The sequence below is a fragment of the Pan paniscus genome, chromosome 16, assembly GCF_029289425.2.
Source record: "Pan paniscus chromosome 16, NHGRI_mPanPan1-v2.0_pri, whole genome shotgun sequence".
In the NCBI taxonomy this organism is placed as follows: domain Eukaryota; kingdom Metazoa; phylum Chordata; class Mammalia; order Primates; family Hominidae; genus Pan; species Pan paniscus.
Window position 1 is genome coordinate 5,460,099 of NC_073265.2, and position 142,949 is coordinate 5,603,047.

At 47.3% G+C, this 142,949-nt stretch overlaps 3 protein-coding genes across 31 annotated transcripts in view; 2 read left to right on the top strand and 1 right to left on the bottom strand.

Moving 5' to 3' along the window:
• Positions 1-1,354: 1,354 nt before the first annotated feature.
• LOC129394002 (programmed cell death 6-interacting protein-like) lies at positions 1,355-62,299 on the top strand. Of its 15 annotated transcripts, XR_010110027.1 has the most exons (12): positions 1,355-1,527; positions 3,563-3,674; positions 4,872-5,041; positions 11,981-12,229; positions 13,383-13,517; positions 15,532-15,626; positions 29,757-29,859; positions 33,128-33,245; positions 35,156-35,290; positions 43,663-43,733; positions 51,041-53,212; positions 57,840-62,126. XR_010110027.1 is itself a non-coding variant. In XM_063596973.1 (11 exons), exons 3-11 carry the CDS (start codon positions 5,027-5,029, stop codon positions 51,155-51,157), a joined length of 1,038 nt encoding a protein of 345 aa, XP_063453043.1. In that variant the 5' UTR covers positions 1,355-1,527; positions 3,563-3,674; positions 4,872-5,026; the 3' UTR covers positions 51,158-57,833. The 15 variants fall into 15 exon arrangements, 8 of the variants coding, with proteins under 8 accessions (XP_063453043.1, XP_063453048.1, XP_063453045.1 ...); XM_063596973.1 differs by lacking the exon at positions 57,840-62,126 and having other exon boundaries at positions 51,041-57,833; XM_063596978.1 differs by lacking the exons at positions 43,663-43,733; positions 51,041-53,212; positions 57,840-62,126 and adding exons at positions 43,533-43,630; positions 46,530-47,984.
• On the bottom strand, positions 35,298-45,341 carry GOLGA6L7 (golgin A6 family like 7). The gene is given in 12 exon segments (XM_063596981.1): positions 35,298-39,355; positions 39,358-39,635; positions 39,822-39,905; positions 40,009-40,252; positions 40,548-40,689; positions 41,017-41,075; positions 42,331-42,428; positions 42,511-42,604; positions 42,693-42,743; positions 43,013-43,042; positions 43,857-43,985; positions 45,291-45,341. Coding segments are annotated over 12 exon segments (1,920 nt in total). The 3' UTR covers positions 35,298-38,695.
• Positions 62,300-80,029: 17,730 nt separating the features above from the next.
• APBA2 (amyloid beta precursor protein binding family A member 2) overlaps positions 80,030-142,949 on the top strand; it is a 232,934-nt gene continuing 170,014 nt past the window's right edge. For 2 of the 15 annotated variants that reach the window (XM_003811062.5, XM_008963426.6), the window contains exons 1-2: positions 80,493-80,798; positions 116,627-116,736. The gene's annotated coding sequence lies outside the window, so the exon portion shown is untranslated. Of the gene's footprint in view, positions 80,165-80,492; positions 80,799-116,626; positions 116,883-128,961; positions 129,214-142,949 lie in introns of those variants that run through there. The other 13 variants (XM_057299832.2, XM_057299833.2, XM_055098170.2 and 10 more) reach the window with 12 other exon arrangements.

Genomic DNA, 142,949 nt, shown 5'->3' on the forward strand with positions numbered 1-142,949 from the left:
AAAAATGCTATTAAGAAAATCATAAGGAAGAGAAAATATATTTACTGTGATTAAATGGAAGTGGATCGTCATAAAGGTCTTCGTCCTTGTCTATTTCATGTTTGAGTAGGCTGAGGAAGAGGAGGAAGGAGGGTTGTTCTTGCTGTCTTAGAGGTGGCAAAGGTGAAAGAGGTGAAAGTCCACGTATACATGGACTCACGTAGCTCAAATCTGTGTTGTTCAGGGGCCAGCTGTATTTCTCTCGTGGTTGGCTTGCCTTTTCATGTTTTTAGTTTTGATTAATGCGTGGATTTTACCATCATTTTTCTTGAACAAGAAAGGAATGTAAGTTTACTCTAGCATATGATAAACAGGCAGTCTGAGATTTTACAGAGCTTCTTGTCTGAGGAGTTCATTGTATTCCATCATTTCATTTGCCTTTTTTCTTTACATAGTAGGTAGGGATATGTACCTCCCTTCCCCATCATGTAAATGAAATAACTGAGGAATCGTTATTGTGCTACAAAACCGAGAACAGATGAAGATTCTGTCATGAAGACTTAGATCATCTATCTTCTGTTGACATTTTGCCTAGATGATGTGAAATTATAATTATTGATTCTGTTGAAAGAGAGCAAAAAAGAAAAAAATAACTATTTTGTGTATTGTTTCTGACTCGTTAGAGATGCTGTAACAATCAAAAGTATAAAAGACTGCTTTTTTAGGATAGAATTTTTGACTTTTAATTACTTAGACTGAAAGAAGTTTGAACTGTAAGCCAACGATACCTAATATATTTTAATGCGGTCATAATTTTTCGGCTTTTTTTTTTTTTTTCCAGACGGAGTCTTACTCTGTCGCCCAGGCTGGAGTGCAGTGGTGAGATCTCAGCTCACTGCAACCTTCGTCTCCTGGCTTCAGGTGATTCTTGTGCCTCAGCCTCCCAAGTAGCTGGGATTATAGGTGCTCACCACTACGCCTGACTAATTTTTGTATTTTTAGTAGAGATGGGGTTTCACCGTGTTGGCCAGGCTGGTCTCGAATTCCTGACCTCAGGTGATCCGCCCGCCTTGGCCTCCCAAGTGCTGGGATTACAGGTGTGAGCCACTGCACCAGCCTATTTTTTGGCTTTTAATTCTGAATTGTGAACTTAATTTTTTAATGATTTTGGTTTAATTGTATCAATCACTGATTTTTTTGTTTTTCTGTTAATCTTTGCTTTGTTTTTCATTGATAGGGCTTATCCAGTTTTTCTGGGTGCTAACTCCATTGCTGTTGATTTGGTTATAGAAGATTAAATTAAATAAAGTAAATATTGATGAGTTAAATTGTTTTAGACTTCAATATAACATAGTATCTCATTTTTTCAGGGTGCTAGCTTCCCTTAATCTTCCAGCAGCAATTGAAGATGTGTCTGGAGACACTGTACCTCAGTCTATATTGACTAAATCCAGATCTGTGATTGAACAGGGAGGCATCCAGACTGTTGACCAGTTGATTAAAGAACTGCCTGAATTACTGCAATGAAATAGAGAAATCCTAGATGAGGTATGTTTTATAAGATTTGCTTTTCAAGTATAAACACTGTGATCCCTTGATGTCCAGCAGGGACTGGGACTGGAGACTTCCTCATGCTAGTGCTCACAGTGTAGTTAGTATTCATCACTTTGGTGAATTTACTGTGGCCCAGAGCCTCCTCTTTAGCATAAGAGTAATTCTGGTTGAGTGAGAATGGGTTTCATTCTTATCTTAAGGGTAAGTAAGTACACATTAATGAAACTCAAATGACCACTGTGTAAAACTAGTATACTATGAGAAATCAACTATCATATGAACCGTTCAGTCTTTGTAATTATTGATTTATTTTATACATAGCATGTAGCAAGATTTTTCTTTTTAATTTAATTTGTCTTAACCTGGAAGGTTAAACCCTTTAATTTATCCCTAATTTCTTGAAATATATTAAATATATTTATTTTATATTATTTATCTTATAATTCCAATGTCTGTGGTTTCTGTGGGTTTGATTCTATGATTTGTAATTTTTGCTGATTCTTGCTTATGGTGGCTTGTTTTCTCTTGTGTTCAGTTTTTTTGTTACTGTTTTTTAAAACTTTAAAAAATAGTTTCAGATTTACAGAGACTTTGCAAATTTAGTGTAGAAAGTTCCTGTATATTTTTCACCTGGCTTCCCTGAAAGTTAAAATCTTACGCGGTCATGGCACATTTGTTAAAACTAGGAAATTGACATTGGTACAGTATTATTACTCAGATTTTACCAGTTATTCCACCAATGTTCCTCCTTCTGTTCCAAGATCCAGTACAGAATACTGAATTGCATTTAGTGTTCAGTGAGTTTTGATTGTGCATTCATATTTCCTGTAATTTATTTGTGGGAATTCATTGAGATCTGGGTTTAAGGTGAATTCTAGAAAGAATTTGTGTTTGCTTCTGCCATAAAAAGGCATTATATACCTGGCACCTCCTCAAACTTGAGGTTTTTTCCTTTCTTTTATAATCTTTTAATTATAGTAGTAATTTATCTTAGGACTTTGTGTCACACAAATAGTGTGGTTTCTAGTCCCAAGTTCAGGCTTTTGATCAGGAATCTCAGATAATACTTCTTTTTTTTTTTCTTTTTTCTTTAGAGCCAAGGTCCAGACAGGCATGTTTTCTTCTGTAGGGCCTTTTTCTGTTTTAAAAATTCATCCACTGAGAATCATCTATTTGGAAGTATACCAGTTTGAGTGTGGAGAGTGCTTTTGATCTGACCTCTCACCTTTTATTGTCCCTACCTATGTTTCCTGTTGACTTTTCATGTTCTGAATTCACAATGCAAGTCAATGGTGAACTACACAGCTGGTGAACTATGGATGGTGGGCCAGTGCTGGCTTGTGGCCTACTTTTGTGTGGTTCACTAGTTAAGGATAATTTTTATCTTTTTTAGAGCATTGTCAAAAAGAAGAATTCTATGTGCCATAGACTGTGGCCCACAAAGCCTAAAATATTTACTCTGTGGTGTTTGACAGAAGTTTGCTATTCTTTGTCCTAAACTATCAGGGATTGTCATATATTGTTGGTGCTAGCACTGTGTCTACTGGTAGATTAGTATTTTCTTGTGTTTCTGGCCCCCTACTATCCTGTCATCTTATCTGCACATTAAAAGGCATTTAAAAATATATTAAACATAATTTTCTGTTCGTTGTATTGGAATGAAAGTCTAAATCTTTTATTTTTTAATGTAATTGATCAGTTTTTCCCCTTTGTTTATGGCTTCTATTTATCTATTTTAATCTTAAAACTTTCTTTAAATTGATATATGGATGTAAATAGTCTCTTATGCATTCTTCCTTTTTTTTTTTTACTGAGAAAGGTGATAGCTAATTCAGCCTTAAATTTATAAGACTTTTTGTTAAATGCATTATAACTTAGATGTCTGCAAGAAAAAAGTCGATTTATATTCTAACCTAGTATTCCCATCTCACCAAATTCTCCCTTATATTGTGTATGAACATTTATTAAATGCATTAAATTTTTTAATCCAGAAATGACATTTCAGGGTTCTTTTTGCTTCCTTTTAAAGTCATTAAGGTTGTTGGATGAAGAAGAAGCAACCGATAATGATTTATGAGCAAAATTTAAGGAACGCTGGCAAAGGACATCATCCAATGAACTGTATAAGCCTTTAAGAGCAGGTAAAAATGTGTATAAATGACCTTCATTTGAATAAATTCCCAATTTGGACCCACATTTTTACTTGATTAAATTAGGCTCAGTTGTAAATTCGTTTTTACTGAAACTGTTTTTCCTCAGTTTTAGTATAAAGATTAAAAAAGTTCACAAAAGTAATCTGCCGATTGTCAGAAGTACAGATTCTTAAGAACAGTATAAAGGGAAAAGTTAAAATGGTCCTCCAACTTTCATTTTCTGTTCCAAGCTCTGTGCATATTTTATTTTATTTATTTTTTTTTTGAGACAAGGTCTTGCTCTGTCACTTAGGCTGGAGTGCAGTGGCAGGATCACAGCTCGCTGCAGCCCCAACCTCCAGGGCTCAGGCAATCCTTCTACCTCAGCCTCCTGAGTAACTGACACCGTAGACATGTGCCTACCACGCCTGGCTAATTTTTGTATTTTTTGCAGAGATGGGGTTTTACCATGTTGCCCTGGCTTGTCTTGAACTCCTGGGCTCAAGTGATCCACCTGCCTCCACTTCCCAAAGTGATGAGATTACAGGCTTGAATCACCATGCCTGGCCCCTGCGCATATTTTAAAAACATGAGTGAGAGCATATTACATTTATGGCTTTGTAATTTTTTTTTTCATTTAGTAGTGAATCCTGGGTGGTAAAAAAAAATGAGCTTTAAGTTATTTTGAAGCCAAATTTATGCTTCTTAAGACTTTGATTATGAAGATTTTGTGCTTGCTGAGATAAATGCTGTCTTCATGGTGGCTGGAGATTAGTTTTATTTATCTTTGTAAAAAGTTTGTATATTATTGAGATTTTTCTAAAAATCTTTTTTTTTAAGTCACATTGCTCTTTTGAGAGAGGAATACTTTTAAAATAAATGGACCAATTTTTGGAGAGAATGATTTCTTCCTACATTCATGAGTTGTAGGAAAAGATTAATATTAATTAGCTTTTATTTGGCAGATAGTAACCACCAAATGTATTTTAAGGTATAGCTATGCTTTTGATTTTATAAGTGATTTTGTCATCTTTCCAAAAACGAGAACGCAAAGACTGTTAGGAGCTGTTTTTATGATTAAGTGAATTGGGGTCTAGAGAAGGGGAAGATAAGTAAAGTTGGAGACTAGAACTCAACATATAACCAGCCCATACACGTTGCTGTTAGAATCACTTCTGTGCTCTGCAAACTTTTATTTTCTCCCAGAGGGAACCAGCTTCAGAACAGTTTTAGATAAAGCTGTGCAAGCAGATGGACAAGTGAAAGAATGTTACCCATCTCATCGTGACCCCATCGTGTTTTTGTGTAAGCCAGAGCCTGAGCTGAATGCTGCCATCGCTTCTGCTAATCCAGCAAAGACCATGCAGGGCAGTGAGGTGAGAAGGGCACTTTGGTGTGGGTTGTCATCTGCTTAAGAAAACCACATTCAAGCCATTTTATATAATGCACTGCCAATTCCTTATTGTCATCTTTAAAAAAATGCAGAAATAAATTGGGGTTGTTATATTTAAAGTAGTATATAGACTGTGTAATAGGAAATTATACTAATATTAACTATCCTGTAATAGTCACTTCCATTTATTGAATGCCCTTTTTTGAACTAAATTTTAGATACTTCATAGGTCAACAGTATTTAATTTGGGTTTTATAAAAGAGAGAAGCTTGGAAGCATAGAAATTTCCTGAAATGAAAGGACTGGGTATGGCCAGATACACAAATTCTTTATTTCTTCCATTGTTCTCTACTCCCTTCCACCTTGTTTCCCTGGGACGACCTTTGAAAGGAAGATTGGCAAGGTGTGCGTGTTAATAAATGGATAGCTCCGTCATGGTGTTTCTACTGATGACAGGAAAGAGAAAATTGAATAGTAGGGCATCTGATTTGGAAAGTCCTAAAAGAAGAGAAAGTGCAAGTCTAATTTAATGGCCTATCACGGGGAGGTAGGGTAAGTGAGTAGGAAAAGATAGAGGTCCCAAATCTCTGCACAGGAAAACAAGCCAAAGGGCAAGAAATACTGCTGAAAACTTCTTGAAAAAAGTGAATTTCCTGGGATAGTAAGTTCTGAAAAGTATGAGTTTTGTTTCTTATTTGTCTTTCCACAGAAGCATTTTATATATTTCATATATGTATTCCAAGACCTACTGGATATCTGCTCTGTGTAAGGCACTAGGGTAGGTACATTGGAAAATTAACATACAAATTATACACAGGCTTTACCCTCAATTTATGATCCATTGTGGAATATTAGTCATGTATAAGGATGACTGTAATATAGGGAAGAAGTTTAAAAATGTCACAGGGAAAGTATAGAAGTATGTTATGAGGATTTAGATGAAGTACTTAAATTTCAGTAATTTGGAGTAGTTCTCTTCAGAGGCTTCTTAAGAGATTGGCACATTATGAGAACAGAGTGGATAGGCAGAAAAAGTAAACGTGTAGGATCGGAGAAGGGCTGAGTAGTGGCTGTGTCTAGAGAGTTATCCGAGGTACAGAGGATCTGCAAACACAGCTTTTACTCCTGATTTCTCGTGACAGAAGGTTTATAGACATGTTGAGAATGGCTGGAATCTGCTTGTTTATTTATTTATTCACCAGGTGTTTGAAGGCCTACTATTCCAGAACAGTACTGAGCACCTTGGTCCCTAACATAAAGAGACAAAAAACTGCTCTGGGTTACCTTTAGTGTAGGGTAAATGCACAGGTACCGGGCACCTCTCAAAGGGAAGAGAAGGCTACGTAGTTGAATGTGCATTGAACCCGAATCTAACGGGGGAACCCAGTGGAACAGGCAATGTGAGTTGTTGCTTTGAGGACATAGCAGAGAAAAGGGAGGTGGTCAGAAGATTAACCTGCGAGCAACAAAGAACCCGAAGAAGAAACTGTAGACCCTTGGAAGAGCAATACATTCTGGTACCTTTTTTATTTTAGAAAACGATCTCTGTTTAGTACTCTCTTTGTATTCTTTTTGGTGTCTTGTAGATGACTCAGAATTATGTGGCTTTTGTCCTTTGATTCTTTTGCTTTCAGTAGAAAAGTAAAAATGGTTTGTGCTAAGCAAAATCTGCATTGGTATGCACTGATTTGTTGATATTTTATTCAGTTGTATCAGTTTTATTAATCCTTACTTGTGTTACACAGGAGAAAGAAACTTTTATAGTCAATATGAAGTAATTTTTTGGAAGCTAGATTTCTTGATGGGGTAACCACAAAATTTCAGTACTCTCTATATATTCGTTTGTCGTGTGCCTTAATCAAATAAGGCAAGCATCAGGTTTATCAGAGCTATTTCAGATGGTTGTCATAATAGTTGATGACGCATTTTAGCGAGAATTTTTATGATAAAAACTCAGTTTTTTGATTGCTGATTAGAGTGATGCAATGTACATGTTTTATTAAAAAGTCCAAGTTTGATGGTAGGGCTGTTTTTTCTTTTATTGTGAAGTAGCCTACTTTCTAGTTACTTATTTTCAGTCTCTTTGGGCATCTGGTTTTAGATATTGAGATACTCTGAAAAATTTTGCAGACTAGTGGTCATTTGTATTTCAAGATTTTTGTATTAAATACCTAGGATCACTGCTTGTGATTGGTTGCCTATGATCTACTGTGGCCTGAAGTCTGGTCTGTGGTTGGCTGGCCCAGCCTTGGCCTTAATGTATATGGGGCTGAGTCTAGCCAGAGGAAGGAACATCTATTTTTTTGCACAAGGATGATGTTCAATTATACTCAAAGTGTTACATCTGCTGGAAGTAACGGAGGGGGTACCTTTAAAAAAAAAAAACCCTTTATCTCCTTAGAGGTAGAGCGTAAAGAGAACTGTTTAAAACTGTGTGCCCTCCCAGAGGAGTGCCTTTTTTGGATTCACAGACTAGTGGAGGATCTGCAAACACAGCTTTTACTCCTGATTTTTCGTGACAGAAGGTTTATAGACATGTTGAGAATGGCTGGAATCTGTTTATTTATTTACTCACCAAGTGTTTTTTGAAGGCCTACTATTCCAGAACTGTGCTGAGTACCTTGGTCCCTAACATAAAGAGACAAAAAACTCCTCTAGGTTACCTTTAGTGTAGGGTAAATGTATCAAGTTTCTGCTTTCGTTGCTGTAGACATAGTTGCTTATTTGCCTTTTCTGAAAATAAAATGACAAGGTTATAAAAGTAAAATAGAAGATTTCATTGAGGGCATTTCTTTCTTTCTTTTTTTTTTTGGCGGGAGGGGGGGGACGGAGTCTTGCTCTGTCACCCAGGCTGGAGTGCAGTGGTGCAATCTTGGCTCACTGCAACCTCTGCCTCCTGGGTTCAAGCAATTCTCCTGCCTCAGCCTCCCGAGTAGCTGGGACTGTAGGCATGCGCTACTATGCCCAGCTAATTTTTGTATATTTAGTAGAGACAGGGTTTCACCATGTTGGCCAGGATGGTCTCGATCTCTTGACCTCGTGATCCACTTGCCTTGGCCTCCCAAAGTGCTGGGATTACAGGCATGAGCCACCGCGCCTGGCCCATTGAGGGCATTTCTTATGGCTTATATTGTACTTGGTGCTGTTAAATGCCACAGAGGGTTTTAAATCTAAAACTCGGGTCAGGAACCTGTGGCTTGTGGGCCGAATCCTCTGCCTCTTCTCTTTGTATGGCCTGGGAGCTAAAAATGAGTTTTACATTTTTTAAATATAAAACTCTACTTTCTACTTCATTTTTTAAATGGCTAAAAAAAAGTCAAACGAATGTTTTAATATGTGGGCATTATATAAAATTCAGATTTCAGTGTTAATACATTTTTGTTGAAACATAGCTGCGCTCATTCATTTACACATTGTCTTTCATACTACAAAGCAGAGTTAAAGAGTTGGAACAGAGACTGTGGCCTACTGAGGCAAAAATATTTTCTGTTTGGTCCTTTACCAAAAAAGTTTGTAAGTTCCTGATCTGAAAGACAAAAGTATTGACAACCTAGGTGATGCCATTCCTGCCATTCTGTTTGACCTCATCTCCTGTTCTGCCTTTTGTTTACTATGCTTCAGCCAGAGTGGCCTTTTTTTCTTTCCTTTGATCCTGCCAAGCTTGTGCCTGCCACAGGACTGTTACATTTGCGTTTCCTTCTGTGCAAGGCTTTCTTCTCATTTCCGTGGCTATTACCTCTTTTTCATTAGTCTCAGATGTCACCTCTTCTCCATCTTTGTCATTGTCTACCCACATTATTCTATTTTTGTGTATTTGTTTAATCCTCCCCTTTGCATATTTATTTAATCCTCTCTGGTCCCCAAATGAAGGAAAAGACTGTTTTTGTTAGTAGTTGTGTCCATGGCATCTAGAATGGTCCCAAAACAAAAAGCATTTGTTTGAATGGTCATCGCTGGCAGCCTTAACTTAATAAAGGGATACATTTAATTGCAGTTGAAAGGTAGCTGGAGCTGTGTATAAGAAATAAATATGCTAAGATTCTAATTATTTATATACTTTGATAACATGTTAAACCTCAAATTTGAATTTAGAAGAAAATTTAGGCAGTGGTTTTCTTATTATCGTGGTCATTCATTTGTGGAAGCAGTTTAATTCATTTTGTACTTCATTTACTCTGTTAAAATGAGGCGAGTGTCATATAATCTGAAATATGTTAAACTAGTGCACTGCATATGAATTTTTTAAAAAGATGTTCGTAATATAAGGGATCTCTATCTTTGTATGGTAGTCCACAAGTTTGTTCATAAATTCGTTGTTTGAAATGGCATTTTTTTTCCCCAGAAAGTTAGAATTATTGCATTTTTGAATATCACAGGATTTGTTAACTATTTGGCCCTCTATATCAGTCTGGTTAGAAAGCTTCTGTATCAGTCTGGTTGGATACCATGGAAGTTGCGGTTAGCTTTTCTTCCTAATCTAGGTAATATGATTGAATACTTACCCTTTGTTAGAAGTTATGTTGAGCACTTTATATAGATTATCTCAGTCTTCACAACAGTCCTGAAATAGGTACTATTATGCCCATTTTGCAGCTGCGAAAATTGAGTTTTCTAAGTAGTAACCTGTCCTTGATTGCACAGTCACTAAGCCCATTATAGTCTCTAAGGGAGTATAGTCAGAGTTGAAGTGTTTTTAATTTTCTATGTAATTCCGTTTTTTCTGTGTAATTACGTTTCACTTTGATAGACCATTAGTTCATTTGTTTCCATATTCAAGTTTTGACTTAATCTTGTTTTCTGAGTGTGTAAAAAGTGTTCATGATTCAAAAGGTACATGCAGAGTAAGCCTCATTCCTTTTCCTTCTACTTCTTTCCTGTATACTTCCTGTAAGTAATCATATCCGTTAGTTTCTGGTTTGTCCTTACTGATTTTCTTTTTGCAAGAACAACAACAAACAAAAAACCCAACCCCCCCCAAAAATTATGCATACATATGTATACATATGTACATATTATGTATGTGTATATTTATTTTCTGATTTTCCTTCTGTCTTACTCAAATTGCAGCACACTATATATGCTTTTGTACCCTTTTTTTCTCATTGAATAATATGTCCTGGAAGTCACTTGGAAGGAAACTTTTATTCACATCGTCTGATATCAAGTTCTACTAGGTCTTTAAACAGACTTTGTCATATCCACCCACGTATGATTCTTTCTCCTCCTCCTTCCTTTTAGAGTTTCTGTGGTTTGATGCTTTCTAGACTCTAGGAATCATATTTCTTTCTCTTTCCACAGCCTTCTCCCCTGTACCCTCTTCTTTCTCTCCCTCCCTTTCTCCTTCCCTTCCCCCTTCCTTCCTCTCTTGTCCCCCTCCCCCTTCTCTTCCTTTCCTTTCCTTCCATTTTAAAATTAGGATGTTTAGGAGATATGGATGTAAACGAGGCCAAAAAGGAAATTTGCCTACATTTAGCAGAAACCTCGAGTCTCTGGTCTTCACAAAGGGATGTTACTTTGGACGTTCCTATCAAGGAGTTAACTAAGACTGTGGAAGAAAGAGTAGGGTAGGAATTTTTAGAAACAGGCAGTTGGTAGGGGGATCATGGGAATTGGACTTGCTGCTGGTAATGAGAAAGACAGGGGTGGAGACAGGGCTCATGATGTCCTCTTCTTCCCTTTGTCTTTCCCCTGGTTTTCTTTCTATGAGCATCATTGGGGCAAGCAGAATAGGGAGATTGGGTTGATGTTCTTGGTGGTCCTAGCAAAGTATGAAGAGATGAGTGAAAGGGGCAGCTTGAAAGTGCTCATTAGAAGGCACTTGAACACTATGAATATAAAGGGGTATTTATGAATCAGGTGGGTATAAGTCAGAGAGTGTCTTGACTGAATACAAGAGATAAATCTCTGTTTTGTTTTTGTATTTTGTTTTGAGACAGGGTTTCTCTCTGTCACCCAGGCTGGAGTGCAGTGGCATGATCATGGCTCACTGCAGCCTTGACCCCCTGGGCTGAAGCAATCCTCCTGCCTCAGCCTCTGGAGTAGCTGTGACTGCAGGTACACACCATTGCACCCAACTAATTTTTTTTAATGTAGAAATGGGGGTCTCACTTTGTTGCCTAGGCTGGTCTCGAACTCCTAGGCTCAGGTGATCCTCCTAAAATGCTGGGACTGCAGGTATGAACCTCTACATCTGGCCTAAAACTCTTAATGCTATGAAGAGAGGCACAAGAACCCTCTTTCCTTTTCCTCTCCCGGTGTATAAAATAAATGTGGTATATACCTTTATATCTGTGTCTTTCTCTATTTCTTTCTCCATCTACCATGCTTGCTTCATAACTATCTCTATTTCTATCTTCACCTCTATTTCTCTATATCTCTGTCTGTCAGTCTCTCTAGGCAAAATAGGATATCTACTTACCTAGCAAAATCATACCTTCCCCTGCTTCACAGCCATGATTGGGAGGGAGTAGAGTGTAGAGTGGCTAAGAGATTGGTTTTGGAACTAGTCAGACTTAGGTCTCAAATTTCACCTCTGCCCCTTAGTAACTGTATAACCATGTCACTTAATTTTTTTGAGACTCGTTATCCCTATCTTTGGAATAGAGGTCATAAATATATATACCCCATGGGGTACTGTAAGGAATACATAAAATTATATTTCTGAAGTGTTTAGCATGGTGCCTAACACATAAGAGTTCAGTAAATTGTAGCTGTTGGCTATTGTTATTAATGCTGCTTTTGTTTTAGTATGAGTCAACTGAAGGTACAGTGTCTATCTACATAAACCTGATGTTCAATTTATATTTGGCTCTCTGAGAACTCATCTCTCTCTCAGCCCAAATGAACCTTTATATATTATTTCCTTCTTGAAATTGGCTTTTTTTTTTTTCAGTTAAACTAAAGTGTCTTTTTTATTGTTTAGGTTGTAAATGTCTTAAAATCCTTATTGTCAAATCTTGATGAAGTAAAGAAGGAAAGAGAGGGTCTGGAGAATGACTTGAAATCTGTGAATTTTGACATGACAAGCAAGTTTTTGACAGCCCTGGCTCAAGATGGTGTGATAAGTGAAGAAGCTCTTTCTGTTACTGAACTAGATCGAGTCTATGGAGGTCTTACAACTAAAGTCCAAGAATCTCTAAAGAAACAGGAGGGACTTCTTAAAAATATTCAGGTGAAATTTATGTATTTAATAACATCTGTGTTTTAAAAATTACAGAAAAGATATGTCTGGACTAAACCTATATTCAATTAGAAAAATGACATTGGAGAATATCTGTAGTTGAGAGTAGAACTTAATACATGTATATTTTGTGAAATTAAACTTGGCACATCAGTTTTATTTGTATCTATGAAACAAAGTCACTGCTCTTTTTTTTTTTTTTTTTTTTTTTGAGACGGAGTCTCGCTTTGTCGCCCAGGCTGGAGTGCAGTGGCGCGATCTCGGCTCACTGCAAGCTCCACCTCCCGGGTTCACACCATTCTCCCGCCTCAGCCTCCCGAGTAGCTGGGACTACAGGCGCCCGCCACCACGCCCTGCTAATTTTTTGTATTTTTAGTAGAGACGGGATTTCACCGTGTTAGCCAGGATGGTCTTAATCTCCTGACCTCCTGATCCTCCCTCCTTGGCCTCCCAAAGTGCTGGGATTACAGACGTGAGCCACCACGCCCGGCAGAAACAAAGTCATTTCTATGGCTAAAATGTTGCATATTACTTAGGAGTGCTTGATACTTCTGATATTTTTCATGGTTTCAAGTTTTTAATAGCTTTGTTTTTTTTTCCATACGGGAGGAAAATCGAAATTAGTTGGAATTACTGATACCTTTAATTATACGGCTAACATACATACAGACTTCAGTCATTTTTTAAAAAAATAATGCAAACTAAATATGTTGAGAAGTTTGAAGTTAGTTTTCGTGTTTACAGATAAGTAGTTTGGACTAACAAAGACTTGAAAGTTTGCCCTTTTCATAGTTAATGTGCAAAATTAAACATATATTTCTACTCCTAAACATTGTATCTATATATGATATAAAATATTCCAAAAGGTAAAATAATTTTCATGTTATATTTTTTGCAAGTGTTATATACTAATAGAAATCTGTGATCATTATTGGTTGTTTTGACTCCTATTGGATTTTTGAAATTTTTACTTAAGAAAGATTTAAAGCATAATGAGGCTTCAAAAGAGTATACTAGGTATTTCTAGTAATTTTGCATATGTATTTAATTACATATGATTTTCATAATTGGAAAAGATCAATAAAAATGTTATGAGCCATATTTTATAAGTAAATGTAAATACATAAATCTTTCTTTTAACAAGGTCTCACATCAGGAATTTTCAAAAATGAAGCAATCTAATAATGAAGCTAACTTAAGAGAAGAAGTTTTGAAGAATTTAGCTACTGCATGTGACAACTTTGTTGAACTTGTAGCTAATTCGAAGGAAGGCACAAAGGTATGAAGTACATGGAAAAGGAACCATAGCTAGCAAGTACAGATGTGAACGTATAGGTTGGAAGTTAAATGGTATTTCCAGCTGAACCAAATTACTCTTTGCCTGGAATGTTAGCTTTAATGCCATTGCCTCTGTGAAGTTTGTTACAGGAGGGAGAAAGCTTAATGAAGGTGGCAACATTTCATGGGAACCTTGAAGAATGAATTGCATATTTCAACTGGCAGAAAAGGGGTACAAATATTCCAGGTAGCAGGAATTAGCAGAGATGTCAATGACACCTTTTTAAGGGATAGGAAGTTGATTAATTTGATGAATTTTGAGGGGACAGGAGTAGTCAAAGCTGATTTGTGATGGAAAAGCTGGGCGGGCATGACTTTTATATTCTGTGTGGTGGTTTGCTGAGGACAGACTTGTGGCCTGCCCAAGTGTCAGAAGGCTTACTGAATATGTAAGTACTTTCTTGCCTTGTCCTTTAAAAAGTTTAGGGAATTCACTTATATTTGTTTTTACCAATTTGTTTTTGAGGGAACAGTGATTTTTAAGTTTTTTCAGATGCGTAATTCCTTTTGGTACTTAACTTCATAATAATCACTGAATAAAGTTACCTTGATATAAATACAGTAGCTAAAATGTAAAACCCTCTAAAGAGAGGGTGAAAATACTGCAAAGCCTTCCAAATAGAGAGGATGGTAAAATGCCATTTTAACTTGGTTTAAAATGCTTTGTTTAAATAGGTAAGCTGAGAAAACCCTCCAGAGAGCCTTTAGAAATTCTTTTAAGGGTTTCTGAAGTATGCTTGCATTTTTTTTTTTTTTTTTTTTTATACTTTAAGTTCTAGGGTACATGTGCACAACGTGCAGGTTTGTTACATATGTATACATGTGCCATGTTGGTGTGCTGCACCCATTAACTCGTCATTTAGCATTAGGTGTATCTCCTAATGCTATCCCTCCCCCCTCCCCCACCCCACACAGTCCCCGATGTGTGATGTTCCCCTTCCTGTGTCCATGTGTTCTCATTGTTCAATTCCCACCTATGAGTGAGAACGTGCAGTGTTTGGTTTTTTGTCCTTGCAATAGTTTGCTGAGAATGATGGTTTCCAGCTTCATCCATGTCCCTACAAAGGACATGAACTCATCATTTTTTATGGCTGCATAGTATTCCATGGTGTATATGTGCCACATTTTCTTAATCCAGTCTATCATTGTTGGACATTTGGGTTGGTTCCAAGTCTTTGCTATTGTGAATAGTGCCGCAGTAAACATATGAGTGCATGTGTCTTTATAGCAGCATGATTTATAATCCTTTGGGTATGTACCCAGTAATGGGATGGCTGGGTCAAATGGTATTTCTAGTTCTAGATCCCTGAGGAATCACCACACCGACTTCCCCAATGGTTGAACTAGTTTACAGTCCCACCAACAGTGTAAAAGTGTTCCTATTTCTCCACATCCTCTCCAGCACTTGTTGTTTCCTGACTTTTTAATGATCGCCATTCTAACTGGTGTGAGATGGTATCTCACTGTGGTTTTGATTTGCATTTCTTTGATGGCCAGTGATGATGAGCATTTTTTCATGTGTTTTTGGCTGCATAAATGTCTTCTTTTGAGAAGTGTCTGTTCATATCCTTTGCCCACTTTTTGATGGGGAGTATGCTTGGATTTCTGTAGTGAATTTGAAAACCTAATCCTTCCACTTAAATAGGTTTCATGTTATTAAACAATTGACTTTTCTCTAGGAATTAGGAAGATTTTCATGATCATGAAACTTTTAACTTGTTACATTTTTGATGATAATGTTCTGTAAAAATGATTTTATTATTTTTATTTTCTTTAGGAGTCTTAGATCATATTTAATATTAAGTTGTTGGGCCTAGTAAATTGTATGGATGTATCTCACGCAGATCTCAGTTCTTCGGCTTTAACTGTCACTGACAAATTAGCTTTAGATAACATTACTCTCTGGATTAAAAAATTGTTCTTGTTCATTACTTGTATTTGTTCTTTGCTTACAGTTTTACAATGAGTTGACTGAAATACTGGTCAGGTTCCAGAACAAATGCAGCGATATAGTTTTGGCATGGAAGACAGAAAGAGATGAACTCTTAAAGTAAGTCTGTTTTGTGTATCAAATTGTACTTATAGAATTTTCTTTTAAAAAATCATGTGGAGACTTTTGGTGTGAACTTGGTAGTATGAGAGCAGTTTCCCTCCTTTTCTCATGGAAGAAGGAACTAGATAGAGTATTTTACAAAGCAACAAGTAAACAGCTGCACAGTCTGGGAATGAAAGGATGAAAAGAAGCAGAAACTCTAGATGCAGGAAGTACAGTGAGGTCACAGAAATGATAAAACAGTTCAGGTGGCAGATCTCAGGAAGTGCCAGTAAATACAAGCAATTTATTTTGAAGTGGCAAATAGGTTCCTTACATAAAACTATAGCTACAGAACATGGAGGAGACGGCGTGAATAGCTCAGAGAATACCAGCAAAATCACTTTCAGAGGAGGCTGCTGAGAAAGCAGGGCCAGTTAACATACGACTCATTTCCTGCTGAGTAATCAATACGGAGTAGCACAGCGCTGATAAAAGGTGAAAAACATTAACAAAATTTAATAGAACTTCATAGATGAAGAACATTTACCAAAATAATATTGTCACAGAATAGGTGAAAATTATGAGCAAACGTCTGACCATGAACTAAACAAAAAGAACAACAACAACAAATGTAAGAAGGCAGTCATTCTAAAGCCGGGGTCCCCAGTCCTGGGGCCATGGACTGGTACTGGTTCGTGGCCTGTTAGGAACTGGGCTGCACAGCAGGAGGTGGGTGGCAGACAGGCTGGCAGCTGGGCGAGTATTACTGCCTGAGCCCCACCTCCTGTCAGGTCAGCCACAGCATTAGATTCTCATAGGAGCGCAAACTCTATTGTGAACTGCCCGTGTAAGGGATCTAGGTTGTGCGTTGCTTATGAGACTCTGACTAATGCCTGATGATCTGAGGTGGAACAGTTTCATCCTGAAATCATCTTCCGCTCCCCTGTGGAAAAATTGTCTTCCATGAGACCGGACCCTGGTGCCAAAAAGGTTGGGGACTGCTCCTCTAAGGAACACTTGGAGCAGAAATTCCAGAACTGCAGGAATATGGTAAGAAAACAGGAAGTGGTAAGATGTGAGGTGTCAGAATTCAGGAAAGAAGTAGAAGGGAAGAATAAAACCACGACATGGGAAAGAGCACAAAGGGCGAGTAAACACTGAAGAACACACAGGAACACAGAGTAGAAATGAGGAAATTAAAATGAAACCAAAGTCAAGAAAGAATTAGAAAGGATTAGAGAGAAGATGGGCACAGAAGATCTAATATAGGCAAAACTGAATTTCTCTCAAAGAAGAAAAACCAGACAACAGTTATTTAACGTTCTGTAAACAGAACACTTATTTCATGATACGCAAGAACATTTTCTTAAAACAAGCGAAGGTTGTTGAAAGAGGATATCACATGGTAGGGGAAATTGATCAAGAACTGTCAGCATCAAGGCATATAAATTATTGGCCTTAAAAGGTAATGGCAGAATCCTTTAGGCAGTCAGGCAAAACAATCAAACAAGTATATAAAAAGGTGAAAAAAATTAGGCTGGCAGCTCTGTGTGCCAGAAGAGAGTGGAGTGATTGCTGTAATCTCAAGGATAGTAAATATGAGCTAAAGATTTTATATCATATAGTAAATACATGCTAAAGATTTTATATCCAAACTGTCCTTCGGGTACATAAAAAGCCATATGTTCATTAGTAATAAATATAAAGAGCTGAAAGAGTCTTATACCGATGACCCTTTCAGCCAACTAGATCTTTATTCATCTCTCTGTTCATGTTCATGTTCATTCACCTCTCTGCTCATGTTCATGAGAGAAGTTATTTTCTTCTACCTCTAAGAAAGAGCAGGTGAGTTGTTTTTAGAATATTTCCACTAAACCTCTAAAAAGCAAATAATTAGAATGTTTTAAAAATGGTTCTAAATGTTTTAAAAAAGGTGATTTTTTTTTAGATAGAGTTTTGCTCTGTCGCCCAGGCTGGAGTGCAATGGTGCAATCTTCGCTCACTGCAACCTCCGCCTCCCGGGTTCAAGCAATTCTTCTGCCTCAGCTTCCCAAGTAGCTGGCATTACAGGTGTGCACCACCACGCCTGGCTAATTTTTGTATTTTTAGTAGAGACAGGGTTTCGCCATGTTGGCCAGGCTGGTCTCGAACTCCTGACCTCAGGTGATTGGAATTACAGGTGTGAGCCATCCCCCCAGCCTAAAAAAAGATGAGTATTCTCCATATTAGTCTTAAAGATAAAAAAAACCTAACAAAGATTAATACAAAACAGTCTACAGACCAGTTTCAGTTATGAATATGGATGCAAAAGTCCTAAATAAAGTATTTGCCAGTAATAGTCACCAGGACGTTAAAAAATAATTATTGACCAAGGGGAGGGGGGCATTTATTCCAGTATTCAGTATTCAGTGTTTTCACGTCAAAGGAAAGATTACAGGCTTGTCTTAATAGATGAGGCAGAAGCATTTAAGAAAATGAGTGTTCTGATACTCAGTAAAATAAGAATAGATAGAAGATAGATGCTTCCGTAACATGAAAAAATATATATGTATGTGTGTGTATATATTTCTGCCCAAAACTCAGTACAGTGATTAATGGAGAAGCACTATAAGCAGTTCCCTCTGAAGTCAAGAACAGACAACAAATGTCACTGTCAGCACTATTTTTAAATACTCTACTGCAGTACCAGCCAAGACAATCACATGAGAGAGAAATTAAAAAATTGGAAAGGAAGAAGTAAAACTAGCACTATTTACAGACATTATGATTGTACAACTACTTGAAAACCCAAGAGAACCCCAAAACTCTGCAAATAATAAAATAATTATTACTGAAGTTGTTGATCATAAAAATAATTTGTAGAAATCAGTGGCTTTCATGTAAATAAACCTATAGAGGATAAGATGAAGAGACCCACTTATGGTAGCAACAAAAAGGATAAAATATAAAATATAAGTTTGTCATATATGAGACCTATGTGAAGAAACCACTATTTCAAGGACACGAAGGCTTGAGCAAGTTAAAAAGCATGTTCTTGGGTAGGATGACTCAACTTCATCAAGATGTCAACTCTCAGTTAACTTATGTATCAACTGGGCGTGATGGCATGCACTTCTAGTCCCAGCTACTTGGGAGATTGAAGTGGGAGGATGGTTTGAGCCCTGGAATTCTAGGTTGTAGTGCGCTATGATTGTACCTATAAATAGCCACGGTACTCCAGTCTGGGCAACAGTGAGACCCTATCTCTAATAACAAACATAAATAAAGAAATAAACATATACGGCCGGGCGCAGTGGCTCATGCCTGTAATCCCAGCACTTTGGGAGGCCGAGGCAGGCGGATCACGAGGTCAGGAGATCGAGACCATCCTGGCTAACACGGTGAAACCCCGTCTCTACTAAAAATAAAAAAAATTAGCCGGGCGTGGTGGTGGGCGCCTGTAGTTCCAGCTACTCGGGAGGCTGAGACAGGGGAATGGTGTGAACCCGGGAGGCAGAGCTTGCAGTGAGCCGAGATCGTGCCACTGTACTCCGGCCTGGGCGACAGAGTGAGACTCTGTCTCAAAATAAATAAATAAATAAAAAGAAATAAACATATGCATTCAACATGCTTTTGATTAAAAAAAATCAGCTTTTCATTTGGAATTAGACAAGTTGATCCTAAAGTTCAAGTAGAAAAAGAAACAAGGTCAGCCAGGAAAACAATAAAAAGAGCAGTGAAGGGATACTAGTTCTACCAGATATTAAGGTATATAATACCATCTTTAATTAAAACACAGTGGTACTGGTACATGATTAGACAAAGACAGAATAGAAAATAGAAATAGATTCAAATACATGTGTGAATTTAGTGTAAAAGATCTTCAACCAACCAGAAGAGGTTGTGGACAACTGCCCAGCCATTTAGAAAATAAAAGTTATCTTTATACCAGAGTAAGTTCTGAGTGGACCAAACTTGAAATTTGTAAATGAAATATAAAGTATAAAATAGAATGGAGGAGAATTCCTTAATAAAGCTGGGATGGGCAGGATCTAATAACTCCTACTTAAAATCCAGAAGCCATTAAAAAAAAGAAAAGAATAAGTTTCTCATAGAAATATGATAAACAGAGTCAGGATGTGACAAATTGGGGATCCAATATTTGAAACTTATTCACAGGCAAAAGGCTAATTTCCTTTATTTAGAAAAGAACTCCTAGAAATGAACAAGAAGAAAACCCAATAGACAACTGAGGAAAAGACGCAAACAGAATTTTGCAGACATGGAAATACAAATAGCTCTTAAATAAATGAAAAGAAATGAATACCCTCATTCATTATAAAATACAAATCAAAATTAGTCTGAAGTAATATTTTTCAGATTGGCAAGAATCTGAAAGTTTGTTTAAAGTCTGTTCTGGGTCTTCCACATTCATTATTCTCTACGGTCAATCGCATGCCAAGGATTGTTGCCTCCAATGCATGCCTTTTTCTCAATTTTATTTTCTCCCATCAGAGTCATGCACAGATTGGCTCCCAAGTGAGCTATTATAATGGCCTCCTAGCATCTAAACTCTCCTTTTTTCCAGTTGATAGTTCTGCCAGAGTTGTCTTCTTAAAGCGGAGGTTAGACCGCATTTCTCTAAGTAAATTCCAATGACACCAAAACAGTGATTCTTAATAAGAATTACAAGTAGGGAAATACAGATGGGAGAGTTTGCTTAGTAAATAAGTTCATAAAATCTAGGTTAAACAAAGTTAAATGGGGTTTGCTTTTTGCTGTTGCTTTGTTAATGTGCATTTGAAATTTCTAAAGTGGCATTACATATCCATAATTTCCCTTATCTATTTGACAAAGGAATCTGGTTTGTTGAGAAGCATTTTTTCAGAACTGTGATAGGTCAACCTTTCAGAAATTCCTCATTATCAACAGTCAAATCCAGATGTATTTTCTTTGGCTCTCACAACAGGCTTAGAGGAATTTCTAGTCTGTTCTCCTGATGTTTCATTATGTGCATCTTTTGCTTAGGCCTGTTAAACCTACTCAATGTGTGTATCTTCTACTCCATGTCTTTATTCCTACTGTTGTCTTAACAGGAAATCCTTGCAACCCAATTCATAGTTTTTGTTCTTTGGAAAAATCCAAATCATGTATCATGAATACATATTTTTTCTCTATTGAGATTTGCCTGTTTTTATGTATCACAGCCAGAAGTAATCACTGCATAGTGTATTTCTGTAGAAAGATAGAAGAGTTCTATTTTAACACAATATTTCCTATATACCCAGCAAAGGTCTAGGTATTTATACATACTATTGTAGTTATTCATCTCATCAACGCAATGAAGAAATATTAATAAATCCATTATATATGCTAAAAGGTAGCGACACATATATGCTACATGTGCAGGTTTTCTCAGGTATTATTAGCTAGGGAAGCTGTGTTGTAACAATCTTCAAAAACTTCTTTCTATTGTTTACATGCTATTCCACATCATTTTGTTTTCATTTCTTTTGTAGTATCTAATGTATTCTACTAAAAAAAAAAGTAGAGTAGTTGGAAAACTTGTGAAAAAAACATATGTATTACATATATACCATTCTTCATGATTCTCAAAATTTTCATCATTATTAATGTTTTGTGTATATATATATATTGTGTGTGTATGTATGCATGTTAGATATATAATTTAAAAGAAAACAATAAGTTGGTGGCTTATGGCAAATTGTTCCTTAAGTCCTGCATTTGAAACATAGACACTGAGTGAATCAGCACATTTGATCATCTTTTAACTACAATAGATGATTATATATTAAAAATACATTAACCATCCAAATACATCTTTTTTCTTATGTATGTATGTATGTATGTATTTATTTATTTTTATTTTTTTGAGATGGAGTCTCTTTCTGTCGCCCAGGCTGGAGTGCAGTGGCGCGATCTCAGCTCACTGCAAGCTCCACCTCCCAGGTTCCCGCCATTCTCCTGCCTCAGCCTCCCGAATAGCTGGGACTACAAGCGCCCGCCACCACGCCTAGCTAATTTTTTTGTACTTTTAGTAGAGACAGGTTTTCACCACGTTAGCCAGGATGGTCTCGATCTCCTGACCTCGTGATCCGCCTGCCTTGGCCTTCCAAAGTGCTGGGATTACAGGCCTGAGCCTCGGCGCCCGGCCCAAATGCATCTTTAGGAAAATTATATTTAAGCTCTTCATGGAGGCATTAAAAAACCAAGCTGCATTAATAATAAATAATTATATCATTCATTAGTAAGGAGTAAATAGCTGTTTTCTATTTGAGAAGTATTAATTGGATTGTCCATCTGTATGCAGGAACATCTGTTTTCTGACATGCTTTAATCACCATTTGTTTTGTACTTGTACCATAATTACACTTGTTTGTAATATTGAACCGAGACAATGATTAAAATCAACTTATGAATACGATTCTTTTATGCTTTTGTATTTCATTAGAAAATGTGTAATTCTGGTATGACATTTATAAGTATATATAAAAGAAAGTATTTGATTAACAAAATGCCTCAACAGATTATGTCAGTAAAATGAGTGTTATATCATGCAGTCTATGTTACTATTTTGGCATTTTTAAGGAAAGTTTATTGCTTCACGGAAGCTTTTCTTTTAACTGACCATCTATGAATTTTCTGTACTCTTTATTTCATGGTGATCACATGGTCATAGAAGAGACATTTTTAGATCATCAGAAGTTGACAGTTTTCAGTGTAGTGTATGTGCTTAGTATAAGATGGAATTAAGTTTGTTGTATGGGTGATTGATGAATTTTTACTGAATCATGGATAACTGCTGTTCTATTAATGACATTTCATCAATCAACTCTTTTGGATATGGTTTATCACAAAATGTTGCTGATTTAGTGTTTGTGGATTAACTGAGGTGAAAGTGATACCTGGTAGAAGTTTCATTAATACAAATTTTCCTCTCTTAGGAGTAGGATGGATTATATTATTTGTCGAAATGCCTTTGCATGTAAGTTCTTAACTGTCAGCTTTCTTGTCCTGTGAATCATATCTTTTCTGTATTTGCTGAAATAGAGACTTAACATTGTTCAATGATTTGTCCATGTCATGGAAAATGTATGCCTCTAAATCTGCGTTCCTTCCTACAAATTACAAGTTCAAAATGACTTTTTTTAAGAAACAAAAAAAAAGATGGATTTCGGGTATTTTGTGGCAGGATAAGCTCCCTGTAGCCTATCTTACATGTTGATTACAACTAAAACTATGAAAAGTACAATAAGCAACTAACTGAGGAATCTGAAAAGTAAATAAAAGTAGAATTATGAGTGATAGGCAAAATCTGGAGAAGCACCCTGCAGTAGTGTGAGCTTCCATTGTTGTATTTCTTTCAATCAAAACCAAAACAAACAAACAAAACAAATACAAACCAGAAAAGAACACCACCAACAAGAAAGCACTCAAGGAAAATAGATATTGTGATAGAAACAGCAGAAATGTCGAGAAACAAAACCAGAAGGTTAGAATTATTAGAGAAAATAATATAAAAAGTAATTTTAAAGTATCTAAACAAAACTTTAAAAAGGAATTTAAAAAAATAAGCAAGGAGAAGACAATAAAAATAGGTTGATAATTCATTTGTTAGCATTTATCTATTTGGTATTTGTTGACCATTTTATTTTAAAAAAATTTGGCTCTATTTGATTTTGGTGTATTTCTTGTATATGTATTGTAAAATTTAGTATTTATTATTAAATATTTTATATTGTTAAATGATAATTTATTTTTATTGATAAGAAAGATGTGGTTTTCTGGTTGTTATTTTTGTAATTTTACCTGCATTTATATTTTTCTCCATTTATTTAGATAATACCTAATGGTTCCCCACAATGAGTGGCAATTAAATTAGACTCTATGCTATTTTCACTTTCTCAGCTTCTCCTGAACTATTTGATTTTTGTGGCAGGATATTTCTTAATATTTGCCTTTGTGCCACTTAATGTTTTCATACTATTATGGGCAAATTTTGAGATTTAAAATGAACCCATTACTCTCAGCTATTATAGACGAGGCAATCAGGGAGCTAATTCCTGCTTTCCCCTTTCTTTTACTCTCTCCTCCTAGTTGTTACAGTTGAATCATTTGTACATTATCAGAATCATCAGTAAAATATCTTTTTACATTTTCTACACCATGTATCCCTTAAATCTATATATGACGCATTGAATGCTTACCTCTTGCCTTACTGGTAGTATTTTACCTACTCAGAACTAGGTTGATTGAACTTTGTCCTGTGGTAAATCTCTTAATAAGAACTTTCTGTAAACAGTGTTCCCTGCAATTATGGGTGCTTATAACTGTACACTTTATAGCTGATAGATATCTTGCAAGGATAAGGATAACCATTTGCTTCTCCCTTCTCTTCTTTCTCAATATTTCCCCCCATTTTCTGGTGTTAACTTTTGCTGTGGAAAACTCTGATGCCAAAATGATTTTCTTTTTCTCTAAGTTGACTATTTTTGCTTAAGCCCCCACATAATGCTTTCTTAATCTTTAAAGTCCTAGTCCCATACACAGATATATCTTGGTGTTGAACATTCTAATAACATATATCAGCATATACTACACAGTAATGTAAATATATGTGCTTATGATGATCTATCTTGGCTTAATATAGGCAATAACTTTTTTCTAATTCTATCCTATGTTTTACAGTTTTTGGATTTTTGGACGGGGAGAGGACTTATTACATATTCTTCTCTCACTTACACCCTTTACGACCCTTACATTATTTGGGGTTCAGTCTCCCTTGTTCTCTTTACAATTTAGTTTTTTTTTTTTTTCCTACAATGATTTTGTTTTAAAATCCTATTTCTTTCATGGATTCTGCCAGTTGCTATTGCACTTTCTGGCTATCTCTTCCCCATGCTCTTGCATTTCACTTCATGGTCTCTTTATGTTTTATTACACCCTTAAAATTTATGTTGGAATGTATAAATGCTCATTCCTTTTTTCATCTGTTTTGTAGCAACATGTTTCTAGTTATTACAAGAGTTGATATATTCCTTTTTTATCTTTATTTTAGAATGTGCCCCAGTCTGCTAGCTCAAGGGCCCTCTCATCATTTGCTACAGTGACAGACTGTTGCCTCATTTTGGGGACATTATGGAGTCACCGCTCGTTCTCCATAAGAGCATAAATGATTACCAGGTAGTTGTTACTGTCTTCTCTCCTTGATACTCATACATAACTCATAGCACATATGGAAGCAACCTTCTAAATACCCATGTTTTATCTTTAAAATGTTCTTTGTGTGTAGCTGCCCATTTGTTTTGTGCTAACTGACTGCCCCTATTACCTTCAGTTGTAACAACCCATTTAAGGTAGAAACGAAGGACACTCATCTCCGTGTGTTTTCAGAATTTAAATGAAAAAATAAAAAGAGGCTGATGTCACTTCCCAGTTTAACGTAGGGGTTTTATTTATTTATGTACACTCAATCAAACTATGACTATTACAAATGGTTTTACTGCTACAATATAGTTAATTCATAGCTCAAAAATGAAGAGTGAAAGATTAAAAAAGGAAAGCAACAATTCTATAAAATCTACTTCAGAAAGCTACATACAGCAAAGCTCAATAAATAAATTATGAAAAAAAGAATAATATGGGATAAGTTTTATGGTTTAGGAGATACCTTCCTATAAGCCAAAAACCTAAAAAAAAAATGCTAAAGGTATAGCTTGCTATAGTACGTGGTAGGAGAAATTAACATGTATAAAATCAGTAACACTCACATTATGTGATAGTCTACAGCCAAAGAATAATAGAAAGCAAGTGAAATGCTTAGCATAGCTATTTAGTCTACTAAGTTAGGTTTGTGAAAATGGGAATGCCAAGTGCCTTAAGGCTTACGGCAGGTGCAAAAGCAAAACATCAGAGGTCAACCTAAGGATATTTTTAATATAAAATTAATGTACCTGCATTGTAAGCATTATTTTTTTTGTATGGTAGAAAGGAAAAAATTCTTGTGTTATTCTACTATAAATGTGTATTCTTTGCTCTACTGAATTTGCATGTCATTGTCAGCCTTTCACTTTGTCTTCAGCTAACAAGAACCTCTTGGGTTCATCCTTTGGAGAACCTGATATCATGGAAAATGGACTGAACTAGGAGAAGAGCCTTTGTTTAGGCCACATGCTGAGGTCTAGTGGCTTCAATTAAAAATATATAAATGTGGCCAGGCACAGTGGCTCACGCCTGTAACTCCAGCACTTTGGGATTCTGAGGCGGGCAGATCACGAGGTCAGGAGTTCAAGACCAGCCTAACCAATGTGATGAAATCCTGTCTCTACTAAAAATACAAAAATTAGCTAGGCATGGTGGCACGTGCCTGTAATCCCAGCTACTCAGGAGGCTGACGCAGGAGAATCACTTGAATCCTGGAGGCGGAAGCTGTAGTGAGCCAAGATCATGCCATTGCACTCTAGCCTGGGACGACAGAGCGAGACTCCGTCTCAAAAAAAAAAGTATATATATATGCTTAATCTCTAAGCTTTGGAAGGAACAGCCTATCTACAGAAAAATTTAAAACTTGGTCATGACAGGTACAGAGTTGGGCCCCATTAATTTTGTTGACGTTGGGGTCAGCAGATACTGTAAATTTTCACTATACCTCTCATATGATCTGCCGCCACACCATTCATACTCTTAACTTTATTTCTCCTCACACCAGTAAATTACTAAAACTGCCAAGTTTTTTTTTTCACAAATTAATATCTTTAGCATTCTCTTCCTTCAGCCTGCAATGAAATTCTCTACTCCCCTCCCTCCTCCTTCCTCCTTGACTCCCGCTAATGCACATTTGTGTTTTGGTTTCCACACCAAATGAGCTACCTTCAATAAGCATCCCACAACTCCACAGGGAACTTTTGTTTCTCTACCTTCTGTGCTGTCGAAGCGCTTGGCTCAGAATGAGAGATCTGTCTGCATTTCAGATCTACAAATTACTCATTGTGTGACCTTGGACATATCCCTAATATTTTTGAGCCTCAGTTTCTCAAAAATTAGAATAAAGATACCAAACTCCTGGGGTTTTGTGAGAGTAAAATGAGACGATGTGTGTAAGAGACTCAGTGCAGTGTCAGTATCTACCATGTGCTATGCACTCTGCGTTTTCTTTTTCTTTTTTTTTTTTTGAGACGGAGTCTCGCTCTGTCACCCAGGCTGGAGTGCAGTGGCGTGATCTAGGCTCATTGCAACCTCTGCCTCCTGGGTTCAAGAGATTCTCCTGTCTCAGCCTGCGAGTAGCTGGGACTACAGGCCCATGCCACCACACCTGGCTAATTTTTGTATTTTTAGTAAAGACAGCGTTTCACCATATTGGTCAGGCTGGTCTTGAACTCCTGACCTCAGGTGATCCACCCACCTCGGCATCCGAAAGTGCTGGGATTACAGGTGTGAGCCACCATGCCCGGGCCAACCCATAGCCTTTTGGTCTTCTCTCAGCCAAGGCATCCAGTGAAAATGCAATTTATTTTTCAGATTCCTCTGGAGAATTAAAAAGTCTCTTTTGCGGCTGGACACAGCAACTCACACCTGTAATCCCAGCACTTTGGGAGGCTGAGGCAGGCAGATCACAAGGTCAAGAGATCGAGACCATCCTGGCCATGGCCAACATGGTGAAACCCTGTCTACTAAAAATACAAAAATTAGCTGGGTGTGGTGGCACAGGCCTATTGTCCCAGCTACATGTGAGGCTGAGGCAGGAGAATTGCTTGAACCCAGGAGACGGAGGTTGCAGTGGGCCAAGATTGAGCCACTGCACTTACTCTGGTGAAAGACCAAGACTCCGTCTCAAAAAAAAAAAAAAGTCTCTTTTGCATCAAATTGCCATACTCTCTGCTCTTGGTCCTCTTTTCCATGTACTCATTCTTCAAGCATTTATTTTCTCATTGCCTGATCCAGATCATTGCAATGACCAAAAAATTTTTCGAATGCTATGATTTTTGTGATATTCTTTTAGCAAGTTAATCACGATCTTGCATTCTTGAGTGTGCAAGTGTGGAGGTAAGTCAGGATGCATCTTTAAGACAAAAAGATGGGTCACGGCAGTGCCACACCACTCACGGCCACACCAGGAGAGCTGAAGGGGCAGTCACCAACGAAGATGCCTGACCCAGAAGCTGGCTGCCAGGGAGCCAAGAGCCAGGTCACTCCACAGGTGGCCAATGCCCGGGGGTGGCCCTCCACCGCCCAAGCTGCCGCTGCCGCTGCTGCTGCTGCTTATTTTGAGACGGAGTCTGGCTCTGCCTCCCAGGCTGGAGTGCGGTAGCACGATCTCGGCTCACTGCAACCTCCGCCTCTGGGGTTCAAGCGATTCTCCTGCCTCAGCCTCCCGAGTAGCTGGGACCACAGGCACGTGCCACCTCACCTGGCTATTTTTATTTTTTGAATAGACAGGGTCTTGTTATGTTGCCCAGGCTGGTCTTGAACTCCCGGGCTCAAGCGATCCTCCCACTTCAGCCTCCCAAAGTGCCAAGACTACAGGTGTGAGCCACCACACCTGGCCAAGTTCTACTTTTCTAATATTTAAAATATGAAATAGGCCGGGCACGGTGGCTCACACCTGTAATCCCAGAACTTTGGGAGGCTGAGGCGGGCAGATCACCAGAGGTCAGGAGTTCGTGACCAGCCTGGCCAACATGATGAAACCCCGTCACTACTGAAAATACAAAAATTAGCCAGGTGTGGTAGCAGATGCCTGTAATCCCAGCTACTCGGAAGGCTGAGGCACCTAAACCCGGGAGGTGGAGGTTGTAGTGAGCCGCTACCATGCCACTGCACTCCAGTCTCGGCGACGCAATGAGACTCTGTCTCAAAAAACAAAAATAGATGATCTCAGTGATTTCTATTACATGAGGTCTGGAAGCACTCTGTACCTGATTGCTCCACGTTTAGTGGTGCTAAGTTCAAATAATTCAGGTGGTGAGAAACTGACTTCCGTAGGAGTGCGGGTGTGCCTGCGTGCCGCGGAAATCCCGCCTTCTGGCGCCTGCGGTTGCCCCCTGGCCTCAGCCGGTGGGCTCCCAAGTAGGAAGATAAACCGCATTGCAGGAAGCGGGAGAGTCCGGAGGAGCGGCGAAGCGCTCCTCTTCCCCATTGGCTGCGCCCACGGAGCCGCCTTGCGATTGGCCCTAAGCGCGGGTGGCGGGGGTCGGGAGAGGCGTCAGGATCCCTGGCGCCGCCTGAGCCAGCGGCTGCTAGGAGGCTGTGTCCGCAAGCCAGCGGGGCAAGGCGGCTGGGCCCTGCGCGCCAGGTCCCGGCCTGGGGCACCGGGGCTGCCAGCGTCGGAGGAGGTGCGGGCGCGGGGTTGGCGGGCGGCCGAACGGGGGCCTGCGCGGACCGCCCGCGGCGCAGCCTCGGGTCTGTCTCCATGTCTAAGTGGTGGTGGCTGTGGGTTTTTCTGCAGGCGATCCTTTTGAGTAATTTGTTTCACGCAGGCGCCCTGCTGTAGGGTAAAGCGGCAGATTCATGCTGCTGTCATTTGTCGTTCAAACTGTGGGCTTCTTGGCCGGGCGCGGTGGCTCAAGCCTGTAATCCCAGCACTTTGGGAGGCCGAGGCGGGCGGATCACGAGGTCAGGAGATCGAGATCATCCTGGCTAACACGGCGAAACCCTGTCTCTACTAAAAATACAAAAAATTAGCTGGGCGTGGTGGCGGGCGCCTGTAGTCCCAGCTACTCGGGAGGCTGAGGCAGGACAATGGTGTGAACCCGGGAGGTGGAGCTTGCAGTGAGCTGAGATTCCGCCACTGCACTCCAGCCTGGGTGACAGAGGGAGACTCCATCTCAAAACAAAAAACGATGGGCTTTCTGTCATGTGTGTGTGTACCTTTTGGATTTGAGGGCAGGGGGATGACATTGTGATCTGGCCTCCTGAGAAACCAGGCACACCCTGCCTACCTTGGAAGGAGGCTTTCCCTTCCCCACCTCCCTCTCCCTCCATCTGTTCCCTCTTTCCCTCTCTCCACTTCACTCCCGTCCCCCAGCTTTTCTCTCCCATCTTTTTGTTCTCTCTCTTTTTTTTTTTTTTCCTGCATTAAACCTTTCGGGAGTGTCTTTGTAAAATATTAAGAAGCGTTAGGTCTTCAACGTATGTGTTTACTTGCAGGCCTGAGACCTGGGAGGAAGCTGGAGAAAAGATGCCCTCTGAATCTTTCTGTTTGGCTGCCCAGGCTCGCCTCGACTCCAAATGGTTGAAAACAGATATACAGGTGGGGTTTGACATGTCTCTTTCTTGGTGTATTTCTGCTTCCATGTTTAAATTTCTCGTGTAAGGCTTTTTTTTAGGGTATGTAAGGGGAAGTCAGTTGTATCTTGCTATATTAGAGGAGCAGGTTTGTTTCCTGTAACTTAAAATGTAACAGTCTTTATGGCTGTTTTTGTAGATCGTGCAGGGCTGCCTTTTAATTAGTTTCTTGCAAGTGCACGAAACTTGAGATCTATTAATAGGGAAAATTTTTTTCTTAATTATTATTACTGGTTGAGAAATCTGCTACACTCCTAACCATATCATGGTGACTGTTGTTTGTTACTGATAGTTTTTGAGCTGTTGAGTTAACTGTGGAGGGGAAAATTGGAGAAGTAAGTTGCAGTAATTATGGCTGCTAGAAACTCACTCCTTTTATGAGGTCTTGTGTTTGTGTTTCTGGAGAGAAAAGAGTTCAGTTGAGCTGTTTGTTTTGTATTTGTAACCAATACAAGGACTAAGGACAATTGTGTTGACACTGAGGTCATAATGTTGGGATCTTAAGGGCCGAAGGTTCCAAACAAATGGTATGTATAGAGTTCTCTCTGACTTGAAATTTTCCCTTTCTGGACCTCCGGATGCTGAGGCTGGGAGTGTCCATATGACAGTGCCTTCCATGACAGGAGTCAGCAACCTTTTTTTTTTTTTTTTTTTTTTTTTAACACGTATCAGTAATTCATTCTGTGTATTTTGAAAAGTTTTAACCTCTTCTTCCTAGCCCTCCAGTATTTGTTAATAAATTAAAACGTTTCCCAAAGTGTTTTTTGTGAAACAATAATTCTAAAAGATGCTCTAAGAAAAGCTAAGTACATGGAAAAATCCAAAGTGTATATTTTATTTATTACATTTCATGAATTTTTGTTTCTGTTTTTTCCTCTTGAGAGGGAGTCTTGCTCTGTCTCTCAGGCTGGAGTGCAGTGGCATGATCTTGGCTCACTGCAACCTCCGCCTCCTGGGTTCAAGCAGTTCTCTGCCTTAGCCTCCAGAGTAGTTAGGATTACAGGTGCCCTCCACCACGGCCAGCTAATTTTTGTATTTTTAGTAGAGACAGAGTTTCACCATAGTGGCCAGGCTGGTCTTGAACTCCTGACCTCATGATCCACCCTCGGCCTCCCAAAGTGCTGGGATTACAGGTGTGAGCCACTGTGCCTGGACCACATTTGATGACCTTTTTTGTCCTTTGTTCTTTTAAAAATCATGGTTAGAAAGCAGAGCATAATTGTTCTTTATGTAGAACCCAACTGATTGGGGTTTTTAGGGAGACGTTTTGACATTCAGTAAATGTTTTTGTTTTCCATTATTAAGACTATGAATTTTTTATTTTACTTTCTGAGACAGGGTCTTGCTCTGTTGCCCAGGCTGGAGTGCAGTGGCGTGATCTTGGCTCACTGCAACCTCTGCCTCCTCGGTTCAAGCAGTTCTCCTGCCTCAGCCTCCCGAGTAGCTAGCATTACAGGTGCCCGCCACCACTACCCTCCACCTTTCAGGTTCAAGCGATCCTCTGCCTCAGCCTCCTGAGTAGCTGGGATTACAGGTGCACGCCAGCATGCCCGGCTAATTTTTGAATTTTTAGTAGAGATGAGGTTTCACCATGTTGGTCAGGCTGGTCTCGAATTCCTGACCTTGTGATCCACCCACCTCGGTCTCCCAAAGTGCTGGGATTACAGGTGTGAGCCACATTTTTAGTAGAGATGGGGTATCACTATGTTGGCCAGGCTGCTGTGGAACTCCTGACCTCAAGTGATCCCCTCACCTCGGCTTCCCAAAGTGCTAGGATTACAGATGTGAGCTACCACGCCTAGCCGTATTTTGTATTTTTAGTAGAGATGGGGTTTTGCTGTGTTGGCCAGGCTGGTCTTGATCTCCTGGGTGCAAGTGATCCTCCCACATTGGCCTCTCAAAGTGCTGGGATTACAGGCATGAGCCACCACACCTGGCCAATGGGAGGTCTCGCTTCCCTTCTCTGCAGCATTCCATAAGCAATGTGTTTGGGTAGTATGTGTTCGATTTTCTCTATGTATACTTTGAACCCTACAGTAGTGAAAGGAAGAGTAGACAACTTTGAAGTTGATGTGGTGTGGTCTTTGAGCTGGTGGTGCTAATTACTCTTGGTTGTTTTCGTGGCCTCCAGTGACTTCATCCTGCTTTTGCTGTTGTAAAGTGTTGTAATTTATGCTCCTGAGAATAACTCTTGAGGTGTACTTAGGGTTCTTGTCTGCTTCCTGGTGACTGTCGAAGCTTTTCTTCTTGAAGAAGGGAGATGAGCAGTGTTCCAGTGTACTGAGTTTAAAATTAAGAATGTTGCATTTTTTTAATGTGTAATATTTATAGCCAGCTGTAGGGTAGGGGTGGCCTACTTTCTCTAAAGGGCCAGATAGTAAATATTTTAAGGTCTCAATGGACCCTATGGTCTCTGTCATAGCCATGAGACCTTGCAGATTTAGTGCCAAAGTAGCCACAGACAATACCACGTCAGCGGGCAGGGGACGTTCATTCTGTAAAGTGTATTTATGGACACCAAAAGATGAAGTCCACAGAATGTTTGCAAGTCACAAAATACTGTTTTTCTTTTGATTGTTTTTCAGTTATTAAAAAATATAAAATACAGTGGCCAGGCGTGGTGGCTCACATCTGTAATCCCAGCACTTTTAGAGGCTGAGGCAGGCGGATCACCTGAGGTCAGGAGTTCGAGACCAGCCTGGCCAACATGGTGAAACCCCATCTCTACTAAAAACAAAAAATTAGCCGGGCATGGTGATGCACGCCTGTAATCCCAGCTCCTTGGAGGCTGAGGCAGGAGAATCACTTGAACCTGGGAGAATCGCTTGAGCCTGGGAGGCAGAGGTTGTGATGAGCCAAGACTGTCTCAAAAGAACAACAAAAATAAAATACTTTCTCTGCGTTCAGACCATATACAAAGAGGCTGTGGGCTGGGTTTGGCCCCTGGGCTGTGGTTAGTGACCCCAAACACACACACACATACACACACGTAGGGCAGAGTCTGGCATTTAGAGCCAGCACCTGTGTTCTCACCTGAGCTGTGTTCCTGGCTGGGTTCTGCTGTGTATTCTGTGACCCAAGATGTCTATCTACCTTGGTAAACTGGAGACAACAAAGCCTGCCTCCTTCAAGGTTGTTTGTAAAGATTTAAAAGGGTAATGTATTGTTGTTAGGCCAGATGCTTTGCATAGTACATGTTAGGTTATTTTCACTTTTTTTTTTTTTTGAGACAGAGTCCTACTCTGTTGTACAGGCTGGAGTCCAGTGGCGAGATTCCAGCTCACTGCAACCTCTGCCTCCCAGGTTCAAGCAATTCTCCTGCCTCAGCCTCTCGAGCTGCTGGGATTACAGGTAGCTGCCACCATGCCGGGCCAATTTTGATATTTTTAGTAGAGATCGGGTTTCACCATGTTGGCCAGGCCGGTCTCAAACTCCTGACCTCAAGTGATCCGCCCACCTCGGCCTCCCAGCGTGGTGGGATTACAGGCGTGAGCCACCACATCTGGCCCATTTTCACTTTCCATTAGCTGCTTTTTTCCCCCATTCATTTCCTACCTTTCTGTATATGATTTCTGAATTCAATGTATTTCATGTCTTAACCTTCTGAATTGTCTGTTCTCTCTTTTTCCATGTTGTTAAGGAAAATAAGAGGCTAAGTGAGACGTATTAAATTTGCATGTAGTTTCTCAGATCAGGATAAATGCTCACCTGTTGCAGAACGGGACTCGGCTCTTGCTTCACCCAGGATGCCTTTCCTAGTTCCTTCCTAGAGTGGGGCCGCACCCTGCTCCAGCCCTCCAGACCCAGCTCCCTGCTCTGACATGATTCCACCAGACTGTATTCCAGCTGTCCTCCCTGGACCTAGATATTTTCCTTCTTTTTTTTTTTTTCCTGAGATGAAGTCTCACTCGGTGGTCCAGGCTGGAGTGCAATGGTGTGATCTCGGCTCACTGCAACCTCCGCCTTCCAGGTTCAAGCCATTCTCCTGCCTCAGCCTCCCAAGTAGCTGGGATTACAGGCACGTGCCACCAAGCCTGGGTAATTTTTGTATTTTTAGTAGAGACAGGGTTTCACCATGTTGGCCAGGCTGGTGTCGAACTCCTGACCTTGTGATCCACCCGCCTCGGCCTCCCAAAGTGCTGGGATTGCAGGTGTGAGCCACCACACCCACCCAGCCAACATATTTTTATTAAAAAACTTATATGAAATTTATTTTATTGTGGTATGTAGTTCAGTAAATTTTGACCTCTATAGATTCATGTAACCCCCATCATCATCAGGATGGAGAATTTTCTTCACCCCAAAAGCTCCCTTGTGCTGCTCCTTTTTATCACGTGTTCCCTGGTCTCATACCCTGGCAACCACGGATCTGTTCTCCATCAGTATGGGGTATTCTTTTTGAGAATGTCATGTGAGTGGAACCATATTTTAAGTAACGTTTTGAAACCATCTTCATTTACTCCCAGTTATATGTTTGAGATTTATGTGCTGTTCTGTGTATTAATAGTTCTTTTTATTGCTGAATGGTATTTCATCATTTGGATGTACCACATGGTGTTTATCCATTCTGCCATTGTAGGACCTTGTGGTTGTTTCCATTTTTCTTTCGCAATTGTAATCCTGCTGTGAGCATTTCTCTACAGATTTTGTGTGAATATAGTTTCCATTTCCCTAGGATAAAGACCTAGTAGTGTGAAAGTTGGGTCATGTGCTGAACTGTTTTCCGAAGTGGCTGTTTTAGTTTGCATTCCCACTGGCAATCTGTCACGTTTCTGTTGCTCTGTGTCTTTGTTAGCACTTGGTGTTATCAGTGATTTTTAGTTGAGCCATTCTAACAAGTCTAGTGGGATCTCATTGTGGTTTTAATTTGCACTTCCGTAATGGCTAAGAATGCTGAATATCGTGTTCTTCTTTGCCACTCTTGTATCCTCTGTGAAGTTTCTGTTCAGATCTTTTGCACAGAAAAAGCTGTATCATGGAACCAGTAAAATAACCAAGGAGAGGTTGATTAAAGTTCTGTTTATAACCCTAGAAGATTCCTGCCCTAGGGATATGGGATGGCTGAACATAGGACACCGACACTGGACAGATGAAATAGCAGTTTATTAGTCACACATGCTCACAGCCCTGGGGTGGGGGACACTGCATGCCATTCAGTTAATGATGTGTGTTGTAACTTTTCGGGGAGGGACATTTGCAGAGACTAATGGTATGACATTCTGAAAAGCGGTGACAGATTAAAAAATTTTTTAATTCTGCAGATGATAGTGTCGAACCAAGTGGAACAAAGAAAGAAGATCTGAATGACAAAGAGAAAAAAGATGAAGACGAAACTCCTGCACCTGTATATAGGGCCAAGTCAATTCTGGAGACCTGGGTGTGGGTCAAGCAACCAGGTAATCTTCTGAGTTTTGGCACTTTGGAAAGCTTGATCTGATGCTCCTTTTCTAAATAACTTGGATGGATTATTCGTATTTTTTGGTAACAATTTTAAAAAATGTAATTAAAAAAATTTAAATATCGTGGTAAAATATACATACCGTAAAACTTGCCATTTTAATCATTTTTATGTGTACAGTTCATTGGCATTAAGTATATTCACATTATTGCCCAGCCATCACCACCATCCATCTCTACAACTTTTGCCCTTTCTCTAACTGAAACTCCGTATCCATGAAACACTAACTCCTTCTGTCCCCAGGCAACCACCATTCTACTTTTGTCTCAGAATTTGACTACTCAAGGTGTCTCCTATAAGGGGAATCATACAGTATTTGTCCTTTTGTGACTGGGTTATTGAACTTCTTAGGTGTTTGGGGTTCATCCGCATGTGTCAGAATTTTCTTTTAAAGGCTCAATGCTATTCCATTATATATGTAAGCCACATGTTATCCCTTCATCAGTGGGCAATCAGGTTGCTTTCATCTCTTGACTGTTGTGAGTAATGCTGCTATGAACATTGGTTTACGAGTGTCTTGAGTGTCTGCTTTTAATTCTTTGTGTCTATACCTAGGAGTGGAATTGGTCAATAATGTGGAATGCTTACATATTTTTTTTTTTTGAGATGGCATCTCGCTCTGTCGCCCAGGCTGGAGTGCAGTGGCGCCGTCTCAGCTCACAGCAAGCTCCGCCTCTCGGGTTCACGCAATTCTTCTTTCTCAGCTTCCTGAGTAGCTGGGACTACAGGCGCCTGCCACCATGCCTGGCTAATTTTTTTGTATTTTTAGTAGAGACTGGGTTTCACCGTGTTAGCCATGATGGTCTCCATTTCCTGACCTCGTGATCCACCCGCCTCAGCCTCCCAAATTGCTGGGATTACAGGTGTGAGCCACCGCACCTGGCCAATAATGTGGTAGTTAGATTTATGTTTAACTTATTATTGTTGTTTTTGAGATTGGGTCTCACTCTGTCGCTCAGGCTGGAATGCGTTGATGTAATCATAGCTCACTGCAGCCTTGAACTCCTGGGCTCAAGTGACCTTCTTGCCTCAGCCTCTCAAGTAGCTAGGACTAGAGGCGCAGGGAATTTCTCATCTTCTCTCTACTGCCTCTGAGTTGGAGATGTCAGAGGGAGCCATGGCCCACTGTAAAGTAACACAATGTCCCCACCCACAGGGTTAGAACCCCTCTTCTGGTGGCAGCTCTGAGGGGAGCAGTCACATGTGGAGAGTGCAGGGCTCTGTGTCCAGCTGGGGGAAGGAGGTTACCAAGGGGATTGACCCCCGTCTGGCCAGGTGGCTGCCTTCTGACACACCAGTCTCTCTCTCTAGCACGGTGGCCCCTACACACCCAGCCTGTCAAACCTACAGCCCTCGGGAAGGCTTTGGCCAAATTAATGAGCGGCTCCCTCTGTTAAGAAGGAAGCACAGCTGAAGCATGAGGAGGGCAGTAGAGTGTGTATGCTCCGCCGCGTCTCCCCACAGTCTGACCAGAAGGAAGGGGCCTTTCAGCCAGGCTCGCCCAGGCTGGGGTTGGAGTGTCAGTATCAAGCCAATGTCTTCTTGCTTAATGAGTGAGCCCAGGTGCTCCCGTGCAGCTGCCACCGTAGTGAGGGTGAACCGGCAGGAGGCTCCACGGCACTTTCAGGCTCAGGCTGCCTGGTGAGATCTACTCTGTGGGCTCTGTAGGCTGGTAGAGGCTTCCAGGAGGAGGAGGGGATGCAGCCACCAGTCCCCACTCCTGGGAGTCGTATTTCTGAAAGCTTGGGTATACAGTAAATATTAGGCTGTGGGCTGGTTTATCTATGGATTTGATGTGGGAGGGTTATAGGTACAAGCAGTTTAAAGATGGAAATTTTGAGAGAACCCTTAGTGCTGGGTAAGGCAAGCAGGCTTGTCAAAGCAGCTCTTTTGGGGAGGCCAGAATCCTGTACCAATGTCCTCAGCACGTTCATCAGCTGCTGGGGAAGTGCCGGACAGGATGAAAGCACAGGAGAACTTTCTGGATGATAAAATGTTCCATATCTTCAAAGGAGGTGGGTTACATGGGTAATGCATTTGTTAAAAGTCATCAAAATGTAAACCAGATCTGTGCATTTCACGGAATATAGCTTATACCTCAAATTAGAAACATTTTTAAAAAGACAGATGGGCTGGATGCAGTGGCACACGCCTGTAATCCCAGCACTTGGGGAGGCCGAGGTGGGTAGATCACCTGAGTCAGGAGCTCGAGACCAGCCTGGACAACATGGTGAAATCCCGTCTCTACTAAAAATATAAAAATTAGCCAGGGGTGGTGGCATATGTGTGTAATCCCAGCTACTTGGGAGGCTGAGGCAGGAGAATTGCTTGAACCCAGGAGGTGGACGTTACAGTGAGCAGAGATTGCACCACTGCACTAGAGCCTGGGCAACAGAGTGAGACTCCATCTAAAAAAAAAAGGGTTTTCAATATTCATTAAAGGCAGAGTAGCTTGTTATAGATTAGCCTCCCCACAGGAACAGTTAGAAAAACTGGACAAAAATGTGTCCCCCCTTCCCCCCACCATCAAAAACAATTGTTGGAAGGTAATTGGAGACCTCAGCCAGGACTTGAGTGACCAGGCCTAGGAGGTGATCCTGACAGTCCTTAGTGCTTTTCCCACATTTGGTGATCGGTCAACAGTAGAGAGCTAAGAGGCTAAGAAACTGAGTATGAAGTGGTAGTTAAGAGGCTGGAGAGCCTAGCTGAATGTTTGGCACTCTCACAGGGCTGAAATGACCTAATGAGAATTTGGGTCCCAGGAAGGAGATGAGACCTTGGTGGGGATCCTGGAAGGGCCACCCCTAAGAGTCCAAAAGAATAAAAAATAGACCAGCTGTCACAAAAACTAAAACCTGCTTTGAGCCAGCTTAGTCCCAAACTAGATGAAGGCGATCTGCTTGAACGCCAATTGTGTGCCATAAAGTCAAAGTCAGTACTCTCTGGAGGCAGATAAAACTTTACTAGGCATGCCATAAGACAAGACAACACAAGACAAAAGGAGAAAACAAACAAAAAAAAATAGAAACATACATAGATATTAGAGTCCTCAGGTAGAATTTTTTTTTTTTTTTTGAAATGGGAGTTTCACTCTGTCACCCAGCCTGGAGTGCAGTGGTGTGATCTCAGCTCACTGCAACCTCAACCTCCCACGTAGCTGGGATTGGTGATCCACCCGCCTAGGCCTCCCAAAGTGGTGTGATTACAGGTGCAGGCCACCGTGCCCGGCCAGTATTTTGCCACAATTTAAAATAAATTTTCTTTTTTTCAAGTTTGTTCTCAGACGATATTCACAAGGTCACATGGCGGCTTACACTTCTGTAGGCCTTGTTGACCGTTCTTTTTAGATATTGATGATCTTGATCTTTTTCTTGTCTCCTCCATAGAAGAATGGGATGCAGGAGGTGCTGCCTAAGCCTGGGCGCTCCTGGGCGTTCTTCATTCCAGGGGGCAGCTGCATGATCTGCTGTGCAGTGCGGTTGTCATGGGAATAACCCTTCCCGGCCTCTCGTGCAGGCTCCAGGCTGCCAGGGTGGCTCATATCAGAAGGATATTTGGAGGGAGGGAGGCAGGGCTCTGAGCACCGCTCCTCCTGCATCTTCTCCTCCTGCTCTCCCATCCTCTCCTTCTTCTCCCGCCTCTTCTCCACCTGCCCCCGGATCTTCTCCTCCTCCTCCTGCATCTTCTCATACTCATCCCACAGCCTCTCCTCCTTGAATTGCAGCCTCTCCACCTGCTTCCGCATCTGCTCCTCCTGCTCCCCCATCTGCTCCTCCTGCTTCCTCATCTGCTCCTCCTGCTCCCCCATCTGCTCCTCCTGCTCCCCCATCTGCTCCTCCTGCTTCCGCATCTGCTCCTCCTGCTCCCCCATCTGCTCCTCCTGCTTCCTCATCTGCTCCTCCTGCTCCCCCATCTGCTCCTCCTGCTCCCCCATCTGCTCCTCCTGCTTCCGCATCTGCTCCTCCTGCTCCCCCATCTGCTCCTCCTGCTTCCGCATCTGCTCCTCCTGCTCCCCATCTGCTCCTCCTGCTTCCGCATCTGCTCCTCCTGCTCCCCCATCTGCTCCTCCTGCTTCCTCATCTGCTCCTCCTGCTCCCCCATCTGCTCCTCCTGCTCCCCCATCTGCTCCTCCTGCTTCCTCATCTGCTCCTCCTGCTCCCCCATCTGCTCCTCCTGCTCCCCCATCTGCTCCTCCTGCTTCCGCATCTGCTCCTCCTGCTCCCCCATCTGCTCCTCCTGCTTCCTCATCTGCTCCTCCTGCTCCCCCATCTGCTCCTCCTGCTCCCCATCTGCTCCTCCTGCTTCCGCATCTGCTCCTCCTGCTCCCGCATCTGCTCCTCCTGCTTCCGCATCTGCTGCTCCCGCTCCCCATCTGCTCCTCCTGCTTCCGCATCTGCTCCTCCTGCTCCCCCATCTGCTCCTCCTGCTTCCTCATCTGCTCCTCCTGCTCCCCCATCTGCTCCTCCTGCTCCCCATCTGCTCCTCCTGCTTCCGCATCTGCTCCTCCTGCTCCCGCATCTGCTCCTCCTGCTTCCGCATCTGCTGCTCCCGCTCCCCATCTGCTCCTCCTGCTTCCGCATCTGCTCCTCCTGCTCCCCCATCTGCTCCTCCTGCTTCCTCATCTGCTCCTCCTGCTCCCCCATCTGCTCCTCCTGCTCCCCATCTGCTCCTCCCGCTCCCGCATCTGCTCCTCCTGCTCCCGCATCTGCTCCTCCTGCTTCCGCATCTGCTCCTCCTGCTCCCGCATCTGCTCCTCCTGCTTCCGCATCTGCTGCTCCTGTTCCCGCATCTGCTGCTCCTGGTCCCGCAGCCTCTGCTCCCGCTCCCGCAGCTCCTTCTCCTGCTCCCGCAGCCTCTGCTCCTGCCTCCACATCTTCTCCTGCAAAGTGTTGGTTTGAACCTCAAAAGGAAATAGAGTCATAAGCTAGGTATATAAATGTAATCTATAAAATAACGGTTTTCGTCTATGATTCTTTAAAAAGAAATTTTAAGCCGTAACCCTGAGGTTCTGATTTCCCAGGCATGGTCCCAATTTGTAGATTTTTAGCACACTCTAGAGGATTCTGTGGTGGGACCAGAACAAGGACCCACATTTTCCAGCTCTTGGCTGGAGCCTCCCCACACCCTGCATGATCCCTAGACCATGGTCCCAGCCGGATGGGGCTCCCACAACCCCCGGGGCTGCAGCCGCTCACCTGTGGCAGCGGGATTTTGTCCGTCTCCAGTTTCCTTTTTATCTCTTTGATGTGGAGCTGGATCTCAGACTTTTCAGTTTCTACCAGTCGAAGTTTTTCTTGTAGTTCGGCGTTTTTCTCCTTCAGCTCCTCATTGGTTATGCTATGGCCGGAGGCAGTAGAGAAAGGAATGAACGAAGAACAGAAAGGACCGCTTTGGTGATCGACCCTCTACCCTCGCCCCACAACCACAGAACCGTGGCATTGGAAGGGACCCCAGGAATTAAAAGTCCCAGGTGGCAGGCCAGAGAGAAGACGTGAGTTGCCTGAGGCTACCCCATGAGTCAGTGGCACAGCCGTCACTGGAGCTTCCCTGCGCATACGTAAACCTGTATGACCCCCTACCATGCTCACCTGGACCCACCACCTCCCAGCACACCACCCACGCTAAGGGCTCTCAGACCTCCCATCCCCCCCTCCCCCATCCTACATGTTCCTGAACAGCTCCAGACTCATGGCTTCCCTCTCCTTTGTTAACTCCTCGATATACTGCAAATAGAGAAAGGTCAAGTCAGGATACAGCAGGCAGAGGAGCAGCTGGACGACCAGTAACGACAGCTACACTGATACTCCACAGTAACACTTGCTCCCTCTCAGTCACACCCGACATGTTCTCAAGGCGTTTCCAAACCCATGGTGTCATTTGTTTTTCTTTTCTTTTTTTTTTTTTTTTGAGATGGAGTTTCGCTCTTGTTGCCCAGGCTGGAGTGCAATGGCGCAATCTCACCCCACCGCAACTTCCGCCTCCCGGCTTCAAGCGATTCTTCTACCTCAGCCTCCTAAGTAGCTGGGATTACAGGCATGTGCCACTGCACCTGGCTCTCACTTGTTTTTCAGAGAACTCAGTAAGGGTGGAAGGGACAGGGAAAGAGACTGAATTGATAGCTGGCTAACAGGGGCCCAGAGAGATCAGATAATTTTGCTATTGCTATTACTGTTATTACTACCACTGTTGGAACCTTTATTGAGTGCTTCACCAGGCACTAAGCTAACAATCCCATTTAATCCTCACAACCACCACAGGAGACAGTTATCATTATCACCTCTATTGTGTAGATGAAAAACATGGGGTATTAAAGGTTAAGTGCTTGCCTAAGATAACTTAGAGCTGGGATTTCAACACCCAGGTATATCTGATTCTCTAAACCCATTCTTTTGGTTGGGGGTAGGGGCACAGATAAGGAGGAGGAAATTAATCCTTTGTTGATTTTTGAAAGAATGATACATTGGCATAGTCCAAACCTCAGAAGGTACAGAAGGGAAATATCTTCCCCCAACACTGTTCCTCTCTCCTGAGTTTTTTATGAATCCTTACAAACATGTTTTATGTATATTACCATAATACGTACGTACACACACACACACACACACACACGTACATGTACATGTGTTCCCTCTCTCTACACAAATGGTAACATACTAAAGATACTCTTCTGTACCTTCATGGTACAAGTACCCTCAACTCCGCCTAGGATTTGACCAAGGCCACAGCCAAGTATGGGTGGGGTGGGCACTTGGCCTCCGAGCTCTGTGTCCAGTGCTCGCTCCCCACAGCGCCCCGCAACTCACCCACAGCAGCTGACTCAGCCCCAACCTGCCTCTAACAACCACGCACAAAAGCAGCAAGAAATGGCCCATGCTGTCTTTTGGGCAGGACACTGCATCCTGCAGAAGGGACCTTTAGGCTCATTCCTCCATCTGCGAAGCTGGGCTCCCAGGGGACCGGGTAGGTGATTGGACTCACCCTGTCCGCCCTCTCGTGCTCTGCGGAGAGAGCCCGCTGTAACTCTCCTGCAAAGTGCCAGGAATGATGCAGGCGGCCTGCCAGATCCTTGGAATCTTCTGGAATGAGAGAGGTTGAGCTGCAGCCCAAAGGCCTGTGAAAGTGCCAGGTTGAAGGATGACGGGGTGCCCAGATTCCCACCTTCAAATTTCCTGGCAATATCCTGGCTGTAATGGAGCACTGTTTCCAGTTCAGTTTTCTGACACATAAGGATTCGTATGGTATGATCCTGGGCCTTTGGGAGACAAGACAAGCAAGTGCTGAAAGAGAAGCAAAGAAACCTTCTCCAGAGGACAGGAGGGAACCTCACACCCTCCACTCACCTCTAGCTGCCTCCTTAGGGCTTGCTGATGTTGGTGGCTTGCCTTATTTTCCTATAGAAAAGAAGAGGAAGACAGAGCTCTTACTAGAGGGAGGCAGAGATGGCACAGCAAGAGACATGCCCCCAGAATGGCACCACTGTCCCAGGACAGGCCCACCCATGGGACCAGGTTATCAGGGACCCTGTGGGGATGGGGTGGAATCTTGGGGGTGAGCCTTCCTCCCCAGGCTGGGAGTAGGCGAGACGAGACTGGGGCCTCTACATCTGAGTGCCCCCCAAACCCAGCGGTCATGTCGTGAGCAAAGAAAGAAACCATGTTACCTCTTTCAGCTGAGCTCGGTTCTGTTGTTTCTGTGGGGAGAGTCAAAGGAAGGTGACTGAGGGTGGCCCCTCGACTCTATTCCTCAGGCCAGGAAGTGGTAGGCAGGGGTCAGGAATGGATTTTAAGGGCAAAGTTCTTAGACCCAATGGGAACACGAACTGGTCAACTCTCCTTAACGCCCAAAGAAAAAGGATTTGGGTCTTTGTTGGCTTTTGCCCACAGCCACAGAACTGAAAGTCTGAAACTAGATTCTCTGGAAAAGACAGTAACATAAACCTTCCGACATAAGAGTGTGAGAAAAGCCCACCCTTCTGCTAGCTTGTGATGTAGAAAGATGTGTTCATTCAACAAGCATTGAGCAAGCACATAGGGGCCGGGGACGGTTCTTCACTGCTGGGATATAGGACGGAAAAGGCAGACAGGAGCCCTTGGCCCCAAGGTTTCCATTCTAGTGAATCTTTAAATCTCAGACTCTCAGAGCAAACAGAAACCTCTGATACTCTAACTCTACCTCCTCAGGAAACGGAAGCCCAAAGAGGAGAGGAGTTTACAGCAGGCCCTGGACTAGGGATTAACACAAAAACAACAACAACAAATCTGATTTAAACTTCACACATGTAAGTAAAACATTACCACCCCTATTTTACAGATGTGAAAAGAGAGGTCCAAAGAACTCGAACAATTTTCCCTAAGCCGTGTCCCTCGCAGATGGAGAGAGAGGTAGGACTCAAACCCAGAATTCTTAACCAGTACCCGGCAGTTCTTCCTTCCACAATCTTAACAGTTACCCTCGACCTCCCCTTGTGCCCCTTGGCCTCAGGAGACCGGCCAGCCAAGACTCACATCCTCAGGTGAATGGCAACCCCCAGAAGTGGTTGTCTCAGGGTTAGTGCCATTATTTATTTTCTTCTTTTTGGTGTCGGTTGCTCCAGTACCAACACCAGCACTGTTCCACTGATGATAGTCTGGGAACTGTGGAAAAGAGGAGCAGTGATACTCATGAGAACTACAAGCTCCTACAGTCACTTTACAGTTTATACAAAATACTCTCATAGATGATCTGATTTAATGCCACCAACGACTGTACGAGGTGTTGTCGCAATCACTTAGTGACTGAGAGGGATTGATACCACGGCTAAAAGAAAGGCAATAATGGAACTGAAACTCAGTCTTCTGACTCTGAGCTCTGGGGTGTTGCCACAAATCAGCAGCTGCCAGAGACCAAAACCAGAGGCAGAGGTAGAAAAGTAAAAAGTAGGCAGGAAGGTGTACACTGTGTGGTTTACAGTCATACATCCTCTTAGAGTCATGTATCCTCAGGGCAGAAGGCAGCCTTTCTGTTAAATGTGGGAATTAAACAGAAAGAGGACAACCCAAGCCGCATTTCAGAGAGAAGTCTTGTATACTCTTTGAAATCTATGTGACTATCATCCCTAAGAACATTAATGTTTTGTGTCTCCCACGAGAATCAAGGAAAACTGATGCTTCAGAAAGATGCCCCATATGTATCCTGTGGCACTCAAAGTACCCCAGGTTGAGATGAGATGAGGAAGATTCAAGTTGTCAAGTCCAGTTTCCCAAGATCTCTTGCACAGAAGATGAGCAAATCTCACTTCAAAGATCGCTGAGTGATGGGCACTCTGGTCCCAGAACCATGGAGAATTCAAATATGAAGTGGAGAACTTAGAAAAAACTGTTAAAGTCTCTCTGGAGAGTAGAAGCCTGGGAGAAAACCAAACCAAACCCATTATCCCATCAGTGCTGTGCCCAAGTTGCCTCTTTGAGATTGGCGTGGGGTCACAGGGTTGGGACCCAGGTACTTGGAGATGTGAGCCCAAAGAGCCCAGGGAAGTCAGGCTTGGGGCAGCGGTAGGTGAGGGCCGAGTATGGAGTGGGGAGCCCCAGGAGTCACCTGCCCAAAGTCACCCTGGGGTGACTGGTGAGGGCAGGTGCTGGAGCATCCGGTTCCTTGGGAACGTGAGCCCGAAGGGCCCAGGGAGATCCGTTTTTGGACAATAGGAGGTGAGGGCAGAGTACAAAGCAGGGAGCCCCACGAGTCACCAGCTGAAAGTCACCCTGGGGTGACCGGTGAGGGCAGGGGCAGGACTGCTGAGGGGTTGGGGCTGACACAAGATTTTGGTTGGGGGAGCCCAGAGGCACTGGGGGGGCCCGGCCCCGTGTGCCTCTGGAGTGACACGGATTCTGGCAGCTGTTCTGCCATCAGAGGGGACCTGGGGCTGGGTTGGGGTTGGGGTGCTGCAATCCGATGCGTTTTACCTTTTCCTTGGTCCCAGCCAATTTTCTTTGTTGGGTTTTTTCGGACATCATGGGGTGGGGAGGGTGGTGGGGTTGGGGTCACATTGGCGTGATCCAGGCGAGGACAGTGATATGCCTCCAGTCACGTACCACACAGCTATGTGACTGAGCCACAGGAGGCGTCACCAGGGCTGCACTAGAGTGCGGAAAAGGGGCGTGGCCTTAATGCTCCAAGCCCATTGGTCAATGAGAAAGATGAAAGGGAAAGGAGGCGGGGCCAGGCAGCTGCGTGTCATGAAGGTCCTGTGATGTCACAAGGAAAGCTGCCCGTGGAACTGCTGTCCCCGCCCACTCTGGGAGAGGGGCGGGGCTGGCTTTCACTTTCTAAACTTTAAAACTTTATCACCTTAGTTGAGGTACAAATCCTGTTGTAATGGAAAATTTACAGCATGCTTAATGATTAGTAAAGCAGATTATATTATCCAACATTCCAATAAGATAAAATAATCACAGTGATTTCTCTTTTTTGGAAAAAGTTTGTCTTATTCTCCTACATTATTGTTAAGTTTTTTTTTTTTTAAACTAGAGATATGTCTAATATATTTAAAAACACAAAGCTTTTGAGGTGGGTGTGGTGGCTCATGCCTGTAATCCCAGCACATTGGTAGGCTGAGATGGGCATATCACCTGAGATCAGGAGTCAAGACCAAAATTTTAGTATTTTAGTGTGTATTTTAGTATTTATTTTAGTATTTAATACATCATTTAGGGCTACATGTAGCCACAGAAAGAATAAATCTGATTCAGTGACTTAAAGAAATATAGATTTCATTTTTGTCACTTAAAACGTGCAGAGGAAGGCAGTCCAGGGTTCTTTTCAGTTTCCTGATACTTCCTTAGCCTGGTTTCTATTCTTGTGGTCACAATGTGGCTGCTGTTTTTCCAGGCCTTGGATTGCCTTCCAAGGAGGGAAAGATGAAAGGTCAAAAGGCTGAGTTTGTCTCTTTTTAGCTGAAAAACATAGATTTCTCAAAAGTTGTAAAATTATACTGCAATTCAATTTTCATCCTTTTTTTTTTTTTTTTTTTTTGAAATGCAGTCTTGCTCTGTTGCCAGGCTGGAGTGCAGTGGCACAATCTCGGCTCACTGTCACAATGTCCGCCTCCATGGTTCAAGCGATTCTCCTGCCTCAGCCTCCCTAATAGCTAGGAATACAGGCGCATGACACCACGCCCGACTCATTTCTTTTTGTATTTTTAGTAGAGACGAGATTTCACCATGTTGGCCAGGCTGGTTTTGAACTCCAGACCTTGTGATCCGCCCGCCTCTGCCTCCCAAAGTGCTGGGATTAGAGGCATGAGCCACCGCGCCTGGCCTGCAATTTTCATCTTTTGGCTGCAAACAAGTTATGTCACTATTCTCAGCTGGGGGAGTGTTTAACTCACATGTTGCTTCCTCTCTGTTACACAGGTTTTAAGATTTATGAATAGGTACTGAATTGTATCAATTGCTTTTTTCTTTCTTGATTGAGCAGTGTTTTTTCTTATCTTTTTATGTTGATAAGGTAACTTAACAGTGATTGGCTTTTGAATGTTGAACATTGCATTTCTGGAATTAAATCAACTTTGTTGTGATAAATGATTAATACCATATTATATATGGTTGAGATGGGCTTGCTCCTAGTTCATTTGGTAGTTTTGTACTTACATTCACAAGAGAAAGTGGAGTCTAAGTTTTTCTGTGTTTTTTTTTTTTTTTTTTTTTTTTTTTTTTGCCACGGAGTCTCGCCCTGTTGTCCAGGCTGGAATGCAGTGGCATGATCTCGGCTCATTGCAAGCTCCGCCTTCCGGGTTCACGCCATTCTCCTGCTTCAGCCTCCCGAGTAGCTGGGACTATAGGCGCCCACGACCACCCCTGGCTAATTTATTGTATTTTTTTAGTAGAGACGGGGTTTCACCGTGTTAGCCAGGATGGTCTCGATCTCCTGACCTCGTGATCCACCCGCCTCAGCCTCCCAAAGTGCTGGGATTACAGGCGTGAGCCACTGCACCCAGACTTGTGAGGTTTTAATATGAAGTATTAAAGCTATGCTGGTTAGACAATTTGAGAAATGTTTCTTCTCTTATTGCTGACAGAGTTTATGTAAGATGTGTGCTATTTCTTCCTTAAGGATTTGGAAAGAATTCACTTATTAAGCCATGTGAGACTGTAGTTTTCTTTATAAGGTGTTTAATTACAGGTTCAATTACATATATATGAATATTCATTTTGGTAACCTGTGTTTGCTGAATCAATTTGTTCATTTTATCTAAAATTTCAAAGTTGTTCTATTATTCATTTATCTTTTTAATACTTATAAGGTCTGCGGTTAGAATTTGTGCCTTTTGTCTGTTTTGTTAATCAATCTTGCTGGGGGCCATCAATTTTATCAGTGTTTCAAAAAAGCAAACTTTGATTTTATTCATCCCTTTACCATACTGAAAATGTTTTGCTTAATTTCCAAACTTATACTGCCACTGTGATTAAATATTTGTATAACTAAAACTCTTTGGAATTTGTGTCTTCTCAATGATTAAAAATATGATTAATTTTTATAAATATTGCTTCTGCACTTGAAAAGGATATGTATTCTGCATGTTGAGCGTAGTGTACCACGTATCTCAATTAGACGGAGCGTGTTAAATGCATCCTTTAAAGATTCTATTTCCTTACTGATGTTTGTCTGTTTATTTTTCAGTGGCTGAGACACAGATATGAAACTTTCCCACAATCATCGTCAACTTATTTCTTTTTTTCGTTTGTTAAGCTTTGTTCTGTGTGTTTTAAGGTTAAGTTACCAGGCATAAACACATTTAGAATTCCTTTTTCTCCCTGCTGGTTGCACCCTTTTATAATTAGGAAATACCCTCTTTATCTCTCACATACCTCTTTCATTAGAGTTTTTTTAATATGTAAAAGAAAATAAAGTCTTGGAACGCCAAACCTGTTATGGTAAGGGAGACATAAGTTTGGGAGCTTAGTCATGCAAAACTGCCATTCTTTCTCCCCAAAGAGATAGCTGTCATTTCACAAGCCTGTGTGATGGCATTAGACATAAGCCAGGTCCCCACTACCACAAAAGGCCACATAACTCTCCATATGGCCCCCCTTACAAACTGTTCACAGGGACATTCCCTGCTAGCCCCTAAATCTTTCAGGATCCATGTCCCCCTATAAAATAAGCATATGCCAGTTGTAACCCTGGCTCTGCAACCTCAGTTTAAGATGTGACACTGAGTTCTATTCAATCTGACACTGACAATGTTGAATACAGGTTTATCTTCCCAGGTACAGAACAAGAACATGAGATCAAGCACTCTTCAGGCTATCCTGAGATGGCTTCATAATTGACTCTTTCCTCCCTCTTTTCAAATGTTTACCTCGTCATATGTAAAATGAAGATTTACTGAGCACTAATTAGAGCTTCCTAAGAATGTAACCACCCCTTCACTGCCTGCTCCCCCTCCCTTTCTTCTCTCCTGCCTGCCTTCTCCCCTTACATACTGAGTTCCCAAAACCCTCTTTGGAAAGCACGGGTCACAGTAGTTTCTGTGGCTTGTGTTTTTTCCGGGGGTGTCGTCAAATTGTGGCTCCACAAAGCTCTATTGATGCAGGCACTTGCCTCAGTCGGTGGCTCATTTTTTGTTGTTTTTTTTTTTTCGTTTAACAGCTATAAATACAGTTACCCTTGTTTTTATTTACTTAGTCTTTGCTTTGTCAGTCTTTGTCAATTTTTCTTTTTTAAAAATAAATTTTCTTGTGTATAGTTAAGGCTTACAACATGATGTTAAAAGTTATATATAGATTGTAAAAAGATTCCTATACTGAAAGAAATTAACACACCAATCGTTTCACATAGTTCCCCATTTCCTTGTTGCTTTTGTGGCAAGAGCGGTTGAAATCTACTCATTGAGCATGAATTTCACATACAGAACAATTTTGTTCCCTGCAGTCCTCATGTCATCCATTACATCTCTAGACTTGTTCATCCTTCATACCTGCTACTTTGTATCCTTTGGCCTCCATGTCCCCAATTCCTCCCCTCTCCCACCTCCCCTGGTAAAGAATGTTTTGCTCTCTATCTCTGTAGATTTATTTATTTACATTTTTACATCCCACATATAAATGAGTTTATGCAATATTTGTTTTTCTGTGTATGCTTTATTTCACTTAGCATGACGTCCTCCAGCCTCATCCATCTTGCAGCAAATGGCAAGACCTTGTTTGTTTTAGGGCTGAATAATATTCCATTGTGTGTGTGTGCCACAGTCTCTTTATCCATTTATCCATTGATGGACACTTAGATTGTTTCCATATCTTGGCTATTGTGATTAAGGCTGCAATGAACATGAGAATACAGGTATCTTTACAAAGTAATGATTTCATTTCCTTTGGGTGCATGCCCAGAAGAGGGATTGCTGAGTCATATGGTAGTTCTATTTTTAATTTCTCTAGAAATCTTCATACTCTTTTCCAGAATGGCTGTATCAATCTACATTCTCATCCATAGTATGCAAAAGTTCCCATTTCTCCGCACTCTTGCCAACATTTATCTTTTGACATTTTGATAATGGTCATAAGGGGTGTGAGGTGGTATCTCAGTGGGTTTGATTTGCATTTCCCTAATGACCTACAATGCGGAACACCTTTCAGATACCCACTTGCTATTTTTATGTCTTCTTTAAAGAAAGGTCTATTCGAGTTCTTTTTTAAAAACATTTTAAAAATTGGGTTATTTGTTTTGAGTTGTATCAATTATTTATATATTTTGGATTTTATTTTTTTTGAGACAGGGTCTGCTCTGTTATGCAGACTGGAGTACAGTGGCACAATCACAGCTTACTTGACCTTCTGGGTTCAAACACTCTCCCATCTCAGCCTCCCAAGTAGCTGTGACTAGAGGCACACACCACTATGCCTGGCTAATTTTTAAATGTTTTGTTGAGACAGGGTCTCACTATGTTGGCAGGCCTGGACTCAAACTTGTGGGCTCAAGTGATCCTTCCACCTCAGTTTCTGAAAGTGCTGGGATTAAGCAGTGAGCCACTGCACCTGGCTAAATGTTGGATATTTACTCCTAATTGGCTGGGTGCGGTGGCTCACACTTGTAATCGCAGCACTTTGGGAGGCTGAGGCGCTTGGATCACTTGTGTTCGGGCATTCGAGACCAGCCTGGCCAATATGGTGAAACCCCATAATGGAGTTTTGGCTTCTTTAACTGGGAAATGAGGATCGTGACCATCCCTGCCAAACAGGAGAGGAGATGGACTGATGTGTGTTGTGAGGCCCAACATGGTGAAACCCCATTTCTACTAAAAATACAACCAGCCAGGCATGGCGAGGCTGAGGCAGGCGAATTTCTTGAACCCGGGAGGCGGAAGTTGCAGTGAGCTGAGATCCCACCATTGTACTCCAGCCTAGGCAACAGAGCAAGACTTCGTCTCAAAAGAAAAAAAAAAAAAAGAAAATTCACTTCAATAAATGGTGAGACCAGCTTTGCAAAGATGACAGTGAGAGAAGTCTAGCATGGCTGACTCCATCTTGCTTCCAGTCTCACGGGCCTGCTGTCTTTGCTCATTCCTGGGCATAGGCCAAATCAGCCATGGGAGAAATTTAGTTCATAGTCTAACGTTGCCATTTCCAGTCCTCGGGGGTCCCCTCTTTCCACTCCACGCTTAGTTATCAATTTGTTACTCTGCTTTAAAATGTATGTTGTTTTTTTGTAATCCCAGATACTCGGGAGACTGAGGCAGGAGAATCACTTGAACCTGGGACGCAGAGGTTGCAGTGAGCCGAGATCGCACCTTTGCACTCCAGCCTGGGGGACAGAACGAAACTGTGTCTCATAAAACAAATATAACTGAAATGGTAACGTGTTTCTTTAAAACTGAAGAAAATGTGCAAGGTGGATGTCTTCCTGTCACTTCGCACAGCCTACTGCCATAGCACCTGAGCCCCAGACCCTAAACTCACTGTCCTGCTCGGGGACCCCAGACCACACTGGCCATTGAAGGCACCCCAAGTACTCTCCTATCCTCACCTCACTCCTGCAGTAAATGGCTAAATGAATAACTCAGAAGTGAAGCCAAAAAGAAAAAGAAAATGCACATGGGGAACAGGAGAGGCGAGCAGAGGCCAGTCTGGAAGCCTGGGCTGATACGCTGCGAAGAGATGTCTCCGGGTGCTGCCTGCGGGGCGCAGTCTGCCATTCAGAACACACCTAGAGAAGTCCTAACCATTAAGGAGCACCCATTCCTGAGTCCCCTGCCTGCCCACAAAACTTTCCTTGAAACACCCTAACCTCTGAGCCTTTGGGGAGGCTGATTTCAGTGATAACTCCAGTCCTTCCATGTGGCTGGCATTGAGTTAATTCAACTCCTTACTGCAATACCATGGCCTCAGTGAACTGGTTTTGTCTGTGCAGCAAGCAGGAAGAACCCACCAGGGAATTACAATGGTATTGGGAAAACTGGATTTCCACGTGCAAATGAATGAATGATGTTACCCCAAGTGGTTGGGGATGCAATCATACGGGTGTGGAAATAGTCCTTATGCACTGAGTCCACATCTGGGTGGGGCCACAGGTTGAGTCCAGGTGGGGTAAGTCTGAGAAACATCCCAAAAGGCCAATTTTAGGTTCCACAATAGTGATGTTATTTACAGGAGGCACTGGGGAAGACACAAATCTTGTGACCTCTGGCCACATGACTCCTGAGCAGTAAGGGGCTACAGAAACTATGCCTGTATTTTCACAGAATTCAGGCCCCCACGCACCAAATCCTAATCTTGTGGCCTTTCATTCATCTTACAAAAGTGGGTTCAGCTCCTGGACAAGGACAGCATCAGTTTTAGGGAGGTTCTGTTATCATCCTTTCTTCAACGTTAGCATAGCAGACAAGCGCAGAACCAGAAATTAACACGTGGGAAATTATACACCACAAATAGTACAATCCATGGAAGAACCAAGGGAATGGCGATAGCAGAATGTCAGGAAAGGACTTTGTAATGTGTAGGCCTTAGAGAAATAGGGAACTGAGACAAGAATCTATTTGAATTCTTGGAAATAAAAAATGTAATTACCATGTTGGCCAGGCTGGTCTCGAACTCCTGACCTCAGGTGATCCACCTGCGTCGGCCTCCCAAACTGCTGGGATTGCAGACATGAGCCACTGCACCCGGCCAAGAAGTGACTATTGTTTCTCCATTGTGTCCTCTTGATGCCCTTGTCAAAAATTAGTTGACCAGATATGTTTGGATTTATTTCTGAGCTCTCTGTTGTGTTACTGTCAATTTTTCCATATCCTGCTTTTCTTTTTCTTTTTTTGCTGCAAAAACTTTCTTCTCCTTTGGTCCAAGGCTTGGGAGGAGGCTGGAGGGTGGTTAAAAAGCTGCCTACTGGCTGGAGGGAGAGGGTCAGGCAGAAGCCCTGATACCAGGAGGTGCAGAGGAGCCCCTCAAAGGCTGCTGGGCTTTGGAGGCCCTGGTTGTGCTTGTGGGTAGGCTTTTGGAAAAGAGACTGGTGCAGGTGGGCCTGGGGGCTGGCCAGCCTGCAAAGGTAACTGCGGTGGTTGCCCATCGTCTTGAAGAGTTTCATCTTCCCGTTTAGGAAATGGCTGTCCTGAAAGTCACAGAGATGAAAGTCTGTGTGGGCAGATCCCAGGGCGTGCGGATCCATAAGGGCCTGGTTCAGATTCTTCTCCAGGCAACGGTGGCTTTGATGGCATCCATGATTTTCCCCACTCATCTAGAGATGGCTTCTGTGCACCTTGGAAGATGGTGCAGCTGGTTTTGCACTTCCAAGAGACACACTGTGCCCTTGTGCTTCTATTGAACCAACTCATGGAAGAAGCAGCCAAAGCTCTCCAGAGCCACTCATTGTGGTTGAAATAGAAGCCCAGGGAATGGTAAGTTCAGGACACCCGCCGATGCACATGGACCAGGCAGCTGACCGCAGCTTCCTCCTCGGTGGAATCATTCTGACGAATCTGGGAGCTTGTGGTTGGTTGGCAACAAGGAGCTAACCTTATTTCTAACACAATGGTGTTGGCTGGTCCTGGAAGCAGGAGATGGCTGAGAAGATGGTCCTGGAGGTTGCAATTGGAGAGGAGATTGGAGGTTAGGAGAGGCTGGAAGAAAGGGAGTCCTCAGGTCTGTCTTATCCTAACACTGTTGAATCAAGGGACAGATGTGTGGGATCACTGGGAGTGCTGCCTAGACCTGCAATTTTTTTTTTTTTTTTTTTTGAGACAGAGTCTCAGTGTGTCACCCAGGCTGTAGTGCAGTGGTGCAATCTCGGCTCACTGCAACCTCCGCCTCCTGGGTTCGAGCAATTCTCCTGCCTCAGCCTACCGAGTAGCTGGGAATACAGGCGCCCACCACCATGCCCGGCTAATTTTTGTATTTTTAGTAGAGACGGGTTTCACCATGTTGGCCAGGCTGGTATCCAACTCCTGACCTCAGGTGATCCACCTGCCTTTGCCTCCCAAAGTGCTGGGATTACGGGTGTGAGCCACCATGCCCGGCCTGGACCTGCATTTTTAATGTGTGTTTTTAATATGCAGAATATAGCTAAGAAATGAAATCCAATATATTTTGATTTTTATGTTATTTTGTTGTTTGGTTTTGGGGTCTTTTTTGAGACAGGGGCTCACTCTGTCACTTAGGCTGGAGTACAGTGGCATGATCATAGCTCACTACAACCTCAAATCCTGGGCTCACGCAATTGTCCCACCTCAGCCTGGGGCTATATGTGCACACCACCACGTCTGGCTAATTTTTTTATTTTTAGTAGACACGAGGTCTCGCCATGTTGACAAGGCTGGTCTTGAACTCCTGAGCTCAAGCGATCAGCCTGCCTCGGCCTCCCAAAGTACTGGTGTAAGCCACCAAGCCTGGCCTGATTTTCTCTCTTTTTTTTTTTTTTTTTTTTGAGACAGAGTCTTGCTCTGTCACCCAGGCTGGAGTGCAGTGGCGCGATCTGGGCTCACTGCAAGGGTTCTCCTCCCGGGTTCACGCCATTCTCCTGCCTCAGCCTCCCGAGTAGCTGTGACTACAGGTGCCCGCCACCACATCTGGCTAATTTTTTTGTATTTTTAGTAGAGACGGGGTTTCACTGTGTTAGCCAGGACGATCTCCTGACCTCGTGATCTGCCCGCCTTGGCCTCCCAAAGTGCTGGGATTACAGGTGTGAGCCACCATTCCCGGCCCCTGATTTTCATTTTTTTAATGCATTACTTACCATCTTTTCTCCCTGACACCTTTTTTCTCTTTTTCCTTGATATTCTGAAGTTTCTTTCTGTATGAGTGCGTGAGCATGTGCATACAGGCACACACACAACTCTGTACAAGTTCTGTCCAGCTGTCAGTTCAGTAATTGCTGAATTGTTAATTTCAGTCACTATATTTTTTATTTCCAGGGATTCAAATTGATTTTTGTCTCAGTTCCTCCTCTATTTCTCTAAGGTCTACATATTATAAAGTCATTTCCTGACATTCTGCTATCACCATTCCCTCAGTTCTTCCACGGATTGTCCTGTCTATTTGTGGTGTATAACTTCCCCACGTGTTAATTTCTGGTTCTGCCCTTGTCTGCTATGAGAGGCTTCTCTAGGTGTGTTCTCAATGGCAGACTGCTCCCCACAGGCAGCCCCTGGAGACATCTCTTCACAGTGTATCAGCCCAGGCCTCCAGGCTGCAGATGGCTGTGGCCTCTGCTCGCCTCTTCTGTTCCCCATGTGCATTTTCTTTTTCTTTTTGGCTTCACTTCTGAGTTATTCATTTAGCCATTTACTGCAGGAGCGAGGTGAGGATAGGAGAGTGCTTGGGGTGCCCTCAATGTCCAGTGTGGCCTGGGGGTCCCCGAGCAGGACAGTGAGTTTGTGGTCTGGGGTTCAGGCACTATGGCAGTAGGCTGTGCAAAGTGACAGGAAGACATCCACCTTGCACATTTTCTTTTTTTTTTTTTTTAAGAAAGACAATATCAAGTCCACAGGGGTCCCCTCTTTCCACTCCATGCTTAGTTATGTATTTGTTACTCTGCTTTAAAATATATGTATTTTTTGTAATCCCAGCTACTCAGGAGACTGAGGCAGGAGAATCGCTTCAACCTGGGAGGTGGAGGTTGCAGTGAGCCGAGATCATGCCACTGCACTTCAGCCTGGGTGACAGAACAAAACTCTGTCTCAAAAAACAAATATATATATATATATATATAATCCATGTCTAATGATGTTCTATAGAAGAAAGAGATGTAACGTGGTCACGCTGCCATCTTGACAGTGGAATTTTTTTTATAGTTGTTTTTTGTTTTGAGACAGAGTCTCACGCTTATGGCCTAGGCTGGAGCGCAGCAGTGCCATCTCGGCTCACTGCAACTTCTGCCTCCCGGGTGCAAGTGATTCTCCCACCTCAGCCTCCTGAGTAGTTGGGATTACAGGCGTCTGCCACCACTCCCAGCTAATTTTTGTATTTTTGGAGGGACAGGATTTCGCCATATTGGCCAGGCTAGTCTCAAACTCCTGACCTCAGGTGATCTGCCTGCCTTGGCTTACCAAAGTGCTGGGATTACAGGCATGAGCCACCGTGCCCGGCCAACAGTGGACTGCTTTTGTCTGTCTACTCTGTGAAATAGTAAGACCTCGCAGGCCAGGAGCTCAATATGGATCCAGACCGGAGTGAGGATGGCAGAGGCGCAGCGGCATCAGGGCCTGAGTCCGGGTCCTCCGGCTCACTCTGGCCACACCGCGAGGGTCTTCTCTTGTGCCTATTCAGCCCTCCACATTGGTGTTGGCTGAGGTGTCCACTCCTTCCAGGGTTTTGGTTCTCTGGTGCAAGTTCCATTGTCTCAGCATCAACTTGTCCGGGGCCCAGCCTACCCAGCTGGCTGTGTCCTGTCTTGGAGTGGCCAAGCCACTCCCACGAGGGCTGCAGGCAGTTCTGTGAGGCCGCTGCCTGAGACCACTCAGCCTCACTGTCTTTACTGACCCCACGTGGTGGCCTGGGGATTTCTCTCAGCCCTAGGATGTCAAAATTCAGTGGTTCTCAAAGGTCAGTTATGCAATCGAACCACCGGGAGAGTTTTTAAATTACAGATTTCCTGGCACTGCATCCCAGAATGTCTTATTCTGCATAAGTCTGGAGTGAGGCCTAAGAATGTCCATGTCTGTCTGTCTTTCTTTTTTTCTTTCTTTTTCCTTCCTTCCTTCCTTCCTTCTTCCCTCCCTCCCTTCCTCTTTCTTTTGTTCTTTCGTTCTTTCGGCTCTTGCTGTGTTGCACAGACTGCAGTGCAGTGGTGCGAACATAGCTGGCTGCAGCCTCAATCTCCTGGGCTCAAGAGCTCCTCCCACCTCAGCCTCACAAGTAGCTGGGACAACAGGAGCACACCACCACACCCAGCTAATTCAAAAAACAAATTTTTTTTTTTTTTTGAGACTGAGTCTCACTCTGTCACCAGGCTAGAGTGCAGTGGTGCAATCTTGGATCACTGCAATCTCTGCTGGCTGGGTTCAAGCAATTATCCTGCCTCAGCCTCCTGAGTAGCTGGGATTACAGGCGCCTGCCACCGCACCCTGCTAATTTTTGAAGTTTTAGTAGAGACAAGGTTTCACCATGTTGGTCAGCCTGGTCTTGAACTCCTGACCTCGTGATCCACCCACCTCAGCCTCCCAAAGTGCTGGGATTACAGGCCTCAATGAGCCACTGACTGCGCCCGGCCTTCAAAAACTTTTTGTAGAGATGGGGTCTCGATATGTTGCCCAGGCTGGTCTCCAACTCCTGGCCTCAAGAGATCCCCCAAACTTGGCCTCCCAAGCTGCTGGGATTCCAGGCACGAGACACTGGGCCTGGGCCTAGAATTTTCATTTTTAACCAGGTACCAGGTGAGGCCAGTGTTGCTGGTTGAGGGACCACAGTTTCAGAACCACCGCCCTAGAGAGAGGAATAGGGAGCTGTTTTTCCTGTTTCTCTCTTACCTTGACTTTGGAAGAATCGAAGCCAGGACTTTGACATATTTATTCTCCGGTTTCACTGGCATGGGGATCATGCTCACAGCTAATGGTGTGAACTGGAGGATGGGGAGAAGTGTGGGCTTCTGGGGGAAAACCCACTAAATGACCATAATACCATTGGTTAAATTTAGCTGGTATTTAAGGGGATGGTCTCTTTTATCCAAGAAGATATATACACATATAATTTTAGAAGTTACTACTTCTTTCTTTTTTTTTTTTTTGTAAGATGACGTCTCACTCTGCAGCCCAGGCTGGAGTGCAGTGGTGCTATCTCGGCTCACTGCAAGCTCTGCCTCCCAGGTTCAAGCGATTCTCCTGCCTCAGCCTCCCGAGTAGCTGGGACTACAGGTGCCTGCCCCCACGTCCAGCTAATTTTTTGTATTTTCAGTAGAGATGGGGTTTCACCGTGTTAGCCAGTATGGTCTTGGTCTCCTGACCTCGTGATCTGCCCGCCTCAGCCTCCCAAAGTGCTGGGATTACAGGCACGAGCCACCGCACCCAGCCCCTACTTCTTTCTTTTTTGTAGTTACTCCCTCTGAGATCCCTTCGACAGCAGACTCTGAGAGTTGGATGGGATCTAGTACAGGCACCTAGAGAACGTTAATACCACACGCCTGGATCAGAAGGCCCCATAGAAGTGAAAAACTGAAGAACTTCAGATGCCTCGACTGACTTCACAGGCTGCAGATGGAAGAAAACCAATTCCAGGGAGCTCTGTCTGCCTGTGTTGTTTGTGTGAGTTACTTAAGCAGCCAGATTGAGGGCTGCCCGCCCCTCCAGGTGATTCCCAGCCTCCACCACCTTCTCTTGCAAATGCTCCCTCAGTACTATGTAGACAATCAGAGAAATAATCAACATTTTATAGATGGCCTGACATACTCTTTGTGTATGTGATTTGCTAGCTTGGTATTTTAAATATGCTAAATCCAAGACATGCGTTAAAATTTAAAACCCCGCTAAGGTGTAGGAGGAAGGCACGGCATATAGTAAATGTAAGAAGTTAATGGTTCTCATAGCAACAGCAGAAAACATAGTTAGTTGAGCTTTTCCCACAAGCCTGGCCTTCGTTCAGCATTGGATGTCTCAGGGAAGGGCACCATCTTTCTTCAAGATGCAAGAGTCAGAGACTGAAGGCCAATGCTGGCACTGCCTCTCCCTCGGCAACTTTCTATCTGAGAGCACGTGTGCGCAGGCACACACACACACACACACACACACACACACACACGGCTCACAAAGGCCTCTTTTTTGAGCCTTTCAAACAGCTCTCAGTCCATGTGCTGCACTCCATCTCCCCATCCCCCTTCATCTGTGTGCATCCGCTGTGGTCCACACAATCCAATCCATTCTGCACTCAGCAGCCAGTGTGATTTCTTTTCTTTTTCTTTTTCTTTTTTTTTTTTTTACAATAACCTTAACACAGATAATGTTAGTAGCTCTTAAGCATGTCAGGAGATTCTCTACCTCACACATAAGAAGGGCAGGACAGGCCGGACACGGTGGCTCATGCCTGTAATCCCAGCAGTTTGGGAGGCGGAGGCGGGCGGATCATGAGGTCAGGAAATTGAGACCATCCTGGCTAACATGGTGAAACCCCGTCTCTACTAAATATACAAAAAATTAGCCGGGCGTGGTGGCGGGCGCCTGTAGTCGTCCCTGCTACTAGGGAGGCTGAGGCAGGAGAATGGCTTGAACCTGTGAGGCGGAGGTTGCAGTGAGCCGAGATCACACCACTGCACTCCAGCCTGGCAACAGAGTAGACTCCATCTCAAAAAATAAATAAATAAGTAAATAAAGAAGGGCAGGACACTCTCAGGTCTGGCTGAAATGCTGTTTCTCCATGGTCAGACTGGCGACATGAAAACATTTGATGACACAGCTGACAATTGTTGGGGAAGCAGACACTCTCATCTGCCGGTCACAGCCATGAAAACAAGGAAGCCTCTATCCCACCATACCTTGTCATGGGAGTTGGATAACATTTATCAAAGCTAGACACTCATATGCTTTTGGACCCACTTCTAGAATCTATCTGATCACACAACATGTTATATAGTGATGGTTATTCAGCACCCTTGTTTGTAAAATAACCTAGGTGTTCATCAGTAGGGGATGGGTGAAAAGGTAGGAGGATACATTCATATAATGGAATTCTATATAGCTGTGAAAAACAATGAAGGAATCTTCTACGTACAGACACAGAATGTTCTTTAAGATAAACATGTGAGAAGATCAAGTTGCAGAATGGTATTGAGAACCAATACATATTTGCTCCCACTTGCATAAAATCTTTCTGGAAGGGGACAGCAGAAACTGATGATATGAAGCCATACTAAAGGAACTGGGTGTCTGTGGAGAGGAGACTTTTTCCTATGTCCTTTACTGTTACTTTAGAATTGTATTTAATTACTTTTAAAACAGAGACAGGGTCTTGCTATGTTGCCCAGGGTGGTCTTGAACTCCTGGGTTCAAGTGATTCTCAAGCTTTGGCTTCCCAGAGTGCTGGGATTACAGGTGTGAACCACCCCACCTGGCCTGAAATGTTAAAACCACATTCCTGTGTTACCCATTCAAAATATAACTACACAAAAATGTATAAAATGTATCATGTTGCTATAGCTTGCATATGTGTCCCCTCCAAGTCTCATATGGAAATGTGACCCCTAGTGTTGATGGCTGGGCCTAGTGGGAGGTGTGAGGGTCATGGGGGCGGTTTCCTCGTGAATGACTTGCTGCCTTCCCTGCAGTCATGAGTTCACAGGAGAACTGGTTGTTAGGAGACTGGGGCCTCCTCCTCTCGCTCCTTCTCTCACCATGGGACACACCTGCTCCCCCTTCGCCTTCTGCCGTAAGTAAAAGTTTCCTGGAGCCTTAACACAAGCACAAGCAGATGTTGGTTCAATGCCTTTTTTTTTTTTTTTTTTTTTTTTTTTTGGGAGAGGGAGTCTAGCTCTGTTGCCCAGGCTGGAGTGCAGTGGCGCGATCCTGGCTTACTGCAAGCTCCACCTCCCGAGTTCACGCCATTCTCCTGCCTCAGCCTCCTGAGTAGCTGGGACTACAGGCGCCTGCCACCACGCCCGGCTAATTTTTTTGTATTTTTAGTAGACACGGAGTTTCACCGTGTTAGCCAGGATGGTCTCAATCTCCTGACCTCGTGATCCACCCACCTTGGCCTCCCAAAGTGCTGGGATTACAGGCATGAGCCACTGTGCCCAGCCCCATGCTTCTTATACAGCCTGCAGAACTGTCAGCCAATTAAACTTCTTTCCTTTATAAATTACTCAGTCTCAGGTATTTCCTTTTTTCTTTTTTCTTTTTCTTTTGGGATGGAGTCTCTCCCTGTCACCCAGGTTGGAGTGCAGTGCTGCGATCTCAGCTCACTGTAACCCCAGCCTTCCGGGTTCAAGTGATTCTCCTGCCTCAGCCTCCCAAGTAGCTGGGATTACATGCATGTGCCACCATGCCCAGCTGATTTTTGTATTTTTAGTAGAGACGGGGTTTCACCATGTTGGCTAGGCTCCCAACCTGACCTCAGGTGATCCGCCTGCCTTGGCCTCCCAAAATGCTGGGATGACAGGCCTGAGCCACCATGACGGGCCAGGTAATTTTTCATAGCAACGCAAAGTGAACTAATACACATGTCAGTACCCACAATGTACCTGATATATAGCAGCCCATCAGTATTTGTTGAAGGAAAGAAATATGCCACCCTGGCCGGGCGCCTTGGCTCACACCTGTAATCCCAGCACTTTGGGAGGCGGAGGCGGGTGGATCATGAGGTCAGGAGATCAAGACCATCTTGGCTAACACGGTGAAACCCCGTCTTTATTAAAAAAAAATACAGGCCGGGTGCGGTGGCTCATGCCTGTAATCCCAGCACTTTTGGAGGCCAAGGCTGGCGGATCACGACGTCAGGAGATCGAGACCATCCTGGCTAACATGGTGATACCTTGTCTCCACTAAAAATACAAAAAATTAGCCGGGCGTCGTGGTGGGCGCCTGTAGTCCCAGCTACTCGGGAGGCTGAGGCAGGAGAATGGCGTGAACTCGGGAGGCGGAGCTTGCAGTGAGCCGAGATCGCGCCGCTGCACTCCAGCCTGGGCAATAGAGGGAAACTCCGTCTCAAAAAAAAGAAAAAAAAAAATTCAGAAAACTTAGCCCGGCATGGTGGCAGGTGCCTGTAGTCCCAGCTACTCAGGAGGCTGAGGCAGGAGAATGGCGTGAACCCGGGAGGCGGAGCTTGCAGCGAGCTGAGATCGCACCACTGCACTCCAGCCTGGGTGACAGAGTGAGACTCCGTCTCAAAAAAAAGAAAAGAAAAGAAAAGAAATATGCCATCCCACTCCGTAATATGCTCTGTATTTGTTACCTATAGCTGCATAACAAATTACTCCAAAACATGGCAGTTAAAACGATGTACATCTATTATCTCCCAGTTTCTGCTGGTCAGGAATCTGGATGCCTGTGGCTCACAGTCCTTGGCAGGTTGTAGTTAAGCTATAAGCGAGGTCTGCTGTCACCTGAAGGCTCACCTGGGGTTGGAGAAGCTCCTTGCATGCACATGGAAGTAGTGTTCACAGGGCAGTCCTCTTGAGATCCATGTCCAAGTTTACTCACCCACCTGGTTGCTGTCAGGCCTGGGTTCCTCAGTATCTGGGCCACCCCACAGGCTGCATGAGTGTCCCCACCATGCAGCAGCTGGTGAGTCAAGAAAAAGAGAACAAAAGAGGGCATGCGGAAATGGAAGTCATAGTATTTCCTTTGTAAGCAAGTGTCAGAATTCACATCCCATCCCTTCTGGAGAATTATTATTATTATTATTATTATTTTGAGACAGAGTCTCGCTCTGTTGCCCAGGCTGGAGTGCAGTGGCGTGATCTCGGCTCACTGCAAGCTCCGCCTCCCGGGTTCACGCCATTCTCCTGCCTCAGCCTCCTGAGTAGCTGGGACTACAGGCGCCCACCACCACGCCCGGCTAATTTGCTAAATTTTTTTGTATTTTTAGTAGAGACGGGGTTTCACCATGTTAGCCAGAATGGTCTCCATCTCCTGACCTCATGATCCACCCGCCTCGGCCTTCCAAAGTGCTGGGATTACAGGTGTGAGCCACCGCGCCCGGCCCCCTTCTGGAGTATTTTGTTCACTAGAGGTAACTCAGGCAGTCCAGCACACACTCAGAGGGAGGGGATTACACAAGACCATGGATCTCAGGAGGCATGGGCCATCAGGGCCATTTTCACGGCCACCTACTACCTTCTCCAGAGGCTTTACTCTTCTTCCCTGGGATGCCCTTCACACACCCTCCTGCCTCTCCAGCCTCCTCTGCATGAGCCTCTCTCAAATTCCTCAAAAGCACTTTACTCCTGACAGCTCCAGGTCTTTGCACATGCTGTTCCATTGCCTGGAATGCCAACTCAAATGGAAGGGAAGAACACCCACTCTCCCACGAGGAGTTTTCACAGTACCGCGTTCCCATCCTTCCTTGGGCACGCCTCATTTGTAATTTCCCTTTGAATGGTCATTGGATTAATAGCCATCTCTCCCAGAAAGCTCTGAGGGGGCAGTGAGCATGTCTAGTTTTGCTTCAATGACATCCCCAATGCCTAGCATGAATTTCATGGTAACTACCCAATAAATATTAGGTGGAGGAATCCATTCTCTTCCTTGAATCAGTCAGAGTCCCAGTAGAAAACAGATGGTACTTTCAGATGGGATAAATGAGGAGTCTTTAGTGAAAGGACTATTTACAAAGGCGGGGCAGGGTTAAGTGCCATCAACAGAATAGCCCCTTGGGGCTAGCACCACTGGAGAGCTATGAGCACTCCCAGGCCTAAAGGAGCAAGTGAAGGGAAGGATTACTGGAATCCAGCGAGGCCTGCAGTTGGGGGAGAGGGCTGAGTGCAGGAGCTAGAGTCTCTGGTAGGACAACAGGGCCAATTCATAGTGCTAGGGAAGGAGGAGAGCTAGGGCCACATGCACCAGCATCACCCTCCACTCCCTGCAGTCTTTTTCAGTATCTCCCACTGGGCAAACCCAGCTGGAGGCCAGAGGGCCAGGGATCCCATGGGTCTGTCCTCAGAGGTCAGTTTTTCAGGTGCAGAGCAGTGGGGAGGTCTGGAGAGCAAGCAAGGAGCTACCCCATGCAGCCACCACCATACCCTCCTGCCGTGCATCTGGAGGAAGTCTCGTCAGGACCGTATTATTGCACAATTGTGTCAACTCAGTCGCATTCTCACTTGGAACCTAAAATGTTAACCAGTTTTGTTCATATGAGGAAACGGGGAAAAGAAAGAGTTAACTAACCCAAAGCATACTAGGTGTCAGGGACTATGCTGTTTTGCTCTAGTCTGGAAACACATCTGGAGTATTTCTAAGCCATCTCTGAAATGGCAGCTGCAATTGGTGCCACTACCAGGTCAAGCTTATGACCATCTGTTGTCATTTTCCAAGATTCATATTCCATCTACACAGGGCAAAGAGGGGGCCGTAACGGGTATCCCACCCCACTCTGTTCCAGGCTGTTGTGGTGACAATGGTCTTTGAGGCTTCCCTGCACACAGCACCTCCTGGTTCACTAACCCAGGAGGGAGGAGCAGCTCTCCGGCCCTCCCTACTATAATGGCCCTCATCCCATGGGTCAGGGCAGCCCATGTGGGGACTCTTTTTTTTTTTTTTTTTGAGACAGAGTCTCCCTCTGTCACCCAGGCTGGAGTGCAGTGGCGCTATCTTGGCTCACTGCAAGCCTGCCTCCTGGGTTCATGCCATTCTCCTGCTTCAGCCTCCCGAGTAGCTGTGACTGCAGGCACCCGCCACCATGCCCGGCTAATTTTTTTGTATTTTTAGTAGAGATGGGGTTTCACCGTGTTAGCCAGGATGGTCTCGATCTCCTGACCTCGTGATCCTCCCGCCTCGGCCTCCCAAAGTGCTGGGGTTACAGGCGTGAGCCACCGTGCCCAGCCCCCATGTGGGGACTCTTTGAGAGGCCGCACTTATTCATTCCCAAGATACATCCCAGAACTGGGGCATAACCATGGGGTAGACCTGCAGAACTGCCGGGCCCACTGTGAGTCAGATTTGGAGCAAAACTCCATTATCACCTGACTACCATAAACCCCGACTTTGACTGATAGCACACACTGGCATTTTGCTTCCTAAGAATATTCTAAAAATTTCATAATTTTTTTTTTTTTTTGAGATGGAGTCTCACTCTGTCACCCAGGCTGGAGTGCGGTGATGAGATCTCGGCTCACTGCAACCTCCGCCACCCAGGTTCAAGTGATTCTCCTGCCTCAGCTTCCCGAGTAGCTGGGATTACAGGCACCTGCCATCGCACCAGGCTAATATTTGTAGTTTTAGTAGAGATGGGGTTTCACCATGTCGGCCAGGCTGGTCTTGAACTCCCGACCTTGTGATCTAGCCACCTCAAACTCCCAAAGTGCTGGGATTATGGGCGTGAGCCACCGCACCTGGCCAAAATTTCATAAGATTTAATGTCATTTTAGAGCCCATGTCCAGAAATCCCCCAAAAGGTCGTGGCATGTCCTTTTTTTCCACGCACACAAGACCTCCATACATGGCCAAATGTCCCTATGGGGAAGAAGTGGACGAAGATTTACAGCACATATTTGTGACAATGTCACAGTGTCCTTCCTTGGGACACGGAGCCTCCTCTTCAGTCAAGGGACTCAGTCTGTGAACTAGTTTCAATGTGGAAATTTGCTGTATGTATTTCATTCCTTGAGGCCCATTAGCAACTGGCAAAGGTCATGTGGGTCAAAGCGTTCTGGTGATCTCTGTCTTCCTGCCCATTACAACGAATACACCCCCTTGTCTTTGGTGGTTCAGAACTGCTACCTGCCGTTGTGGAATTCCACCATCATCCATGAAACCAGGGGAACCATCTCAGTAGTGACGCTGCCCACTCTCAGACCTGGTCCAGGGAGGAGAGCAACCACAGGGTATTTAAGTAAGAGGCTGGTCTCTTTAGATATGGGAGAGCTGGCAGTTTCCACCAGCAAAGCAAAGACGTGGGTTCAGACAGGCTCAGGGTTCAAGATTCACAACTCTACCTGCGTCTACTCAGATGAATGTGGACAGCCTCTAGAAGCTGGAAAAGGTGGCTGCATGTGGTGGCTCACACCTGTAATCCCAGCACTTTGGGAGGCCGAGGCAGGTGGATCACGAGGTCAGGAGATCGAGACCATCCTGGCTAACACAGTGAAACCCCGTGTCTACTAAAAATACAAAAAATTAGCTGGGCACATTGGCAGGCGCCTGTAGTCCCAGCTACTCGAGAGGCTGAGGCAGGAGAATGGCGTGAACCTGGGAGGCAGAGCTTGCAGTGAGCTGAGATAGCACCACTGCACTCCAGCCTGGGTGACAGTGCGAGACTCTGTCTCAAAAAAAAAATAAAAGAAAAAAGAAAAAAAAGAAGAAGCTGGAAAGGGTGAGGAAGTCGTCTCTCCTAGAGCCTCCACAAGGAAGAGAGTCCTGCCATCACCTTGGTTTTAGTCTATTGAGACCCATGTCACACTTCTAACCCATAGAACTGTGGACTGATCCATTTGTGTTGTTTTAAGCCCTGGAGTTTGTGGTGATTTGTTATAGCAGCGGCAGGATACTGATACACTCACCTTCCCCTAGAACCTAGGAGATGGCTCCAGGGAAGTCTTGCCTCAACTCCTCTCCAGGAGTCGTGTCTTCTGCCATCTGCCACATACCAGGAAGTGGCACTCTGAGTAGAAGTCCTGAATAGCCCTTCTCTCGGAATAGCTCAATCATTTGCCCAAATTATCTCAGATGTTCAGTGACTTATGGGCATGGATGTCCAATGATTAAGTGGGGAAGATGCCAGCCTTAACCTCTTGTTGTTATTAATTCATTATATACAAACAGTCATTGTCTATTGGGAAAATCTAGCTTGGGAGGCTTCGTGGGATGAGCTTCAGACCCGTGGCTGCAGTTGGTCCTGAGGCTATAAATGATATATTGAACAACTCCCTCCATGTTACAGGTTAAGTTTTGTCCCTATAAATATTCTTATGTTGAAGTCTTAACTCCCAGTATCTCAGAGATAGGGTCTTTACAGTGGCGATCAAGTTAAAATGAGGTCATTTCGATGGGCTCTAAGCCAATGACTGATGTCCTTATGTAAAAAAAGAAATTTGGATACAGACACAGCCAGCCTGTCACTTCAGAAGGCTGAGCCTACGCTCCATCAGGCCAGAAACTTCTGGCTGGTGTGGAATCTGGCAGGAGCATGGGTGTGGACCTCATGGCCACGTTCCCATTGCTACGCTGCCCTTGCCAGAAAGGCAGTCATGGGTCCGAGGATCCCACGTTGGTAAATCCTTAACTAGTGGTCCTGGCAAAAAATGCAAATCTATTTCTGGAATATATGGCAACCCCAATCAGGGTGAATTGTAATTTTCAAAGCTGAAGAGGTCTCGTGTAATTGTTTTGCCATTGAGTGTGCTATGGTCTGAACGTTTGTGTCTCCAAAAAGTTTGCATGTTGAAACCTAATTCCCAATATGATGGTGTTATGAGGTTGGGCATTCAGGACTTGATTAGGTCTTGATGGTGGAGGCCTCATGAATGGGATTCGTGTCCTTACAACAGAGGCCTCAGAGAGCTGGCTTGCCTCTCTAACATGTGAGGGGATGGCTAGAAGGCGCCATCTATGAATAGAAATCAAGAACTCACCAGGCACTGGATGTGCCAGCACCTTGGCCTTGGACTTCCCAGCCTCCAGAACTGTGAGAAATACATTTCTCTTGTTTAGAAACCACTCAGTTTATGATAGCTTGTTACAGCACCCCACATGGACTAAGCAGGCTGGTTGGTGGTTTTGAGGGGTGGTGGCTGACAGGGGCTCAGCATGGTCTGTGATGCTGACAGATCGGACATTCTGCAGTGATAGTCCTGGCTCAGCTTTGGTAGGAGGAAGTCCATGCTGTTGGGACATCCGTAGCCTCCTTCTCTGCCACCATGGCCGCTCTTCACAGGTCCCTTGTGCAAGCCTTGGGCTGCCTGAGGGGAGGCATTGGTAGACATTGACCCGATGAGTCCTCCTGCCTGCCTGGTTGGTGGTTTCATGTTTCTTCTCTGGTGGGCATTGATGTGCAATATCACGACCTTTTACGTGGTGCCCACTCCCAGGGGTCCATCCACATGTGGCCACCTTGTCAAAAATGTCCAGCCTTATTCCTTAGACCCTGACTAAGCAGCCAAGCTATTTGCTATTGCCCATAAATATAGCTAATCTTGGGCCATTCCTCACTCCATTCAAAGTGACTGACCAGGCGCTCTGCCTGAGGCTCTGCCCATGGGAGGATTCTATTTCTCCACTGTCTTTCAGGGCCCCCCCGAGAGGAGGCTCCACTTCTTCCCTGTCAGAGTCCTGACTGGCATGGGAGAGTGCTGAGGCCGTGAATCTGGCCATCGCTGAAGTCCTGCTTCTCTTCACATGACCTGGGCCAGGTCTCCTCCTCCAGCTGTAGGAGTTCACATGCAGCCATGTGCCTTCAGTGGGTTGTCAATCAACCTGAGCCTATGCTGTTCTCTCACCTCCCTCCTGGCTTCAATCATCAGAAATATTGCCCCATTCAGGGCATGCCCTTCCACTTGGCTTCCAGCTTGGCAGAGCTGCAGCCAGGGGAGCGTGCTGGAGTCTCGGCCCTCCACTCACTGCTGGGACTCAGGCCTTCCTGCCCTCTGCCTGGCGAGTCACCTGTCTCTAGAATCCCAGCCTCAGAGTCAGCCTCACAGGCCACTTCCTTACCAAGGTTCTTGGGTCTGTCTGGTGCCCTAGAAGCAGAACCAGAGATAAACATCCCAGTGCAAGTAACTCCCTAGAGAAGCAGGACAGATGGTAGAAGAGACTGAGGAAGGTGCAATTCCCAGGGGAGCTCCGGAGTCAGTGACTGCTCAGCGCTTGTCCCACCTCAGGGTAAGAAGGCTTCCATGTTCCTCCTCCCATTCCAGGCCTGGGGGCAAAGGAGCTGTATACTCCCAGGAAATGCCAGCGTTCTGCTGGTGAGGGTGGAGCCACTGCAGTCGTGTGAGGGGTAATTATCCAAGGAGAGTGGAGGTACAGGCCTGGAAGAAAAGCTGGCAGAGGGTGCCCACAGGATGGGGCAGGCAACACTGATGTCGGCTGCCAGGTGGTGCTGGTGCCTTCGTTTCAGAGATGTTGTCTGGTTTTCTGGGGCTGCCAGAACAAAGTACTGTGAACTGTGGGCTTGAACAGCACACGTTTATTATCTCACAGTCCTGGAGGCTGGAAACCTGAGATCAAGGTGCAGGCAGGGTTGGTTCCTTCTGAGGCCTGCGGGGAGACTCTGCTCCAGGCCCCTCTCCTGGTTTCCGGTAGCTGCAGAAGTTCTTTGGCTGGTAGACAGCATTCTCCCTGCATGTGTCCACTCTGTTTTTTCTTCATGCAGCTGTCTCTGTGTGTTCAAATTTCTCCTTTTTATAAGCATGCCAGGCAGATTGCATGAGAACCCACTCTCATGACCTCAACTTCACTCAATCATCTACAAAGACCTTCTCTGCAAACAAGGCCACATTCACAGCTACTGGGGGGTTAGAACTTTGATTTGTGTGTGTGTGTGTGGACACAATTCAGCAGGTGCTAAAATGTAAAACATAGAGTGTCTTAAAATTGATGACATATGGCACAACCTGGACTCTCCTGAGCCGAGTAGTAGTTAGCACGTGTCTTTATTTTTATTGTTGTTATTATTTTTTGAGACGGAGTCTTGCTCTGTCGCCCAGGCTGGAGTGCAGTGGCACCATCTCGGCTCGCTGCAAGCTCCACCTCCCAGGTTCACACCGTTCTCCTGCCTCAGCCTCCTGAGTAGCTGGGACTACAGGTGTCCGCCACCACGCCCGGCTAATTTCTTTTTCTATTTTTAGTAGACACGGGGTTTCACTCCTGTCAGCCAGGATGGTCTCAATCTCCTGACCTTGTGATCCACCTGCCTCGGCCTCCCAAAGTGCTGGGATTACAGGTATGAGCCACTGCGCCTGGCCTGCATGTGTCTTTATATAAAATTTCTGACTTGGTCTCCTAAATGCACAAAAGATTCCCAAGCATAATACAACCCTGTGGTTATGTACAGGATTAAAATAGCAACAGATTCTCAATTGAAAACTTGATCCTGGCCTGGCGTGGTGGCTCACACCTGTAATCCCAGCACTTTGGGGGGCTGAAGCAGGAGGATCACGAGGTCAGGAGATCGAGACCATCCTGGCTAACACGGTGAAACCCTGTCTCTACTAAAAAAAAATACATAAAATTAGCCAGGTGTGGTGGTGGGTGCCTGTAGTCCCAGCTACTCGGGAAGCTGAGGCAGGAGAATGGCGTGAACTTGGGAGGCGGAGCTTGCAGTGAGCTGAGATCGTGCCACTGCACTCCAGCCTGGGTGACAGAGGGAGACTCCATCAAAAAAAAAAAAAAAAAAAAGAAAAGAAAACTTGATCCTGAGTGGTCCTATTGCAGCAGTTGAACTGACACCTCCAGCACCTCTGAAAAGGTGTCGCTCAGTAACAGTCGGGTTGGGGGGGACCAATAATTAGAATGAGCTTCAGACAACTCAAAAGACTCCACCCTTTCCCCAGCACCTCCTGCCAGAGGAAGCATGTGTCTGTGACTTGAAGGCACCTGGAACTCACAAGGTGAGGCTCGTTCTTCCCATGTCCTCTCTCTTGCTGCCTCCACACCTATGAGAACGATCTCATCCCAACATGCCTGGGAAGGCCTATTTCTAAGGCACATGCACAAGGTGAATGCCTTCACAGCAAAATAAATGAGGCCTGGGATAGACTCTTCCAGTATTCCTGCTGTCTGGGAAGTTGGTGAGACCCCAGCCTGGAGTCAGTCCCCGCCCCCATCCAGTTCCCCAGGAGAGGGTGACAGCTTGGAGTCGGGTGAAGCCCTGCGGTGCAGCGCCAAGTCTGGGTCTGAACTCTTCACCTGTCCCCAGTCCCTGCCCCATCTTCTGTCCTCTCTGCCAATCTTTGCTGAAGCCCCTGGGTTCCCACTGAGCTTATGAATCAACCTATGATCCATGATGGAAGGGCCCAGCTGGACACAATGCCTTCTCTAAACAGATTATCAGCGGTGGGAATTGAAGGCACTGTGCAAGGCTGATAAGACAGATCTTTGGGAACAAGAAGGCCTTGAAGTGCTTCTGAAATATTTTTCTTCATTCATTCATTCAGTCATCAGAACCTATACTTAGGGCCTCCTCATATCTGGGCATCGTGGCATGAGCTGTGATGCGTGGGGTGGGGGGTCCAAGCAGGTACAGTCCCTCTGAAGGAGGGAGAGAGAGAGAGAGAATTGCTAATCATGCAAATAAAGGATTGCAAGCTGTGGTAAAAGCCAGGGAGGCCAGTGCAGGCTGGCATGAGCATGCAGCCCTCAGGACTGGGCCCATTGGGGTGGCAGTCAGTGAAGGATTTCCTGGAGAGCCGAGGGCCCCGCGGGAAGCACGCTCAGGGCAACAGCTCCCGGCACTGAGAAGGCTGTGAGCAGGGACCTCAGGGAGCAGTGGGGAGCAGGGCCACTGGCCTCCCTCCCCTGCCTGCGGAGCCTAGGGTGGTGGGGAGCGCCACTGCTGGCCCATTTGGAACTCCCAGCCTCCAAGGCCTGGCTTTCTGTGGGGGGTGGCTTTGACAAAAGCGTCTCTGAGAAAGCATCAAAGAGACCACAGCAGAGAGAGAGCAACCCCGCTGCAGGGGAACAATGCCGCAAAGCCTTCGCTCTGGAAACTCTAAGACGGCTTCCTGGGGTCACTAAATTCTGTGTAAAGGGTTCCAGGAATGCTTTCAAGACAGGCAGTCAGACCCAGGGAGATGAGCCCAGACCCAGTGCGGTCATTGGTGCAGGGTGAGGGTGGGGGGGGCACTGGGGAGGAGGTGGAGGCACAGAGCCCAGGACAGGGCAGTGGAGGAGGAGCAGGAGGGGTGGGCTCCACATTGAGAGCCTGCACACTTCCTCCAGGAAGCCCTCCCTGCAGCTTTTCTCTTCACCGGGTAACCACCTATCTGTCATCTGCCCTAATGCAGGCATCAGGGTTGTCCTTGTCACCCAGCACTGCAGTCCCTCAGGCCTGGCCAGGCAGAGGCCCTGGGCCTCGCCCAGTGGATCAGGCACTGAACTATGCCCCTGGGAGAAGAGTGCATGCACGTCCCCTGAGCCCTCTCCTTTTCCCGGTGGGGGACAGCATCTGCTGTTGGATCTGGGATGATCCTCTCCAGGCCTAGGTTGGGGGTACCAAGAGGGAGGATAGGCATGGGATGGCGGATATGACTTACAGGTGCCTACTCTGCTCAGGAGCAGCGGCGCAGGACGACTGGGCAGACTGCATGGGAGCCCTGCCTCATCCAGGGTGGGCTTCCTGCAGAGTCTCTGGTTGGACCCCCAAGGCTAGGGCCACAGCCCCATCACTACCTGGGTCTCTGTCGTCCCATACTGTGGAAATATAGCAATGTTTTTTTCTCGTTCTAAGTCATTCACTATGTGTGATTAACTTTTATATATTTGGACTTTCTGGCCTGGTGCGGTGACTCACGCCTGTAATCCCAGCACTTTGGGAGGCCAAGGCGGACGGATCTCAAGTTCAGGAGATCGAGACCATCCTGGCTAACATGGTGAAACCCCGTCTCTACTAAAAATACAAAGAAAAAAGTTAGCCGGGCTTGGTGGCGGGCATCTGCAGTCCCAGCTACTTGGGAGGCTGAGGCAGGAGAATGGCGTGAACCCAGGAGGCGGAGCTTGCAGTGAGCCAAGATGGCACCACTGCACTCCAGCCTGGGCAGCAGAGTGAGACGCCATCTCAAAAAAAAAAAAAAAAAAAAAAAAAAAAAGACTCTCTTCCATGTAAATAAATGGACATATTTGAAGATACTATGGCAGTGGGGCTGGGTGCAGTGGCTCACGCCTGTAATCCCAGCACTTTGGGAGGCCAAGTTGGGAGGATCACCTGAGGTCAGGAGTTCAAGACCAGCCTGGCCAACATGGTGAAACTATGAAAATACAAAATTAGCCAGGCGTGGTGGCGCTTGCCTGTAATCCCAGCTATTTGGGAGAATTGCCTGAACCTGGGAGGCAGAGATTGCAGCAAGTGGAGGTTGTGCCATTGCACTTCTTCCCGGGCAACAAGAGTGAAACTCCATCTCAAAAAAAAAAATGGCAGTGGTTCTTAATCTCAGCACATCTTGACATGATATCTTGGCTTAGACCAGTTCATTGAGTGGGTGGGCACCTGTCCTCTGTATTGTAGGATGTTTAATAACATCCCTGAACTCTACCCACCAGATGCTGGTAGCATCACTCCCCTAAGTTGTGACAGCCTAAAACATCTGCAGACATTTCCAGATCATTGCAAAATCGCCCCCAGTTGAGAGCCACTGACATACAGGGTCAGGCCCCAAGTTCTCAGATGAGACTAGGAAACGTGGTGTCTTTTGTATAAGCCAAGCGCGAGCAGGACTGAAGAACAGGTGAGATGAACTGGGAGCCTGGGGTGAGGTCATTCAGGTCACGGTCTCGCGCCCATGGAGAAGCCACATTGTGCAGTTGTCCTTAGAGTTCCCACGTGTGGCTCACCAGGGCCATCAGGCGAGCTCCCGCAACGTTGAAAGCCACTGTGCGGCCCAGCACTAGCCATTGTGAAGCTGCTCCTTATGGCACCCTTCCACATCGTAGACCCCTCTGCAGCACTGGCCCCAGCACACTTCTGTGTCTCCCCACACGACAGCCAGTCCAGCCTCGGAAGGCAGCTCTCGAAAAAGCTCCCTGAGCCATTACTGCCACGCACTTTATGCACCCAATTCCTTCCGTTCCTTCTCAGAGACGTTCTAAGGCTCCAGGAGAGCTGCTCACATCAGATTGTTTCAGGAACCGAAATAGGCACTGTGACCATGAATGCTGCTGCTCTTTCTGGAACCCCACAGCTTTGTTTCTTCCTACTACTTATAGCTACAACAAATAACCACCATGATTCTCACTATATCAGTGAGGACTCTTTTTTTTTTTCTTTTGTGACGGAGTCTCACTCTGTCACCAGGCTGGAGTGCAGTGGCGTGATCTCTGCTCACTGTAACCTCTGCCTCCCGGGTTCCAGTGATTCTGCTGCCTCAGTCTCCTGAGCAGCTGGGACTACAGGTGCGAGCCACCATGCCCAGCTAATTTTTGTATTTTTTTAGTAGAGACGGGGTTTCACCATGTTGACCAGGATGGTCTTGATCTCTTGACCTCATGATCCGCCCACCTTGGCCTCCCAAAGTGCTGGTATTACAGGCGTGAGCCACGGCGCCCAGCCAGTGAGGACTCTTAAGGTTACAGGAGATAGGAGCTCAACTTCAACTGACTTAAATAATGCAAATATCTAGAGGAAGGGAGATCAGGCAGGGTTGGACCCAGAGCCACAGATGCCGTCCACCTTCAGCTCTGCTTCCCTCTGCTGTAGCCTCACTCTCTCACCAGCGCCCTAACAGGGCAGCTCCAGGCTCGAATTGTCCTTACTGCTTACAATCTCAGTGGAGAGAGCGCTGCCTTGCCAGTGCTTCCAGTGAGGTCCTGGGATGGAATCTTGAGGGTCTTGGGTCCCATACCCACCCCTCAGCTAAGCCCTGGAGTCAAGGGGATGGAATACATGGAGTGGCCAGGTCCAACTCATATGCCCACCCCAAGTGACGGAGGAGGGTTGAGTGGGGCAGAGGCCAGTTCTTCTAAACCAGGAGGCTGAGGATGAGGGAGGACAGATCTGGGGGCGCTGCTTCGTTCTCTTTTCTTGTTAATCGCTGACATGCTGCCTGCCCTACCAGCAGGAAGCCATCCCATCCTGGGTTGAAAATGCTCCTTGCCGTGGGAGTTCAGTTCCCTTCCAAACGCCCCACGGCCATAGGACAGGGCTGTCAGGTCTTGACAGTGGAAGCCCCTTGATGCCCACAGGCAGCCTTGCAGATGGGTCGTGCCTGCCCTTCTCCGGCTCCTTGTTCCCTACTATGGTGAGTCCCACAGCGGGCTCTGCCCGGCTTACAGCTCTCTCCTGGTCTGCGGCCATCCCTGGCCACTTGTCCCCAGACACATCCCTGTGGGGCTAGGATCAGAAAAGTTTCCAGCATCCCCTCTGGCTGTGCTCTCTGGAACTTTCAGGCTAGGTCCCGGGGTCCTGCCTGGATGCCCCTTCCTCTGGGGAATATGTATCACCAGCCTGTCCGCCCTTCTGCGCCTCTCAGCTCTGATCTGGGTCATCCTGGCCCCCCAGGAAGGTTTCTTGTGCTGTATCTTGGAAAGGAGCAGTTGCCGTCTTAGTCCTTCCCTCCCAGGAGGCCTGACCTCCTGTGAACACTGACTTACCTCCAACACTCTGCTGCGGATCAGACTCACACAGAGGGTATTGGAGGGCAGCTTTGTTCCTATCACTGTCTGGCCCACCAAGATACTTGTGGTGCTGACTCGTTCTATGTCCCCATAACTAGACATGCTCAAATGCCTGTCTAGACCATATTATACAATAAGAACTTTGCTCTTTCTTCTACATACCGTCTATACTATAGATGCTACCTATAGCTACACCTAACGATCTCTGTGACCTTCACTCTGTTATCTACACAAAAGAGTCTCTAGGATAAAGAAGGTCGGCACTGTGGTGATTTTCCAACCCTGCCTACCTTTACTAAAACGCAGTTGGTGGCTGGGCGCAGTGGCTCATGCCTGTAATCCAGCACTTTGGGAGGCCGAGGTGGGCAGATCACTTGAGGTCAGGAGTTCCAGACCAGGATGGCCAACATGGTGAAACCTTGTCTCTACTAAAAATACAAAAATTAGCTGGGCATGGTGGCGGGTGCCTGTAATCCCAGCTACTCTGGGAGGCTGAGGCAGGAGAATCGCTTGAGCCTGGGAGGCAGAGGTTGCAGTGAGCCAAGATAGTGCCACTGCAATCTAGCCTGGGAGAAAGAGCTAGACCCTGTCTAAATAAATAAATAAATAAATAAATAAATAAATAAATAAAATGCAGTTGGTAACTGATCTCATGAAAAGAACAAACCTCTGCTGTTGCAGCACACCAGCACCTGCACGGTGGGTCCCTCCTCACAGGCCCTCCCGGTGGGTAAGGGCTATACTTCAAGCTCCTCCACAGACAGTCTGGCCTGCTGACTGTTCTACGTGGCTCCCAAGGCCAGGGTCAGGTTTCCATTGTTTACAATTATCCATTTATTTCTACAAAGCCTGGATTTTGAGCCTTGAGATCAGCCAAATAAATCAATGGTATTTACTTTTCTGGAAGATACTAGCTTCTACGGTTGTCAAAGACATTTCCATGCTGTCTCTTTGTGTCTTCCAAAATAAAGCAGTGGGTCTTGGAAAAACCTATTCGAGTGTGATCTGGTTAGTGATTTTTCCACTGACTTAAATCCTGAAGGCAAGAAAATCAGACTCCCACAGGGGTGTTTAGCATTTCCTTCTCACACACCCTGGACCTTGGGGATTTTCTAGGCCAATTTCCTCACCGAAACCCAGGAGGAAACTGTACCGTGGAGGCCCCAGCTGATTTACTTGAGTCCCCCCGCCTGGCTGGTGCCTTAGCTGGGACCAGAATGTAGGCCTCTTGACTCTTGGTTCAGGCCACTTTAGACTCCACAAGGATAAAATGAGCAGTCAGCAGGAGGAGCCTAAGAGCTTGATATTCCCAGGCCCAACAAGGCCTGTGCCAAGCAGTAACTTTACGAGAGGGAAGTTATTCTGCCATCGCCACAGAGAGAGGACATGTCTTTATTAATTAAGCACATTTTTACAGTCAGCCAAAGAGTGAAGGAAAAATTAGTATTCTGTCATTTGGAAGTTTTGTAAAGGAACATCTTGTTCAGCTTATAAAACAATGCATTAATCTTCTGTCCTATATAGGAAAGTCATATGTTATTTTTAAAAAATAAGTAAAGGTGTGAGGAGTTGACAAGTTTCCAACTCCACTTGGTAACACCTTGTAGGAAGTCTGGCCTGGTCCAGGAGCCCCTCTAGGCTGAATGGTATCGGCATTAAGCATGCAATTCATGTATGCTGTCACTAAGTGGTGGTAGGGATCACAGCCATGTGGTCCAAACATATAGTCACAGACCTTCCTTGTTCTTCTTTTTCCCCCTAAAACAATAGACAAAAGATTTCAGAGATCTTTTACCCTCCAAAGGGTTAAAAACCAGGGTTAAGAATGATAATTACATTTTTTTTCAGAGATAGATAATATCATATACTTCAAAAATTAAAAATTGGCCAGGTGCGGTGGCTCATGCCTGTAATCCCAGAACTTTGGGAGGCCGAGGCAGGCAGATCACGAGGTCAGGAGATCAAGACCATCCTGGCTAACACAGTGAAACCCCGTCTCTACTAAAAAATACAAAAAATTAGCCAGGCATGGTGGCGGGCGTCTGTAGTCCCAGCTACTCTGGAGGCTGAGGCAGGAGAATGGCGTGAACCCAGGAGGCAGAGCTTGCAGTGAGCCAAGATAGAGCTACTGCACTCCAGCCTGGGTGACAGAGCGAGACTCTGTCTCAAAAAAAAAAAAAGAAAAAGAAAAAGAAAAGGAAAATCACTGAAAAGTTATCCTGTCACGCCTGCCCCAGACACTACTTTCTTTCCCAGGGGTGACAACATTTTTCAGTTTACTGTGATCCTTCCAGAAAGGCTTTATTATTGTATATGAGCATCTATAGGCTCACCCTTTTTTCCTTTTTGCTTTTTTTACTCACATGGTGGCATACTACACACATCTTCTGCCCTTTGTTCTTTCACTTAACAATTATCTTGGAGAACTTCCCATGTTAATTTATCATGCGTTTCTTCCTTCTTTTATGGCTGCATTCTATTTCAGTGTTGGGAAGTGCCCTCATGCATTGAACAGTGCCCTTTTCATGGGTATCAAGATTGTCTGCTATCACTTACTACAGAAACATAGCACCATGAATGATTCTACTCATGCCTGTTTTGCAGGTGTGATATAAAAGTCAAAAAATTCCTAGAAGTAGAATTCTTAGGTCAAAGGGCTTGTGCATTTGTAATTTTGATAGACATCATCTGATTTTCCTACACAGAAGTTGTACTGATTTACACTCCCATGGGCAGTGTGGGTATCTGCCAGTTTCCTCTTGCTTTCTGGAATATATTGTATTACTGAACTCCTGGGTCTCTGATCAGTGAACACAATGGCATCTCAGCATAGTTTTAATTTGCATTTCTTTTTCTTTTTTTGAGATGGAGTCTCACTCTGTTGCCCAGGCTCAAGTGCAGTGGTGCGATCTCAGCTCACTGCAACCTCTGCCTCCCAGGTTCAAGCGATTCTCCTGCCTCAGCCTCCCAAGTAGCTGGGATTACCGGTGCTCACCACCATGCCCAACTAATTTTTCTATTTCTAGTAGAGACGGGGTTTCACCGTGTTGGCCAGGCTTGTCTCAAACTCCTGACCTCAAGTGATCCACCTGCCTTGGCCTCCCAAAGTGTTGGGATTACAGGTGTGAGCCACCATGCCTGGCTTAATTTGCATTTCTTATTATGAATAAGGGAGGACAGCTTTTCAGATGTTTAAAAGTCATTTGTATTTCCTTCCCTGTGAATTGTCTGCTTCTTACCCTTTACCTGTTTCTTTGTCTTTTCTGTTAAGAGATAGTCTCATACTGCTGCCCAGGCTTAGTGCATTGGGATCATCATAGTTCACTGCAGCCTGGAACTCCTGGGCTTAAGTGAATCTCCTGTCTCAGTCTCCTGAGTAGCTGGGATTACAGGTGTGAGCCAAGGTGGGGGCCTGGTGATGATCCGTGATGCCTTCTTTTGATTTTTTTTCTTATCAATTTCTAGATGCTATCTATGTGTTAGGGAAATTAGCTGCTTGTGATATGAATTGCAAATAATTTTTTCCCCTTTGTTGTAGACTTTGCTTATGGTAGTGATTGCCATGCCAGAGTTTCTTTGAAGTCAAACTTAGCTGTTTTTTTGTTACCACTTTTTGATTTTGTTGCATACTTAGAAAGGCCTTTCCCATTCCAAGATACTTTTTTTTTTTAAATTAAAAATTTTAAGTTCCCAGATACAAGTACAGAACGTGTAGGTTTGTTACATGGGTATATGTGTGCCATGGTGGTCTGCTGCACCTATCAACCTGTCATCTAGGTTTTAAGCCTCACATGCACTAACTATTTGTCCTAATGATTCTTCAAAAATTCTCTGAATACTGGCAGTTGGCTCAAGCTCACCAGATTTAGGAGTCCTGAGTGAGGCTGGTGGCAGGCCTGTACCTTTATTTTTAAATTTATTTAAATTTATTTCATTTTTTAAAATGATAGGGTCTTCTTCTGTCACCAAGGCTGGAGTGCAGTGGCACGATCACAACTCACTGCAGTCTTGAACTCCTGGGCTCAAGCGAGCCTCCTGCTTCAGCTTCCCAAAGTATTGGGATTATAGGTGGGAGCCACTGTTCTTGGCCCTAGGCCTGTACCTTTCATCTTGTGCACTGAGGACTTCAGCCACTATCACTCCCGGGTGCTGCGATGGGGTTTAATTTCCAGTGACTGGCCCAGAGCCTGCTCATGGGAAGATCTCAAGGGAGGCTGTTGAAGGAACAGCATGCAACTTACCGGCCCACACACGTTCACACAGATGGGGGTGGGGGTTTGAGGAGGTGGGGGGTGTTGTGTGGATCAGCTTCAGGCACAGGTGTCTGGTTTCCTATGGGATGTGACCACATAACAGTAAGGCAAGAAGATGACTGCATTTATCTTCTCAGAATCACTTCTTCCTAATTGTTGCTTCCCACTATTGGCATTGGTGAAAGGCTGGGCCACAGGAGGCTGGATGAACTTTGTGTTAGCCAGGTAAGCAGAATGTCTATGCAGGTGGAAAGTAGACAGTGAAGGTGTGCTCATCTGAGTGGGGAGGGGCATAGGTCAGGAACCTCGTTGGCCTGCCCTGGCCTTTGCCCCTTTGTTTGGCCCTGTGGCTACAAAGCTCCCCTACCAGGAGCAGCCCCCACTGGCGGCTCTGGCCCTGGAAACCTGTGAATGTTTGGTGGGGGCAGGGTGTGGAGAGGCCAAGTCCACAGTGTATCTAACCCTAGTCCATCTCAGGATTCGGCTTCCCCCAGCCCCTTCTCCTTAGGGGCTCAGCTCGGGCCCTCAGGGCAGCAGGAAGATGCGCTGTCCTCACTCCCAAGTCCCCCTGCCCTTCTGTGCCTTCTGGCATGGGCAGAACTTCCCATGCCACAGCTTCGCCTAGTCCAGCCACAGGAGAAAAGAAAACGAGGGCAAATCACCACGATTTGGGGGGAGGGAGGCCCCTGAGCCCCCGCTCTGCCCAGACAAGGCATCCTGTGCATCTCCCATGGCTCATCACATCTGCCTGGGACTCAGTGAAAGGGCCAGAGGGCCAAAGGTGACACCGGAGTCTCCAGCACGACCTTCGAGGGCCTCCAGGGCATTTCTCGCGCTGTAGGGGCGGAAGACTGGCTCCCCTGGGGATGCATGTGAGTGTCTAGGAGTGTACGCTCCCCAGGGCCCCGCGGAGGTCAGGGTTCTCTCCATTTAGGACAGCAAGGAGAGAAAGCCCTGGAGTGAGGCCCTGGGGCTGGGGGCTAAAGCAGCACAGAGTATCAGAAACGGGGTGCTGGGATGGTTACCGGGGACCGCCAGGGAAGACTTGGGAGTCCAGCATGCGCCTAAGGGAGCTGCGGTGGGGAGGCAGCAGGGGGCCTCCTCTGCCGGATGGGGCCTTCGGAGGCCGCGATCCCCGAGAGTTCTTCGCTCGAGGGTTCTTCGCTCTAGGGTCCATTACAGCTGCGCGGGGCCGAGCAAGGTGCGGAGCCTCGCGTTCACCGCCTCTACTTGCGGGACCAGACCCCTGCAGCTCCCCAGCCAGCACGGCCGGGGCACGCCCGGGAATCTGTGTGCTCCCCAGGGCCCGGGGCGTTCGGGGCGCCGCGCCTTCCAGCGCCTGGGTTCCAGCCCCGATCCCGGAGACCGGCCCGGGGGGACCCGGGGTCCCGAGTGCACCCTCCTGCCCTGCAGACTGTCCCAGCGCCGGGGCCAGGGGGCGCAGGACCTCGCGCACGCCCGGCGCGGACGCATCTTTGTCTTCCCTCTCTTCACTGCGCGCGATCTAGCCGGGAATCGTTTTCCGGCCCCAGTGTGCCCGGCGGGGGTGAGGCGGAAGCGGCGGGGGCGGGGGCGCAGGCCCGGCAGCCGCAGGCCGGTGCGGGATGCGCCCCGCAGCCGCGCCGCGTGCGCCCGGCAGAGGCGGCCCTGCGTGCCGTACGCTGCGTCCGGGGCGCGCCCGCCGCTATTCGGGAAGCTATTCAGCTTCCCGGGCTCATTAGCAGTCGCGGTGTGCGGCTCGGCGCGGGCTCACAAAGAGCTCGGCCTCGCGGACTGAGCCGGCGGCGGCGGGGCGGGGACGGCGGCGTACCCGGGCAGCCCAGCGCCCTGGCCAGGTAAGCTGGGGAACCTGGGCTGCCTGACTTGCCGGCGGCGGCAGCCTGGGGCCGCCCGGGGCGCCGCGAGGACCCGGACGCGTGGGGGGCGGCGCGGAGGTTGCGGCCCGAGCGCTCCAGAGCGCTGCCCTCCCGACTCAGCGTGGCTGCGGGGCGGCCGCCGCTGGGATATGGGGGTACAGCCCGGCGGCCCCACTCCTCTCTGACCGGCCTCTTCCCCCTCCCACGACGGGTGGGCGGGCGGGGCGGGGACCAGGCGGCGGCTTTCGCATCCCGCGCGGGGGGCACCGCGGCAAGGGGCCACCCGGCGCGGACAAGAGGCGCTGTGTGGCGGGGCTGTCCGCTCGACTCCTGCCGGGCTGGCCGGGCTGCTTGGCACCGGCATCAAGTCCCCGTGCCGGGCGGCAACTACTGAGTTTGGGGTCGCCTCTGGGTTCGCTGCCCCCAGAGAACCCAAGCCCAGATCTTCGCCCCCTTCCCTTTCCCTTTATAATAAGGCCCAGAGGGAAAAACTTATCAATTCAAAACCCCACACCCCGTTGCCCCTGGGCTGCAGGTGCCCGGTTGGGGGCACGGCGCGGACCTGCCCCTCGGCCTGGCCCCTTCCCCATGGTAGGCACTGCCTGGCAAGGCTGCTGGCGGGAGATCTGGCTGCAGATGGTGAAGGAGAACATCGAGGCCCCGGGTCGCCAAGCAGGGCGCCATGGGCCGGGCAGCGGGCCTCGGTGTGCCCAGGCGGGGAGGGGGCGAACTTCCTTTCTCCGACGCCTGCCGAGGACCCCCGTGGAGAGCAGAGCCTTAGAGGGGCCTGCTAGTCTTAACTTCGTATTTACTGGCAGAAGGAAGGCTTAATTTTTCAGATCTATTCAGATACGACCTGGCAGGCACCAGACATAAATCTGTGGTTGAGTGCAGTGAGCTCCTAAATGGGCATGTGGAGGGTGAGGCACCCCGAACTCGGCATCTTGCGTCTGGCACTGTTTTTGGGCTAAACTGCCTCTGGCCTCTTCAACCTCCTGTGCCTCTTTCTGTTTTTGTTTTTGTTTTATTTTTCTGTTTTCCTTCCTCTTTGAGAAAGGACAGTGATTTTAGAAATAATGACCCGAGAGCTTTGCAGGTTGAAGTGGGACAAGTTTTCCTAAGGTGCAGGTTGGCAGGTGCCAGGAGCCTGCAGGCGGCTTTTTCTCAGGCCTCTGGGTCAGGGTCCCTCCAATGAGGTGAGGCAGGGGTTTCTCCTGTGTGTCGCCACTACGCAGGGGACAGGATCTGGGTTTCCCAGTCCGGGGTGTCCAGGATGCCCTGCCCTCTGCGCTGATTCCTGGGTGACCGTGGGGGCTGCTTCCCCCTGCAGCCTGGGCTGGAGAGGGTCCCCTGAGCTTAGGATCTGCCAGGCAGGAGGGCCAGGGTGACACGGACCTGGAACGCTGGGGCTCCAAGCAATGTCCAGGGCGTGAGTGGATAAAGCTGGAGCTTGCGGCTGTGTGCCGGCAGCCTTCCCTCGGTGGGCTCTAGCAGCACTGTCAGGGGGGCCCTTGGAGTGGGCTCCATGGCCGGGCTGGGACTGGGTGATGGCATTAGCGATGGGGCACCGAGTCTTCCCTCTCATTTGTTAGGAAGTGTGGTCTGTGTCCCTCCCTACTGCCGGTCTCCTGGGCTCCTGGGATGGGAGGAGCTGCAGGCTGAGTCCCACGGGGTGTGAGTGTGTGTGAGCAGGAGAGTTGGGTGGGTGCTGGAAGGAGGTGAAACTGGTGACCATCAGCTCCTCATTCTCTTGCACCTTGCATGTTTTCTCTGACACCCTAGACTCAAGTTGTGGCCTGCTAGTTAACTTGTTTACATAACCTTTTTAAGTAGTTCTAACCTTTTTTTTTTCAACAAAATGTTAGTTTTACAGGCATAATTGGTGGGGATGGATTGTGAAATGGAGGTGCATAAATACCTAGTTTGCCAACTGAGCTAAGAAATACTGGATAAAAATAAGAGATAATTGTAAAAGACACTGATCACACCCCTGGAAGCTGAGAGGGGTGATAAGACACCTTGATTTTTCCTAGACAAAACTGAGGAAGTCAGAGGAAAAACAGTTGATGGTGAGGTTGGCATCAGGCTGGGCTTTGTTTGGATTGGGCGGCGGTGGCTGTGGTGAGGGCTGTTGGAGTGGGGAGAGTGGGGGTTGAGCCTGGCTGCAGAGGCCCCCTCCAGGCCTCAGCTCCTCTCCGGCACTCCTCGCTGTCCTCTGCCACGCATACCTGCCCCGGTGACTCAACAGGTGTGGGCCTCAGGTGACACCATGGTCTGAAGTCTTGGAGAAACCTTTACTGTCCAGGGGAGGAGAGGACTGGCGGTCGGTGGGGATCGAGACCCTGCACACATCACTGGGTGGCTCGAATGTCTTCGGCAGAGATCACATGCCCTGCCTTGCAGCCTGGTCCTTAGAGAATGGGGAGAGTGGAGAGAGCTCTGGGCCTGGGTGGCGGGCGGTCCTGGCTGTATCACTCACAGGCTGCGTGCCCTCCCCACGCAGTCTCAGTTCCTCACCCTTGCCAGGTGGCCGTGAGGACTGGGAACGTGGAGGCACAGGTAGGGTGTAAGGTAGCCACTGACCACCAGGCAGGCCTCCCTGATGTAGGTCAAGTTTGAGACGGTTGCTCACCAGGAGGCAGCCTGTGTGCCCGGTGGGGGCTGGGGGTGAAGTTTGAGAGGGTTGCTCACCAGGAGGCAGCCTGTGTGCCCGGCGGGGGCTGGGGGTGCTCTTTGTTCCCTTGGGTGGTGGTTGGCCCGAGTGCCCACAGGGAGGCTTCTCTGGCTCCTTCGTTTCCCAGAGTTCCTCCCCAACCCCCTGCCGCCCACCGCCTGGGTTGGGTCCAGCTCGTGTCTCAGAGCAGCCTGCTGGCACAGGCTGAGTCAGCTGTCGTGGGCACCGTCTTTTCTCGCCTCCCCTGAAGCCAATCTTCCCCTCTCTCCCTGTCCAGACACACAAGGGAGCCCCGGGAGGTAGGTGACCTCAAGATCATGCAGCCAGGCTCACTCTGTGGAACCCTACGTACTGGTGGGGTGCCACTGCTGTGTGCATTGTGATTTCTGTGCTGGCTGTGAGGTTTCCCAGGTTGGGGGCTGTGGGGTACTCCTGACTCTGCAAGTTGGCCCAGGCCAGGTGTGTCACCATTGCCCAGGCCTTCAGTGGCTTTCCAGTGCTCCCTCCACATCCACGTTACTCGGCTGGATTTTCTCAAGTTCCCCCACTTGCTCCCAAGAATGGCCCCTCCAGGCTGCCCTGGCTCCAGGCAGACAGGCTTACTGCCCAGATCTGCCCTGGGTTGTCCCCACCCCATCCCCACCTGTCATCTTGGCGCATGTCCATCCTGGAGATCCCAACTGAATGTGGGCTCTTTCCCTGTTATTCCTTGGTCCTCAGATTTGCCAGGCCACTCTTGCCTCAGGGCCTTTGCACCTGCTGTTCCCACCCCCTTGCCATCAGCCACCCCCAGATGCTCACATGGCTGGCCCCTCACTTATTGCCCACTCCCTGAAAGCCCTACATAAATTAGCTTTGTTAACCTTGCTTTGTGTTTCTCTTGTTAACCTTGCTTTGTGTTTCTCCTTAGTACTCACCATTCAGTGTGTTATTTATATACTTGTTTGTTTATTGTCAGTCTCTTACCACTCAATTGTAAAAGACTTTGTTCACCTCTGGATCCCCAGTAGCTAGAAAAGTGCCTGGCACACAGCAGAGCCTTAGCGCTGTTGTTGGATGAGTGAGTGAATGAAACACGGGAGCAGTAGTCTCCTTGCAGCACATGTCCTGCTCCCTGTGCCTCCTTTTCCCGAGTCCCAGAGCTGGAACCTAGCTGTGTTCACATTTGGATCCTCCTGGCATGTAGCACAGACCCTCACTCAGTGGGCAGTCAGGAAAGAGCTGTAGAATTGTACAGTGCAACGTCAGTTTCACATAGGCCAGAGGAGTATGTGTTTGGGAAGGTAACCAGCCCAAAGAGTGAGCATTCTGATTCTGCACTAAGATTCCTTTTTGGATTTTCAGTTGTTTGGGTTCTCTGCACCCAGGTGGTCCCTGCTGCCAAAGTCAGCTCTGTGTCTCCCTGCAGTCACCTCGGATGTGGATGCACTTTGGAAGGAGGCACCCCCACTCCCAGATTCCCTTCCCACTCCATCTGGATCTTTCCAAACTTGTCTTGTATGTAATGTCAGACTCTGTCCCAGGGCTCCCAGCCACTCTGCTTTACCTTCCAGAAGCCTCCGCCTGCCTGACTGTCTCTTGCCTGTGTCCTGGCCTAGTTGGAGGAGATGCTTTAGTTTTATGAGAAAGGGACTGGGAGGTCGGAAAAGAGGATGGGATTTGGAGTAACAGGAGCTCAGTTCCAGCCTGGCCCTGCCACTAATCCCTGGGGCCCAGGGCCAGTCACCTGGCTTGAGAGTCTTTCTCAGCATCTGCAATACACGCACGAGGCCTCTTGCCTGTGGTTGTTTTGAGGCACAAATGAGATGCAATATTTAACCGATGCAAGATATTTATGACAGCAAGTCATTTGGTGTGGCCACGTAGCCTTGGGCCTGTGTGGCTTCTCTTACTGTCCTGAGAGTTTTAAGGGTCAGGTTTGTGAGTTACAGCTACGGCCTAGTGAGAGAATGCAGAGGAGGCACGTCATAAACTCTAAGGGGCTGTTTTAATATAAGGTGCTATGTCTGTTGTTTTGTGTTTCAAGGATCAAAGTTAAGAGAAAAAAAATATGTGGTTGAACTTCCTGCATGGAGTGACTGAAAATATTTTCATCTCTAGTTTTCTGGAAACGGAAACACTCCAACATTTGAAGATGGTTTTGATGGCGAAACCACTGGAATGAAACGCACATCATTGGGCAATTCTGTGTGTTGAGTTCCATCCCTCTTTGTTTGTCATTTTAAATAATTTCCTGACAAATCTGGAAGGCGCGTCTTGTCTTAACTTTGCAACAAGGAGGCTGGGGACAGGTAGCTGAGCTATGGGTTGCCTAAGAACACTCTGCTGTGACAGGGCAGTGCTGGCCTTTGAGCCTGAGCTGGAGAGAGTGTGAGGCCCATGTTTTCTCCCTGTCTCCTGCTGGGGCCCATTTTGTATCAGATTTGTTTTTCACGGGGTGGGCATGACTAGGAATCGTGACCACTGGTGGGCAAGTACAGGGGCTAATTTTCAACACATGCTGAGAGACTGATGGCTGGCATCAGAGAGTCATGGAAATGCCACAGATGACATGGGCCCTTCACAGGGATGGGGAGAGGGTCTGGGAGCTTGCCGTCCAGGAAGGTGGCTGACATGGTTGGTGGGACATGAAGGTGTTTTCCGTTTTGCACTTGAAGCCAACGTGGATTCTTAGCACTTGTTGTCCCTAGAATCAACTGTGCAGAGAGATGCTTGGTTCTGAAACTCTCAGGCAAGGACAGTTCTGAGGAAACTCTCATTAGTAAATAGTGAGTCGGAGAACACTATTGACATTTGGCATTTTCAGTTGAGATATATGTGTACAGTCATGCGTCACATGACAGTGTTTTGGTGAATGATAGCATATATGACAGAGGTCCCATAAGATTATTATGGAGCTGAAAAATTCCTATTGCTTAGTGACATTGTCGTAAAGTTGTAGTGCAGTTACTTTATTTTTTAAAAGAATTTAATGTAGCCTAAGTGTACAATATTTATGAAGTCTACGCTAGTGTACAGATGGACTCACCCAGAGAAATTTCCAGTCTTGCAAGCTCCATTCATGGTTAGTGTCCTAGATGGGGTACTGTGTTATATATATTATATATATATGTTTTTTGAGACGGAGTCTTGCCCTGTCACCCAGGCTGGAGTGCAGTGGCTCAATCTCAGCTCACAGCAAGCTCTGCCTCACGGGTTCATGCCATTCTCCTGCCTCAGCCTACCGAGTAGCTGGGACTACAGGCACCTGCCACCACGCCCGGTTAATTTTTTTGTATTTTTAGTAGAGACGGGGTTTCACCGTGTTAGCCAAGATGGTCTCGACCTCCTGACCTCGTGATCCGCCCGCCTCGGCCTCCCAAAGTGCTGGGATTACAGGCGTGAGCCACCACGCCCGGCCCATGTTTTATCTTTTATACCATATTTTTACTGTGCCTTTTCTATGTTTAGATAGATACTTGTGTTACAGTTGCCCACAGTATTCAGCGTGGTAACATGCTGCCCAGGTGTGTAGCCTGGGAGCAATGGCCTGTAACCTATAGCCAAGGTGTGGAGTAGGTTTGTATAAAGTATGCTCTATGATGTTTGCACAATGATGAAATTGCCTAATGACAAATTTCTCAGAACACATCCCTGCCATTAAGCGATGCATAACTGTGTGTATGTGTGTGTGTGTGTGTGTGTGTATGTGTACGTATATATGTGTGTATGTATGTGTATATATATATAAAATTTTTTTTATTTGGTTGGTTTTACATTCCTGGAATTGACTCTCCAGCAGGGCAGCTGTAAATATGAATTCCTCCGAACTGTTGTATGCATTGTTAATTTAGTAAAGTACAGTTTATGGTTTCCCACAGTTGGTTTAATTGTCAACTGTCTTGGAAAAATCCATTGTTGCAAAAACAGGAAAACCACTAATTGAGTGAATGCCTGCATTTAGGGATGATGGATTTCTCAGGTCTCTCTGGAAGCAAGTGTGTGCCTTGTGCAAATAAAACATAGTTTCTGTTTCTCAGTCTTTTGGTGTAATAAGTGAGCCATGTGCTCTAGCATCTGTCTGGATTATCCGGAGCTGGTGGCAGCTGTCACGGGTGTGGCGCAGTGGGGCCAGGCGTGTGTTAGGAACTGGAAGCTCTGGGAATCCGGGCTCTGCCTCCACGCGTGAGCCAGCTGTAGAGCGTCACTGCTCAGAGTTTGTCCTGACTCATCCCGAGAAGGGCACGTGGAGGTCTGTGTCCCATTCCTCACCAGCCATTGAGTTACTATGGATGGAGGAGATGAGATGTGTGCAACTGTTCTGCTACAGTAAAGCACTCGGTCAGTGCAGTCACCAGGGTTAGGATGTGTGAGTGCTTTACCAACCTGCCTGCTGGGTTTCAGACACCTGGCACTACCTCCAGCCTCTAACTGATTCTGGCTAGTACTTGTGAAAGCCATCAGCTGAGTGATGAATGGACCGATTTTGGCCGCAGGTCCCTGCACTTCCCACCTGGCCTGACTGCTAGATTCTGAGCCCCTGAGGCAGGACTGAGTGGGTCACATTGATGGCTGATTGTCTCGGGAATGGCATTGGGTGAAGTCGAGGTTTTCCTGACCCACAGCTCCTACTAGAAGTGCCTTTCTTCTGTGCATGTATTGTGAAGATTCTGCCTGTGAACTTTCTCTACCCTTTGAGTCCTAAGGTTCAGGTACCTGGAGAGGAGCGTGTCATCGTTTTGCAGGTTGGATGTGCGGTTGTTGGGGAAGACGTCTTTGTGCTGTGTTGGGTTGGAAGCTTTGAGAGCAGAAGCCCCTCCAGACCAAGAACTCCTGATTGTGTCTTTCCCTTGGGCTTTCCCAGTTTTCAGCTTCTAAATTAATTGCATTTTATTAAGTAATGGTTTTCTTCTTGATCACAGGCGTGCCTGTGCTTAATCAGCACTGAGGACTGGTGCTACTTCAGTTGATTCGATACACCTAGAGGCAGCCTCACCTCCAACTTGTCTTGACTTCGTCTGGGGAGCTGCCGTGGGGGACCCCTGGACTGGCAGCATTCCCACCCCTCACTTTGGCAACCCTGGTCTAACTCCGTACGTGTTACTCTTTTTATCCGTCACATAGGGTGGCTTAATCTAATAGTGGAAACAAAGGGGTGCAGGACACTAACATGGTAGGTCTCACCTTGCATGTCATTCACCTCTCAGTCCTTTGACACTCAGGGACTCTGCAGTGGTAGAACCAGGAGCAGGTACCCTTCACTTTTCTTACCCCCGAGTCCCTTTGCCTGGAGCTCTGTCCATCCATCCACCCATCTACTCAGTAGGTATTTTCTGAGCAGCTACTGTATTCCAGCTTTCTTGTTCCCAGTTTAGAGCTGGGTGGGATCAGGAGGGAGGGCATGGAGGGGGCTGCTGGAGAATGTGCAATAGCATCAGAGCCCCATTCTGGCTCTGGGTCCAAGGCCCTCCTAGAGAGGCACAGTCTGGCAGATGTGAGAGCCCCATGGTAGGTTGGGGTGGATCATGGACCCCATCCTATAAGAGTGGGTGGGTTTACCCCTTCAGAGCCCAGGCCAGAAGAGCCCTCCAGGCAAAGGGCCAGCCTGGAATGGGGCACCCTGGGCACAGGGAGGACTATGTGGTTTGTGTAGGTTAGAGCTGGAGATGGGGGTTGGAGGGCAGTTGCTGACGATTAGGAGCTTGGTGGCCCTAGAGAGTCCTTGCTGTGGGTTGGGAGCGAAGCAGATGGGCCAATAACAACGCATAGTTTACCAAGCGAACTCTAGGAGAGTGATTTCTGCAGCTGGCTTCCCTAGCAGACAGGTCAGAGCGTGGGAGAAGGACGCCGTTAGGGGCATGTTCAGGGGTGCATCTAGAGGCGAGGGGAGGGTGCGGGGAGGTGCTGGTGGAAGATGCACTGCATGGGGTGGGGAGGGGCTCAGTGAGGACGCAGGAGGGTGGCGGGGGCAGGTGTCTGGCCAAGGCAGCTCCTGCGTCATTGGGGGGCTCCAGAGCCCGCTCCCTACTGTGTTCTGTAGGAGGCGGCTGCTGCTGCCAAGTCCCAGCCTTGCTAGTGAGGACGTTTAATTTTACCCTTTAGAGATTTACAGGATTTCTAGATTAACTTGCCCCTGTTTTTCTAAAAGAACGACAAAATCCATGACAAACTGTTCATCACATTATTAACTGGCTCACCCAGCCTTAACCTGTGCAGCTCCGCCAACTTACCCTCGGCACACAGGGAGGCCTGGGTCCCGCAGGCAGCTCCAGTGTGCAGGGGTGTGGGTGACAGCGCAGGTGTGGCCTCCCTGCTGCTGGCCTCCGGTGGCTGGCCTCAGCCTGGCTGGGCACGCAGGCTGTCCTTACAGGGCTCCCAGTAGCTTTCTGGTCCTGCGTCAGGAGAGGGGACTGCAGAGGGCTTGGGAAAGGGAGCGGGAGTGGCAGTGCCGCAGGATGATGGGCTCCAGAGGCCTCTGCAGCAGGGGTAGTCTGGGGAGACATTTGGGTGCCTCCTGTCCATGGCCTCGATGTGCCAGGGCGCCTGCAGCTTGGGCCCTCTTCCCCTTTCAGGCAGAGGGAGCTGTTCATCCTCTGGGGGCTGCTGGGCCAGAAATATCTCTTACCTGATAATGTCAGGCATCAGAGGTTCCTGTTTCGTGGGTAAGTTGCTGTATGTTTTGGGGCTGCAGTCAGTCTTTTTTTCTCACTGGCATGGCATGGGGGTGGGGGGCAGTATTCCCTCCCATGAGGCCCATGTCCACCTCATTATCCCTGTCTGCTGGGACTGCGCTGGATGCTGGCTGAGGCTGCCTTTGTTACTTTCATGCGCCATAACTGGAAAGGCCTGCTGCTTGTTAGGCTCCTTAGAATTCTGATTGAAGGCTGGGTACGGTGGTTCATGCAGTAATCCCAGCACTTTGGGAAGCCGAGGAGGGAGGCTCGCTTAAGCCCAGGAGTTTGAGACCAGCCTGGGTAACGTAAGGAGACCCCATCTCTACAAAAAAATAGAAAAGTTAGTCGGATGTGGTGGCTCACGTGTGTGGTCCTAGCTACTCGGGAGGCTGAGGTGGGAGGATCCCTTAAGCCCAGGAATTTGAGGCTGCAGTGAGCTGTGACTGCGTCACTCTACTCCAACCTGGGTGACAGTGAGAACCTGTCTCAAAAAAAATATCTGATTTGAAGGAGAGGGAGCTCTATTTGATGCGGGGGTTGGGGGTGGAGAGCACCTCTGTGAGTAGACCTTTCTGTCATCTTGATGGTTTTAATCAGATATCTAATATTATATTAGTAGTTCACATCAACTGATGTCCCAAACCCACTTTCTTCTCTTCTCTTCTCTTCTCTTCTCTTCTCTTCTCTTTTGAGACAGAGTCTCATTCTGTCGCCCAGGCTAGAGTGCAGTGGCACGATCTCAGCTCACTGCAAGCTCCGCCTCCCGGGTTCACGTCATTCTTCTGCCTCAGCCTCCCCAGCAGCTGGGACTACAGGCGCCCGCCACCACCCCGGCTAATTTTTTGTATTTTTAGTAGAGACAGGGTTTCACCGTGTTAGCCAGGATGGTCTCAATCTGCTGACCTCATGATTCGCCCACATCGGCCTCCCAAAGTGCTGGGATTACAGGCGTGAGCCACCGCGCCCGGCCTCTTTCTTTATTGTGATGTAGAGAAACCAAACTCTGGTGTATTTAATCCATTGTGTTTCACAGCAGGGATCACTGCCTGGCTCGCCTGTCATGGTGTGGGGGCAGTGCCTGATTCTGGAGATGGGCTATCATTGTGCTGACTGGGTCAGCAGTGGCTGCTTCCAAAAAGTCCCATAAAACCCACCCGTATTTGTAGAAATCCAAATAGAGTTTACTTCCCAGTGGTCACCCTTTTAAATACAATTAGATTTAGTTTCAAGGAAGTAACTGGAGTTATAATACATTAATTTGGGACTGATTTTTGTCCCACCCATCCAGTCCCTGACAGTGGTCCCCAAACTCTCAATCATGTTCCTTATTGGAACCTTCCAGGCTGGCATAGGCTTAGGGTCCATTACGGGTGTTCAAGGTCCAGAATTCATGTCACCTGATTGCTTGGACACAACTGGACCTCACATCTCCGGCCCTGACACCAGAAACTAGGCCTCCATCTGCCAGTGTCTTAGTGGAATCTATTTTAGCAAATGACTCATCTTAAAATAATGCACTATGTAATCAACAAGAAAATGAGAGAACACCCAGTAGGAAAATGGCAAAAGACACGAGACACACACACACACACACACACACACACACACACACACACGTCCACTAAAGAGATGAAAAAGTACTCCACTCCATTAGTCATCAGGGAGATGCAAAATGAATTGTAAATGGGACACCATTCTACACCCACCAGAATGGCTAACATCAAAAGAGCAGAAAAAGCTGGGTGCAGTGGCTCAATGCTTGTAATCCCAGCACTTTGTGAAGCTGAGGCGGGTGGATCACCTGAGGCCAGGAGTTTGAGACCAACATGACCAACATGGTGAAACCCTTTCTCTACTAAAAATACAAAACAATTAGGTGGGCATGGTGGCGGGCGCCTGTAACCCCAGCTACTCGGGAGGTTGAGGTGGGAGAATCACCTGAACCCGGGAGGTGGAGGTTGCAGTGAGCCGAGATTGCACCACTGCACTCCAGCCTGGGCAACAGAGCGAGATTCCGTCTCAAAAAAAAAAAAAAAAAAAAAGAAAAAGAAAAAGAGCAGAAAATAGCAGGTGTCGGTGAGGATGTGGAACAAATGGACCTCTGATTGTTGGTCAGAGTAGACGTTCGTACAACTGCTTTGGGAAGCTTTTTTGTAGAATTAACTAAAGCCAAGCTTACATATACTCTATGACCAGCAGTCTCAATCCAAATGAAATGGAGTAAAATGGACATATGGGCATTAGTGACCTTCAAATGACATCAGGTTCTAATCCCTGAAACCTGTGAATGTTACTTTATATGGTAGTGGTTTTGCAGATGTGTTTAAGGATTTTGTAATGAAGAGATTGTCTTGAATTATCTGGGTGGGCCCTAAATGCCATCCTCAAGGATCGTATAAGAGAGAGGCAGAGAGAGATGTGACCAAGGAGGCGGAAATTGGAGTGATGCGGCCACAGCTCAGGGAGCACCGGCAGCCGGGAGAAACTGGACAGGGCCAGGGAAAGGATTCTCCCCTGGTGCCTCTGGAGGGAATGTGGCCCTGCCAACAGCTTGATTTCAGCCCAGTGAAACTGCATGTAGACTTCTAGCCTCCAGAACTGCGAGAGAAGAAATGTGTTTTCAGCCACCCAGTTTTGTGGTCATTTGTCACAGCAACCGTTGGAAATGGATACAGCCATCAAGAGACACACAAAAGTGTCCATAGCAGCGTGATGGTAACTGCCAAAGTGCAAATAAACCAGATGGCCATCAGCAGCAGAATAGATCAGTACCCCGAGGGTCTTCTCACAGGGCACACTGTACGGCAGGCCGAGAATGAGCACTCTGCAAATGTGGCAGCTGTGTGGATGGGGCTTGCCACGTAACGTTGAGCAAAAAACCCCAGATGCTAGAGTGTGTAATGCATGATTCTGTGTCTAGGAAGGGCAACAGACAACTGTCATGTGTGGAAATCAGGTTGCCTTCGGGAGATGGTACTGAGAGGAGGCCCAGGGGGAGGGAAGCACAGCTTTTGGAGGTGCTGATGATGTCCCCTTTCCCCATCTTGGTTTGCATGGGAAGGTTCCATTTATGCTATGGAACTTTTCTGTACGTATATATTTCAAGAAAAAGTATAAAAACAGAGCAGTTCATGATCTTGGAGTTTTCAAGGTGAAATTTGAATGGAATGAGTCATGGCTTCTTCTACTGCTAGAACAATACTATCAAAATTGAGATTATACTTAATGTGAGATAATTAGATTTTGCCATTACAACAAATGCTACTAAATATTCAGATGCACACTATATTTTCTAAGTGAGATCAGGGTATGTAAACCCGAGTAGGACGCTAAGATGTATATAGATTTAATTGGTGTGGATAAGTTATCTGCAGGAAATGTATTTTTATTTCTGCATATAAAAGAAGCTGTGCTTTTAAAGAAAACTAGACACAAGTAACCAAATGTTTAAGTATCAAACGTTATGTGGTTGCAGTTGAGAGGGAAACCAAAGAGCTTTAAGAAGAGCAGTCGGGGGGAGATGCGGCACATGGAGAACTCATCGGGGGCAGCCCCATGTCCTCGCAGCCCAGAAGTCCTGGGTGGAGGTTCTATGGCACCACCTGGCTACCTGCCTCCCCAGGCAAGGGCCCAACCCCTCAGGTCCCCAGAGGCGCCCCATCTCCTTTGCCCATGTCTCTCCCCACCTGCCTTCCCTCCCTCATCCACCTGTGAACTTCTCATCCCTCTGGACTCTACTTTGCCCCTTCCCGGTTGCCCCCAGAGCTCTTGTTCTGGCTGTGAGCCCACCAGGATAGGGCCATGTCGCTGACTTCAGAGGAGAGAGACTCTTTGTCTGACGACTGTTGACCTCGTAACCACTCAGCTTCATGGGCCACAGTGTGCTTGAGTGAGCACAGCCGTGGCGTGGGTTCACCTAAGGCTTCGTGGAAGCCGTGTTGCGTTGCAGCCAGTTGGAGGCTTCCGTATGCTCAGGGCGTCGTGTGTGCCCGGCCTTGCTCTGCACAGCTCATCTGTGCACGTGAGCTCACTTCCTCCTCAGCCTCCCACAGAGGCACTGGGAGACTTTGGACTGGACACGCGTGCAGGCCTGGTCATGGCATTCCTGCAAGCGTGCTATCTGCAGGCTGTTTCCGATTCACAGGGCAAAGGGTGTAGATATGCAGAATGAGCATGTAGGGACCTTCGTGGTCGCCTCTGTGTGTTGGATCGGATAATAAAGTGAGGAATGTCTTTAAAAAAAATTCATTTAGGTAGTAATTTAGTTTTATTTTATTTTGCAAAAGTACAGATCTGTAATAGACTATGAAAAAACCAGTCTTTCCCCCAAGATGCTTTGCGACACAGTGGTGTGAAGTGTGGGAGAGTGTGTCGGGAGAGATGAGGAGGCAGGGCAGGAGTGGAGGGTCGGAGAGCAGGAGGTGAGGGACCCCTGAGGGAGAGGACCTCAATGTTGTGTCAGTTCCTTTCTAGGTGAGGAGTTGGAGCCCCAGACAGGGGGACTGGGCCATGGTCACGGGCGGCAGAAGCAGAGCCTTTGTTTGCACCAGATCTTGACCCTGTGCCCTGTGGGTCCTCCCAACCCTTCTTCCCGGCCTCCTCCGGCTTGACTCAGGCTTCTTCGGGCTCATCAGACCTGAACAGCCTGGCAGTGTGGCTGTGTGGGAATGGGTGACAGGTGCTGTTCTCCCCAGTGCAAATCACTAATGCTGGGCACCGTGCATCAGCGTCGTGGTGACGACAGCATTGGGTGGATCTTCAGGGAATGTCGCTTGTGCCCTCTCGGGCTCTGAGGGTCCCACATGACAGAGACCAGCATCTACTGCCCTGGCCACTCACTCAGGTCACTTTATGCTTGGTGACACATCATAGTTGCTCAAACTGAAGCCTCCCTGTGGCTTTGTCATCTTCTTTCCAGCCAAGGGGGCTGTCCTGACAGACTCTCCCCATCACCTTGGCATTTTACTACTGTGGTGTGTTTGGTGACATTTGTAAATGTGATGATTTTTTTTGCTGTGCCCTTTGTTGCTGTGGCTACTTCTACAAATGTTAGGATAAGCTGTCAGGGGCCGCTTCCCTGCGTTTTGAGCCGTTTAGCCTGGGCGGTGCCCCTGTGTGTCCTGTTTCCCTGTCAGGATGTCCTGTCCCATCTGCAGCCTCTTCACCCTGCAGGGACTCTCTTGTGTCTCTGTCCTGTGGCTGACTGGCTGCCTGGCAGAGAGGCAGGCACTCACTCATTTGCTCACCCCTTCACCCAGGTCCTCCTTGTAATATGTATTGTAAATTGTATATTTACAACTTACCCTTGTCCACATGCATGCGGCCCACTGCACTGCCCCTGGCTGGGGCTGACCCCTGGATCCCAGCACCTGGCACAGCACCTGGAACTCGGTAGCTGCTCCAGGAAAGTGGTCAAATGGTTTCAACAGCTCCACACCCCGTCCCATGTCAGAGAGAGTAGAGTACCAAGCCCAGCACTGTTCCGGTGGTCATTTCCAGGGATGTGCGTGAAGCAAGCTGGTGTCATGTGATGCGGTCACTCTAGAACCTCAGAAAGATTTTGTGTCTTCAGCCGTACTGCAGGCACGCTTGGCTCTGTCCGGTGCTTGGGGAGCACAGTGGCTTCATCAGCCATCACCGTGGCCTGAGGATCTGAAAGGGTGTCTGAGGGGTGGGCCTGGTGGTGCTGCCCCTACCCCCAGCCCCCACCCAGCTCTGGGGTTTGGGGTTGTCTGAGCCCCGCCCCACCCTCCCAGATCCAGTGGGAGCCAGCCTGGCACGGCAGGGCCCTGTGGCTTGGGCCAGGCTCTCTCTATGGTCTCCTGGCTGGCATTTGCACTATGGAAAGCCCCTCTTCCTATGGGCCTGTCCTTGCCTTCAGCACAGCTGGGATTTGGGGTGGGTTTTCAGTATGTGGTGCTGTGTGTGGTTCAGAAGCACAGACGCATGACTTCTCTGTGCCCTGGATGCTTTCCAGCTGCATCTCCCATGTTCTTGGTTGGGGGATGGCGCTTTGTTTATTGCACCTGGGGGAGGGTTGAGTGGTCCTGGATGCAGCCCCTTCTCATCTCCCTGTGCCGTGGCCACACCCTTGACTGTTTTTGCCCTGGATGATTGATGTGGGAGCTGGACTGTGGCCAGAGACTCTCCCTGCCCATGTTGGCCTGTGGACTGCTGCCTGGCCACCCTGCGGGGTTAGGGACGTCTCAGGAGTGAGCATTCCAGTGTTTGCAGTGCCGAGGGCATCATGCTGGATTCTGGCACACACACAAACCAGGATCGGGAAGCCTGGACCCTGCCCTTGGGGAGCTTTTGATATGTGTGTGTGTGTGTGTGTGTGTGTGTGTGTATGTGTATGTTGGGGGTCTGGGGTGGGGGAGGGGAAGAATAAAGGGCCAGATGGGGCTCCAGCGAGGTATGGCAACAGGAGGGAAGATTCAGGCCTGAGTGAAGCAGGCATCACAGATGGGGGCTCATAAAAACCCGAAGGTAAAGGGGGGTGCATTTCCATCCTCGCTCCTCCAATGTGGGCTGCACACAGTGACCTCTGTCCACAGAGCCCAGTGCAGAAAGGGGAAGCAGAAACCCAACACACACCGCCTCAGCCTGGAGGCCACAGTTGGCGCCAACAGCAAGTCATGTGGGTGGCACATGCCCTGGGTGCCGTGGAGGGAGGAGGGCACTTTCCCTCTGTATCCGCCCTCCCCCAAATCCGTTACCACTACGTAATTATGAGGAAAACTCCAGACAAATTCCAGTTGAGGGGCATTCTACAAAATACCTTGCCAATGCTCTTCAAAATATCAAGTCCATCAAAACTAAGGACACTCTGAGATGTTGTCACAGCCAAAAGGAGGGCTCTCTTCCCCTTTCAGGTGGAGGGAGCCTGAGGAGACGCGACAGCTGAACACGATGTGCTGCCCTGCAGGAGGTCCTGGAGCAGAAAGAGGGCGCTAGGGAGAAGCTATGGAAATGCCAATGAAGTACGGACCGTAGTTAATAATGGTGGATCGAGATTCATTAATTGTGATTCATGTGCTGTGCTGATGTATGGCGATGTTAATAATCATGGAAGGCGGCTGTGGGTACATGAGAACTCTGTGGAGTCTGCTCAGTTTTTCTGTAAGTCTAGAACTGTTCTAAAAATGAAGTCTATTAATTGTTGGAAGGCAGATTGTGTCCCTCCACCATGTCCCCGGTGGTGGGACCTTGGCTCCAAACCTCACTGTTTCCCCATTTGTCTCAGGACCCTCAGCTTTGTCATCCTTTTCGGTTCCTCTTTACTGTTCCCATGAAAACTGGCGGGGGCAAGCTCATGTTAGTATTTAGAATATGTATGTTTTAGTGCCCCAAGTTTCTGGGTGCTTGAAAATGACCGGTTTCTCAGATGCAGCCTGCCTGGGTGCTGGGGGCCATCCCTGGGAGAGAGAGAAGCCCAGTGACTTGAGCTTGGAAGATTTTGAAAACGAAACATCAAAGCCTGGTTTGCTGACGTCCTGTGGCCCAGTTCAGTTTCTGTGGTGCCGGCCAGGTTCCATGGGTCTGATGACGCCGGCAGCAGTGTCCCTGGCCTCTGGCTTTATCTTATGTTCACTAGAAAAGAAGAATATGTCCTGTGATACTTGATCCCCTGATCAGCCCCTGGGCTCACTTATAGTCAGTGACAGAGGCCATGTTTTTTTGGGGGGTGATATTGGTCACGATAGACGATGGTGACCAAAGCTGTTGTAAGTGCGGTTGACCGTCCAGTGAGGAGGCAAAAGAGAGCCAACATCTTCATTAACTGGGCTGGCACCTGAGCATTTATGGCCACGGCATAGCTGAGTAGCTGGTCGATCCACTTTGTTCCTGCAGAAAGGGTGGCCTGCTGGGGACACAGAAAAACAGCCCTGGCCACTGAAATGGCCATTTCAGCTTCAAGTTACATAAGCGTCAGCGCCTGTATTTGTGGTGGAGGCCCAGGATGAAATGAAATATTGCCCAGGGAGGGCAGAGCTGCAGTCCTGTAAATGGGCGGGGACCCCGTGGTCTCGTGGAGTCAGCAGGGACAGCTGCGGTTTAGTGGAGAGTCAGAGGGGCCTTCCTGGGACCCCACTGCCTCCCTACAGTCCAGCTTGCGGCTGGCAATGACATCCACTTTGCAAGATGATGTGAGTCATGACAGAGCCAGGACCTGGCACAGGGGAGGTGCTGGGTGAGGGACAGGCAGTGCTCTGTGGTGGGCCAGTGGTGGGAAGGACCCTTCTGGAAGGCGGAAGACCTACACTGCCAGGGCCCTGGGCAAGTCACAGCCTCCTCACTTGTCGCTGAGGAGGGACGAGGACAAGTCAGAGGAAGTGATTCCTACGGGTCTTACCACTCATCCGGATTTTGTGACAAAATTAGGCTGAACCATATGAAACTGTTATTTCTGTATGTCAAAAAGTGATCCAATATAGGCAACTTCATATGCCTCAACTCAGCAGTTTAGCATTACAGCGATTTTTGGCAAGAGAGAACACTTTTATTTAAAAAACATTATTTTTAGTTATCACATATGAATTCATTCATTGTATTGGAAAACAGAGATAGCAGAAAGCGAAAGGAAGAAGCTTTGAGATACCAGACTCCACCCGCCGGGGGCCCTCCTGTTGTTTGCCCACGATTCCTCCCTGTTCCTGGGCACCCCGGCTCCCAGCATTCCTTCTCCTGGACGGTATATGAGGAGCCCTTTCCACAATCATGGACGGTTTCTTCCACACCCAGCCGTACGAGTTTGTCCTTTCTGGAGCTGGATCCCAGGGTTGGACATTAAATTTGTTTAGAATGTTTTTCTGCTATGAATGAATGCTGTAATAAATATCCTTGTAGTTGTGTTTTTTGTTTTTTATTGGCAGATATTCATGATCCCTTACTACAAATTTACAAGAGTAGAATTGCTGGGCAAAATGTTAAGGCTTTTGATTGACATCTGGAAAGGTTTTATTACCCACTGACAGTGAGAGGGAGGGGTTGCCCTTCCCTCTTCCTTCCTTTTCCCTCTTCCCTTCCATCCATTTGATGGTACACCATTGAGCAGCATCCAGCAAACAGTGTTGGCGGCCCCCCTCGTTATCTGCAGCACGCAGACTCCCTGTGTCCAGCAAACAGCGTTGCAGCACCCCTCGGTGTCTGCAGCACGCAGACTCCCTGTGACCCAGCTTCCTAGGCTGGCTGGTGGTGTTTGGAGAGGAAATCAAGAACGTGTGGGGAAGCCCGTGGAGAATTTTAGAGACTTCCCATGACACACGAGGCAGTGGGAGTGGGGCTGGAGAGAGACTGTTAGTTATTCCAGGGAGAGAGGCCTTTTTTGATTGTCCCACTCACCAGCACACTGAGGGGCTGGGCCACTGACCTGATGGGTTGGGGACCAGAGCCCTGGCTTATGTGCAGTTGTTTCTTTTGAACATGTCTTATTTTGCTGGTGATCTGGCAAGTAGGTTGAAACCAAGCCCTCCCCCAGTTCCTCAACTGCCTGGGACTGCACAGGTGCCTGGGAGTCTGATGGCTGGCAGGCTGCCTTTTGAAGCTTGGCCTGGTGTCCCAGAGCTGTTGGTTGCCCTAGGAATCCAAGGAAAAGCTGCCGAATTCTGCGGCCCCAGGAGGATCTTTGTCCTCCTTTTGCAGAAGCAATAGGTGGATTTGCTCTGTTGAGCTGGAAGGAGGAATTTTTAGATTTCCTCTGGCTGAAGAAGTTGAAATGGAACCATCTACATCAATTCCCCACAATTGGACTTTGAAGCAAGCTTTCAGAAAAACGGACTTGACTATTTTCTATGCGTGGAAGCAAATTCCTTGGGAACTTCTGGTGAATTTTAAAGTGCTTGTCTATTTTGTTTCATTCTCCAATACTGAGAAGTCTTTAATAACTAGAGGCTGCCTGGGTAGGTCAAGGTCTGAGGGGCAGCACTCCCCACCAGAGCTAGTCATTAAATAGATCTGCCCTCTGTAGTTTTTATTTTGCGTTTTGAGATGGAGATGTTGCTATGTTGTCTCGAGGCTGGACTTGAACTCTTGGGCTCAGGCAATCCTCTCACCTCAGTCTCCTGAGTAGCTGGGACTACAGGTACATGCCACCGCACCCGGCTTGATACCTCTGTTTTAAAAATCCTGTCTTCTAGCAATTATCTTGTATCTCTGGAGGAGAAAGGTGCCATTTTTCTGGCAGTGGAATTTGGGGCTGAGAAGGACCCTGGCTCCATCAATGGGGGCTGGCGTCTAACATGCTAGATCTTAAGATCCCTTAAATATTTTTTCTGATTATGAAATTAAAATGTACTAATTATGAGGACTCGAGCTTTACAGAAATGCATCATGTAGAATAGAAAATGAAAGCTTCCCCCCAAGTTTCACCACTGCCCCATTCAGTGCCCACAAGGATAATCATTATTCACAATTTGGTGGAGACTCCTCCCATTTTTTTTTTTCTGTCTGTGGAAATATTTTACTTGTCTTTTACACAAATACATGTTTTAAAAGTATTTTTCAACAAAATGAGATCCTATTGTAAATAAGATTTGCAGTTCGATCCCCCAGCCGTGTGTCTTAGCCATGATCCCTTGTCCGTTGTGCATAGCAGCATTATTCTTTTTTAAAAAAATTTTACTTTAAGTTCTGGAATACACGTGCAGAATGTATGATAGACTAGATAAAGAAAGTGTGGCACATATACACCATGGAATACTATGCAACCATAAGAAAGAATGAGTTCATGTCCTTTGGAGGGACTTGGATAAAGCTGGAAGCAGCATTATTCTCTCTGACACTTGCACAATATGTGACCGTTTACTTATTGAACTTTTGGGTTGTTACCATTTTTCTCACTTATGGAAAATGCTGACATGTGGAGTCTCGTACATTAAACTCGCGTCTGCGTGGGGTTGTTTCCTTAGCATAGGTTCCTAGAAGTGGACTTGCTGGGCTGAATGGTTTGGGCATTCAGAGTGTCAACAGATATTGCCAAGTTGCTCTCTGGACAGGTGGTGACCATTTTAAATGATGCTGGTGTGTGGGGCAGCGGTGTCCCCACTGACACTCTCTGGACATCTACACTCTCTGGACATGATCAGTCTTTGTGGTTTCATTCAGTCGTGTGGGTATAAAGTGATAGCTTATTTCATTTTGTATTTGTAAAAATTGTGAATGACAACAAGCTGCTTCTTGTGTGCTTGATACTAATTTGAATTTCTCCTTCTAATTCTCTTTTTCATCCTTGCCTCTTTTCCTCTTGACTTGTGAAGGTTTTTTTTGTTGTTGATTTATAGGTGTTCTTGGTACATAGGGTTATTCCTCATTTGCTATATATATTGCGGATATTTTTTTCTCAGATGCCACTTGTCCTTTGATTTTTTTAAAGACATATTTGGCAATGCAAAAATTTGGAAGTTTTACATTGTTAAATCTATCAAGCTTGCTTTATTTACCCTGAATTTTGTATCTTACTTAGAGAAAGGGTTTCTCTACCCTAATATATATAAGCACCCTCCTGCATGTTCTGCTAATACTTGATAGTCCAGATTTTTCTACATTTACATCTCTTATTCAATCTAACATGTATTTTAGATATGGTGTGAGTTGGGGATGTAGATTTTTTATAGGAGTATTCAGTTTTCCAGCCTAATTTCCTAGTCAGCCACTTTGACCTCTCTCTTTTGGCAGATTTGTCATGGGTTAAGTTGCTGCTGTGTTCTGAGTGTTTCTCCTGTGTTTCTGGATTCTCCATTCTAATTTACTGCTTTATTCTTGTGCCGATATCTACCGTACAAGTTACTGTGGCTTTTGGTAAGACTTTGTTATCTTAAAGGGCCATTACCTCTTCATTCCTCTCCTTTTTTCATTTTCCCCCTAACCTTTCTTCTATATTCCTTTGACTAGAATCATCCTTTCAGCAGGAGCCAGGCAGAGCAGCTGTCCGTGGGCTCCCCAGTTGGCCAGAGCTGTTGGCCAGGATGTGGAAGGAATCAGGCGGGAGCCCCCAGCGGGATGGTCGTTGCGGTGTCTCTGCACCTAAGTGATTTGTTTTTGCAGACATCAATGCTCAGGACTGATCAACCTCAGGATCAATGCTTGGGAAGTGTAGAGCTTGCGTCCCATCATAGATATGACTCCGAATCTGTGGGGACTCTCCCTGGGCTGACTCATAAAATGAATGGGCACCTGAGCCACTCTGTGTGATGCTGAAAACTAGGAGCGCTTGGGCGACCCTTTCAGCCATAAAGTCTGCCTTTCCCCACGGGAGTGGCCGCTGCTGGTGTATTTTCTATTTGAACCAACTTAAAGGGGCCTGCCCAAGTTTCAGAAAGAAACTCAGGTTCTTGACATATACAGGGGGAACCCTTTCGTTTCTAAAATCTGTTTAAAAACCTTAGTGTTATTTAAAAATCCACTTTACCATTGGTGAAAATATCCTCTTACGCATTTGCAGGGCACCTCTGTCCTCTGTCAAGTACCCCGTGAGTGCAGGCCTGTGCCCGTGACCTGGCTGGACCCTGGGGTTTTCCCGAGCCGTTGTCCCTGAGCTGTTTGTGCTGTAGACAGGGCAGCCCTGTGGGCCTGGATAAGAGGTTTTGCATGCTCCTTACAGTTCAAAGCAGGCGTGGGCCATCTTCCCTGACTCCTGCCTTGTCCTCCAATAGTAAGTCATGCCCCTGTCACTCCCTGATGGAGCCACTCCACTGAGGTTATTGTTGTTTTTGTTTGTTTTGTTTTCTTGTTTTTTTTTTTTTTTTGAGACAGAGTCTTGCTCTGTCGCCCAGGCTGGAGTACAGTGGCGCAATCTCGGCTCACTGCAAGCTCCGCCTCCCAGGTTCACGCCATTCTCCTGCCTCAGCCTCCCAAGTACCTGGGACTACAGGCGCCTGCCACCATGCCCAGCTAATTTTTTGTATTTTTAGTGGAGATGGGGTTTCACCATGTTAGCCAGATGGTCTCGATCTCCTGACCTCGTGATCCGCCTGCCTCCGCCTGTCAAAGTGCTGGGATTACAGGCGTGAGCCACTGCACCAGGCCCACTGAGGTTATTGTTGATTTTACACTGGGGCTTTTCTTTGGGATACCTCAGGCTCCTGGTTACACAATAGAGGAAACATTCTGAGAGAATCGGCTGGTGAGATGCCTGACACCGCTCTCCTGGCATCTGACATCAAAGATATCTTAATATTTCTAGTTTTTAAAAATTGTGATAAATAACACATAACATGACATTTACCACCTGAAATACTTTTAAGTATATGATTCTGTGGCATTAAATACACTCAGTGTTGTGCAACCATCACCATCATCCATCTCCAGAACTTTCTTCATCTTGCAATCTGAAATTCTGTGTCCATTAAACACTAACTCCTCCTTCCACCTCCCCCAGCCCCCGGCAGCCACCATTTTGCTTCCTTTTTTTTTTTTTTTTTTTGAGACACTGTCTTGCTCTGTTGCCCAGGCTGGAGTGCAGTGGTGCAATCTCGGCTCACAGCAAGCTCCGCCTGCTAGGTTCACGCCATTCTCCTACCTCAGCCTCCCAAGTAGCTGGGGCTACAGGCGCCCGCCACCATGCCTGGCTAATTTTTTTTTTGTATTTTTAGTAGAGATGGGGTTTCACCGTGTTAGCCAGGATGGTCTCAATCTCCTGACCTCGTGATCTGCCCGCCTCGGCCTCCCAAAGTGCTGGGATTACAGGCTTGAGCCACCGCGCCCAGCAACTACCATTCTACTTTCTGTCTCTGTGAATTTGATGATTCCAGGTGCCACGTGTGAGTGGAATCATACAATCATTTATCTTTTTCCAACTGGCTTCTTTCACTTCGCGTGACGTCCTCAAGGCCCATCTGTGTTGTAGCGTGCGTTAGAACTTCCTTCCTTCTTAGGGCTGACTACTGCCCCCATTGTATGGATAGACCATGTTTTGTTTGTGGTTCATCCCTCAGACATCGAGAATATCTCACACAGTAGAAAGAATCCAAGAAGCCAATGAGGACTTCATCTTGGTCGCCTCTGTGAGGGTTGGGTGGACAGGCCAAAGCTACCTACTCATCCTGCATCGAGCTGGGTGCTGGGCACAGGTGCTGGGCACAGAGGATGCAAACTGGAGCAGGAGCCAGTTCCTGCCCCCAAAGTGCAGCAGCAACATGCCATGTTAGTGCCAGCCTATCCGGGGCTTTGTAAAGCTAAGAAAAGAGCCTGTATCCATCCTGAAGGCTGTGTGACCACAGGGCTTCTAAAGGATGCTTCTGTGTTCCCAGAGTTAGGTGGAAGCTCTTAGAAGGATCTCTTTTATCCCAGTGCTCTTGCTAAGAATGGAAAGCCCCTCTGCGTGACTGCAGTAGCTGGTGCGATCCTCTGGTCACTTGTACCAGAGCTGGGGAGGTCGTGGCTTGCAAAACTCACCTCTCATAATGGGATGCCAATAAATATTATCCGAAGTTGGTATACCCAGAAAGAGAGTTTAAACATTATTTAGAGAGGTGGAAAACAGCCACTGGTAGAATTAAAATCAGAAATAATGACAAGGATGGCCAGCGGAGTGGGGAAGTCCAGATTGGGGAATGTGATGTTTCATTATAAGCCCTTTCAGCATTTGCTTACTTTGGTCTGAGTAAAAGAATTGTCTCCTTTTTTTAGGGCCATGTACAGCAAAGGACTGACCATCTGTCAGACACGCTGATCAGTTTTCCTGGCAAAGCAGGGTTGGAGGTTTCTGTCCTCAGGTGGGTGGGCAGGGACGGCAGCTTGCCGTAAGGTATCCAACAGCACCAGGGGCAGGAAATGAAAAGTGCTCAGTGATTGGTGGGATAATGGTATCTAGCACAATGATTCCTGCCAAAATCTTAATGGTGTGCAATAAATGAAAATGCTGCCCCAGTCAGATGGGACCAGCATTTTTCAGCAACCTTCAAGGTCTTGTGTCACAGGAATGAAGATCCGAGTATTTCCCACCCATGGAGGGGATGGTGAAGGAGTTTTCAGTCCTGGGCACCCTGGGCTGTGCCGAAAGCCTCTGTGTCACACTGCCTGGGTTAGTTGGGAAAGACAGCTCCCACCGTTCTCTTTTAACCTTTGTCCTTTTGTACCACAGCAATTGCTTTCCTGGAGATCAGAACCATGTCTGGGCTTAACATCATCTTTGGAAATCCTAAAAGGCAATGAAGAGATTTTTCTCTTTTCATTTCTTTTTGATACAGCCGTGTCAGTTTGAAATTTTATTTTCATATCAGTTCTAATAGTGTGTCTGCTTGACATAGTTTCTGTTAAATGGGCTTGATATGAAGTTATTTAAAAATTCAAATATTTAGAGTTTCAGGGCCCATTGTCTTGATTTTTGGGGCAGTACCTCAATTTCATACGGTGTTATTCTTTTCCAGAGAGATGGGTCACTGAATAATTTACATTTTATGGTTGTTTTATGAGAAACTATTTCTGGTTATAAATAGTAAACATCTTCTAGGTTTTGCAGTAAGAAATAATGGATTGTGTTAGAAAAAAGAACCATAAGAAGATGTGATTTTAATTTTGACTATTTTGACTTCCTGTAAGTACCTTCTGGAGCAGAAGGTTTTCTCTTTGTGGATTCTGCATCTTGGATTTGGGGACTCTGTTGCACTGAGCTGTGCTTTGTGGGGAGGAGCCTATGGCAGAACAGTTTGGGTTCTGCTGGCCGCCTTTCACTCTATTCAGGGAGGCTGGGTCCCAGAGAAAGATGACAGCGGTTAGGTCTTGTTGGGAAGAAAACTCGGCTACCAACCCTGGACCATTTTGCTTCCCCTGAACAAATAAGATAGTCATTTGCCTGCTTTTGGGGACGGAGCCTGTGGTTCGCACAGGGTGAACGAGATGGCAGCTGGCTTGCCTGCTGGCCTGCTTCCTGGAGATAGGATGCTCAGACCCACTGCTGCTCTTCAGGGGTCGTGGAGGGAATTAATGCACTTCCTTCTGTCCCCCAATCTCATTTACATGTCTCTGGAGCTGAGCATGTGTTCTTTTTCTTTGTTCATCTCAATAGAGCTTTTAAATTAAATAGATGTTGCTTAAGCCATTCAGAAATGTTTCACATTTTAAAAAACAAAAGGTAGTTGCTGCCATGATTCCTTTGCCACCCCTACACCGTGGCCTTGTAGGACAGTCCCCCTTTGGCTGTGCTGAGCCCATCTGGAAGTGTTTCTGATTCTAATCAGAAGTGGAACAGTTTCAGTGCAGATTATAGGTTTATGTTAGCCTTAGTGATGGAGGGATGGAAATAGATGCTTCCTCGCTATTACCATTCCAAGTAAAATAATGAGGCTGCATATTTGCAGTGAGCTGCTGAAGCCAGACGTCACTAGAGTAATTTGGATTAGTGGGAAGTTGGAACATATTGTTTTAAAAGCGATTTCAAGAGCATCACCTTCGGAAATCCTATATAGCAATGAAGTGATTTTTTTTTCACTTTTTCATTTTTATTTATGTTGCTGTATCTGTTTGAATTTTTAGTTTCATATCAGTTCCCTCTAATAGCATACGTGCTTGAGATATTTTGACTTCTATTAAATGGGCTTAACATGAAATTATATTAAATAATTTTTATTGCTATTTGGAAGACCAGGAAGTGTTTCCAGTTTTCATATTTTGGGTCATGGAGATGCTACTTCCCATCCATTTTGTGACATGTAAGAGTCAGGCCATTTCAAGGAAGGGCCAGAGGAGAGACTTTGTGTTTCTGAGAATATACTATGGATTAGGACATGTGGGTTATTCAAAGATCTATCCTTTTGTGCTTTGAAATCTGAAATGCAGAAACTGTGGCCTCACTGAGGAGGAGTTTTAGAATATGCAAGGGAGATGATCAGGACTGGATCTTGTATTTGGGTATCACATCCAGTCCCAGACAGCATTGCTAAGGCAAGGAGCTCATAAAAGCCCCAAGCTCTAGCTGTTGGCTACTTATCTCCTGGAGCAGCAGGGTGAGCGGGGTTCAGGCTGGGGAGTCCTGATGGCTGCCTGGTTGTTACAGGATGTTACAGCTTAGGCCTGGGGACATAGCCCAGCACCCTCCAGAGGTTGTGTCTGTTCTTTACTCTTCAGGTTCCCTGGAGGCAGGAGAGGAGCTGGCCTCATTTCTGGCAGGCACCCCGCTACTGTTATTGAGCAATCCTCCAGGCTGCAGAGATGTCAGAGGAGGACCCTAATGTCTCCTGATTTTGATTATTTTGTTCTTTTTCCCTAGGTGTTTTACTTGCAGATACCTTGAGTACCTTGTTTGTATATTCACTTTGAAAGCACACATTTAAATGTTTATAAGGAAAAGGTTCTAAAGACATCCATTGATCCATTCATTCATCATTCAGCAAATACCTGTTGAATACCTGCTGTGTGCTAGGCACTGCGGTGGGCAAGCCAGAGGGCTTTGTTGCTCCAAGGAGCTTGCATTCTAATATTCTAGTTATTTTCATGCATCTGCACTATCTGGGGCAGGGACCATTGCGTTTTGTCGTATATAAAGCAGCATGTGTCTGCACTACAGTTTGTGTCCGTCGTAGATGGGCAAGGATTGAGTGCAAAAACTTCTGGGCCAAAAGGGGTTGGCTTGGGTCAGGCTGCTCAGTAGCTGAGGTGAAAGCATGTGCCACCCCTCCTGATACAGGGATCCTTGCTGATTGTGTGTGACACCAGGGCCTTCCCATCTGTCAGCTGGGTTTGTCCTCACAGTAGCTCGAGGAGCAGGCGGGGCAGCATCTGGAGGCCTGGTGCCCTTTCACACCTTGCTGCGACCACCAGGCTGCTCAGCAGTGGCCCGTGCCCACCACTGCACCTGCCGCCTTGTTCCAGCTCCGGGACCTGTCAGGCCACAGTACTACCTCCTGTCCCTTCCCCCAGGATCCTAGGGTCTCTGACTTCAATCCTCTGGGCCCAGGTTTGCAAGCCACTCCCTGGGAAGCTGTCCTGGGATCTGTGCCTGTCTACTTCCTGTAGTCCACCACCAGGAGGTAGAAAGGGACAGTCTGCTGACCTCCAGTCTTTCCACAGCAGTGTCTGAATGGATTCAGGAAATCCTTGGCGGTGCCCCAGGATGTGCTGGTGCTGGCTTAGGGGTTGGTGCCATAGCAGCACATGAGACAAAGGGAGCCCCCACTTGTGGGTCTCACCGTCTTTAGAATGTTAGCACTTATTTAAATTAAAAAAGATTCTACTAGTTGTAGCTTACAGTCACCGAGTTTCTTTCATTGTATTCGGTGACTTTGAAGCCAGTTTGGTAGATTCTATTTCATGAATAGTCCTTGCTCTGGTCTGACATCTGGGTCAATGAGTAGCTTCGGCCCCTCCCTAGAGCCTCCTGTCCTGGGCTGCAGTGACAGGCTGCGGGCCAGTGGGGTACACTCACGCACACCCCTCTAGGAACACTGGGGCCCTGGATAATTATGCCAACTGCAGGCTATTTCTCCCTCCAAGTGGAAGTCCTTGAGGTGAAACATTGGGTTTTTAAAAAATATTTTAGTCTTCTATTGCGTCTAGTCTGAAAATGACTTATTTGCTTTTTAATTCTGCGAACATGTTTCCTAATGGAAGGGTCAGAAATGTTCTCCTTGCACTTTCCATTAGTGCTGCAGTTGAGAGAGGAGAGGGGAGTGGTCAGGCTCCCCCTGCTCATCCCAGGGGCCCTCACAGGGGCTGCTTTGCGGTGTAGACCTTGGGGAAGCAGCTCACCTCCGAGCCTGGTGTATGAGAGCATAATGGTATTAGGTGACTTTTGAAGGGAAAGCAGGTTTTGGAAGAAGATCTGTATATACAAAAATACTGTCTATTTGACCTTCATCTATGAAGGATTCAGAATTGCAGAAGTTTGAAGGATGGCTGGGGGTTTGGGGCCATCTTGCACATGGCTTCCTGTTGGAGTGCCTTTGTTCTTCTGTGACGCCCATGGGGCCTGAGAGTGCGGCTGGATATTCCACCCAGATTGCAGCTCAGGTGGCTGTGCTACAAGCTGCTCCTCCTCCCGTGCAGTGCATGTCCCGGGTCCTGCTGCCCCGCTCAGCTGCACAGCCCATAAGGGACTGGTCCTGCCCGTGCACCCCAGACCTCCCCTGCCCAGGAAAAGTTACAGAAAATATCTTCCCCAGGATTCCTGGGCTGCACGACCCTGATCAGCCCCTTTGTGAGAGCTGCTTTGGGTGGAGATGGGGACACAGCTCGTTCTTTCCTCCTGGACTCTTCGTGCATTCAGGGTTCTGAGCTGATGGGGGCCTGGCCACTCCCCAACTGAGCCTGGCCTTGGCTGAGCTCGTCATCGCTGTGTGTCCCGGGCTGCCGGCCTGCCTGTTATCTGCAGTGCACAGGTGTGCATGTGTGTGCATAATACACACCACACACATACCATGCCCACCTCACACACACCACACGCATACCCCATACATGCCACACACATATCATACCCACCTCACACACACCACACACACCACACACATACCATGCCTACCTCACACACACCACACACCACAAACATACCATACCCACCTCACACACACCACACACTTAACCCATATAGACCACACACACATCACACACACACTATACCCACCTCACACACACCACACACATCATACCCACCTCACACACACCACATACCCTATGCACACCACACACCATACACATACCCCATACACACCACACACCACACATACCCCATACACACCACACACCACACACATACCCCATACACACCACACACCACACATACCCCATATATACCACACACCACACACATACCCCATATATACCACACACCACACACATAGCCCATACACACCACACACCACACATACCCCATATATACCACACACCACACACATACCCCATATATACCACACACCACACACATACCCCATACACACCACACACCACACATACCCCATATATACCACACACCACACACATACCCCATATATACCACACACCACACACATACCCCATACACACCACACACCACACACATACCCCATATATACCACACACATACCCCATACACACCACACACCACACATACCCCATATATATCACACACCACACACATACCCCATATATACCACACACCACACACATAGCCCATACACACCACACACCACACACATACCCCATATACACCACACACCACACACCATACACATATCCCATACACACCAAACACATGCCACACATACCACACACACCTCACACACACCATGCCCACCTCACACACCACACATTCACCCTATACACACCACACACATACCATACACACCACACACACCTTATACATACCACACACACCACACATACCACACACACCACATAATACCATACATACACACCCCATAAACACCACACCCCTCCATACATACCACACACCACACACACCCCATAGACACCATACACACATCACACCATACTCTATATACATATCACAGCACCCATACCACACACCGCATTCCACACAGACATCTTATACACACCACACACACTATACACATACCACACAATAGCATATATACACACACCATGCACATCCCATACACACCACACACCCCATACATACCATATACCACACACACTACACCATGCACACAAAACACACACACTCAACTCTTCCACACTACATTACACTCCACACACACACCACACACACAACACATTCACATCACACACACCACATACCACACACCATACATAGCACACTCCACACACCACACCCTCCAGGACACCCCCCACCATACACACATGCACCACACACCCACACCATACTACACAGTTACCACATACACACCACACACTCACTACCCACCACATCACATACTCTGTATCTGACACGCACACCACACCCCCCCGCCACACACATTTGCACGTCAACTACTCATCGAATGAAACTGAATGATTGTTTTCCCCAAATTAATACTGCCCCCGCCTGTGCACCCCCGGCTGTCCTGGCCGGCACATTCCCCGGTCCTGCCCTCCTTTGGGTCAGCACCGCCTCCTGTGTTTTGGGTGTCTCTGGCTGTGCCCTGGGGCGTGCTTACGTCCTGATCTTGTGGGAGGCTGGCTCCTCCGCTCCCGTGGCTGCCTTCCTGGGGGAGACCAGCCTGTTTGCCACCTCTCCTGATGCCCAGAGTGGCGGCCCATTTGGGAAGTCCTGCTTCCTCCCCTTGCAGTCTACCTTTCCCCACAGGTCATTTTGTCTCAGTGCCGACATCTCCCCAGCTAGAAGAGGAGACCCTCAAAGGCACACAGGTGGGTTTGATTATAATGCTGCTGAATATTAGATGCGTTTTGGTGAAACACTCAACCAGTACACATATCTTTAATAAAGTAAAATGTCCAGGCCCCCTCTGCTCCCACCTGTCTCTCCTCTCCCACCTCTCTCCCTGCTCCCCTCCCCAGAGGACATGGCTGACAAGCCTTTTGGGGGTTTCCCCTTTCTGTGTGCCTTTGCGTGTGTGTATGGGCTGGGCAGTGTGTGTATTCTCTAGCCATCTTGACGGACCTGTAACTGGGATCTACACACGTGTGCTCGCTGTAGCTCACTTACCATTTTCCCTCAAAAACAGGCCTGTAAGATCCCTCACTGTAGTGCGCGTTGCCTTGCCTCTTTAAAAACGCCGTTGACTCTTCCAGCACGTGAACTCTGTCGTCATTTATTTAACCATTCTCTTATTTATGGGTACTTAGGTTTCCAGTTTTTTAAAAGATTGTGACAATGAAAATCTTCAGACATCATTTTTTATACATGTGAGTCCTCCTGGAAATGGAGTTTTTGGGCACAAGGATATGCCTATTTAAATTTTTGATAGAGAATGCTGAATTGCCTTTCTGAAAGGCTTCATTCTAAAGAAATACACTTCTCAAAAAAAGGGAAAGCTAGCAAAAAAGCAATTCTCTGCCAACAGCTGAATAGAGAGAGGGGGACTCTCTGAGGCCATGAGGTGGGAAATGTGGTAGCCTGGGAGAAGCCAGGGACCAGGGCAAAGGGTGGCATGGTTACTAACGTTTCCTTTCCTGTTCCCATCCTCCCTGCCCTCCCTCCAAACCCCCAGGAAAGCAGTACTGGGGAAAGATGGTAAATAACTAAAATCCTGAGAATTCTCATGAACACTCCTCAATTTGGAGAGAGAGGGACTGTGATGAGGGGGGTTGAGATGGTACCCAGAGCCTGATGGCCCTCACCAGCGTCAGGAGAAACCCGCTCCCCTCCAGGGCTCCTTCCTAGGGTCTGGCTTGCACTGTATTCTGGGAGAATCCTGTAGCCCCATCTTCCCTTTACCCACTGGCCATTTAATGGTATCCCATTCTCACATTTAGCCCTTTGAATGAATCAACCACCATATTAAAAAATTAATAGATTTAATTTTTTTTTCCAGCAGTTTTAGGTTTATGGAGAAATTGAGCAGAAAGTTTAGGGAGTTCTCCTGTACACCCTCACCCCATTTCCCCTGTTTCCTCATTATTAACATCTTACATTGGTGTGGTACATTCGTTACCATTGATGGGGCAGTATTATTATTAACTGGAGCCCATAGTTAAAACATATTGGGGTTCACTCTTCATGTTGTATATTTTATGGGTTTTGACAAATGTGGAATGACTCAGCTACCATGTCTTTGTTTTAGTAGATCGTTAGTTGCTTTTTGTCTTATTAGCTGACTCCTGTTTTGAGAAGACCTTTTTGTCACATCCTTTTGCACCCCGGCTTACTGTGGCGTGGGGCAGGGGTACTGGGGGCCAGCTGGTCTCTGGGGAGCAGCACTCACTGCATCCTGCCCCTGCCCCATTCTGCTCCTTTCTGGTCTCAGCAGCCTCCCTTGCTCCTTTCACCTGCCTACCCCAGCTCAGCTGCCCGCTGCTTAGATGCCACTATGGGGCAAGGAAGCTGCCCCCAGTCGGTCCCCGAGGATTCTGCCCAGATAGGGATAAGAATCACCGCGAGTGTTTGCTGAGCACTTGGGAGGCGTAGGCTGGGCGGGAAGGGAAGGCCTGCAGGCTGAGGTGGTCTGCTTTGAGTTTTGCAGCGTTGCCTGCGGTCTCCGTGGGTGAGGGAAAAGGCACAGGGAGGTTCAGAAGCGTTCCTGGAGCCATGGAGCCGGTCAGTGACAGAGCCGGGTCTCAACCCAGGCCACTGCCCTCGGCAGCCAAGCCCCTTCTTTATTTTGGAATGGCCACCTGGCCAACTGGCACACAGGGAGAACTCAGGAAAGGAGGCGTGGCTCACTCCTGAAGGGAGAGGGACACAGGAGCAGCCTTGATGCGCTACGCCCCCTCCAGACCCCGAGTCCCTGTCCTTGGAGGAAGCAGGACTCCCAGGTGGGAGAGGTGAAGCAGATGGCTTCCCCCACTGCAAGGAGGAATCCCGGTGCTCTTCTCCACCAGCCTTCCCTTTGGTCGCCCCCTGGCGTCCGCGTCATTGTGGGAACACTCGGGCGGGATGTATTTTTAAGGAGTGCCTGATGCGTGTGGGTGTGGTGGGGCTGGGGGTGGGGGTGGGGCTGGGGGTGGTTGCAGCGGGGCCTATGCAGGATCCCGGTTGGAGGGGGCTGCAGAGGCTACTGCTGGGCCTGGTGTCGCCATGGCAGCTGGAGAGCGGGCGACCGGTCGCTTGGCGTCCTGCTTGGGGTTGTTGCCCACATCACCGAGCGAACGTTCCTGTCCCGCGCACTCACTGCGAGGCTGGGCAGGGCCGCTTGCCAGTTAATTGTGGGGATTATTATTATTATTATTATTTTTGTAGACGGAGTCGCGCTCTGTCACCCAGGCTGGAGTGCAGTGGCGCGATCTCGGCTCACTGCAAGCTCCGCCTCCGGGGTTTACGCCATTCTCCTGCCTCAGCCTCCCGAGTAGCTGGGACTACAGGCGCCTGCCACCACGCCCGGCTAATTTTTTGCGTTTTTTAGTAGAAACGAGGTTTCACCATGTTAGCAAAGATGGTCTCAATCTCCTGACCTCGTGATCCGCCCACCTAGGCCTCCCAAAATGCTGGGATTACAGGCGTGAGCCACTGCGCCCGGCCAATTGTGGGGATTATCTGAGAGTTGCTGGAGTGTTCTGCACTTCCTTGCGAACCTTTTACCTGGGTGGGCAGGGGGAGAGGCCGAGTCAAGGGAAGGAGGCAGGATGCCACACACGCCCTGCAGGGAGAGTCATCTGCTGGGCACTGCGACACACAGAAAGCCAGGAGCCTGAGCCCCGCCCGCGGTTGTTGAATGGAGGGAGAATGAACAACCGCTGACTCCCTGGTTCCTGGGTGCCGCATCACTGCCCCTCTGCTCCGGGTCAAACCGGCTGTATGCTTAGCTTCAGGAACATGTGGCAGGTGGCAGCCCCCGGCCCCGTGGCAGGTAACGGTGGTTTTGCAGTGTGGCGTGCTGTGGGGGCCGGCAGGGGCACAGCTGGGCAGGCCAGGCTTTCTTTGGCTCAGTATGCAGGGCTGGTTCTTCCCAGAGGAGGCAGAGGTCAGGGAGGAGCTGTCTCCCTGTGTCTCCTGAACAGCTTCATCAGCACACCCTGCAGCGGGGACTCAGTGAGCATCCTGCAGCTGTCTTGTCCCAGAAGGGCTGTGTACTTTCGGCCCTGAGGGCAACCTCCGCATGTCCTTTCTGGGGGCTCCCAGATGAGCCCTGCTCCCCCAGGTCATCCTGATCCATATTGATGTGATAACCCCCTCCTCAGTCCGAAACATCTGGAGGCCCCGTTTGTCCGTGGGATAAGAATGGGCTTGAGCATGGCTGTGGGTGCTCCGTGTGGCGACAGTGGCATGTTCTGTGGCAGCTTGCTTCCTCTGTAGCCCGATGTCTTTGACTCCCAGCCCGATGCTCCCTCCTCACCCAGCAGAGGCCCCTCCTCAGCCTTTGCATTTGCTTTCATTTATCTTCCTTCTTTAAGGCTGCTTTTGAGGGTTTACTGGCCAGCAGCATCATGTGCAGTTTATAAACTGTGTGCCCTCTCGGGGCCAGGTAGGAGCCTGAGAGGGAATGGGAGAAGTGGTCACGAATGATTGTGAGGACTGCAGAAAGAAGACAGGGCTGAGAAGAGTGTGATTTCCCCTAGAATTCAGAGATGCCTGCACCAGCTGGGTTTTGAAGAATGAATAGGAGTTTGCCAGGAAGATTCTAGAGGAACAACAGCAACAAAAAATTTAAACATGGGCACAGAAGAGGTGAGGCACAGATGGCACAGGGATTTGGGGTGTGATGGGGCAAGGCAGCCATGGGCAGGGTCTAGGCCCAGGACCTCAGGTGCTTTGCACGCCATGACTTGGAGGCAATGGTCTTGTCATGCAGCACTGTGCCTCCCTGGGCCCCATTAGAGTCCCTGGCTCTTGGTGTGCCTTTCATGCCCACACCATGGTGGGAGCAGGCAGGTGCGGTTTGGCCTGGGTTTCCCCAAAATGGACACTACTCCTTCTTGTGCTTCAGTATCAGAGTGGGCCCATGGGGTGGGAATAAATGTTTGGGTTTAGGAGGCCTCCAGCTGGGTGGCCTGCACCCAGGCAGGAAACATAGATTAGAGGAAGTATCAAGTTGAAAGGCAGCAGCCGTGGATGTTAAAGCTGGAGGAACCTCTTAAGGAATGGGTGTCAGCTCCCTCGTTTGATGTGGTAGGAAGATGAGGGTGAGAGGGGTTGGGAGCAGGTGCTGGAGCTGGAGCCTGAACCCCCATATCTCAGTGCTGCCATCATCCTTCATGATAAGGAAACTGAGGCACAGGCAGGTTACATAGTCTTCTCAGGATGTCAGTGGCAGAGCTAGGACGTCTATCTCTGCAGCTCAGTTCTGTGTGAAGTCCAGGCAGATGGTGCTGATCAGTAAGGGGTGCTGGCTGAGCGCTGATGGCCACCTGCATCTCAAGGAGAAACAGTGTCACTGGCTAATCTGATGGCTTCTCTGGGCACCAGCACGTGGGCACCATCACCCTTTCTCTGCAAGGGGTTTGTTTAGTGTATTTGGTAGAACATCCCCCAGCCTACTAGGTGTGGCATACTCTATGCCACAAGCTCTGTATCTCAGGCAGCATTTTGTACTTTGAAAAAACAAGTTGGGAACAGAACCCTGATCAATGTGTTTCATTTCCTGTCAGAGCAAATGAAACCTGAAATATTAATGGCACGAGATTTCCCTTATCTTCCTACAAAAGGGCTTGAAAAATGTACTCCCCACAAGCTTAGCATGCAGCTCTGCTACCTGTGGCCCGAAATCATTAGTTATCCATACTCACTGACCTTTGGAAATAAACACGAAGGTTCACTTGAAGACTTGGGGGAGAATCACGGTCAACCTGTGACTCTTGGTTTTTCAGATATTCAGCTGCTTTGGAGAGCCTTGGAGTTCCAGCTGCTCTAGAGGTTCTGGGGAGGGAGCTGTTAGCCTCCCATATGAGCATGTGGCCCATCGTTGCCATCCACACCTGCCCCTCTGTGGATGAATAAGTGGTTTCCTTTCTCAGCTGGTTGACGCTTCATTTGTTTGTGTTCTTTTTCTTTACAGTCTCCTGAATATTCACGCGTTGCTGAATCTCCTGTGGACAAACCACCAATAGGCCAGGACTGTCCTGTGGACAGACGGGGTGAGCCTCTTCTTGTGTCTGGAGATTCTGAGTGAGTAGAACCCGTTACGATCCCCACTGCACTTAATGTGGCATTCATGCATGAGTCTGGGCTGATGTGCTAATTGCGGGCCGTAAGAAGAGTTACAGCCACGATGGCCCTCACCTTTTTCTAACAAAAGCTTAAACACAGCTACGGTAAATATTTTTGCTTTCTGCTTTCACAAACTTCACATACGCTTACATTTATTTTGAGGCGAAAGGGGAAGAACAGACATTTACAGGGGACCAGTTGCTAGGAGAAGACTGTGCATTCCCTGTAACCCTGTCAGTCTCACCTCGGAGATCCTGTCCCTGGAGTGCCCCAGGTCCCTTTTCCCAGCTGCACTGAGTGCCTCCGTCCTCCTGGTGGAGCTGTGCTGCTTTCTTGGGCAGCCTCCCTTCCCCATGGGGTGCAGATAGGCCAGGGGCATCCCGGTGGTCAGTTCTTCCCAGGGACCCAGGAGGAGGGGCCAGCAGAAAGTGGGCAGGTTCTTTCCGCTTGACCTGGCAATAACAATTCCTAAATTGCTCAGCACCCCAGGCTGCTTGCCTTGACCCAGGTAGCCAGTCCCAGGCACCGCAGCAGCAGGGCAGCCCAAGACACTGGTGGCCACCACAGTGAGTCCCTACAAGGAGGTTGTGCAGGACACGTTCTCGAGCTGCCTGCAGGGTCTGGTTGTGGGAGCAGCTCAGCCCCTCCTGCAGAGGTGGGAGCATCTTCTATAGCCGGCAATTGTCCTGCAGGAGCTCTGTGCCCAGTGGAATATCTCAGTGCAGTGCACAATGGGGCCACAGCTGTGTCACAGCCATGCTCTGTCCTTTAGTGGGGCGTCTGAGCCACGTTCCACCTGCCTGTTCTGACACACTGCTCTCCCTCGATGACCCTGCTCCCACTGGCCTCCCCATGGTTTCGATCCGTAACCCAGACCCTGTTCCCAGGAGCTGGCTCAGCACCATCCTGCTCCATACCCTCTCTCAGGGGACATCCTAACCTGCTCAGCCTGTCCTGTTCCTGCCTCTCAACCCAGAACACTGCAGGTCCTTCAGGTATTCGGTGAGACCTTAGAAGCAGGGACAGCAGGATTTATCCCACATGCACCATGCACTGTGCTGAGGAAGCCACGGTCACTCCCCTAATGGTCACTGGGGGTGAGAGAACTGAGGTTGTTGCCCATGTGGTAGAACTGGAATTCAGAGCCTCAGCCACGCCTCAGTCACCACACCACGCCCTGTGCAGGATGTTGGGGAAACCAGGCAGCTAGGACCGGCCTGTGCCTTGGAATGCTTACCCAGACCACCCATCCTTGTCCCCTTTGCACCTCAAAGGCTTGGTCTACTTTTCAGACACAGTTTTTATATTGTCAGCATGATACATATGCATATTTTAAGACGTCAAAGAGTTTTATAAGTTTTATGAAAAAAATAGCAGACCCCTGGCCTCCCAGACCATCTCCCCACCGCCCCTGCCCTGCCCACTCCCCATAGATTACCACTTCCAGCTCTTATTGCTTCTTCCTCTGGTTTTATCTCCACATTTGTAAAGAATATGGACACGCTGCTATTTCTTAGTCTCCTGTTGTGGTCAAGATGGTTGAACTTGTAGATTTCCCTCCTGAGAGCTGCTCCATCTAACCCTAACCCTAACTCTAATATATAGAGTTATGTCATCATTTAGGTGAACCCTTATGCAGTGTGTATCAGTCAGGATAGGCTGCCTCATGAGGCAGGAACAAGCATCCCCAGAGCTGAGAGAGTTCCGTTTCTCTAGCCTCCTGCCCTGGGGGTGGGTGCTGAGTCTGGGGGAGGTGTGGGGTGGGGGGAGGGGCGTCAGCGCTCAGCAGACAGGTGCTCACTGGTGTCACCATGTTCCCTGCCCTCTTCTCATATGGAACACGTGGTGCCCTTTTGCCAGGGCATCCCTGCTCAGGGGTCAGGATAGTCCTCCTCTGAGTGGCTGGGGGTCTGACTGCTCCCTATTTAGACTATTGAGTAGCCCCCTGCTTTCTGCCTCACTCCCTTTTTGTGCTGGTGTTCCAGTGCTTGGGCCTTTTGGGGTTTTAGAGGTGGGCCGTGAGGCTGGGCATGAAAAGGCTTCTCTGCCTCCACCGCCCCCCCGGGGCTCCTCATCCCTGTGCTGCCTCAGCACTTCGTCTGGCAAGATTTGCAGGTGCAGTTTTCATTTCTCATTCTCTGTTGGTTTTGAGTGATTTCAAGAGAAGATGCAGAAAGGCTGTGACCCCACCTCTAAAAGCCAGCGGTCAACCTGGCCACCCTTAAGCCTGTTCTAGTGGGCCCCCTGCCCCGTTGCCCTGCTGTGACAGTGTCCCACGAGGACAGACTCAACACAGGACTTCAGTCCTTGCCTTCCCGAGTGGCCGGCAGCCCTGGTGCTGTTGCTTTCCCTCTCCCTTCCTTGTTCTCAACCTCAGGAGGAAAATGTCCAGTTTCTCATGATGAGATATGATGTCATCTGTAGGTTTTTTTTTTTAAAAGTGGGTAAAATTCATATAACATTAGCCATTAACCAGTTGAAAGTGTGTAATTCAGTAACATGTAGTGCATTTGCAGTGTTGGGCACCCACTATCTGTGTCTAGTTCCAACACGTTTTCTTCATCCCAGAGAGGAACTCTCCATTAAGCAGTCACTCCCCAGCCTCCCTACCCCAGTCTCTGGCAACCCCAATCTGCTTTCTGTCTCCATGGACTTACATATTCTGAATGTTTCCCATAAGTTAGACATCATATAATTTGTGACCTTTTCTTTCTGGCTTCTTTGGCTTAGCATGAAGTTTATGTGGATGACCCATGTTGCAACATGTGTCAGAACTTCAGTCCTTTTAAAGGCTGAACAATATTCCATTCTGCAGATACACCACATTTGTTTGTGCCTTCAATTGATGGGCGTTTGGGTAGTTTCCACCTTTTGACTGTCAGGAATAATGCAGCTGTGAGTGTGTGTGGACAGTGTTAGATTCGGTATCTGTTTTCAACTCTTTTGTGTATGTATTTAGGAGTGGAATTGTTGCGTTCTGTGGTGACTCTGTTTCACTTTTCCAGGAACTGCCAAACTGTTTTCCACCACAGCTGCACCATTTTACATTCCCGCCAGCACTGAATGAGGATTCTCATTTTCCCCCATCCTAGCCAACACTTGTCAGTTTCTGTTTTTTGTTTCTTTGTTTCATGATGGCCAGCCTACTGGGTGGGAAGTGGGGTCTGACTGTTTATTGGCATTTCCTGAATAGGTTTTTTGGTAAATGTTCTTTATCAAGCTGAAGATGGTCTCTGCCTAATTTAGTGAGTGGTTTTTAATCAGAAATGGGTGTTGGATTTTTGTCAGATGCTTTTTCTGCATCAATTGATCTGATCATATGATTTTGTCTCTTTAGTCTGTTGATGTGGTAGATTATATCCATTGATTTTTCTAATGTTGAACCAACATTGCAGCCTTGGAAAAAATCCCACTTGGTTGTAGCGTATAATTCTTTCTAAACGTTGTTAGATTTGATTTGCTAATAATTTGTTGTGGATTTTTAAGTTGTTTGCTCCTGAGAGGCAGTGGTATGTCATTTTTTAATAATTTCTTTGGTCTTGATGTTAGGATAATTCCAGCTTCATAAAGTGAGGAAGTGTTTCTTCTCTTCCAATTTCTGGAATAGGTTGTAAAGAATTGGTGTAATTTCTCCCTTAAATGTTTGGTAGAATTCACCAGTGAAATCTATCTTCCTGTTACTGACTTTTAGTTTAATTCTATTGTAGTCTGAGAACATATATTTATGATTTCTATTTTTAAAATACTTGTTAAGGTGTACTTCATAGCTCAGAATGTGGTCTATCTTTGTGAATGTTCCGTGCAAGCTTGAGAAGAATGTGTATTTTGCTGTTGTTGGATGAAATATTCTATAAATGTCAATTCTATTGAGTTGATTTATGATGCTATTCAAGTGAACTGTCCTTGTTGATTTTCTGTCTGCTTGTTCTATCAATTACTGACAGGTCTTGAAGTCTCCACTTATAATAGTGGATTTACCAATTTCTCATTTAGAATTAAAATTCTATCAGATTTTGCCCCATATATTTCAATTATCTGTTGTTAGGTGCATAGCCTTTAAGGATTGTAACATCCTCTTGAAAATTGATTTTTCTCTCATTATGTAATGTCGCCTTTTTATCCCTGATAATTTTGCTTGGTTGGTAGTCTGCTTTGTCTGAAATTAATAATGGTACTCCAAGTTACTTTGATTAGAGTTAGCATGGTATACCTTTCTCTGTCCCTTTACTTTTAACCTACCAGTGTCTCTGCATTTAAAGTAGATATCTTGTAGATAGCATAGAGTTGGGACTTGTGTTTTTTATCCACTCTGAAAATCTCTGTTTCAATGGGTGTGTTTTGATCATTCACATTTAAATGATTATTGAGGTACTCAGATTAATATCAAACTTTTTAGTAACTGTCTTCTGTACTTGCCAGAGACTTCTTTTTCTCTCTCCTCTGGTTTCAATGGACCATTTTATGTGATGCCATTTTATCTCCTTTCATAGCATATCACTCATACTTCTTTTTAAAAGTTTTACAATATATGTTTACAATATGTATTTCAAAATAATCTAAGCCCACCTTCAAATAACACTATACCTCCTCCCATTTAGTACAACTACCTTATAACAGAATACTCCCAAATCCTCCTTCCTGTCCCTTGTGACATTGCTGTTAATTATTTAAATTATCCATATGTCATAATCATACAGTATATCATTACTATTATTGCAGTAAATAAATTTATTTTTATATCAAATAAGAGTAAGGAAAATAGAAAACTTTATTTTACTGTCATTTATTCCTTTATGAATACCTCTTTTTTATGTAGTTCCAAGTTTTCAACCTATATAATTTTTCTTCTGTATGAAGAAAAATCTTTTAACGTTTATTTCAGGGTATATATTGCCAGTGATGAATTCCCTTGGTTTTGTTTGCCTGAGAAACTATTTCTCCTTCATTTTTGAAGGATACTTTTTCTGGACATAGAATGCTAGGTTGGTGGTTTCTTCTTTCAAAATTTTAAGGATTTCACTCCATTCTCTCTCTCTCTTTTTTTTTTTTTTTTTGAGACAGAGTCTCGCTCTGTTGCCCAGGCTGGAGTGCAGTGGTGCTATCTCGGCTTACTGCAAGCTCTGCCTCCCGGGTTCACGCCATTCTCCTGCCTCAGCCTCCTGAGTAGCTGAGATTACAGGCGCCAGCCACCATGCCTGGCTAATTTTTGTATTTTTAGCAGAGATGGGGTTTTACCATGTTGTCCGTGGCTGGTCTCGAACTCCTGACCTCAAATCATCTGCCTGCCTCAGCCTCCCCAAGTGCTGGGATTACAGACGTGAGCCACCGCACCTGGCCTATCCACCCTCTTTTTCCTTTACTGGTTTCTGATGAGAAGTGGGCTGTAATTCTTATCTTTACCCCTCTATAGATAAGGTGTTTCCCTACCCCGCTGGTCATTTGCCTTAGTCATTTTCTCTGTCTTTGGTTTTCTGTAGTTCAAATATGGTGTGCCTAGGTGTAGGGTATTTTGCTTTTTGGTTTTTTTGTTTTGTTTTGTTTTGTTCTTAGTATTTACTCTATTTGGTGTTCTTTGAGCCTCCATGGTCTGTGGCTTGGATCTGTCATTAATTTTGAAAATATTTTGGCCATCATTACCTCAAATGATTTTCTTCTCCATTGTCTCTTTTGTTCCCTTTTGGTATTCCAGTTACACGTGTAACATCTTTGATGTTGTTCCACAGTTCTTGGATACTTTGTTCTGTTCCCCCCCTCCCCCAACCCATTATTATTATTTTTTTATTTTTATTTTTTTGTAGAGGTGGGACTTTGCCATGTTGCCCAGGCTGATCTTCAATTTGTGAGCTCAGGTGATCCCCCTGCCTCAGCCTCCCAAAGTGCTGGGATTACAGGCATGAGCCGCTGTGCCCAGTCTTCCCACCATTCTTTGTGTGCATGCGTGTTTCAGTTTGAGAAGTTCTTGTTGACCTGTCTTCAGGCTGATTATTTTCAGCCATGTTGATGAGCCTGTCAAAGGCATTCTTCATTTCTGTTAATAGGTTCTTTTGGGCTGGGCGCGGTGGCTCACACCTGTAATCCCAGCACTTTGGGAGGCCGAGGTGGGCGGATCACCTGAGGTTGGGTGTTTGAGACCAATCTGACCAACATGGAGAAACCCCTGTCTCTATTAAAAATACAGAATTAGCCGGGCGTGATGGCGGGCACCTGTAGTCCCAGCTACTCGAGAGGCTGGGGCAGGAGAATGGTGTGAACCTGGGAGGCGGAACTTGCAGTGAGCCGAGATCGCTCCACTGCACTCCAGCCTGGGCAACAGAGCGAGACTCCATCTAAAAAAAAAAAAAAAAAAGAAAGAAATATGTTGTCCTTTTTGTCTTCTAGCATGCCTTGTAAGTTATTTGAAGCTAGATATGATTTATAGGGTGATAGGAACTGAGGTAAACAGGCCTTTAACATGAGGTTTTCTGTTAATCTGGCTATGGGCTACCTGTAATGTTTGTTGTAGCTGTGAGTGTATTCTGATCCTTGCAGTGCCCTTGTTTTTGTCCTCTGGCTCTGGGCTTCCCTAAATTCCCTTCCTCAGAGAGAGTGAGTGTCGTGCAGCTCTCCCAGCTTTCACCTGCTGTTGCACACTGGAGTCCTGTTGGTGTAGTTGTAGGGTGTGGGGAGGGCCAGCGGTCTATAGTCTTCTGATTACATCTCAGTCTTTCCGTGGTCCCATTTCCCTGGGCTGTGACTGTCACAGATGTTTCTTCTTATATAGCTTTTCCAGACCCCAAACAGGAGGCCAGAGGGGGCTGGACTCAGGAATGCCCTTCCTCTGTGGCTCTGCAACAAGGTTCTGGTAAAGTCTTTCCCTGCAGGGAGCAGGCCTTTGTCCTAGAGAAGGCTCTGGCTACATTTCACCAGGATGACGTTTGTCCTCCCTCTGCCAGAGTCACCAGGAGATGTCTCTTGGGTTTTCATGGTGAGAACCTAGTAGGGATCCTGGAGGAAAAGCCCATGAAAGTTTTGGGCCCCACTAAGACTGTGGCTTCTAGGAGTTTCTCAGTCACGGGAGTCCACCCTTGGCCTGCAGCAATTTGTCAGAATTACTCAAACTACTGTGGTATGGCCCTGGAGGCTCTGTTCCAGGTCAGTGGATCTTTGGATTTGGCTGTCTCTAGATTTCAGGGGGGCGGGTTGCAAACTCAATTCACTGATGAGTCCAAAAAAGGTCATTGATTTTCAGTTTGTGCACCATTTTCTTGTCATGAGGATGGGAGTGATGACTTCCAAGTTCTTTACGTGTTGGAGTGGAAACTCCAATCCTTCCCCTGCTTTGATTTTCCTGTCACCCCAACCGGGAATCATGTTTGTTATTTGATGGTTTCCTCAGTTGTCATCCGTCTTCCTAATTAGGACATAAGCTCCAGGGAACTGGAGTGTCAGTGTTCCCTTGCGTCCTTGCACCCACAAGACAGCCTGGCACATTCTGAATGAATACACCAAAAGGGATAAATAACGAGGCCAGGCCACCTGGCTATGGGTGGCTGCTAATCCGTAGGATTTCTCGTGCCTTGTGGTTTCAGTGAATTTGAGACACACATGAGTGATGCTGCCAATGGGAGGCTCCCAGATGTCCTCAACAAATAGAGGAGTGACCACTCAGATCCAAGGGTGTAGCACTTCCCGCCTATCACTGGGAGCTGATAGGCTGTCTTTAGCATGGCACTTTGTATGGTGCTGGCGCCCAGGCTTCCCTGGGGCAACAGCGTTGGCCCAGGCGACACACAAGAAGAAGGGGGCTTTTCTGTGGTCACTTCCGCGTTGCTAGTTGTTTTGCCCTCTTACTGTGGCTAAACCTTCTGTCCATACCTGTCCCCCATTCTCAGTATTTGGCTTTTGGGATTGCAGTAGTGGGACTTGGGTGCACATTGCAAAAAACCAATTTGCCCCCATTATCCATGTCTTGTTGATGGTCCCACTGCCAGCATCAGTTCTTATGAACAGATTTCTAAACCATCACCATCTGTTCTGCTCTTAATTTCAAGTGTAAAAAGTATTACTTTCCTAATTCCGTCAAGGGGAGGGAGAATATGTATTCCTAAAGACCACAGTTCTTGTATGAGGAAGTGTAGATCTGTCACCCACCTACTAAAGGAAAGGTTGCTTCTGCCCATCCTCAAAGCTGTTGAGCAGTTATTTACCTAGAGGGTAAAACTGGCCCATTCGCATCTCTATAAAAACAGGTAGGAAAAGGTGGAAGGAGCTGAGTTGGGGAGGTGGAAGGGGGGCAAAAGCTATGTCTCCCGTCCCTCCCTGACAGTGCAGCCCCCCGACCCTCCAGCCCCCGCCAGTATAGGTGGGAATGGGCTGGCAGGGCTGCATCGTGGTGGTCCCTGCTGCTGCTAGGGCTGTTTCCAGAAGAAGGCCCAGTTTCAGGCTTGACTTCCCCTCAGAAGTCATAAGGACCATAAGGTCCATCTGGGTGGGCGCTGAGCTCTCCACGATGGGAGCAGGATAGACATGAGCATCTTCACCCTCGCGGTCCCTCTGAGCCTGCCCTGGGGGTGAGCTCTTTTTCTGCGCAAATGAACATTCCAGGCAGGCCCTGGAACTTTCTGTCATTCTAAGGCAATAGAAGGTTCTTTGGTTACTTTCAATCCAGGAACATTGTTGGTCAGTCATGAAAAGGAGTAATTATAGACTCTTTGGAGCTTCTCCCACCCGGCTGGAGCCTGACCTGTCTTGGAGCCAGCTGGGGAGGGAGGGCTGTGTGTCCCCTTCTTTCTTTCTTTGCCTCTGTTTTTGCTGGCCAGGGAGTGTTCCGAGGGATGGAGTGTCTGGGGAGAGGGCATTCTCTCCACAAGTGGGCTGGGTGGCACTTCTGGGGTCCAGCAGATGTTTCACTTGGACTTCCTGTCTCCAGTGACCCTCGGGTAGGTTTCTTAGAGATGACCCTGCTGGGAACTTGCAGCTCTTCCCTGCGACCTGTGGGAGGCCTTGCTGGGCTGATGCCCTTGACTGCTCTCCCTGTCCTCCACCATGCCCCTCGGGAGTGCTCCTGGGCTGTTCCTTCAAGGCGGCCCCAGGCTGGCCCCACACTGGTGGGAGCAGCAGGCAGCTCCTCTTTGGGCAGCTCCTCCTTTTCTCCTGTGAGGCAGCTCTGGTCATGGCCTCCTCCCTTTGGATTCTCAGGAAACTCGGGTGCCGCGTCCGCAGACATTGGGGACTTGGTACAGCTATCCTAGGGGTCTGCTAGAAGCCCTGTTTGGGAATCAAGGTGAAGCCACCTCCCCAGCCCCCTCCATGAGGCACAGCCCTTCACGGAAAGTCCCTGCTCCTCTTCTGGTACCCTGTAGGCCAGAAACCATGCTGGGGTGGGGAGCTGGGAGCATCTGTTGATGTGGGATGCAGGCGTGCTTGTCACCTCTCCTGGCCCTCAGGGCAGCAGGACAGCTTACATGAACATCTCATCCCGCCGCTGGTGGCCTCTGGTGAGAGACTACTCCAGTCGGTCCCCCTGTAGCTCCTGGATCTTAGCGGGGGCCTGGGAATGGGAGGCCACAAGGAGGTTCCAGAGCTAGCTAAAGCCACTGAGACTCAGAGGGAGTCTCACGCCACTGCCTCCTGTGCCCCCATCCCCTAGCAAAGTGGGACTGATGAGGGATGACCTTGCGTCCTTCTCGCCTGTTCACTGGGACCTGGTGCTGTTGCCACCGTGGGCCCAAACATCCACTGCCCTTTTAGCAAGGCAGCGCTGCTCCATAGGGTCCAGCCGGGGAAGCATCTGGCTTTGCACAGGTGGAAGATCATGACTATTTCCAGAGTCTGTTGCCAGGCTCCATGTAGTTCAGCAGTTGTTTCTCCCTCTGAGAGTCCAAAGTGGTTGTTTTCCGGAGTTTGGCAGTACCTAAGGGTTAATTGGGATGTTATTGTCTGCGTTTGGCTTAGAGATAGGAAAGTTTTATGTTTATTCAAATTATCAGTAATTTAAAATTACAATTTTAGTCTTAATTGTACGTATTTGGAGATCCCATTTAAGTCTTTGGAAATAATTGCAGAGTAATATTTTGGGAAGTTATATTACAATGCACAGACGTTCAAGTGGAGAAAGGTCCCTGCGTGTGAGCCTTGGCCTGGCAGAGGGGCATCCAGGACAGCATCTACAGCACGCAGCCCTCCCAACTGGGTCTGGGCATGGCTGCAGCTGAGTCTAGCCCTCCTTTCTGTGCTGCTGCATCCCAGGGGATACGGCCACACAGGCCGCAGTTGCCTAGACCGACCTGGTGTCAGAATCACTGTCTCTGCTTTGGTAAGATGTCCTTGGGAGGGGAAGGGAGCCAGCCAATGAGATGAGGGGTAGGAGGGTGACAGGGTGGAGCAGACCTTCATGCTGGCAGAAGAGAGGTTCACATTCACCAGGGAGCAGGTTTTTCTGAACCTGGAGAGCTGAGGGGGGCACCTGGAGCGCCCCTGCAGTCCACAGCATGGGGTGCTGGCTTCTGTACCCTAGTGCAGGTGCAGTGCCATGAGGTACCCATCCCTTGCAGTGGGGTAGGGTTTAAAACCCAGAAGGCAGCCCTCCCTGGAGCACAGCCCCATGGTGTTTAGAGACCCTCTCCTCTGAGCATATGCAGGATGTGACAATGCAGGTGGGCCTAGTGCTGCAGTCTCAGAGACACCCATGGGCTTCTGCCATGCTTTTTATCCACCAGGGCAGTAAAAGCAACGTCCACGGTGGCTTAGCCTCCTGCAAAGCCTGTGGCAGGACAGCCAGGGTTCCCTGACAGTGGAGATGGTGGATGGCCCCATAGGGGGTTGGTCCCATCTCGCCAGCAGAAGTGACCTGTGTGGCCTTAGTGGTCAGTGCTGCCTATTGTGATAGTGGATTGTTTAAAGCCAGGTCCCATTGTGGCTCCTGAGGGAATGAAAATGAGGGGTCCTTTGCTATGATCTGATGCTTGTGTTCCACCAAATCCATATTTTGGAATTCTTATCCCCAAAGTGATGGGACCTTAGGGAGGGAGACTTTGGAATTCACATTCCCAAGGAGATGGGGCCTTAGGGAGGTGTCTTAATCTGTATTCTGCTGCTGAAACAGAATACCACAGATTGGGTAATTTATAATGAACAGAACATTATTTGGCTCAGAGTTCTAGGGGCTGGGAAGTCCAAGGTTGAGGGTTGCATCTGCTGAGGGCCTTCTTGCTGCGTCCTAACATGGTGGAAGGCATCATATAGTGAGCAAGAGAGGGAAGGGGGCCAAACTCATTGTTTTATTAGGAACCTGCTCCTCAGTCACTAACCCACTCTTGCAATAATGGCATTAATACATTCATGAGGGTAGAGCTTTCAGGACCTAATCACCTCTTAAAGGTCTCACTTCTCAACATTGTTGCATCAGGGATTAGGTTTCCAACACATGAACTTTGGGGGGGCACATTCCAACTATAGCAGTGGGTGATCAGGTCCTGATGGTGGAGCCCTCATAATGGGATCAATGCCGTTTTAAAAAAGGCTGCAGAGAGAGCCTCCCGCCCTCCACCATGTGAGGACAGAGTGAGAAGCTGCCGTCTCTGAGCCATCACGCAGGTACTCACCAGGCACGGAATCTGCTGGCTCTTTGGTCTTGGACTTCCCAGCCTCCTGAACAGAGACAAACCACTTTCTGTCATGTATAATCTACCCAGTTTATGGTATTTTGTGAGAGTACCCTGAATGGAATAAGACTCCCTTCAAACAAATGTCCCGCTCTTTGAAAGAGAGTGTGGGGCTCACAGTCTGCTAGTAAAGACAGTTGTAGGAGCAATGGCAAGCCCACACTGGCTCGGATTTTCAGACCTTATCATTGTCTGAAAGTCCTCGACCTGAGGTTTTATTGGTCCAAAGTCAGGGCCTGCTGGAGCCCCACAGGTTGCGTGCTTGGCCTGTGGAGCAGTTTTCTCCAGAGCACCCCTATCCCCTCTGCCTTGTTCCAGGCCCAGCAGGGACTGAGGGTAGAATAATGACAGGCACAGCTCCTCCCCTCAAGGAGTCCACTATCTGGGGTTTGATGCTGGAGCCCAAGGAGGGGCTGCCCACATGGGTGGAGCAGAGGGCCTGGGGAAGTTCCAGGAAGAAGTGACTGTGTGCCGAGGCTGCAGGAATAGAGGCAGCCCAGGAGAAAGGGGGGCATGGGCTGGAGGTGGGGGTGGTTCCAGGCAGAGAGAGCAGCTTGCACATGGGAAAACAAGGCATGGAGTGGGCAGCTCCTTCCGCCTGGTCTCTAAACCTGTGAAGAGGGGGCTGGGGAGAAGAGACGGGGGTGGAGGAGAGCAGGACTCACAGGCCAGCCAGCCCTCCACGGCCTTGGGAACAGAGTGAAGAGCTTGGACTGTGTCCTATGTCCTGGGGCCGGTGCCACTGCAGGCTTTGGAGCCAGGAGGGACTCAGTGGAGCTTGCTGTGTATGATTGTGAGTGTGGGGAATGGTTTGGGGTGGGAGGCAGGACAAGCAGCTGTGGACTCCTGTCTGCAGGTGAGTGCCAGGGCTCAGTGTGGGTTCTGATTGGGCTAAGTAGGTGCCCATCTGCCTGGAGTCCAGCTGTCCTTGTCTGGTCTGTAGACCTTGTTGTCAAGGTCTGGCAGCTCAACGCTGATCTTTCTGAGATAATGAAAAGGGAAAACTTTAGAGGCAGGACGAAGACCTTGTAGTGACCAGTGACATCCCCACAGGGTCTAGGTGTGCGAGGTCTATTGGCGCCTGTGTGGGAAGGCGGGAAACCAGGGGCTTGGGGCCAGCCACAAATGCCACACTGGGCTCTGCCTCGGCTCTAGGTGCTTTGGTTGCTGGATTTGGTGGTGGCTCAGGGCAGTCACTTGTCATTCTCAGTATTTTATGCCCTGGGGCCTCCCCAGAGCCATAGGAGATGGTTCACCTCTGAAGGACTGCCCCATGCTGTGCTTGGTAAGCTCGGTCACCCAGGGCTGTCACAGAGATGGGCTATGGCCCACATGGGCTGAGCTGATTTCTGCCCTGCCACCTACACCTTGCTGTGATTACTTTGGCAGTGTTTCCCTGTCAGGAGAGCAGGTGGGAGGGGAGGCAGGTCCCTGAACTGGGATAGAGCCCGGAGACCTGGGTGTCCTCTGCTCCGTTGTACTGACCCGCTGTGTGCTTATGAAATGAGGGCAGGGGTTCTCAGTGCTCCCATGGCATGGTGACTATAATCCATGAATGATGCCCACACAGTTCCTGGCATGCTCAGTGTAGCCTTGTTGTTGTAAGAGAAAAAAGCAGGGATTCTCCACTTCCCCACAGAGTGAACTGGAACGAGGAGAGACTGGTATTTCTCCAACACTAGGTTTCTTTGGATTTTTGTGCTGGTTGATACTCCCTAAATCACAGGTCGCCTTAAAGAGAGCAAGAGCCCTGCACGGTGGCCCGGACCCTTGGGGCCCCTTCCATCCGATGCACCTCGTGGCCCAGTCTTTACCTGCTCACCATGCACAGCACTTCCCATGGGTTTGGAAACGTGTCATCTGCATGGCAAGGATGGGAATGGGGAGTGGGAACCTGCAGTTTAGGGTCCAGGCAGGTGGATTTTAATTTGCCCCTGGGGGATTCTAGGGCCAGCAGAGCTCACTGCCGCTGCTGTCTGGGCCTCCAGGCAGTGAGCTGCTGGGGGAGCCCCTCTGGAAATGGACAGTGGCTGTCCAGGGCGTAGGACGCTAGGGGGCGAACAGAGGAAGTAGAGGTATCTGGGGCTGAAGTTCAAGGTTGCAGCATGAAGTTCAGGGTTGCAGCGCCCAGCCTAGCAGGGCAGGGTTCAATCTGCAGGACTGGCATGAGGAGGCAGAGGAGTCAGCCAAGCCCTCCCCTCAGCCTCTCTCCAGACAGTACAGATTCAAGGCCAGGTCTGCATGAGGACAGCCACCTGGTCTCGGCTGAGGTTACAGGAAGGGAGTCGGGGCAAGGGCCAATGAGTTTGTTCCTAATTTGGGTCCCCTAATTGTCCAAGAGAAGAAGAAAAGGCCTAATTTCTGTTTCGCTAAGTTTTAGACTACTTTAGTTCACGCTCTTTAACACTAGGTTATTCATGCAGAGCTCATCTCTATTAATCAAAATGTATGATTAGGCAGAAAGCCCTATTCCCACACCAGAGTGGTGAAATGCAGTGCATGTGTGTTCAGATCAATTTTTGAAGTCTTGATTTTGTTTTGTTACATGTTTATTTGATTGCTTGCAGAAGAATGAAGTTTTTTGGCCCTCTGGAAAATTTTTCTTTCTCCTGAGAGGTTTTCCAATCTAGTAGAAAATAGACGCAGAGTTTGGCTTGCATTGATTGCGGCATTAGAAGCGGCCCTGTACATTTTAATGTGGAAGACGTGATGGTTTTGCGTTTGCTCCTCCAGTTGTGCCCCATGGCTGTCTTTCTGCCAGCTCTCTTGCACATTTAGTTCTTGAGCGAGATGTTCTAAATAGAAGCCATGGTCCATTCAGTCCCCAGCCTGCTGTCCTTCTGTGACCCGCCAGCCAGCTTTGCTTAGGGAGCTATGAGCCCCTCCTACTACGCTACAAAGTCATGGGCAGGAAAAGCATTTGTGCACAGCCAGGAGCAGAGCACCCAGGCCCAGGTCTGTCCCAGAGCCATGTGGACCTGGCGAATGGCTGTTCAGGTCAGAAGGGGGTTTGGATACACCGGTTCTGTGTTTCGGAGGCCAGCGTAGTCCCCAGTGTATTTCGCAGAAGCGATAGCAGCTTTATTCCCAAGGCACTAGTGCCAGTGCGTTAGGCACGTGCTGGGTGCCTGCTTGAGTGTCTCCTTTGTTCCTCTCTATCACTGGCTGTCCCCTGCAGAGGCAAGCGAGGCAGAGAGTTGGCTGGTAACAGCCAGTGTCCGCAGAGCCCCAGGGCTCCCTGACTGGGCTGTGCCACCCGGGGACAGGCAGATAGACCCCAAGTAAAGTTAAAGGGAAGCACAGTGGGGCCTGCACAGGATGTGAGTTGGAGGCTCTGGTGAAACTGAGACTTGGTGGGGGATGGGAGGCAGGGGCCCTGCTGGGACAGACAGGAGACCAGGGGCCAGTGGCAGAAATGGTCCTCGACCTATCCTCATGCGGATGGTGGCCTCTACCGGGAGCCCTGTGTGTCTCTGAGCCTTAGTCTCCCTCCCTCCAGTCTGCGAAATGGGCATAATAGAAATGATGCATCTCACTAATAAATCTGTGCAGAAAGAGAAAGCAGTTTGCAACTGCAAAGCATCATTCAGATCTTCCTGGCTCTACCTCCAGGATCGTATGCCTCCGCTCTCTCACGAGACACAGGCCTCCCATGTGCCCGGTGGTGGTCTCGAGGTCATCTGAGCCATCATCCACCCCTCTATACCGGGGACAGTGTGCTGCCAGGAGGGGCACCAGAAGAGGTGTCATACACTGGCATGCTGAGCTAGGATTTGAGGCACTTCCTGCCTCTTCCAGTTCCTTGTGGGCCGGGGGTGCTTTGCTCAGATGGTGCTGGGGAGGAAGGGCAATATCTAAGGATGTATTAAGAGGGTCACATTTAGGTGTGCCATCTTCTGAGGGACAGAACCCTGTCACGACAGTTTTGCCGTGACTGAATTCCCACATTGCAGAGTGCGCTTGGGGTGTGGCTCTGAACATCACTGGCAGGTCAGGTGGAGCCTCGCTGCTCTGGGGAGCTGTGCCCAGGTTCCCTCGGTTCCTGAAGCTCAGAGGTTGCAGGAGAAAGGGCCTCCTGGTGGCTGCTTACTCTGCCCCACTGTGAAGTGCCTGGTCACTAGAGTTAGGCCCCTCTCCCACTCCGGGCTTCAGGGATTCCACTGAGGATGGAGGGTGTTGGATTTAGTTTCTTTCTTTTTTCTTTTTTTTCTTTTGAGGTGGAGTCTCACTCTGTCACTCAGGCTGGAGTGCAGTGGCGCCATCTCTGCTTACCGCAAGCTCCGCCTCCCGGGTTCACGCCATTCTCCTGCCTCAGCCTCCCGAGTAGGTGGGACTACAGGCGCCCGCCACCGCGCCTGGCTAATTGTTTTGTATTTTTGGTAGAGACGGGGTTTGAATGTGTTAGCCAGGATGGTCTCGATCTCCTGACCTCGTGATCCGCCCGCCTCGGCCTCCCAAAGTGCTGGAATTACAGGCGTGAGCCACCGCGCCCGCCCCCCTTCTGGAGTATTTTGTTCATTAGAAGTAACTCAGGGACTTAGTGTCTTTAGCTCCAGCCAGTCCTGTGACCTCTCTGCCACTGTGTGAATGTCCCCAACCCCCCACCTGATAAGCAGGTGTCCTGAGGTCATCAGGGATTTGGACTTAGTTATTAAAAAGCAACCAGCACCCTTAGGAGCCTCCAGAGCAGAGATTGCCAAACTTTCTCAGACCACGGTGCCCTGGATCTCAGCAATTTCATGGTGTTTCTAGACCAAAACACATAGCTAACAACTCTACTTTTTAAATAGCTAGGTCCAAACCACATGGTATTTATGTCCCAACAACTTGGAAGCCGCACGAGAAATAATACTCATAAATTGAAACAAATGTATTTCATCCTAAACCACAATCACAAACGGAAGTGTGTCTGCTGAATGAGATTGGCACCATTCTCATTTCCTGTTTGATGCTGACTTTTGTGTGGGACTTGCTGTTTAAAAGTTTATTTTTATTTTTAATTTTTAGACACATATCATAGTCATACATATTATGGGGGTACGTGTGATATTTTTTCTTGAGACAGCATGACAGAGTCTTGCTCTGTAGCCCAGGCTGGAGTGCAGGGGTGCAATCTTGGCTCACTGCACCCTCCACCTCCCTGGTTCAAGCGATTTTCATGTCTCCGCCTCTTAAGTAGCTGGGACTACAAGAGGTGTGCCACCTTGCCTGGCTAATTTTTGTATTTTTAGTAGAGATGGGGTTTCACCACATTGTCCAGGCTGGTCTCAAACTCCTGGCCTCAAGTGATCTGCCTGCCTAGGCCTCCCAAAGTGCTGGAATTACAGGCATGAGCCACCGCACCTGGCCTACATGTGGTATTTTAATATAAGCATATACATTTTTAATTGTGGCAAAGTACACATAACATAAAATACCATCTTAATCGTTTTAAGTGTATAGTTCGGTGGAATTAAGTACATCAACATTGTTTTGCAGTCATCACCATCAGCTATCTCCAAAACGTTTTCATCTTCCCAAAACTTAAACTGTGCGCATGAAACAGTACCTCTCCTTTCCCCCTTCCTCCAGCCCCTCCCAGCCACCACTCTACTTTCCCTCTGTCTGAATTCACCTCTCTAGGTACCTCATGTAAGTGGAATCATGCAGTATTTGTTCTTTTGTGACTGTCTTATTTCACTTCGCATGGTGTCCATAGGGGTCATGCACGTTGTGGCGTGCGTCAGAATTGCTTCCTTTTTTAGTGCTGAATAACACTCCATTGCGGGAATATGCCACATTTTGTTGATCTGTTCGTCTGCTGCTGGACACGTGGGTTGGTTCCGCCATTTGGATTGTGGATAATGCTTCTGTGAACAGGGGTGTACAGATGTCTCCCTGAGTCCCTTCTTTCAGTTCTTTTGGGATATACCCAGAAGTGGAATTACTGGACCATACGGTAGCTCTTTTTAAAATTTTTTGAAGTGCCATACTATTTTCCACAGCAGCTGCACCTATTTACATTTCTATTATGCCAACAGTGTACAAGGGCTCCAATTTCTCCACATCCTCACCAGCACTTGTGTTTTCATTTTTTTTGTTTTTCTTTTCTTTCTTCTTCCTTTTTTAAATGGTACTATCGCAACAAGCGTGATAGCAGGAATTTGCTTTTAATTACAGCTACTTCTGGCCTCACGAGACGTCTTTCAGAGGAATGTAGTGTGATCTCACCTTGGAAATGAGAGCTGCCTCAAGGCAGTGGTGCATGCGGTGCTGACAGGTGCCAAGGGTCACTGCCTTCCCCATGGACATCTGGGCTGTGCTACAATGCCCCTGTGGGTGCAGCAGGGCCCCTAGGGTGCCTCCGTGCAGCTTGGGAGCCATGGAACTAGACAGTGTGCTTCAGACGAGTAGATAAGCACAGAAACAGAGCCGTAAGGACTGGGGGGAACGTCCAGTCCATAGTTCTGTGTGGAACCACAATCCACGGAGGCAGCTGAGGGGCGAGTGTAGTGTACATGGCTGTGCGCTCCATCTCCGTGCTTACAGCCCTACAAAGTGGGAAGAGAATGGAAGAAACAGGAGAGAAAAAGTCCCATGTGGTTTCCCGGAATCCTGTGGGTAGTGAGAGTCTCAGCATTGTTATTCCTGGCATGTTTTGTGTGTAACGTGAGATGAAGCAAATGATTACTGATGTGATCTTTTAACTCTGAGGACCTTGACCAGGATTTTCAGTGGGGAGGAGAAAGGAGATACAGAGGAAAGATGCTGCGGGTTAAGGAAGCCTCTGGAGGCCGGGCGCGGTGGCTCACGCCTGTAATCCCAGCACTTTGGGAGGCCGAGGCAGGTGGATCACGAGGTCAGGAGATCGAGACCATCCTGGCTAACACGGTGAAACCCCGTCTCTACTAAAAATAAAAAAAAATAAAAATAAAAAAATTAGCGGGGCGTGGTGGCAGCCGCCTGTAGTCCCAGCTACTCCGAAGGCTGAGACAGGAGAATGGAGAATGGCGTGAACCCGGGAGGTGGAGCTTGCAGTGAGCCGAGATCGCGCCACTGCACTCCAGCCTGGGTGACAGAGCGAGACTCTGTATCAAAAAAAAGAAAAAAAAAAAAAAAAAGAAAAGAAAAAGAAAAACAAAGCCTCTGGAATCCGGAACTACAAATCCATAAATAGCCCTAGAGTGTTCCCTGGAGAGGCCTGGAATCAGTGGCCAACCCAATCACACGGAGCACCCCCAGTCCCGGGTCATGTCTTGAAATTCAGTTTTGTGCTGAAAGAAGCTGAGACTACTTGGACAAATGGTTGATACCGGGTTGGGGGTGGGAAATGTACAAGTTGAACCTAAACGCTTTGTCATAGCAGATAATAAAGGAGCCACCCTGGACTGTGAGGATGTGATTCTGCTGAGAGAGAGCATTAAAAGATGAAAAAAACTATTAAAGTCAGAGTCCACGAGGATAGTGTTAAAAGGACTCGTGAGCTCACCTGATGAGGCCAGAGATGGAAAATTTGAACATCAGTAAGAGTAAAAATCACAGTGGGTTGAAATGTATGCAGTATGTTTAAGTCCATGAGTTTTTTAACAATACTCAGGAAACAAACCTAATCCGTCACCTTTGGAGAATGCTAGGGAACCAATTATATATTTTTGGTAAATAAGGGAAAGCTCTGAAATATATATCCTGCTTTTCTTATGCAGGCCGCACTACTGGGTGAGCAGGTGGCAGGTTGGGAGGTTCCATGTATAGAGGATGGAACCTCTGTGTCTGAAGTGTCTCAGCACATCTGAATTCACAAGCTGGGCGCTGGTGGCCCTGGGGCCTGCTGACATCTCAGGAAGGGAGGAAGAGCCACACTGCCCGGGAGCTGGTCTGCCCCTATTCTAACAGGGATCTCATTCGACTTCCAGATCCAACCACCGATTTGCAGGAACGGAAAGGACAGAGGACGATGTTTGGCTGTGCTTCAGGCACCTGGCCATCAAAAGCCAAACCACGGGAAATGCTGTGTGACCAACGACTCTTCAGTTAATAACTTGGGAGGCAAAAAAAAAAAAAGAGGTGGAAGCACAACCAACGGTTAAAGGGGATATAAAAGGCACACATAGTGTGTGTTTAGGGACATGTGCTACACGGAGCAAGGTGGGGCTATGATTACCCTACAACCAGGATATGGTCAGGGGCACACAGGGAGGCTGGGTCCCGAGGGCTGGAGTGGCCGGTAGGGCCCCTCTTCTTCCCTGCCTGAGGATTGTAAAGGTTGTTTCATAGCCGTTTGTTTATTATTTATTTATTTGTTTATTTATTTATTTATTTAGAGATGGAGTCTCGCTCTTTCGCCCAGGCTGGAGCGCAGTGGTGCGATCTCAGCTCACTGCAAGCTCCGCCTCCCGGGTTCACACCATTCTCCTGCCTCAGCCTCCCGAGTAGCTGGGACTACAGGTGCCCGCCACCACGCCTGGCTAATTTTTTTTTGTATTTTTAGTAAGAGACACGGTTTGACCGTGTTAGCCAGGATGGTCTCGATCTCCTGACCTCGTGATCCGCCCGCCTCGGCCTCCTAAAGTGCTGGGATTACAGGCGTGAGCCACTGCGCCTGGCCTCATAGCCATTTATTAAGCTAAATATTTACACTATGTTTTCTAAAAAAGTAAAATTATTTTAACAACATAAAAGTCAAAGGAAGAAGTTCCTGGAAGTGATCTTGAAGGTGCAAGTGGGCAATTGTGAACAGTCTGCTGGTGCAGGATGTGGCGCTTCGTCGTGGGAGTGCTGTCTCCCTCCACTGTGGGCCCCGCTCCTTCCTGCAGCACACGCAGCTCACTGCTGCCATTTCCCGTGTAATCCTGTCTTCTGTCTTGACTCAGACCCACTCGTATCTTTGTTGTCTGGGGTCTGCGCTTTACTAGGGGACCTTGGAGTTGTGTTGTTGGCTGTGACTTCATTCCATGTTCTTTCCCATAAGGAACTGTGTTGGGAATAGTTTGTCCGATGATTCCATGGTCATGCCTTTTGGCCTTTTCTGTGAGGGGCGAATGGGGAGCACATGGAACTTATTGCTGCTGTCTTCAGTATTTCTTGGGGGAGGAACTCGGTGTGGTTTGTTCCAGCCTGAGCCCACCCTGAGGTCTGTTGTTGGACCCACCTGCCTGGTGCAGGCTGCCAGGGTCTTCCTGCCAGCGCGGGATCCCGCACTTTCCATTTCCTCCTGCAACCATCAGACCCAGGGACACATGTGTGGCTCCTTCTCCAGTAAGCGACCTGGGAGGTGTCCTTACCCCAGGACCCGAGTGAGCGTCTGTTGGAGACTCCCAGGTGTGCAGGCCAGAAGGACGCGCCCAGTTGTGTGGCTGCCTCTTCCCTGCAGGGAGAGAGAGAAGGCTGGCGTGGGGCTTCTCCCTGGGCTGGGCCTGCATTGTCCCCGAGGCCCGTGGCCGCTGGAGCAGCCCCTGAGCGACTCTGCTCCTTCCTGGGCCTCGGTTTCCTCGTTCTCAGCGGGGGCTTCTGCCAGACTGTCTGGGAGATGTTTTCAGCCCTCTAATTTGTGCATGCTGTGACTCACCCAAAATTACAGAGCAAAGCTAATGGAATCAGGAATTTATAAATCCCCCTTCCTTCCTCACGCGGTTCCTTGAGTTTTTGAAAACTACCATTCAGAATGAGACAGTGGCCCTCTACCTGAGGCCACAGGGTTGTCTGTGGCCTGATTTCTGGCCAGTCAGGCTGGGTGAGCCTCAACAGTGTGAACATACTAAAGGCTTCTTCCTTGCCCTGGGACACCGGTTCTGGCCAGGCTACAGGGCTCACAGCTCAGACCTGCCTCTGCCCGGGAGTGACACGGTCCCCTCTGCTCACGTGCCATGGATCAGAGCTGCCATGTGGCCCAGCTTAGGGAGGCCAAGAAGCATGGGAGACTCCCCGGCTATTTGACGAGCAGGACCTGTCCATGCCATCTCCCATCTGTGCCCCGCATCTGCGACTTCCAAAGAGCATTGGCCTGCACTGTCCTATGAAATGCTACCACGAGCCCTTTCTGGCAAGTGCAGTTAATCCTGTTCGGTGGGTTAGGAAACCAAGACTCTGAGGGAGGCTTTCAGTGCCACAGCTGGGAGGTGAGAGTTGTGAGTTGCAGATGTCTCAGCCATCCCGAGCGTGACCATTCTGAGTGGCAGGAAGCTTTTCACTCAGCACTGAATACATGATGCCTACAGTGTTCTGGGCCTCCTCCATCAGGAATCATGGGCCCTTCTCCCCAGGACGCTCATCGATGGCCCCGGCTCCTCCAGCCCTGTCTCCTCCAGCCCTGGCCCCTCCTTGGGCTGTGGCTGCACCCTGGGCTCCACCCATTCCAGACCCAAAGGCCCATGGGCCAACAAGACACCGCCCCTACATGGTGTGCCCACAGGCTCTTATGGATCCCAGAGGGCCCCCTTTGTCCTGCTTGGGGAGGCTGGGGTAGCCGCTCCACAGTGCCCTGCCGTGGCCCCCATGATCTCCAACTCCCTACTGTGTCTGCTGGACGTTTGAACAGCCTCCTGCCCTAAACCTTGCATCCTGCCACCTCTGGCCCACTCTCCACCCTGGCCTACTCTCCACCCTGGCCCACTCTCCACCCTGCAGCCAAGTGATCTTTTCCAGCAGCACATGTGACTGAGTATTGCTGATGGCTGCGACTGCTCTCAGGATCAAATTGTGTCTCTTCCGAAAGAGACATCAGATAAGAGACATTGGAAAAGAACATGAATTGTGGTCACCCAGAGCTCTTTCGTGGTTTGGGATTAAGCCATGCAGAAAGGTGTGCAGGAGCCTAGATCACCTGCCAACCTGCCTCTTGCCATCCTCTATTTTGTACGCTCAGTCACCCCAGAAAATTGCTCCGGCCCTTGGATTTACCTCCGTGTCACTGTCCATCCGGTACCCTCTGCCTGGGATGCCTCCTGGGTCTCCATCACCCGCCTCACTCGTTTTTCCTCTGCACATAGCATCTACTTCCGCCCTTCTGCAGGACACCTTCCCAGGCTGGGTCTGGACCACCCTGTGGACTCGCTCCTCGCAGTACTGGCCACATGCCCTCAAGCCCATCTGTTTCTTAGAGTCGATGTCCCCTAAGGTGTGAGTTCCTGGTGAGCAGGAGAACCTGTGCCTTTTATAACCTGGTGTGCTGCTCGGTGTGCCGAAGGAACCAAGGCGATGTTGAGAAATGAATGGAACAGCTGTACTGTGCAGAGATACGTGCAGAGAGGGGCAGGAGGAAGCCTCCACTTCAGACTTCAGTGTGAAAAAGAGACACTGGAAAAGAACATGAAATGTGGTTGCCCGATGCTCCTTTGTGGTTTGGGATGAAGCCCTGCAGAAAGGTCCGGGCAGCGCTGCAGCCCCGCCACGCTGCTTGCCCCACGTGGGTTCTGGAGTCTGGTGGCACCTGGAAGAGCAGGTGGAGTGGAAGCTGCTAGAAGGTGGGAACTTGAGGGTCCTGGGCTGGCAGAGGCCTTGCCCCCGCTTTGCCTAGGGAGGCAGTGAGCTTCCTCCTTCATTTGAACTTTGCCCTGAAGAGCTGGGCCTTCCTTATTCATGGGGAGCCTGATGCTTCTTCCCAGCACACCGCAGCCACACAGGAGGTGCAGCAGAGCATGTGGAGGTCCACCTGGCACCTCACAGCCAGCCGTGGCGTCACTGTCAGGACTCTGTGAAAAACGAGGTTTCTGTTTGGCGCGGGGATGACCAGAGGGAAGGAGACTGGTAGAGCATAAGTATTCAGCCGACCATTAAAAAGTGAAAGTCAGAAGCAATGTAAGTCAAAACTCAGGACATCTCAGGGTGACCTTGGCCACTCACAGTTGTTCGTGTTTGAAATCACATTGATTCTCGCAGCTGTCCAAGGCGCAGGAAATAACCACTCTGGGTGATGTCGTTGGGATGGTTTTGTCAGCACTCAGGATTTGGGGGTTTGTTATGAAAATTTCACGTTACAAAAAAGGGAGAAGTGCAGTTTTGTGTGTTTAGGGTTATTGGTGGCTAGACATCTGAAAATCAGGATCCCTGCTCATTGATTTTTTTTTTTTTTTTTTGACATGGAGTCTTGCTCTGTTGCCCAGGCTAGAGTGCAGTGGCCAATCTTGGTTCACTGCAACCTCAGCCTCCCAAGTTCAAGCAATTCTCCTGCCTCAGCCTCCTGAGTAACTGGGATTACAGGCGCCTGCCCCCCGCCTGGCTAATTTTTGTATTTTTAGTAGAGACAGGGTTTTAACATGTTAGCCAGGCTGGTAACTCCTGACCTCAGGTGATCAGCCCACCTTGGCCTCCCAAAGTGCTGGGATTACAGGCGGTGCCGCTCCTTAAATTTTGTTGCTGTTCCCAGGAAGATTGATGGAGGGAAAACACACTCTCCACAGAGGAGATCCTGTGTTTACAGCCGTCTTAGATAGAGTCGTGATGAGGAGGAGGACTCTGGGCCGACAGTGTATGAGGGTTCCGCCTCATAAGGCTGTTTGGTGTTTGTGCCCACACTGGGTGTGACGGGTTGAAGCAGCGGATAACAAGCCTATTACTGTTAGGCAAATGTGGGCGGCACAGTTGCATTCTTCATGCATGTGTCTCTTCCTAATGAGTTTTAAAATCTTAATTTAGATCTTGATTTTGTTGCAGATAGGATTCCAATTTAAAGAGAGTTTGTCATTCAGAGACTGTGGTAGACAGGAAAATGGTCTTCAAAGATATCCACACCCTAGCCGTGGCGCCTGTAAATCTGTTACTTTATATGACAGAAAGGACTTTGCAGATCTGATTAAGTTATGGATCTTGAGATGGAGAGATTATTCTGGATTATTCAGGTGGGCCCTTCTAATCATGGTGATCCTTATAAGAAGGAAGCTGGAGGAGTTAATTGTCAGAGGAGAAGGTGCTGTGACGACGAAAGTGGAGATTGAAGTGATGCACTTTGAAGATGGAGGAAGCAGCTGCAAGCCAAGGAATGCAGGTGGCTTCTAGAAGCCAGAAAAGGCAAGGAAACAGATTCTTGCCTAGAGCCTCCGTAAAGAACCAGGCCAGTCGACCCCATGACCTTAGCCCAAGGAGACCTGTGTGGGATTCCTTTCTTTTTATTTTCTTTCTTTTCTTTTCTTTTTTTTTGAGACAGGATCTTGCTCTGTCATCCAGGCTGGAGTGCAGTGGCGCCATCTCAGCTCACTGCAACCTCCACCTCTTAGGTTCAAGCCATTTTCGTGCCTCAACCACCCATGTAGCTGGGATACAGGCACATGCCACCATGTCTGGCTAATTTTTGCATTTTTTTGTAAAGATAAGGTCTTGCTATATTGCCTAGGCTGTTCTTGAACTCCTGGGCTCAAGGGATCCACCTGCCTCAGCCTCCCCAAGTGCTGGGATTATAGGCATGAGCCACTGCACTCATCCCTGTGTGGGATTTCTGAACTATAGAACTGTAAGAGAGTAAGTTGGTGTTGTCTGAAGTCACTAGATTTATGGTGACTTGTCACAGAAGCCATAGGAAGCTAACACAGAGACTCAGGGACCAAGCCTTTCCATTGCAGCAAGGTTGATCAGCTGTTCTCTCCCATCACGGGGCTCTCATTTTGCTCAAGTCCTATGTCATCGTCCCTCTTTTCCTGGGGAGCAGGAGCTGACTTCAGACGCCAAATCCTCTTTTCCTGCCACAGCGCACTTGCAGCTCTTGGGAGGTGAAGGTTCTGCCTGCTGCTCTTCTGGAATGATAAACGCTGGGCCCTTAGTGGAAATGTCAGGTGAAATGGAAGGCAGCTCCTTGGGGGCAGTGACAGGACCTGCAGCGGGCCTGTTGGAGCTGGCACTGAGGGCTGCTCCCCGTCCCTCTGTGGGTGTATTGGCTGCATGCTGACTGGCCGTCCTCGTGGGTGTGGCCTGGTGTGTGTGCAGGTGGACAGAGGCTGGAGTATCCTTGAGAGGCTGTGCCTTCTCTCGGCTTCTTTTGGAGCCAGAGCCATCAGGGAGTCATCACCTGTCCTGGCCTGACCTGTCCTGTCATGAGTGCTGTGTTCCTTGAGCTGCCTCTCAGGCTAGGGGATGAGGTGGCTGTGCTCAGGCCTGGCTTCTGCAGGCTTCTTCCTATCTTTGGAGCAGCTCCACCACTGGAATCTGTGACATGAGAGGCCCGTAGCCCAGCCCCATCATCCAGAATGGAGAGGCAGCCCCACAGCCTCCTGGGGACCAGAGCTCCTTGCCTGGGTCATCACAAAACTAAGCCTTAAAATCAGGAGGCCTCAGCAAAGCGCCTCTAGAGACTCAAACCACCTTGTAAATCTCACTGGGAGTGAACGATTGACTTTTTACTCAGTACCAGGACTACATACTACCTCATTTATGGGTTTTTCCTCTAAATTGCTAATGTTTGAAGTGGAAATTTTCAAAACTGACTAATGTCTCTGCTTCAAGATTTGTTGTCAGGCAACTTATTTATAAATAAAGCAGCTTTTCAAGGAGCACTAACAAACAGTCCCTCGTGTTAGGAGACTCAGAGCCAAGTCGTGGCTCTAGGTCAGCCTCGCAGGGTGTTAG

Bases quoted from the DNA above. Each gene is read 5' to 3' on its own strand.
- LOC129394002 (XM_063596973.1), top strand. The intron at 13,518-15,531 runs GTATGAAGTACA...CTTTGCTTACAG, and splicing joins ATTCGAAGGAAGGCACAAAG to TTTTACAATGAGTTGACTGA. The intron at 43,734-51,040 runs GTAGGACTCAAA...TTGTAATCCCAG, and splicing joins CCTCGCAGATGGAGAGAGAG to ATACTCGGGAGACTGAGGCA.